The sequence below is a fragment of the Phyllostomus discolor genome, chromosome 3 (genome assembly GCF_004126475.2).
Source record: "Phyllostomus discolor isolate MPI-MPIP mPhyDis1 chromosome 3, mPhyDis1.pri.v3, whole genome shotgun sequence".
In the NCBI taxonomy this organism is placed as follows: Eukaryota; Metazoa; Chordata; class Mammalia; order Chiroptera; family Phyllostomidae; genus Phyllostomus; species Phyllostomus discolor.
The window spans coordinates 111,232,967-111,372,290 of record NC_040905.2 but is presented as its reverse complement, the minus strand read 5'-3'; the positions used below and the strand labels follow the sequence as shown (position 1 = coordinate 111,372,290).

Genomic DNA, 139,324 nt, shown 5'->3' with positions numbered 1-139,324 from the left:
CTTTCCCATTTCTGGAGGCCAGAGGTCTGAGCTCAAGGTGAGAACAGAGTTGGTTCCTTCTGGAAGGTCTGGGGGACAATCTATTCTATGTCTCTCCCTTGGCTTCTGGTAGCGGCTAGCAATCCTTGGCTTGGGGATACATTTGGCCTTTTCCCCAGCTAGGTATTTTTAGATGAGACAAGAGATTCATTTTTCATAATTTTATCTACCGGCTTAGGAAATACCGTTCTACGGGTTGTTCCTCCTTCTTCTCTCAGATTCCCAAAGACCAGCACATCCTTCGGTTCCTGCGGGCTCGTGACTTCCACCTAGACAAGGCCCGGGAGATGCTGTGCCAGTCCTTGAGCTGGCGAAAGCAGCACCAGGTGGACCTCCTCCTTCAGACCTGGCACCCCCCTGCCCTCCTGGAGGAGTTCTATGCGGGGGGCTGGCACTACCAGGACACAGGTGCGTTCCTTGACCTACACAATGGGTAGTGCACACTTTGCTCACTGCCTAATGCACTTTGAATCCCACTTTTCATCCTTCTTACTTTTTCTTTTGACTCTTCTGGACAGCTGGAGATGACAACCCAGCCATGAAAGTGGCTGAGCTGGGCTTCAGGCAAATGGTATCCTGGGGCTGCAATTGCAAATGGCCTCAAACTGGGTGGCTTAAAACAACAGAAGTTTATTCTCCCCCAGTCTGGAGGCCAGAAGTCTGAAATCATGGAGTTGGCAAGGCCGTGATCCCTCTGCAGGCACTAGGGGAGACTCCTTCCTCATTTCTTAGAGCTTTTCTGGTGGCCCCAGGTGTTCCTTGGCTTGACAGCATCACTCCGGTCTCTCGCTCTGTGTTTACATGGCCTTTCTCTTTGTGTGTCTCTCTGTGTCCTTCCTCTTCTGATAAAGACCCCCGGTCATTAGATATAGGGCCAGCACTGATCCAGTATGATTTCCTTTTGAGGTCCTTAACTAATTACATCTGCAAAGACCCTATTATCAAATAAAGCTACATTCTGAAGTTATGGGTAGACATGAATTTTGGGAGATATTATTCAACCCACTATAAATAAATATCTTTGATTTTTCTGTTACAATAAAGTTTATTATGAAAACAGGCTAGTGTGGGAACAAGGGGACAGACAAGTATACATAGGTTGGGTGGCTCAGGTGAAATAGTGTGGCTTCTTCACATTGGTGCCACCCACGCTTGCTGAGGGCAGGGTCCAAATCTTCCATGGTTACAGCATATCTGCAATCCTTGCTGGTTTGCCATCGAAGCCAGTGCCTATTATGATTTTCAATGTTCTGTATATAAAAATTCATATACAGTTGATCCTGGAACAATGCAGGGGTTAGAGATGCTGACCCCCCTGACACAGTTGAAAATCCAGATGTATTTTTAAACAGATTTTTATTTATTCATTTTTAGAGAGAGGGGAAGGGAGAAGAACATTGATGTGAGAGAGAAACATCAATTGGTTGCCTCTCATATGTGCCCCGACCAACCAGGGGCCAAACCTGCAACCCAGGCATGTGACCTGATTGACAACCCTTCACTTTGGCGGGTGACACCTAGCCAACTGACCACAATGGTCAGAGCTCCACATATAAGTTTTGACTTGCCCCAAACTAAACTACAGTCATCCTTTGGCATCCACAGGGGGTTGTTTCCAGGAACCCCTGAGAACACCAAAATCTGCAGATGCTCAAGTCCCTTGCACATAGTTGGCCCTCTACATGCATGGATTCCCAACAACGGACCGCTGATCTGCTGTTGGTGGGCTCCACAGATGTTAAATGGAGGGGTAATTTATATTGCTTGAAAAAATTCCACAGAAAAATGGACCTGCGCAGTTCAAACCCGCGTTGTTTAGTGGTCAACTGTGTGCTGATTAGAGCAAATGCTTGAGTCTCCTGAAGAACTGGCGGGGACACTTTCTTCTAACACACAGTCGATCCCCAGTATTCATGTGTTGCCTAGTTGTGAACTTGCCTACACACTAAAATGTATGTGTAGTCTCCAAATCAATACTCAGGAAGCTTTTGTGGTCAGTCATGGACATGTGCAGAGTGGCAAAAAATATCTGAGTTGCCCGACCTGCACTTCTCCAGCTCCAGATGTCTCATGGATGTCTTTCTGCCTTCCCGTTTCAGCTCCCATACTGTAAGCAAGTGTCCTTTTTGTGGTCCACTTAGTGCCACAGTTTTTGTGTTTTTGTGCTTTTGGTCGGTGATGTTGCTGTTTGCAGCGGCCCCGAACATAGTGCAGACGTGCTGTGTCATGTTTCTAAGAGCAAGAAGGCTGTGATGTGCCTTACAGAGAAAACGTCGTGGGTTAGATGCGATTCATTCAGACATGCTTGATAGTGCTGCTGGCCGTGAGTTTACTGTCACTGACTCTACAGCACGTACTGAAAAAGGTGTCCTTAAATAGAAACAGAAAACAAGGCTAGGTATTGATCAGGAGACAAAAACGTTATGACTAGAGGCTCGCAGGCCCTGACCCTGTGTTTTTCCTAGAAGCAGTGGTTCTGTGTTTGCTGTTCAGTGTTCAAGGCAACTTTGTAGAACAACTAACACGAATAACAAGAACTGACAGCATTAAGTGTATAATTCCTTATTTTTCCATTTTTGCTTTGGCTGACAGAAAGCTAATAGCCAGCTTTTATCTATTCTCTCCATGTTCCTTCATTACATAGCTCATATCCTTTTTTTAAAAAAAAGTTTTTAAACTAAACTTCTAATGTTAGAACAGTTTTGGGTTTTCAAAAGAGCTGAAAGGGCATGCAGAGAGTTCCTGCCTGCCCCCCACCCAGTTTCTGTTGCAGAGCAAACCCGAGTGCTTTAACTGTTGCACTGCCTCCTTCACCATAAGTGGTACCAGCACCCCTGGGGAACAGGCAGGGTGTTAGTAAGTAGTGGGTGGACTAGGCCTCGGGTGAGCTGCACCTGGCACCCTCATCTCTGAGGAGGGTAAGTGCTCATCATGACTTTGACCTGCTCTCTCACCTGCATTCCCTGAACAATGTCCCCTCTCTCTGCAAAGACGGCCGCCCGCTGTACATCCTGCGACTGGGACACATGGACACCAAAGGCTTGATGAAGGCTGTGGGGGAGGAGGCGCTGCTGCAGCACGTGAGTCGGGGTCCCCGCTTCCTGGAGCCCCAGGGGGCTGCCTGTAGTGGGGCAGCCACGTGAACGTTGGCCAGAACATTCTCTACCTTCCAGGTTCTTTCCGTCAACGAGGAAGGACAGAAGAGGTGTGAAGGGAACACCAAGCAGTTTGGCCGTCCCATCAGGCAAGAATCCCCCGAGAGACAAATTCCCCCGAGGAGTAAAAACAGCCAAGGCTCACAAAGCATGGCGCTCCACAGAAATATCCTCACTTACTTGTCACAATGACCCTGTGAGGCAGGGGCTGTATCGTCCCTGTTCTTTATGGAGGGGGAAACTGAAGCTCAGAGTAGTGATACTCGTCCAAGGTTGCTAAGCTGGTTAAGTGGCAGAGCTGGGATTTGAACCTGTTCCTGTCTGGCTCAGGCTCAAGGACTTTGTCTGCCATGCCATTCACCCCCTGGCCTTTGCTTTTTGGGACCCACCCCCACCCCCTCTGTGAAGTACCACCTTCACTCTGTCTCCCAGGCACGCAGGCTCAGGCTCACAGCTGTCCGGGCACGTCCAGGAACCCGCCATTCCCCTCTGCCTTCCCCAACTTCTATGCCTGAGCTCAGTTTCCCGCACCAGCACTCATGTGACATTGCCCCCAAAGGCTCCGAACCTTTCCCCTTCTGTGAAGTGGTAACAGTATCATTAGTTCTGGCACATCTTGATAGCTGATCAGAATCAGTGATGGTGAAGAGATGATGCAAGTGCGTATAGAACTTACTATGCAGCAGGCACTCTTCTGAGCCCCTTGATCCAGGCTGTCCTTGTCACCACCACCGGAAGGAGGAGAGGCAGGGCCTGCTACTGAAGCTTTCTCCAAAATTGCCCTGGTCTTTGTGCAAGTTACGTTCCTTTGCTCTTCTGCACTTTCCTAAGGGGACACACACTGAGGTGGGGGATGAATCAGTCAGGGTCCTGGCCAGAAGCAGAATTTACCCTAGACCGGCTCAGATGACAGGGTGTCACAAAGGGGCTCCTTCCAGTGGTTTGGCAGGGTGAAGGGAACAAACGTGGGATGGAGAGGCTCGCAGGGACTACTAGCACAGCAGTAAAATGGCCATTTTCCTGATGAATTCATACTAATGAACTGTAGGCACAGAGAAGTTAAGTAACTTGGTCAAGGCCACACAGCAGGTGGCAAAGCAGGGATTTGAACCTAGCTCTTAGCACTTATGCTCTGTTTCATCATCAGCATCTTTTCAACGATCAGTAGTAACAACTAGCTTTTATTGAGTGGATACCGTGTGCCTGTCCTTGCAGAGACCTTTACATCTACCACCTCATTTAATCCTAACAACAGTTGCTTGAGCTGGGGACTGTTACTGTCATTGCCACTGTCCTGATGAGCAGGAGGGTGCCCAGGGTGAAGGTGACACTTGAATTCGAGTGTTCAGCCTCAGAGTCCACGCTCCAAGCCTCTTTGTCACGTGGCCTCACCACAGCGTCAGGATCCAGGAGTGCCCTGTGGCCCCTGCCCCTTCTGCTCCCAGTCCTGCCTCACTGAGCCTCTGTGTCCATCCCTGTCTGTCAGCCCCTGGGTCCCTGCGGAGGGTGTTGGGTGCCCTGAGAGGGGGCCCAGCAAGGTGGAGTGAGAGGGCCCGTGTCTGCCGCAGCTCCTGGACCTGCCTGGTGGACCTGGAAGGGCTCAACATGCGGCACCTGTGGCGGCCAGGGGTGAAGGCCTTCCTGCGGATAATTGAGGTGGTGGAGGACAACTACCCAGAGACCCTGGGGCGGCTGCTCATTGTGCGCGCCCCCCGCGTCTTCCCTGTGCTCTGGACGCTGGTAAGAGCAGGAGCCCGAATGGGAGGGGGTCCCTCTGTGAGCTGCCTTGCCTGCTTGTCCTGTGTTGTTTCCTCTAGCTCATACGCCATAAAGCTCACCCCTTTACAGGACAGGATTCAGTGATTTTTAGTGTCCACTACCTAATTCTACAACATTTTCATCACCCCAAAAGGAAACCATTAGCAGTAACTCCCTTCCCTCCTCCCCCCAGCTCTTGGCAACCATGAACCTATTTTGTATCTCTATAGATTTCTGTATTCTAGATACTTCATATAAATGGACTCAAAAACGTTGACATTTTTGCATCTGATTTCTCTCACTTAGCATAATGACTTCCATATGGTAGCATATCTCAGCACTTCATTTTTTTGTCTGAATAGTATTCCACTGTATGAATAGAGCACATTTTATGTATCCTTTGTCCTGCTTCGTGAACACTAGAGTCACACTCAGAATTGTACAGGCTTCCGGGGATTCCTGTGAGCTGGCTCTGAGGAGTGCTGGGATGCTGTGCTATAGGGATATTAAAACATTTTGAGCCCCGGCTGCTGTGGCTCAGTGGATTGAGTACCAGCCTGCAAACCAAAAGGTCGCTGGTTTGATTCCTGGTCAGGGCACATGCCTGGGTTATGGGCCAGGTCCCCATTTGGGGGTGTGAGAAAGGCAACCTATCAATATATCTCTCGCACACCTATGTTTCTCTCCCTCTCTTTCTCACTCCCTTTCTCTAAAAATAAATAAATAAAAACCTTTAAAATCAATAAACATATCCTTGGGTGAGGATTAGAAAAATGTGTATATTAAAACATTTTGCTCACAACCCACAGTAAGAAATACACTTTATGTTGCAACGCTTCACATGTCTGTGTACACACACATGCACACAATTAGGTTAGTCACAATGTACCACGTTGAATTCACAACCACTGACAGGCTGTCTCTTGCAGTTGAGCACCACTGCCCTGAGGCCTTGCCATGGGTCCCAGGCAGTGCAGTGTCAGGCCCCTCCCACTCCTGCAGACTCAGAGTTAGCACCTTGCCCAGTGCCAGGATGTGGGTGTGTGTGCTCAGTGCCCACAAAAGCATAAGAAGTGCAGCTGTAAGTCTATCCTGTTTGACCAGGATAGAGATTCAAGGGCTGAAAGTTAAATGGACTCAATGTTTTACTAAGCACCTACTATGTGCCAGGCACATTTCCAGGCCCCGGGGATTCAGAGTGCACAACAGCCAGCTACTGTTTCCATGCTCCCCGCCGGCCCCCAGTCATGGGGTAGGGAGAGAGAAGCCAGACAACCTCACACTAGTAAATGCTTCACGGTTTCCTGTGACAAGGGCATGAGGGCATTCAGGGTTCTTGGAGAGACTAAACAAACCAGGTAGGGGTTGGTGCAGGGGGATAATTTAGATTGGGGAACAGAGGAAGGTCCCCCTGAGAAGTCAGCTCTGGCTGAGACCTGAGGAAGGAGCAGGAGTCACGCAGGGAAGGGCAGGGGGAAGGGTACAGCAGGCAACCTGCACAGCGTGGGCAAGGCCTGGAGGCAGGACTGGGCTTTAGAGGAACTGAAACACCAGTCCAAGGCGTGGAGAAAAAAGGAGCAAAAAGGCTGGCTGCCCCGGGGAGGCTGGGAAGGTAGATGCTCAGGAGCCAGCACCTGCCGAGTCCAGGCTGTGGTGGTGATGGGACCTTGTGCTGGGGCAGTAGGTTGCCCTCGAGGGTTGCCAGCAGGAGACTATGAACATATTTCTGGGGCAGAAAGTTATCTGGCTTCTCTGGGTAAGTCAGAGCTGAGCAGGGGAGCAGGAGCCTTGGGAGGGACAGGCAGGACCTGCTACTAAAGCTTTTCATCCTGATCTTTGTAAAAATTACTCCTTTTGCTTTTTGGAGATTTCCTAAGAAGATGTACATTGGGTGGGATGGAAGGCAGTCAGCTGAGGTCCTGGCTGGAAGGAGGATTTGTGGGATGCCGTGACAGAACTGCCAGCAGAGGTGTGAGCAGGATGGGGAGGCCTCTGGGGACTGGCCACTACCGTAATTCCTGACCACCCGGGGCTGGAGGGACTAGCATAGGGGATAGCCTCGTTGCCAGAGCCCAGGCGAGCTGGAGCAGGGGTGAGGGTGGGGCTGCCAGTGGGAGCTGTGGCTTCCAGGGACACTGAGGTGGGGAGGGGTGGGAGAAGTACGCACCTCCCATCTCCTGCTGCTGCCCCCCTCCCTGGCCATGTCAGGTGGAATAGGGGACTGTCTTCCAGAGAAGGGGCTGAAGGAGAGTGACCACGCGGGTGGGATCCCAACTCCCAGTCAGTCTTTTGCCTGTAACATTATGCCTTGCTGAACTGGCTTGTGTCCTGCCATGCCAAGCGCCTCAGTCCTTTCTTGTTTCCCTCCCTCCTTCCCTCCCTCCCTCCCCACCTGTTTATTGAATCAGACACCGCATCAGCATTGAAGATGTTGTGAAAAACCCGATTGACATGCAGCTTAGAGCCCGGTGTGGGAATTCTGCCTGGGGTACGCAGAGCATGGCTCTTCCGGCAGTAGAGTCGCATTCAGCTGTAAAAAGGAAGCGCTGATAACGCTACACATGATGCACCCTGCAAACATGCTAATAAAAGAAGCCAGACATAAAGGCCTCATGTCATATCCATTTACACGAAATGTCCAGAATAGGCAAGACCATAGAGGCAGAAAGCATATGGATGGTCTCCAGGGGCTGGTGGGGGAGGGGAGGAGTGAGTGCTAGTGGGTGTGGGGTTTCCTTCTGGGGGTGAAAATGTCTCAGAATTAGATAGAGGTGGCGGTCGCACAACATAGTGAATGCACTAAAATCCTCTGAATTGTTCCCTTTACTATGGTTAATACTACGGTATATGAGCTATACCTCAATAAAAAAGCACCTTTCCATCTTGCCTCATCTCCCTCATTTCAGATCAGCCCCTTCATCAACGAGAACACCAGGCAGAAGTTCCTCATCTACAGCGGCAGCAACTACCAGGGCCCTGGAGGCCTCGTCGACTACCTGGACAGAGAAGTGATCCCCGACTTCCTCGGGGGAGAGTGTGTGGTGAGGCTGCTGGAGCCCTGGCCTTGAGGAGGGGGGCCATCTGTGGCCTTGGAGGACCTGGGACTGCTGGGGCGGGGTCTGTTTTAGAAGCTGCCCAAAGAGAGGTGACTCTTCTCTGAAGGAGGGTGGTCTTGCCTTGGTTCTTTCAAACATAGCGAGCAAGAAGCAGTTTCCAAAAGTCCAGAGGCCGGGCCAGTCAAACCCTAACCCACCCAGTATTCCCCGTCCAAGTCCAGGTTGCTAGGATACAGTCAGAGTTTACCTTTCTACCCTCTGCTGTCAGGGAATGTGACTCAAGTGTCCCAGAGGCTTGGGCCCCAGAGCCAGTGTACCCAAAGGGACTTATCCCTAGCTCATAATCACAGGGTGTGGGACGATTGGGCAACTGCTCCCAGGGGAGGTAACCCTAGCTCCCTTTTATTGCCCCCCTTGGGGGGATGAGATGACAGGCAGGCGTGATCCTGGTCACAGCTGTCTTATCACATCTGACTGTGGGAAGGCAGGCCCTTCTCCCTTCTCTAATAGCAATTCCAAAAAGCATGCTTGTGTGATTTTGGGGTTAAAAAAGCCCCAGATTTCCTAGGAATTTTTGCCAACCTTGCTTGTTTTCTCTACTTGCCATGACATGTATGTGTGACAGACGTATTTGGTAGATGGGCCTGTGAGAGCAGCACAGTGGGCAGGAACATGCGCCTGGCAGCCTGATGACGTGGGTTTGCCCTGGCTCAGCCACTTCCTGCTGTGTCCTCTCTGCCCTACTTCTCTGAGCCTCTGTGTTCCTGCTCCTGAAATGGGAAGGGTAATAGTTCCCACTTCATTGCTGTGGTTCTGGGGTTAAATGGGGTCGAGGAATCCCAGTGCTGAGCTCACTGAGACCGCTGTTATAGGTGTGTTCAGGGGTCACAGAGTGCCCTTCTTTGGGTCAGCCATGCCTGGCTGGGCCCTGACCTGCCACCTTTGTCTTTGTCCCCCAGTGTAATGTCCCTGAAGGAGGGCTGGTCCCCAAGTCCCTCTATCTGACAGATGAGGAACAGGAGCACGCAGATCAGCTGCACCAGTGGAGAGAGACCTACCAGTCGGCCAGCGTGCTCCGCGGGGCCCCCCATGAGGTGCTGGGGCCCCAGCCTGGGAGGGCCCCCTGGGCTGGGGTGTCACTATAGGTCAGGGTCCCTGAGAGCAGAGCCTGAAATGAGGGTTCTCATGGGAGCGATTTGCTGAGGGCAAACTCTCAGGAGAAACCTGTGTGGAGGGGTGTGGGCGGGCAGGATGGGTGTGGGTAGGAGTCTAAGCCAAGAGGCTGTTTCAGCCACAGCCAAGCCCACCCTGACCCGTGGGGAGCACTGCCTGCACAGAGCCCGACAGAGTGGCTCTGCCAGCCTCCTGCACCCTCTTGTCTGTCAGTCAGTGTCTGTGGGTCAGCCCCAAGGAAGGGTGGGACCTCGTGGGCATTTCAAATAGAGGGGCCATCTATTCTCAGACCTCGCCTGTCTCCGTGCAGGTTGCTGTGGAGATTCTGGAGGGGGACTCAGTTATCACCTGGGATTTTGACATCCTACGGGGAGACGTGGTGTTCAGCCTGTACTACACCAAGCAGTCACCCAAGCTGGGCCCCTGGGAGCCTGCGGCCAGGGCCAGTGGGCAGCTGATGGACAAAGCCTGGACCCTGGGTGCAGATTACAGCCGTGTGGAGGCCCCCCTCATCTGCCGGGAAGGGGAGAGCATACAGGTTCAAATTCCTTGATTCTTTTATTTGCTCGTCATGCAGGACTGAGAGTTCACTGTGTTCCAGGGTTCTGGGGGCACAGCACCAGACAACCAGGACCTGGTCCTCTGCCTCAGAGACCCTGTGGGGTGGTGGGGGAGAAAGGCAGATCCTGGCAGTTCCAGGACCTGGAACTCAGGACTCCAGCCTCAGAATCCCCTGGGACCCAAGTTAGAGATGCAGGTTTCCAGCAGGGTGACTCAGAACCCTGGGGTGTGGGGCCTGGGGTCTGTAACTCTCACCCTCTCCTGGTGATCTCTGATGCACAGTCAAGTTCCAGGGCAAGAAACTGTAGGTCTGGGAACAGAATGCAGACATGGCACCAAACGTGAGTCGTCCCCACTGACCTCACATCTTCCATGAGGCCAGTGCTTGCAGGTCAAATATCACAGGCCCCCAAACACACACTGATACACACATACATATACACTCACACACACACATGCACACACACACACTCACACACATATATGCAAGCACTGGCAAGCACTGCAGATCTTACTGAAGGTTCCATGGGGAGTCTAGCACACCACCAGGCCCCTGAGATCCCCCTGAATATCCCAGCCCTTCTCTGAAGTTGCTCTTCTTATAACAGCTAACAGCCCCTTTTCTTGTTCTCTCTTGGTTCTCAAAAAACTAACCACCTGTGACCTCCTCCCTTGCCTGCCCCAAATCCCTCTCCAAAACTCCTCAGTGTGCAAGGCTCACTCAACAGAACAAAAACTCAACAAAATCCAGGCAGTTGAACAAACCATACCTCTGTTGTCCTGCAGCCATACCCCTCAGGCCTTGAACCCCTCCCCAAAATTCAAAGGGAGACTCTCAGCTGCTGGGGATATGGGGGTACCAGTGGAGGGGGAGCAGCAAGGATGGTTTCGGGAGGCTTAGAGGAAGGACTTGCTGGTGGGCTGGTTTAGAACAGGGCTCTGTCCCCAGGAGGACCAGAGCCTCAGGCATGGCTACTGTTTCAGGGCTCCCATGTGACCCGGTGGCCTGGCATCTACCTGCTCCAGTGGCAAATGCATACGCCCCCTGGCAATGTGGTGGAGGACGTCCTGACGGCCCTACACAGCCCTGGCACCAGGTGCAAACTCCTCTACTACTACGAGGTGCTGGCTTCTGAGGACTTCAGGTAGGAGGGCCTGGGAGAGGGGCCTGGGCAGAAAGGGCTCCCAAACTCCCCTCTAAGATGGGGGAGCATTGCATTCACTTTCCCTGCTTGCTTCTGAGCTTCTCCAGGGATGGGGCCCTGGAATTGCCAAAACTTTCCAGTGGTTCAGCACCTAAGCATGAGAAATCGCACACTGTGTCCAAACTCTGCTGCACCTGCAGAACCTTACCCTGAAATGAAACCATGGACAGAAACCTAACATACTAGATTGATTGTTGCAGGGAGCCTGAGGTCCTGCCATTTGGACCTCCCCTCACATCTAGAATTCCATAAAACAGCCTTTGGACTGTTCTAGAACAGTCTAGAATAGGGCTTCACAGACCATTCTTTCCAAGTAATGTTTTCAGAGAGACAGGGAAATATAATAGGTAAGACCTCCAGCACTTCCTGGTTGCTGTGTGACCTTAGGGGAGTCACTTTACCTCTGGGGAAGGAAACAGATATCTAGGTCCAGGAAGCACAGAGAATTCCAAGCAAGATGAACACAAGGAGGCCAATATCGAAGACATATTGTCATTAAAATGGCAAAAGGTAAAAATAAGAGACAGTCTTGAAGGCAGCGAGAGGTAAACAACTATTCATATACAAGGAAAACCCGTTAAGGCCATCAGCTGATTTCTAAGCAGAAACTTTACAGGCCAAAAGGAAGTGGCAGGATGTACTTAAAGTGCTGAAATAAAGAAAACTACCACCTAGAATACTCTACCTGGCAAGGTGATCATTTAGGATTAAAGAAGAGATAAAGAGATAAAAACTGAAGGAGTTTATCACCACTAAACTGGCTTTATAAGAAATGTTAAAGTATCTTCTTTAGCCAGAAAACAAAAGGCCATAACCAGAAATAAAAACATTTCATGAAAGAAAAAAATCTCACAGGTAATGGAAGATATATAATAAAGAAAGAAAATCAGTCACTTAAAAAGTTAGTATGAAGGTTAAAAGACAAAAGTACCAAAATTCATTATAACTACAATAGTTGAGAATACTCATCATATACAAAAACAAAAAGATCTCAAATATCACATCAAAAAGAAAGTGTGGAGTTGGGGAGTAAAAATGTAGTATTTTCAGAGTAATATAGATGGATACATATGAACCTCATGGTAACCACAAACCAAAAACCTATGAAAAATACACAAAAAATAAAGAGAAAGGAACCTAAACAAAACACTAAAAAAATTCAGCCAACCAAAAGGAAAGAGATCAAGAGAAGAAGGAAGGAACAAAGAGGAACTACAAAAACAACAACAACAAAAAAACACAATGAACAAAATGTCAATGAAAACACAACCATCAACAATTACTTTAAATGTAAATGGACTAAATGTTCTAGTCAAAAGGCACAGGGTGGCAGAATGGTTAAAAAACAAGACCCATCTGTATGCTGTTTACAAGAGACTCACTTCAGGTCAAAAGACATACATAGGCTGAAAGTGAAGGGATAGAAAAAGATATTCCTTGAAAATAGAAATTAAAAGAAAGCTTGGGTGGCAATACTGACATCAGACAAAACAGACTTAAAAACAAGGACTGAAAACAGACAAAGAAGGGTATTACATAATGACACAGGGGTCATCAAAGAAGAGACTGTAACAATTATAAATATTTACTCACCCAACACAGGTACATCTAAATATATGAGGCGAATATTAACAGACACAAAGGGAGAAATTGACAGTAAGAGTAGGGAACTTCAATATCCTTTTTACATCAATAGATCATTCAGACAGAAAATCAATAAGGAAACAATTGCCTTAAACATCACATTAGGCCAGATTGACTTAATCAATAATTATAGAATATTTCACCCAAACACTGCAGAATACACATGATTTTTGAGTGTAAATGGAACAGGTACCAAGACTGATCACATATTAGGCCACAAAATAAGTCTCAATAGATTCAAGAAGATGAAAATCATATCAAGCATCTTTTCTGACCACAGTGGTATGAAACTAGTAATTAACTACAAGAAGAAAACTGGAAAAACCACAAACATGTGGAGACTAAACAACATTTTACTAAACAACCAATGGATCAAAGAGGAAATCGAACAGGAGATAAAAAAAATATCTGGACACACATGAGAATGAAAGCTTATTATTTATTATTCAGGAAAGTTGTAGATACAAAATTAATGTACAAAAAATCTACTGTCTTTCTATACATGATAATGAATGATCAGAAGACGAAATTAAGAAAACAACTCCATTTACAATTGCATCAAAGAGCATAAAATACCTAGGACTAAATTTAACCAAGGAGGTGAAAGACCTGTGCTCTGAAAACTGTAAGACGCTGAAGAAAAAAAACTGAAGACACAAATAAATGAAAGGATATGTCATGCTCATGGATTGGGGATTAATATTGTTAAAATATCCACACTAACTAAAGCAATTTGCACATTTAAGGCAAACCCCCAATCAAAATACCAATGGCATTCTTCTCATAATTAGAACAAATAATCCTGAAATTTATATAGAGTCACAAAAACACCAAATAGCCAAAGCAGTCTGGAGAAAGAAGAACAAAGTTGGAGGTTGTCACGCTCCCTGATTTAAAACTATACTAAAGGCTGTAGTAATCAAAACAGTATGGTACTGGCCCAAAAGTAGACACACAGAACAATGGAACAGTATATAAAAACAAACTCTTGCTTATATGGGCAATTAATCTATGACAAAGGAGGTAAGAATATATAATGAAGGAATGACAGTCCCTTCAATAAGTGATACTGGGAAAACTGGACAGATACATGAAAAAAGTGAAACTGGACTGCTCTCTTACACTGTATATAAAAAAACCCCACTCAGAATGGATTAAAAAGTTAAATGCAAGATCTGAGATCATAAAACTAGAAGACAACATAGGTGGTAAACTCTGACATTGGTCTTAGCAATTTCTTTTTGGATATGTCACCTCCATAAAGAGAAACAGAAGGAAAAAGAAGCAAATGGGACTACATCAAACTAAAAACAATGCTTTAAATTCCTTACTGTGGAGTGGAACTGAGGCTCCAGGAGGGTATTACATCTGGAGCCACGTCCTGGGCATAGCTCCAGGGATCCTAGGGGCACGAGTGTCCCAGTGTGAGACATACTGGCTAGCATCTTTTCTCTAAATAGAGTCTCCATGCAGTGGCAGAGGGCTGGTGATTCCCTCTTTGGGAGGTTGCCTATTTCGGCTAAAGCAACTCTGACATGTAGACATAGGTATCTGGGGGCTGTAGCTGTGGGTGGAGGAGGGGGCTGGACACTGTTCACCAGCCTGTCTGGTCAGTGTGGAGGAACCTAGAGGCCCTGTCCCTCATCATCCTCCTGAGAGAACCAGTTCAAGGGCTGTTTTCCTGGGCACCCTCAGTGGACAGGTGCGGGGCTGGGCCCTGCAGGCTCAGGGACCAGACAGACAAGGTCCGCTGTCATGGAGCAGGAGACCACATAATCACACCCGTGTGTCATTATGAGGAGCGATGGCCACCATGAAGGTATTCCAGCTTGAGGTCCTTATCCGAGGTCCCACAGCCAAGAGGTGCTAGGGCTCCTAACACAGGGTGCTGTCATAGTACAGAGCCAGGGGCCTGGCATAGGGGGCCAGGGCTCGTGGGGTGTCTGGGAGGTGATGTTGGAGTTGAGATCTGGGGGTGTGCCCACAAATCATCTGTGGGACTTGTCAGAATATGGCCCCAGAGTGTGCACTCCAGCAGGCCCCAGAACACTGTGGTGCTGTGCTGTCCCTGGACCACACTGTCACCAGGCCCTAGAGCCGCACTGTCCAGCCCAATAACCACAGGTAGCACTTTCAACTTAGCTGTTAGAACTTCATAAAATTAAAAATTCCGTTCCTCAGTTTCAATAGCTACATTTGGAGTGTCCAGTAGCCCCATGTGGCCAATGGCTGCTGTGATGGACAGAACAGATATGTGTCCAACATCACAGAAAGTTCTGGATGGTTCTACTCTGAAGTTTGTGGTTGGAGTTAACTGGACAAAGTGGGCAGGAGAGAAAGGCTTCTCTGGCAGGAGGCACAGAGATGAAAATGCTCACGATGGGGGAGGTGTGTGTCGGAGGAGCTGGAAGGAGGCAGAGGGTGAGGCTGGAGTGGGGCTGGTGGCTCTCTAGGCTGCGGGACGCCCTCTGGGCCATGCCAGGTCCCCAGTGTAGGGGAGCTTCTGGGTGGTTTGAGGCAGGTTGGGCTCTGCTTGGGGACATGGGGTGGAGGGAAATGGGTGGAGCTTCATTTCTCATCTTGGCCTCACTTGCCTTCTCCTCTGCACTTGCCTTTTGTGCCTGGGGTGTTTACCAGCCTTGTGGAAAGAGCCCCGGGGCCTCATTTGCAGTATCACCAGCTTTTCCACCAATGCGTGCCAGCCCCAGGGCTGTGTCTCCACCAGAAGGTAATATTTATGCTATGCCTTTCCTCCCCAGGGGCTCCATGTCCAGCCTGGAATCCTGCACCAGCCATTTCTCCCAGCTCAGTGCTGCTACCTCCTCCTCTGGCCAGTCCCACAGCAGCTCCCTGGTCTCCAGATAGCCAGACTGAGCACTGCGGGGAAGCCCACTCACCTACCATGTCCTCAGGTGTCTACAACCAGAAGCCAGCCTGCTGCATGACCAGAGCCCATGGGGGCTGCTGCCCTGGTCTGGATGCTGCCAAAGCTGGGATGTCTGCTACCGACAGCAAAGATTCAGCTCGTGGCCTGTGCGTGGTGGGAGCCCCTAAGTCAGATCCATCTCCTTTGGACTTTGTGTAACAAAAAGCCAAGGAGTTGGTGGACCACCTTCAGATCTGCCTGGTCTGGGGGTTCAGGGATATCATGAGGCTCAGCCCCCTCCTTTACTTCTGCCTCTGCTTTCCCCAGGATGGCCTCCTTCTCAGGTGCCTTTCCCATTGCCATGAAGCTCCTTCCCTCTTTCCACCCAGCTCAGCTCCAGAAGACAACTTCCTTCTCCCAAAGTTCTTCCAAACTCCCAGAATTGAGTCTAATCAGCCTGCCTGGGTCCCATCCTGGTCCCGGAACCAATCACAGTTGCCCAGGAAATGGAGAACACTGATTGGCTAGCAGGGTCTTAAATCCAATCTGGATTAATTACTGTGTGGGAGGGGGGTGCAATGTTGTCCAGCATGGACCACATGCTTGTCCCTGGAGCCAACCACATGGCCTAAAAAGCACAAGGGGCCTCTAGGAATATTAGGGTCCCCCAGGGAGAAGGAGGAAAGAATACTGGGCAAGCAGAAGTGACAAATGTTCATCATAGCATCTGATTCCATGCTTTGCTTTATGTCCCAAGATGGGTACTGTGGGCAGTTATGTGAGTTACAGACTTTGCTTTTTGTGGGAAGCAGCCCGCCCTGGACTTGAAATCCATTTTCCTAGAGCTCAGCTGGAAAGGCCTAACCCTGACCATCCTTAACTTGAAGAGGTGGGAAGGCACCGGATTTCTGCCGAGTTTCAGGCAGTGATGAAGTGGCTCCAGCTGTTTTTACACTCCTCTGGGGCTCCCTTTCTGTCCTGGGTGCTCTTTAATTATGACTTTTTTAGTTGTAAGTTATAGAGATCCACATAAAAAGCGTCCAGGAGGGCTTGCTTCACATCTAGCTGGACCCAGGGTCTCAACCTGCCATCAGGACCCCCTGTGGGGTGGAGGCTACAACTTTGGTGAGTCTACCCTGGGTTTCCTGTGACCTCTGGAAGCAGCTCCAGTATTGACAACCTTTCCCTGATTTCCTGTGTGGGAGAGTCTTGTGTGTCCTTGGGGCCTGAAGACATTTCTCTTTTCCTTTCCTGGGCCTCCCCAAAAGACAGCAGGTCAGAGGTCACTAAGTGGCAGCCTGCTGCCTGATCTGGCCTGCCTTTAGTGTTTTTATTTTTTGCCTATAGAGCGATTTAAAAATTGGGGCATTTCATCCAGAAATCAAGATTGCTGGCTTCCCTTGGGCATTTGGGAGTGTTGGCAAAATAGGCCACTATCGTCACAGAAAGGCAACAAACATAGTTTTACCCTGGATGGGGCCATGCCAGGCCCCACCACTCTCTACAGACCCACCCCTAGCCCACACCACTCACTTGCCTTGTCTGCCTGGGACAGACCTCACTGAAATGGCTTAGCAGGCAGCCTGGGCTCCAGTCTGGGGCCTAGAGGACCAGCAATGCTTTTATCTTGTAACCTTGCTTACAGTTGGAGATGGTCTCTGGCCAACATCCAGAGTCACGGGACCTTGCCCAATAGGTGTATTTATAATCCTGGGGATCCTTGCTTCCCTGCAGGCTTGGCATGATGGGGCAGGAAGAGCAAGGTTACTTCCACACCAACCTCAACCCCAAACCTGGAGCTGAGAGGAAGGAGACATCCTTCTTCCTGCACAAGGGAGCCTTGTCCACCTCTGTAGTTTTCCACTTGCTTCTCAGGTATAGGAACAAAATCCAGAACTGCATTCTGCATCAAGGTGTGTGTGTGTGCACATGTGAGGGAGAGAGAGGGAGGGAGATTGGAGACGTTCTCAAAAGGAATTGCTCCCATGTGACCAGCCATTTATCACTGAGAGCAATTTGCAATACTGTCAACTACCTTTCTGTGAATTTCTAGCTTGCCTCTAAAAATTATGTGTTATCCTAGAAGCATTTTGGGGTAAGCTGCCCTAGCACTTCCTACACGCTTACTGTCTAAGACTAGTACCCAGTGAAGGAGGGAGAAGCCTTTCCTTGACTTGGGGTTAGAAGTGGCTTCTGACAACTGGAATCTGGGTCTGCCGATCCCAGAGACAAGGGCCTGCCATCAGCAGTCCGGCTTTTACAGGAGGAACAAGGGGCCTCGGGCCCAGTCAGACCTCCCCTTCAGAGCTCCCCTGCTCTCTCAGCTTCACCCAGGTCCCTTGGTTCCACATCTCTTTGGACACCAGCCTCATCCTCTCTTCTATCTGATGGGAAGGGCTACCAGCAACCCCTGGTCTACAACCACATGGCTTGCCATCACTAAAGATGAGAGAGGTGCTCTTTCCATTTCATATTCTATAGACAGCCTGGACTGGCCCTGCACGAGTTACATGCTCACCCCTGTGGATGTACTGGCTAAGGGGGTGTAGGCTCTGTGATTGACATTCCCTCCAGGCATGACAGTGGGGTGGGGGAGGACCAGTCACCAAGGACAAGGGGAGCTGGGCCAGAGAAGCAGCAGATGGCCATGGTGGTGTCTACCACGGTTCTCCTGAACTGCAGGTCTCTAGGGCTCATGCTGGAACGTATCAACCAATATGCCATCTTCTTACCTTTGAGAGGCTAGGAATTAAAAATCCAAGGAAGGGCTGCTAAGCTCTTGATATTTAAATTTCTCTGGACCCCAGGGCTGGAAGCTCGTTGGCTTGGCTTTTTTCTCTAGCTTGTTCATTAACGTGTTGTGACTAGAACAGAAACAACCCACTCTCAACAGGACCTGCCCAGGCCCTGGGTTTAGGAACCTGGGTCTTACAATGTAGACAGGGTGGGGTCCAAACTTAGCTGTGCGACCTCTTTGTGCCTCTGTTCCCTCATCTTTGAAATGGGGACCGCAGTGCCTACCTCGCTCATTGGGTCAGAGTGGGGTGAAGTGAGGAGTGGCTGTGCGCCCACAGCCCAGCACCCAGCTCCTAGAAGAGCCAGCAGTTATTCCGGTTATTTACTGCTTCTCATCCAAAGGCTGCAGACTCTTCCTGATGATGCCTGTCACTGTTTCTCATGGGACAGAAGGCTCCGTGCTGGGTGCATCCCAAGAAAAGTGGGTGTCAAGATATTATTCCCCTCTGACTTTCCCTTTCAGAAACTGCTTGTGTTTTCTGGCAAATCCACTCACCTGGAACAGCACGGTTTGGAGTGGTGTCCCTCTCATCCAGCTAGAATGTTCTCTCCACAGGCTGAAATAAGGGGAGTGTGAGACTTTTTTCCTACCCTGTGCTCCCTGGGATTTCTACCCTGTAACATGAATCGTTCAGTGAGAACAGTATAATTCTTTCCCACACTCAGTCTGTTTCAGCCAGTAAAACGTGGGGTTTCTTGCTGCCCTGATCATGTGCTCCCACCAGAAGCATTAAATGTTTTATAGTTGGATATACCTTTACTGCCTCCTTCCTAAAACCCTGTAAATTTCACTTGGCTTGTTCAAGAATTACAGAGCTGCTGTTTCTAAGACTCTAGAACCTTCTCAACAGGGGTTATATCACCCTCAGGGGTTGCAAATTGGTCCTTGGGGGAAGAGGGTAAACTTTTAATACATAAAGCACAGATGTATTAGTCCTAGGAATGCCATAACAAATTACCACAAACTAGGTGGCTTAAAAACAACAGAAATTGATTCTCTTCCCGCTCTAGATGCCAGAAGTCTGAAATCTAAGTGCCAGCGGGCTCTAGGAGAGGGCCCTGCCTGCCCCTTCCGGCTCCTGGTCACTCCTGTTGTTCCTCGGCTGGTGGGCACATCACTCCTATCTCCGCCTCTGTCTTCCCATGGCCCTCTCCCCTGTGTCTCCTCTTCCTGGTAGGACACCAGTCATTGAATGTAAGGCCCCCCTAACCCAGTATGATTTCATCTTGCGATCCCTAGCTAATTACATGCACAAAGATCCTATTTCCAAATAAGGCCACATTGGGAAGTTCTGGGTGGACGTGGGTTGGGGGCACACTGTCCAACCCACTGCATGTGCATGTAGCACGTGAGCAGATGGATGTGCAGTTTATTCATGGTGTCAAATGCAGATCCCTGGAGCCCACTCACCCACTGCTGCTGACTTGGAGTCTTGGGGTTAGGTTCCTGGATTCTACTTGCCAGGTGTCCAGGTGAAGGTGAGGGCCCTGCTGCCCCTCTTCCTGGGCCCCACTGCCCTGTCCCCTGGGGTTTTACCCAAGTCCCAGCATTGCATCTGAGAATGGCCACAGTCCTGATGTCAGGAGGGATTCCACTGTTTTGAAGCAGGAGGCCAAGAACTGTCACTGGGGAAGCAGAGAAGAGGGGGTTCCTTTGCACAACAGCATTAGGGCTACCTGTCTACACCAGCTTCTGTTACCCAGCCCTGCCCAACACCTCTGAGGGACAGGACGTGGCTCTTGCCTGCCCCAGTAGGCTGTTCACTCTTCACTGTGACCTTCCCAAGGATTTCTCTGGGACTGTGTGTGAGTGAGGACTCTCAAAGGAACAGCCAGCTGGCTCATGGTGTGCCAGGTGTTGAGAAAGAGAGCTCCCTGATGCAGGTGAGTTGGCATTGCTGACGTCTGTCTCCACAGAATCACTGCCCCAGAGCCTCTTGTGATTTGGGTCTGGAGAGGACAGAATATGCCAGGGCTCCCTGTGGCCCAGGGACTGCCTCTGGGACCAATTCTCCAAGGCGAGGGCTTTCGTCCAAGGCAGACCTCTGGGGCCTCTGTGGAGGGGGGTCTCGGGCACTGGTGTGGGAGTTTGGGCAGGGCCTGGAAGGAGCTGGAAAGAGCCAGAAGGAAAGGCACTGGGCAGCTCTCAGGGATGTCAAAGGCAACTGTGGCTTTCAAACCTCTCCCCAGCCCCCTCCCCCTCCCTTCCCTTCAGTGCATCCCCAACACAAAGCACTTCTGAGGAATGTGGGCCCTTAGAAAGCACAATTTGAAACCTCTGACTTAAGAGTTTTCTGGAGTCAAGATTTTTCTGAGAGACAGACCCCTTTGAGAACCTGTCGAAAGCTGTGGCATCATGCTTGAATTGTTTCCATTGCCCGCCCATTGGCTCCAGAATTGGAACTTTTTTCTGGTGTCTTCCCTGATGCTAATGTTTTGTAAAGAGAATGCCAACAGCTGAGATACATGCCACCATGGTAACTGCCCAGCACACTGCACTCTCAGGTTCCCAGTCACCCGTCAGGACTTGGGGTCTGCACTCCATCCTGGCTGTGAGGTGGGGAGGGTGTCCTAGCTTTGCCGTAATTAGCTCATGTTCCTCCCCAGCCTGCAGTCCTGAAGCTTCACGACTTTAGCCCTTGTAGGTTTGTGTCACATGTGCCCCCTATCACCAAAGGTAGGTATTGGAATCTTGGACACTTTTTTGCCTCCAGGTCCATGTCCCATCTCAGCCCTGCAAATGCCCAAGTCCAAAATGTGCCTCTTCTGGAATGGCACATTAGGAGTGTCAGACTCTTTGGGTTGCCAGAGACCCCAAAACCTCACACAATCTGCCTCAAGCAAACCTGGGCATTCACTGGTCCACATAATTGGAGGCTCAAGAACGACACTGGCTTCAGGAATAGCTGAATCTAGGGGCTCAAATGATGGCCCCTTTCTCTCTTGGTTCAATTCTCCATGTTGGCTTCACTTTCCTCCTCCATGGGCCCACACCCTGGAAGCTGAATAGCCCTGGTGGGCATTCTTTCCCCCGGTTCCAGAAGTTCCAGGGTGGGCTGTGGCTAGCCAACTTGGACATATGCCTATCTCCAAACCATTCGCTGATGCCACCTGGACTTGCGGGGAGGGCACGGTGCCAGCCAAACCACAAAGATGGAGAATGGGGCAGAGGTAGTGCCCAAAGCAACTCGATGGAGGCTTGTGGTTATGGCTCTTGATGTCCTGCCCACCTACCCTGGACAGTCTTATTACCACAAAGGGTATCTGGATGCAAAAAACTTCAATTTTTTTTGAGGTGATGGATATTATTTTTAATTTTTTTTTAACATTAAGAAACTTCAATTTTCTTTTCAATGGCTGCCTCGAGTATACTGGGCTCCTGTGTAGAGCAGGCTGAAGTGCCAGGGAGTTAACCTCCAGGAGCAGCCCTCTTCCTATGAGTGTTGGCGGATGAACATGCCAGCTTCCCCAGTCCCCCACCTGTGGGTGGTGCAGGTGTCCTCCACTCTCCCAGAGGCTCCAGTGGGGTGAGCCTGGCTGCCCACAGTGGGAAGCTGCTCACTCAAGTACCATGTACAGGCTGCCTTGCCTTCTCCCCTCACTTCCCTGTCTCCCATCCAGGGATTCTTGGGCTCACCTTGCAAATACATTACTTGCCCTCACATCCTTGTCTTAAGTTCTGCAGCTGGGAGGACCCGGCCTCAGATGGGGCAGATACTAAGAGAGGGACTGGATGGCAGCGAAGATAATAGATACCCCTACGACACAAGGGAGGTGAATGTGTCCCCTTTGCTGGACCAGGGACCCCTCCGGCACGCCACCAGCCCTCCTCAGGTGCTTCCCTGAAGCTGAAATCCAGCAAGCTCGCACAGAGCTGCAGAGCCGCAATTTTCCACCCAAACCAGCACAGCCAAGGATGGGTAGGGAGGCCCTCTGCAGAGGCTGAAGCTTTCAGGACAACTTTCCACAGCCTGTTGCCTCAGAGCCTCTGGGGCACTCCGTGTACATTCCTGGGCCCCTCTGACCCTGACACTGATTCAGTGGGTCTGGGATGGGGTCCAGAAGTCTGCAGTCCTAGAACATTCCTGGGGAATACATGCTGCCCTGCAGCCAGGCTCGGAAAGTGTGCCTTAGGAACATGCGGTGATCCTAAGGTGCCTGGGAACTTGCTTGAGCTCTTGCCACTACGTCCTACCCTTGAATATCAAATTGGACAGAGGCTGCTTGGTGCACTGAAAGAAAGCAAAATACAAAATGAACCTTCCAGGTGGAGCTGAAATGCAAGCTGCTAAGCAGTGTGATACTTATTCAGGGGGCGGCTGCCAGGCACCTCCCAAAGACCCTTCACAGCCCCAAGTTACAAACTCTGATACTCACGAGGCTGGGAAGTAACAGGTGAGGGGAGCTGGCTGCTGGGGCTGCAATGAGCTGGAGGGCCAGTCTGGGGGCTGTAGATTCTCGGCTCTGGCAAGCCGTTGCTTTGGGAGGGTACCAGCTGGGGTCACTAGCTTTCTCTCTCTTTAAAGAGAAACCAGAAACCTGGAGTTGTTCATCTCTTTTAAACACTGGTAACTAATTTCTTTTAAAATGCAGTGTGCACTAAATCTTTTCCATTCAAAGTGTGGTTGGGGCAGCCTTGGTACCACCTGGGAGCTTCTTAAACTCTCCGCCCCCGGCCAGAATCTGCATTTTAATAAGATCTTCAGATGACTCATGTACCCATTAAAGTAAGAAGCCCTGAGTTACACAGGATACATCAGGGAGCTGGAGGAGCTCTGGGCTGCCTGTCTGTGACTCCTGACTCAGGTAATGCAGCCTCACCTGTTATGACCCAGGAGTGACCTGAGGTCCAGAATTCAGCCACTGCCTAAGGGCTCCTTTAATTATATCAATTTATTCAAGTATAAAAACCTTCTCGGTGGTAGGATGACAAAATAAAAAGCCTGTAAACATGATTTCATCCCCCATCCCTTCTAAGGAGCTTCCTGTGATAGGAAATAGAATTCTCGTTGGCAAACATGGTGATGTGCCATAGTCCCTTTAGTCCACCCCAGTCCAGCGGGGCTGGCTGGAGCCTGCCACTTGGTCACGATGTGCTAAGTTCCATTCACTAGTGGCTCCTGCCCCAGGAGACTGGAGGCTCTTTGGCAGAAGCCCCTGGGGGGCCAGCCTCATAGCAGCAGACACAGGCAGGCAGGAAGGAGTCTCTCTCCAAGGAACATTGTATTGCTCAGGTTGCTTGTGCCATGGCAGACATCCGGGGGAGGGCCGAGGGCCAGGTAAGGGCTGAGGCACAGGTGCTGTCAGAAGCTTGGCTTGGCACTGGGGCTGAGATCACCCACAGTCAGTGGCCTTGGACTTTCCCCTGCAGAAGTCAGATTGCTTAAAACGAGCCTCCAAAACAGGCCAGGAGGGGCAGCTGGAGGTGTCAGTCCTTGAAAGAGGTGCAGGCGTCACCCTGCTGCTCCTTCTCGGCCGAGAGCTCCCCGTTCATTTCCTGCAGCGGGTGGTAGACATAGGACCCATCCAGGTGCCGGCTTCGCTCTGCTCTGGCGCTGAGGAGCAAGGACACGTTCACTACCATGCTGATCAGCAGAAGGAAAACCAGGACCAGAGTAAGGGCCAGCCAGGTGGTCCTGGGGGCAGGAAAGAAATCCCAGATTCAGGGCTATGCAGTGTTGGGGGGTCATTCCTCCCTCTCACTTTGCTCTTCTACCCAGAACAGGCAGACAGGGTTGGGGCCTCCAAAGACCCCACAGTGACTGTCAAGGAGCAAAATAAGCCTTTTTGTGGGGCTGAGGCACAACTACAGACATGTGTTTGGGGAGCAGTGGGAACAGCTGCTGTGTGGGATGCAGCCAGTGCTGCTGTATCCCCTGATATTTCAAGAGAAATCACTAAAATAAAAGGGTTTTATGTAAATATTACTGATTTTCAGATGTTGTTAATAAAGCTTTTAAAAATGTTAAATTGTGCCCTGGTTGGTGTGGCTCAGTGGATTGAGCACAAGCCTGTGAACCAAAGGGTCACTGATTCAAATCCCAGTTGGGGCATGTGCCTGGGTTGCAGGCCAGGTCCCAGTGGGAAGTGCACGAGAGGCAACCACACATTGATGTTTCTCTCCCTCTCTGTCTCTCTCCTTCCCCTCCTCTCTAAAAATAAATAAATAAATAATAAATAAATAAATAAATAAATAAATAAAATCTTTTTCAAAACAGATGTTAAATTGTGAAGACCAAGTCAAATGACCTAACCCAGCCCTGGGATTAGTCCTGTGCTCCACAGGACGCTGACCACAGACAGACTGGACTCTGCTCCAGGGCCCTCAGGGCAGACAGAGCAGGGAGAATCGACATCCCTTTCTCCACAGCAGGAAGTGGGAGGGCGCAGAGCAGTGTCTTTCAGTGACCCTTCCTCCTCCCTCTGAATGTTCGGCTGAAACCCTCAAAGCAGAAGAGAGCACTGGCAGATTGCCGGTGCGGGGCTTGCAGCCACACCTGCCAGCCCCCGTGGCTCCTTTCCCTCGCTGGTGGATTCTAGGTCGGGGGTGGGAGGTCCCCAAAGTCTGACTCCTGAGAAGCTTGAGCTTAAGGCCAGGGGCTGGGGCACCTACCCCTGCTCTGGTGCATTCTGAAAGCACATTTTCCTGTTTCCTCCAGGCCTCACCCTACCAGACTCACTGGGTCAGCCTCCCCAGGAGGGACCTGGCACCTGGTCCCAGGTGCTGCCTCTGGAATAATACTGGGGAACTCTTCATTCATACCCACACCTGGTTCCCACCTCCGAAGGGGACTGGGTGAAGCGGGTCAGGCCAGGCACCCAGGCCTGGGCTATGGGAGGTGAGAACCACAAGAAGCAAGGTCCTTAAAGCAGGTCCTGGAACCGTGAATGCCAGCATCACCTGGAGTGCAGGTGCCGGGCTGCTCCCCAGACCTCCTGAGGTGGAAACTCCAGGGATGGGGCCTAGCACTCTTTCAATACACCATCCTCCTCGAGGTCAGGTTTGAAAATAAAGCCTTGTTTGAAAACAAGGCCTGAGGGTACACAGGTGCCTGAAAAATGATGCTAGTTCCTTGAGGCTCAGTGCTTCTGTACTGGGAGCTGAGAACAAGCTGTGAGTGTCATGACCAAGGACAGTAAGCCCATGCCCAGCTCCCTCGACTCCCATGAGGCTGGTGACCAGGGTCCTTCTCGCCATATCCCACTGAGCATCAGCTGTGACTCTCCCTGTGCTCATGTTGGAGAAATGTCACCTAGATGCCCAGCTGCCACCTGTTAGTCTTGCCCAGTCCCTTGAAGGTAGAGGGAGGGGGTCTCCTGCCACCTCTGCCCCAGGTCCCACTAAAGCACCTACCCAGTGAGAAGGGAGAATTCTCTTGTCTGCAGGGGGACCTCGGATGGCTGGAGACACTGCTTCACTGTAAGACACCAGGGTGAGGCTGAGGGTCTGGGAGGGTCCTAGTCTGCCTTCTCCTGTCCCCAGGGGCCCTGGGAGGGGCCATACCTCGGGAGAGAATGCTGCTCAGGGTGGGTGTCTGGGTGAGGTTGCAGTTGCCAGTCTGGGGGTTGCAGGGACACTGGTGCTCACACTCACAAGGCTTCTGGCAGCCTGGCCCGTGCCAGCCAAGGGGACACTCTGCAGTGAGGAGACAGGGATGCAGAGGTGGAGGCACCCCTGGCAGAGCCTCTCTCTGCACTGACAGGGTAGGCCCAAGGTGTGTACAGACTGGGCTAAAAAAGAGGTGCACCCACCTACATACATCCTCCCGCAGGCCAGCCCCTGGAGGTGCCCTGGGTGGTGCTCCCTCCTGGCTGACTCAGTGAGCCAGGAAGGAGCACCGTCTACTTACCCTGTACACAGCTGTCACCAGTGAAGCCAGGGGGACAGGTGCAGGTCCCCAGAACTGGGTCACAGGTAGCTCCATTCTGGCACTGGCATTTCTTGGCACAGTCCTCCCCGAAGGAGCCATTGCTGCAAGCTGGGATGGGGGAAGGAAGGTCTTTGCAAAATCTGGCCCCGTCCCTCCCAGGCTGGGACTGACAGGGTTGCAAATGGACCTCAGTCACGCTGAGTGGCCTTTAGGCTCACATATTCTCCCAACAGTTACTGAAAATGTGCCAGGCCCTGAGACTGTGCACTCATGGAGCTTCCAGTCGAGGAGGGCAGGGGGCCAGCAAGTTAGAAAGCAAATATCAAAGTACAAACGAGGAGAAGTACTGCGGGGACGTGACCTCTTGGCAGCAGCAAACCACTGCCAAGGGGTGGGGTGGGGTGTGGGCGGCGGCCTCCAAGGACCGGACATCAGGCCGAGGCTTAGAGACAAGCAGCAGAGTTGGTACAGTGAGCAGGGAGGGGCCAGAGCACCCAGGGCCTGTCAGGTCACACTGAACAGCATGAGTTTCTCACCAGGTGTGAAAGAAAGCCACTGAAGGGTTTAAGCTGTGTATGGTTGTAGTGGGCTGAATTGTACCCTGCCCCCACAAAATATGTCCTAATTCCTAGAACCTGTAGATGGGAACTTATTTGGAAATAGGGTCTTTATAGATACACTTAAGTGAAAGATCTTGAGATGAGATTTTAGATTTAGAGTGAGCCATAATCCAGTGACCAGGGGTCCTTGGTAAGATAACGGAGGGAGAATGAACACATAGGAAGGCCGTGTGAAGACGGAGGCAGAGACTGGAGTGCTGTGGCCACAAGCCAAAGGAATGCTGGAAGCCGAGAGCTGGAAGAGATAGGAAGGGTCCTCCCCTAGACCTTTCAGGGAGAGCACGACTCTGACGACACCCTGAGTGTCAGAGGACACACCTCTTTTGTTTTAAGCTGCCTTATTTGTAGAATTTGTTGCAGCAGCCTCAGGACACCAATGCAGTGATTTACAAGTGAGGCGAGTGCAAGAGACACGAGGCAAGCAACGTGCAGACCAAGAGGCAAAGATGAAGGCAGCTGCCACAATTACCGTACCCTCTCCCCGTGTGCATGGGGGCTGGGGAGGGGCTGGCCTGGTGGCTTTTACCTTCACTGCAGTTGGACCCTGTCCATCCAGCTTCGCAGCGGCAGCCGGCTGCCAAGACAAGACCGAGAAGGTCAGGTGAGGGCCCAGGCAGAGATGGGCAGGAAGAGCTGGGAGCCCCGCTTACAGCTGCCTCCCCAGAGCCCCACTCACTCTCTGTGCACAGCCCGTGCTGGCTGCAGTTGGAGGGGCCACACTCCAGCTTGTCGCAGGCGGCGCCCGACCAGAAGTGCCCTGTGCACTGGCAGTGCCCTTCCACACAGGTCCCATGGCTGTTGCAGTCAGGTGGCTGGCAGCGGGGCTTGTGCACACACACCACAGTGGATACACTTCGAGGACAGCGCCACATGTTGTCCTGGCTGCAAGGGCACACAGTGTTTGAAGAAAGGCCGCAGTGCCGGCCATCCCTGGCCAGCTCCTCCAACCTCCTACTGCAGCCCACGAGAACTGCCTTTCCCCACTGCCCCATCTCCAAACTTTTGTAGGTTCTTCATAACCCCCATAGTCCCTCTCACCCCAGGGCCTTTGCATGTGCTGCTTTCTCTGCCCAGAAGGCTCTCCCACCCCATCTGCCTACCCACCCCCTCTTCCTTCAGATCTCAGCTTATGCGTCATTATCCTCAGAAAGTTTTTTCCTGACTAATCAATCCCCTTTCACCAGCTTAGGCAGTACTGGTACACTATGTATACTTCCTATAAGCAGTGAGAGGCAGGGATCCTGGCTCTTCCTGCTCACTGCTGAATCCCATGGCCTGGCACATAGCAGGTACTCAGTATTTGCTGAATGAGACAGTCCAGAACAGGCCTGGATCTCAAGAAGGAGACTCTGGTGTGTTTACCAGTGATCTGACGGGTAACTGGCCAAGGTCCCATTGAGCACGAAGGTAGCAGAGCCCCCTCCATCCAGGTTGATGGCATTGACCACGTCCTGTTTCAGCAGGAACTCTGCCATCTCCCACAGGTTGATGCTGCAGCACAAGAGCGGCACTGTTGACAGAGCCTACCACCACTTCTGGTGGAATTCTTCATACTTTCCATGGTAGATGGTATCGTGGTGGCAAGAAAATTTCTAAATGGCCTCCCAAAGATGCCCCACCTGAGTCCCCAGAAGCTGTGAATATGAGAGAGACCACGCCCATGGTGATGGTGTGCTACATGGCACAGCTGTCCACAAATGGGGACACTGTCCTGGGTTACCTGGGCAGGCCCGGTGGAATCACAAGAGCCCTTTCAGAGAACTTTCTCTGGCCAGTGGTGGAAGAGGGGGTGAGAGAGACTGGAAATCTGAGGGGATCAGAAGGATCTGACACATCTGCTGGCTTGGAGGTGGGGAGGGTCACACATGAGGAGGCATGTGGGTGGCTGCAGGAGCAGAGGCCCCGGCTGGCAGCCAACAAGGACACAAAGACCTCAGTCCTATAACTGCAAGGAACTGCATTCTGCCAACAACGTAAATGAGCTGAGAAGAGGGGTTTCCCCCGGCCCCCAAGAAGCTCCAGATAAGTGCCCTGCCTGGCCAATGGCTTGACTGTGTTGTGGAATGCCCTGAACAGAGCCCAGTGAGTCCTCTGCACTCCTGACCTACAGAACTATGATGTAACAAGTGGGTGCTCATTTGTTATACAGAAATAGCACAATACGCTCTTTACAGAGCAGGAAACTGGGGCTCAGAGGGGCTGAGTGACTTGTCTATGGCCACAGAGCTGGCAGATAGCCAAGCTGTGACTGGCATTGAGGTCTTCTCCCTGCTAACTCTGTGATCACTTCCTTCCACTCCAACTGAGGCTCAGGAGGGAGGATGCCTGAACTGGGGGGAATGAGAAGAAGGGTGAGGGGTATGATGAATTCTTGAAAGTGGTACAGACTATGGGAAGGCAGGGGACAGATGGGTATGAATACCCCCAGGGAACAACTGGAGGCCAGAGGCGAGCCATCGGTGGGTTCAAGTTCCTCAAAGCAGCACTCAGCCCAGACCCAGAGGCTCTGGTTCCTGGCACTCACCCCCGCTGTTCTGTTTGCCCATCTGCATGGAAGAGCACCAGCTGCCCCTTCCGGTCATGGCCCACAGCCGTCCTGGCTGATATCACATTCACAAATTTGCTGAAGGAACCTGGAAGAGAAGCAGCTGGGCTGATCACCGGCCCATGGGAGGCCCTCTGGCTCTCACTACTACCTCCCGCCAGTCCAATGTTACCTCCCAGTCCATGCCATCAGGCGTTTCACTGCTTCCCCACTGCCCCATCCCTGTCAGCCTCACAGAGGAGCCAGAGGGCTCTTCTTAAAGTGTAAATCAAGTGATGTCAGCCCCCAGGGGAAAGCACTCTTATGGCTTCCACTGTTCTTAGAGAAATATCCAAACACCTTTCCAAGGCCCAGCATGAGAATCCTGGTCTGCTCTTCTACCTCATCACCCTGCAGCCACTTTCTGTTCCTTCTGGCTGGACTGTATTTCTCCTCAGCTATTCTCAGGGCTCGCTCCTTCTGATCTAAGTCACCTCCTCCATGAAGACATCCCTGACTGCTCATTCTAAAATAGGCCAATTCTACATTAGGACCATGGTGTCCCTTCCCTGCCCCAGCATTCCACATTTCAGTGGTTTTCAAACTTGAGTGTCCACCAAAATCACCCAGGGGGGCTTGTTAAAACACAAAGGTGTGGGCCTCACCCTCAGGGATTCTGATCCTGTGGGTTTGAAGTAGGTCTGAAGCTCTGCATTTATAACAAGCTCCTGGGTAACACAGATATTGCTGGTCCACGAACCATTTTAGCAGCACTTCTCTATTCCCTTTGTCAGTAGCCCCTTTCCCGCAACGTCATTTTTTTTTCTTTCTTAGCATTTACCGCTTCTTTTTAGCAAATTATATTTTCTCTTGTATATTGAACAGGCACCTTATCTGTCTTAATCCCTGATCTCTAATACCTAGAATAGTACTTATTGAAAGGCTTCCTCCACAGCCCCACTGCTCCTTGCTCTCAGGAGTGCTGATGCCACCCCAACTCCACCTGTCTCCTGTGTCTCTTCGCACTCAGCCGCCTGGCTCTCATTGATGTAGATGCTTCCATTTCGAATCAGCCACACGACCCCACTGAGCAGTTGCACAAATGGATTCTCAGTGTTCAGCACCTCCTCTTCAGACAGATACCTGGACACAGGGAAGGTGTGAGGTTCAATTACTAGCAGGGGCAGCTGTGGGTGGTGGGGTTCCTTCTCCACCCCACCCTCAACAACTTGGCTGCCCCAGGAACCTGCCTGGTCCTGATCCCAAAAGTAGCCTTATAATCAGTCTACACAGTCTAGGCTACATATCATTCAATAGGAACCTTCAATTTCCCAGGCCGTCATCCTGGCCAAACTTCCACCTGGTGTCTGTACAGCTCTTAACTGGCTTCCTTGCTTCCACTATGGTCTTCCAGCCTAGTCTCCAGCCAGGGTAAGAGCAAGCTTTCAAATAACAAAAGTCAGTCCTATCATCCATCCTCTGATACTCAGCCCTTCCTTCAGTCCTTCATACACACCAAGCTTCTGTGCACCTCTGAGTTTTTGCATTTGCTGTTCCTTCTGACTGCGATGCTCTTCCTGCAGTTCTGACCCTGGCTGACTTGTGATTAATCTTCAGGCTTCTCAACTCAGAGGTCACCTTCTCAAACAAGCTTTTCCTGATCACCCTCCCTAAAATCAGCACTGTATTTACAATTGGTTCACCGTGTTCATTGCTTCACTGCACATATACAATCTGAATTCATCTACATTATCTCATTGGCTTTTGTTTATCTTTCCTAGCAATGGGAGAGGTCCGTGAAAGCAAAGGCTGTTTGTGCCTGCTCACTGCTATACATATCTTCAGTATACAGCACATTATGTGACACAAAGCAAGGGCTCAGGGGTGACAAATGAACCCTGCAAGTTGGTTATCACTACCCTCATTCTGCAGATGAGGAAACAGGCTCAGCTTGGCTAGGTGGGTTGAATATGGCAGTACTGATACAACCCAAATCTCAGGACATCTGTCCACAACAGTCGCGGGGCTCCCTGCTTCCTCACCCGGTGACCAGGGTCCCGTCGCGGCGAATCCCGAACTGCGCGTTCTGTAGCCCCCCGGCGCTGCTCACCCGCCGCCCGTCGCTCACCACGTTCCCCAGGCACTCTCCGGTGTCCATGCGGAAGAAGCCGCCGTTCTGGGCGACACTGCAGCCGGCCTCCCGCACAGTCTCTTCCACAGTGGCGCGGCGCCTCGACGCGCAGCCGCCCAGCCCACCGGGCTCCAGCACCGAGAAGGTGCGCAGGGGCTCCGCGGCCCGCGTCAAGTGGCCAGTCACGGCGCGGCCCGCGAAATGCGAAACGAAAGTGCGCACCGAAGGGCCGCGGGCGCCGGGGCTCGCCGGGGAAGGCTGCCAGCTCTCGTGCTCGCGGCTGCCGACAGGCACCCTGGCGCAGTCCCGGGCGGGGCGCGCGCGCAGAGCGGGGTAGGGCAGCAGCAGGTCGTCGTCCAGGGAGGCCCTGTGGGGTAGGGCGGCCGCGAACTTAAAGGGCTGCGGCTGGGCAGAGGATCCCCCGAACCTGGCTCTCCCCCGACCACCCTCGAGAGCTGTACTCACCCCCAGCTGAAGCCGTCAGACACCTTCCAGAGAAGCATAAGTAAGAGAAGCCGGCCACCCATGGAGGCCGCCATGTTGAATTCGGGCCTCTGGTCACGTGGGCTCGACCCACGTTACTCCGGACCTCTGGTGGAAGCTGACGGAATTGGTATCTTCCTTCCGATAAGGGTATCGTGGGATCTCGTCCTTTTTTGGGAGGGTGTGTGGCGCTGGGGTGGCGGCGGGAACTTTTAAAGTTGATGTAATTTCAACCCTACAGAAGTCGCAAGAGCAGTATAAAGAACTCCGGTATAGGGGTAAAATTGGGACAAGTGTAATAGAATAACAACTAAAAAAAAAAAAAAAAGAATTCCGGTATACCTTTTACTTATCTTTGTCAATTGTTAACTTTGCTCCATTTAATTCAGTATTTGTACTTTATTCATGTGCATTTTTTCTAAACCATTTGCAGCCAAACTGCAAACATCATGATCCTTCACCTCAATAATAAACTATGTGTCTTACACAAACACGGACATTTTCTTGCATAACCACAGGCCAGTTAAAAATCAGGACATTTCATATTGGTAGAGTTCTATTAACTATTCATAGTTCATATTAGAATTTTATCAATTGTCCCTATAATGTCCCATTAAAAAAGAAACAAAAGGCTCCAAGTGGAGTAAGTTGTGCTAAACCCGACATCACCAAACAGAGACTTGATACTTAACCTAATTGCAATTTCAGCCCCTCTCAGGAAGGTAATCTTAACCTGTCAGTCTGGATTTTCCTGGTTAGCACTACAGAGGTAAAATGTATAGACAAAAAAAGTGTCTCTGTGAAAAGTAGCCTCATAGGGTAACCTCACAAGTTCTTAACCTGGGCAGGCCATGCCCCCAGCCTGTAACTTCTGTAGTGAAAGGTTTGTCTTCGCTTCTAGCAAGCCAGGTCCATTGTTTCTGTGCATCTACGTTAACACAGCTTTTAAATCCTCCCCTTTTAGGTCCCTCCTTCTAAAGCAAGAGAGCTCAAATCTTAAACGTCTGTAACCCAATCCCTGCCTTGCTTTCTCCCACTTTCCTGTAATCTTCCTTACACCCCCTCCTTAATCTCAAATGCGTCAACTGTTACTCTCTGAAGGGTTTTTCTTAATCTGTTGAGATCTTGCTTCCAGGCATATCCTGTGTTTAGCTCAAATAAATTACTATAAAAATTCTCTACAGATTTGGATGTTCTTATACCAACATGTGCCTGATAGACCCCTTTTGTCTCTTGAAGGGAGTGATCTTGCCTGAAACAACCCACTCTTTTTCTCCCGTGTATAAAAGCCTTGCATTTTAAACATCTCTTTGGAACTCCTTTCTAATCGCTAGATCGGATGCTGCCTGGCTCGTGAATCATCTAACAAAGCCAATTAATTCCTCAAATTTATGAAGTTGAATTTTGTTTTTTAATAGTCATTTGTAGCTAATTTCCTCATGCGTCTTTGGTCTCCCTGAATCTGGAACAGTTCCTTAGTCTTTCTTTGTCTTTAATGATCCTGACGTTTTGGAAGAGGATAGACAGGTCAGTTAGACAATTTGCGGGGATCCTTGTTAAAATATTGAGAATTTCAGGATGTCGAGAGCAGAGTGTGAAAGCAAGCATGGGATCCCTGTGTGCCCAGGCAGGCCCTGATGCCTGCACAGGCCGGAAGCCCATGAAGCTGGCCTGTTATTTTGTAGCACGTACTTCAACACTCCTTTGAGAGGACACTTCTTTTCAGGCCTCTGTTCCAGGGCAGTGTCCAGGGTTAGGTGGCATCTAACCCTGCAACACATGGCCACCTAGGAGCCAGCGCAGGTCTGGCTGGCCTTTGGTGTCATCGGCACTCAGGGCCAGGCCATACCCTTACTGTCCACAGTCAGTATGATTAGCGCTTGAACTCAGACCCCTCTTTGAGCCAGTGCTCCCAAGGGCCTTTCAGGGTGAGTATATGGGGTTGGATTGTATCCCCCCAGAAACATGGAACATGACCTTCTTGGGAAGTAGGATCTTTGCAGGTGCGATTAGTTAAGATGAGCTGATACGGTAGTAGAGTGGGCCCTGAATGCTGACCGGCGTGCTTATAAGAAAAGAGACACATGTACAGACATTCAGAGGGAAGGTAGCCACGTGAAGACAGGCGGAGACTGGATCGAGGCAGCTATGAGAAAGAGTGCCGAGGACTGCTGGCCCCCACCAGGAACTGGGAGAGTGGGATGGAACAGATTTCTTTCTTCAAGGCTTCAGGGGCCTGCCGACACTTTGGTTTCTAAACTAACAGTCAGTGACCTCAAACAGGCCCCCAAGAGGTTTTCTGGGGCCTGTGGGTGAACCAAAGTTAGTTGACTTCAGGTAACCACACTCAAAATGACTGCTCCTGTCGGGGATGAAATGACCTGGTCTGATGCAGATACACTGATGTGGAAGGGGCAGTTCTTTCTCCTCCAGGCTGCCAGAACAACCAGCAAACCAGCAAAGGCCTGCCACCAACTTCCCTGCTTTTGGAGTCCTCCTTTCTCTGTATATCAACCAGGAGCTGGCAAGTGGTGGGCATTCTCTGGCCAGTTCTGACCTTTGGTCTTCTCCCTACTCTGATGTTCGTCACTCCTTTGCCAGGTTGTTCTAAGTACACAAGTGCCACAGAAATTCTCCATTTGAATTGAGCAGCCTGTCACATTAATTAAACAAGGAGGCCATTAGACTGATGTGGTTCCAATGCCATGGCTGCCTATACAGTAAGTAACCCAAAAGTTAAACCTGGAAATGTCTTGAGGTTATGATATCAAAATGCTAAGGACAGCCATAAACAGTTAACAAGGCTTTGAGCTCTAGCCCATCAGTTTCCTTCTGTTGCTTCCCCATTTTCTCCACAGGAGTCTTCCCCTGGCTCCTATGGCCCTGTGCTCCAAAGCACCTCCTATTTGGTGCTCCCTGATTTGAATTGATTTTTGCCCAGATAAACCCTTAAAATTTTAAATATGCCCCAGTTTATCTTTTAACAAGCTCAAAGCCACAATTCCAGCCAAATCAGCTAACTTCAGGGCCTTCTTCTTTGCTCACACCTGTTCTTCCTTTGGAATACCTTGGTCCCCTCGTAGCATCCTCATCTGGGCTCCACTGAGGCAGGACAGTGAGAAGCTAGGGAAATTTCTTGACAAGTGGAATAAGGGAAACTGAGACAAAATAATTAAACAAGGCCAAATGATTGAGCAACTTATGGTCAGCTAATGAATCACAAGGTTTTATCTTCCATAATCAGGGACACTTAGGAGCAAATGATTTATGTGTTCCAGACCATCCCAGGGCAGACTGACCTTGGTCCTGGTCCCTGGTTTCTTTTCAATAATGTGCTTTAAAAATAAAACTAACCAGAAAAATAACCTTGATCCCATGATACACACATTTTGATGAATCAACATCTTGAAGGAGACACCTGAATGCTAATGAATATTCTGTTAAGACCCTCCCTTGAGGCCTCCCCTAGGATTCTGGCCAACAGCCAAAGAGATATAAAAATCCTCAAGACAGAGAATCCAGGGGGCCTTCTCCCTTGCAGGAGCATGCCAGCCTCTTCCCTTTCCCCACTTCTCCCCCCATAGGCACTGGTCTCAGCTTTAACAGACACACTCAATTCACTGCACGCTTTCACTAGAGCACACCCACACCTTCTATTTCTGCTATTCCCCCCACCCCCAACTCTAAGGTACCCCCTGAACCTAACTCCAAGGCCCCCTGTTTCCTCTTTCTCTCTGCTATTGCTTCTTCTATCTTAAGCCCTTCCTTTGTTCCACTGTCCTTAGCTTTAATAAGCATACTCTCAAAATCACCTGGACTCATGTTGTGAAATTTTTTCTAACAAAATCAATACTCACAGACCACTGGCCGAAGGCAGACCTGCTCTGGGCCCAGACCCCATCTGGTAACACTGTAACATGGTACAGCCAGGGTGGGGGGCAAAATAGGGATTTGAAATAGGGTCAAGAACTCAAGGTGTCCATGAAATATTAGGATGTCCTCACCCTTTCCCCTTCAGGTGAGTTGGGGGAAGGGACAAATGGAGCAGGGCCTTTGAGAGCTGTTTTGTATAGCAGCAGCTTTGTGGCTAACCTCTGGTGTGGTCATTTAACATTTCTATAACCTTTGATTGGTTACATAGATATGTTAAATAGCTGTGGCCTTGCTCTGAGCCAGGGGAATGGAAGTAACTTCCCCACCAAGATGTAACTGGGAGGTAGGTCCCCTGCCTTACAGTGCCTGTGTGAGAGCTTGGAGAAGATTGGCTCCAGGACATGGGGCCATGCCTGCCCAGACCCAGGATGGCAGCCCAGTAAAGCTGGAAGGATATGAGAGGGCTAGCAAGTGTAGCCGATGGTGGGAGAAGGTGGATATGGGGCTGCAGAGGAAGATTGGCGCGGGGATTTAAACCCAGAGGTGGCAGCCATTGGAGGGGGAACCACACAGCCGTGGTAGCGCAGACAGAGAACTACAGCCATTTCAAGGGGGAGAACCACTCGGTCTTTAGCACAGTGGGGACTCCCCCAACCTTGTGAGAATCACCATGCGGCTTTAGGAGAGAACCGCCACTCGGCGACTGTCCCCCGCACCCCCCCCACCCCTGCAGCCATTGAGGGGGAGAACCCTGCAGTTTTGGCTGAGTGGAGACTCCCTCGGCCATTGTGCAGAGAGGACCATGGGGCTGAGGCAGTGGAGAGAGAACCTCGAGGCTTTGACAGAGTAGGGACTCCCGCAGCTTTAGAAGGGGGAACCATCACCTGGCTTTAGCAGAGATCCCGGTGACAGAGCTGATGGTGCTGGGAACTGAGGGAAGCCTACCAGCCAAGACGGATTACTGAGAAGAACCAGTAGCTCTGGTTCTAGCTCTGGTTCTAGCTCTGTGGCTCAGGGCTGCCTGAGCCACAGAGTTCAACAGAACTTTCCTGAGATACGGTACCACAGACTGAGATACGGTACCCCAGACTGGGCAAAGGGAGAAGGAAGGACTGTGTGTGCTTGTGGGTGCTTTAAGGGACTTTAGGAATTTGGTGAAGACATCGGGTCCCTACTTGAAGTTTGTATCGCATTAACTAAACGTTCCCTTTCCTTTTCACAAACCTCTGGCATTGAGAGACGTCTTTCCTCTGGCGGTGGACATAACAAACCTGGGGGCTTCTTCCAATAATAGTTTATCGTCCCAGGCCCCCTTGTCTGTTCTGTAACAGGATTTGGCCACCCAGATGGGACGGTAATTGTCCGTGGCAGACCGACCTTCTCAGGTGCGAGAGAGTGAGGCTTAATTTCTCCGCACTCCTCCTGAGGGCATCGGCCGCCTATCATGCCTGGAAAGGTGAAAAGGAGAAGAAACGCGGGGAGAGAGAGCAGAGACGTGGAAGTGTTTTGGTTGAAAAGCACTTGGTTTCTGAGTGCTTTTTTTTTTTTTGTCTCCGAATAATGGAGCGGGGATTTTGGATAATGAATCTGGAACTACCTGGTCTTTACGCCATCTGTAACGTTTGCTTGCTTTGTTTGAACTTTTGCTTGCTTTGTCGGAACTGTCAGAGTAGTTCTGAGCCAGTCCCTAAGTGGAGCCCACTGGGTAGAATCCTAAGGGATTGGGAGAACTACTGTGCTAAGTCGACATACAAGATTCCCTTGACTAAGCAGTTAATGGTTTATTATCGTAACACGGTGTGGCCCACTTATGCTTGGGGTGGTGAGCTGGGATGGCCACTGAATGGTTCTTTGAGTGACTGCATCATTGCTAGATTGAAACAGTATTGCTGGCGGTATGAACTATGGGAAGAATGACACTATCTTAATGCATTTATAATATTGCACAACAGCTTTGTGCCAGAGACAGGGGGGCGTGTGATGGTCCAGAAGAGAAAAGTGGTCTCAGAACCCCTCCCTGATAGTCGAACACAGGAAGAGAGAGAGAATGAGGAGATAAACCTCATTGATGCTCTGAACCCAGGGAATGGGAGCTCGCAGACAGGGGGAAGTCCAGTGGTGCTGCGACCTCCCAAGAGGTGGGGGCCACCAGACTCCCCAGCCCTTGCAGGTGGGAGAAGTGTCCACCACAGATACGCGAGTTGGCTCCTTTAGCTATCCTCAGCAGCATATGGGAGGGGACCCCTTGGCGCTCGAAACCAGAGCCAGCTGGCTGGCACCATGTTTACAGGTGGGCGCATCCTGCGTTCTGCCGCCACCTTCACAGGTGGGAGGGCCCTGCGCGCTGCCTGCCTGTGGGGCAGCCCAGCCCCAACGGGTGGGGTTCGGCTCGGGAGCACTGCCGCCACCTTCACAGGTGGGAGGGGCCTGTGCACCGCCTGCCTCTGGGGCACCCCAGGCCCAGTGGGTGGGGGGGTCGGCTCTATAGTCCGGGTGCCCCAGCAGGTAGGAGGTGCCTGTGCTTTGCCTCCGTCCAGCCCCCTTGTGGGTGGGGGGCTTCTCCGCGGGACACCGCCCTCTGCAGGTGGGAGGTGCCTGGCCCCCTGTGCAGGGCAGCTAGGCCCTGGGGCACCACCCTCTGCCGGTGGGAGGGGCCTGGCCCCCTCTGCAGGGCAGCTAGTACTGGGAATGAGCTCCTCCCAGCTAGTGGACATAGCCTTTAAAGTGTACAATGCCCAGGAAGCAGGGAAGGCAAAACGGGCCACGGTGTTTTTGGAGTTAGCCCAGGGAAACCAAAAGAAGTGGGGCCCTAGGGCAGAAAAGGGAAACTCGTTGGGTCAGAGGCAAAAGGGGCCCTACGGAGAAGAAAGGCGCACTAGGCCGTAATCAATGTGCCTATTGCAAGGAGGAGGGGCACTGGAGGAATGAGTGCCCCCATGGAAAAAGGGGAAAGGAACCAGGGTTAAAAGAGAATGATGGTTAAATCTGGATGCGAAAATGATGTGTAAAGGTTGTGACAGTTTTCAACCTGGAGTAGAGGAACCCTGAGCTGCTTGTTTTATGGTTTCATGGAAAAAGAGCAAATTTGTAGCTGAAGACCTAGGAAAGGTCTTCACGTGTAACCGGTTGGGGAGCATGCCTTTGCCACTCGGGACCCGGGAAGGGTCATTTGGGGCTGACGAGTGCTTCAGCCAGAGGCAAAAGGGGCATGTCTCCGCCAAGAGACCGGACCTGAGGGAGCATGTCTCTGCGAGGCACCAATGGACGCATTGGTGCAAGAGAATGCTTCTACCTGTGTATTATTCTGGGACTCTAGGTTTTGGATTTGGCTCTGTATCTGGTCTGAAAAGGAAATTGAGGATTCCAGGGAAGGTTGAAACTTCACCCTCTGTAGGAAAGTTTTGAGAAGCCTGGTGGATATCAGAAGGAAAAGGATTTTCCTTCACGCTTTGTATTTTTCTCCCTCCCTGATCCCTCCAGAATTTGGCATTCTGAAGGAGTGAGCGATAATATAAGGTTTCTTTGCATAAAAGCAATAAGAGCAGTCGTTCGTAGTGGTTTTGTTAACCAAGACTTTGACTGGAATGTCACGCCTGAAGGGGGCATGTATGGGTTCCGGTCGTCACCGGAAAGCCCTGAGGAACTGGGATTGACTTGTGAAGCGAGCGTATGCCCACGAGAAAAGCCTGGTACTTTGGTTGCTTGTGTGGTTCATGGCAGTCTTTCCAGGGAAGGAGCGAAGGCTGCTTTCCTGAAAGATGGCCAAAAGGAACCTGTAAGCACAACGGGAGCCTCAAGGATTTGAGTGAAACAACTGGTGCAGGCGAAGCCAGATGGCGGATGTGTGGCTCTGCTTCTGTGCCCCAAGGTGGGGGCGGACTGAGAAGTCGATCGAAAGGCTGCCGGTGTGAGTTCCAGCCAAGTAGACTCAAGGATCGTAAGGGATCCAGGCTGCTCTTGGTGTGTTTATGCAAACGAACAATCAAAATGAAAAGCGGGACTCAAAGTAGTCCCTTTAGTAACAGTGAGGGTGAGCTTAAGGAGAAAAATTACGGTTTGAGGAAAATACAACACTCAGTGTTAAACATCAGAAAGGGCGCAACTAACTGTCTTGAAAATTTGCTTTTCAATTTACAGGCACAGAGGATCTGCCAAATGGCCACTGTTAAATATCATTGCAGCAAGGGCCTTGTAACAAGATGTCGTCCCAAAGAAACAGTCTCACAGGCGCAGAGACTGGCTTGGGAATTTTTGTGTAAATGCACCTGTGTGTTCTTCTGTTTTTGTAGGGCATATGCCTAGAACCTCATTACCTGAGTGATTGACGGGAATACAGGCCTCACTTACGGAGCCCATTTTCATCGTGTCTGTCTGAGACTCAGCGGGTTGGGTGAACCTGAAGGGTTGGGTTGGTGAAGGGATCGGGCGGTCTGTGGGCTTCACTTTAGAACTGATTTCCCGTTTTCTGTCTGGATGGCTTGGACAGAAAGGGCTCAGAAATCTGAAAGGAGGGAAATCCTAACATATTCCCCTCGGCCCGAGTGAAGTATAGTGGGCCACAAGAGTTTCGGATAGGTGTAGCGTGCCTTGCACACCTTCCTCCTGATAAGCCATTCCTTACCTAAGCCCGTGCCTTTGTCACTTAGTGGTTATGATTTAATTGTGCCTTCCAACTTTTTCCAAAATCCGTCACCTCCAGAATATGAGCAGGACGCCAACGGTCCAGTAATGCTAGCCTTGGGACAGCGAGCCTGAGACTTCCTGGTGACAGCCAACTGACCAGGATTCTGTAAGGTCCTTCCCCTTACAGGAAGGACTCCCTCCCTGCTGCACCCCCCACCCCCTTTCAGGGCACCCCTGACCCATGGGTGGGTAGAACAACGTCCATTTCCAGCCGGAAGCAGTTACAAGAAGATGAGACCTTCGTCCATTGTCCTTTGTGAGATTATAAAGTGGGTGCAAATCTGAAAGGAGGGATGGTAACAGGGTGCAGCCAGGAGGGGAGCCTCAAATAGGGATCTGTAATAAGATCCAGAAGAGCCTGGAGGTAATTGGCTCCACACCACAGGGCCACACCTGCCCCGAATCTGGCAGCTGTAGCCAATTGTGAGAGGAGCCGGGAATGGGGCTTCAGTGGAAGATTGGCGCTGGGATTTAAACCGAGACGCGGCAGCCATTCGAGGGGGAGAACCATGCCCAGCCCTGCAGGAGAGAACCACACAGCTTTAGCCGAGTGGAGACTCTCGCGGCCCCGAGGGAGAGAACCACGCGGCCTTGACGCAGTGGAGACTCCCGCAGCCCTGAGAGGGAGAACCACGCGGCTCTGGCAGAGTGGGGACTCCCGTGGTCCGGGGAGAGGGGACCGCGTGCCTTTGCCAGAGCAGGGACCCCCGCAGCTTGAGGAGATACGGTACTCTGGACTGGGCAAAGGGGGAAGGAAGGAAGGACTGTGTCTGTCTGTGGGTGCTTTAAGGGACTTCAGGATTTTTGGTGAAGACATCGGGTCCCTACTTGAAGTTTGTATCGCATTAACTAAACGTTTCCTTTCCTTTTCACAAACCTCTGGCATTGAGAGACGTCTTTCCTCTGGCGGCGGACATAACAAACCTGGGGGCTTCTTCCAATAATAGTTTATCGTCCCAGGCCCCCCCTTGTCTGTTCTGTAACAGGTTTTGGCCACCCAGATGGGACGGTAATTGTCCGTGGCAGACCGACCTTCTCAGGTGCGAGAGAGTGAGGCTTAATTTCTCCGCACTCCTCCTGAGGGCATCGGCCGCCTATCATGCCTGGAAAGGTGAAAAGGAGAAGAAACGCGGGGAGAGAGAGCAGAGACGTGGAAGTGTTTTGGTTGAAAAGCACTTGGTTTCTGAGTGCTTTTTTCTTTTTGTCTCCGAATAATGGAGCGGGGATTTTGGATAATGAATCTGGAACTACCTGGTCTTTACGCCATCTGTAACGTTTGCTTGCTTTGTTTGAACTTTTGCTTGCTTTGTCGGAACTGTCAGAGTAGTTCTGAGCCAGTCCCTAAGTGGAGCCCACTGGGTAGAATCCTAAGGGATTGGGAGAACTACTGTGCTAAGTCGACATACAAGATTCCCTTGACTAAGCAGTTAATGGTTTATTATCGTAACACGGTGTGGCCCACTTATGCTTGGGGTGGTGAGCTGGGATGGCCACTGAATGGTTCTTTGAGTGACTGCATCATTGCTAGATTGAAACAGTATTGCTGGCGGTATGAACTATGGGAAGAATGACACTATCTTAATGCATTTATAATATTGCACAACAGCTTTGTGCCAGAGACAGGGGGGCGTGTGATGGTCCAGAAGAGAAAAGTGGTCTCAGAACCCCTCCCTGATAGTCGAACACAGGAAGAGAGAGAGAATGAGGAGATAAACCTCATTGATGCTCTGAACCCAGGGAATGGGAGCTCGCAGACAGGGGGAAGTCCAGTGGTGCTGCGACCTCCCAAGAGGTGGGGGCCACCAGACTCCCCAGCCCTTGCAGGTGGGAGAAGTGTCCACCACAGATACGCGAGTTGGCTCCTTTAGCTATCCTCAGCAGCATATGGGAGGGGACCCCTTGGCGCTCGAAACCAGAGCCAGCTGGCTGGCACCATGTTTACAGGTGGGCGCATCCTGCGTTCTGCCGCCACCTTCACAGGTGGGAGGGCCCTGCGCGCTGCCTGCCTGTGGGGCAGCCCAGCCCCAACGGGTGGGGTTCGGCTCGGGAGCACTGCCGCCACCTTCACAGGTGGGAGGGGCCTGTGCACCGCCTGCCTCTGGGGCACCCCAGGCCCAGTGGGTGGGGGGGTCGGCTCTATAGTCCGGGTGCCCCAGCAGGTAGGAGGTGCCTGTGCTTTGCCTCCGTCCAGCCCCCTTGTGGGTGGGGGGCTTCTCCGCGGGACACCGCCCTCTGCAGGTGGGAGGTGCCTGGCCCCCTGTGCAGGGCAGCTAGGCCCTGGGGCACCACCCTCTGCCGGTGGGAGGGGCCTGGCCCCCTCTGCAGGGCAGCTAGTACTGGGAATGAGCTCCTCCCAGCTAGTGGACATAGCCTTTAAAGTGTACAATGCCCAGGAAGCAGGGAAGGCAAAACGGGCCACGGTGTTTTTGGAGTTAGCCCAGGGAAACCAAAAGAAGTGGGGCCCTAGGGCAGAAAAGGGAAACTCGTTGGGTCAGAGGCAAAAGGGGCCCTACGGAGAAGAAAGGCGCACTAGGCCGTAATCAATGTGCCTATTGCAAGGAGGAGGGGCACTGGAGGAATGAGTGCCCCCATGGAAAAAGGGGAAAGGAACCAGGGTTAAAAGAGAATGATGGTTAAATCTGGATGCGAAAATGATGTGTAAAGGTTGTGACAGTTTTCAACCTGGAGTAGAGGAACCCTGAGCTGCTTGTTTTATGGTTTCATGGAAAAAGAGCAAATTTGTAGCTGAAGACCTAGGAAAGGTCTTCACGTGTAACCGGTTGGGGAGCATGCCTTTGCCACTCGGGACCCGGGAAGGGTCATTTGGGGCTGACGAGTGCTTCAGCCAGAGGCAAAAGGGGCATGTCTCCGCCAAGAGACCGGACCTGAGGGAGCATGTCTCTGCGAGGCACCAATGGACGCACTGGTGCAAGAGAATGCTTCTACCTGTGTATTATTCTGGGACTCTAGGTTTTGGATTTGGCTCTGTATCTGGTCTGAAAAGGAAATTGAGGATTCCAGGGAAGGTTGAAACTTCACCCTCTGTAGGAAAGTTTTGAGAAGCCTGGTGGATATCAGAAGGAAAAGGATTTTCCTTCACGCTTTGTATTTTTCTCCCTCCCTGATCCCTCCAGAATTTGGCATTCTGAAGGAGTGAGCGATAATATAAGGTTTCTTTGCATAAAAGCAATAAGAGCAGTCGTTCGTAGTGGTTTTGTTAACCAAGACTTTGACTGGAATGTCACGCCTGAAGGGGGCATGTATGGGTTCCGGTCGTCACCGGAAAGCCCTGAGGAACTGGGATTGACTTGTGAAGCGAGCGTATGCCCACGAGAAAAGCCTGGTACTTTGGTTGCTTGTGTGGTTCATGGCAGTCTTTCCAGGGAAGGAGCGAAGGCTGCTTTCCTGAAAGATGGCCAAAAGGAACCTGTAAGCACAACGGGAGCCTCAAGGATTTGAGTGAAACAACTGGTGCAGGCGAAGCCAGATGGCGGATGTGTGGCTCTGCTTCTGTGCCCCAAGGTGGGGGCGGACTGAGAAGTCGATCGAAAGGCTGCCGGTGTGAGTTCCAGCCAAGTAGACTCAAGGATCGTAAGTGGTCCAGGCTGCTCTTGGTGTGTTTATGCAAACGAACAATCAAAATGAAAAGCGGGACTCAAAGTAGTCCCTTTAGTAACAGTGAGGGTGAGCTTAAGGAGAAAAATTACGGTTTGAGGAAAATACAACACTCAGTGTTAAACATCAGAAAGGGCGCAACTAACTGTCTTGAAAATTTGCTTTTCAATTTACAGGCACAGAGGATCTGCCAAATGGCCACTGTTAAATATCATTGCAGCAAGGGCCTTGTAACAAGATGTCGTCCCAAAGAAACAGTCTCACAGGCGCAGAGACTGGCTTGGGAATTTTTGTGTAAATGCACCTGTGTGTTCTTCTGTTTTTGTAGGGCATATGCCTAGAACCTCATTACCTGAGTGATTGACGGGAATACAGGCCTCACTTACGGAGCCCATTTTCATCGTGTCTGTCTGAGACTCAGCGGGTTGGGTGAACCTGAAGGGTTGGGTTGGTGAAGGGATCGGGCGGTCTGTGGGCTTCACTTTAGAACTGATTTCCCGTTTTCTGTCTGGATGGCTTGGACAGAAAGGGCTCAGAAATCTGAAAGGAGGGAAATCCTAACATATTCCCCTCGGCCCGAGTGAAGTATAGTGGGCCACAAGAGTTTCGGATAGGTGTAGCGTGCCTTGCACACCTTCCTCCTGATAAGCCATTCCTTACCTAAGCCCGTGCCTTTGTCACTTAGTGGTTATGATTTAATTGTGCCTTCCAACTTTTTCCAAAATCCGTCACCTCCAGAATATGACCAGGACGCCAACGGTCCAGTAATGCTAGCCTTGGGACAGCGAGCCTGAGACTTCCTGGTGACAGCCAACTGACCAGGATTCTGTAAGGTCCTTCCCCTTACAGGAAGGACTCCCTCCCTGCTGCACCCCCCACCCCCTTTCAGGGCACCCCTGACCCATGGGTGGGTAGAACAACGTCCATTTCCAGCCGGAAGCAGTTACAAGAAGATGAGACCTTCGTCCATTGTCCTTTGTGAGATTATAAAGTGGGTGCAAATCTGAAAGGAGGGATGGTAACAGGGTGCAGCCAGGAGGGGAGCCTCAAATAGGGATCTGTAATAAGATCCAGAAGAGCCTGGAGGTAATTGGCTCCACACCACAGGGCCACACCTGCCCCGAATCTGGCAGCTGTAGCCAATTGTGAGAGGAGCCGGGAATGGGGCTTCAGTGGAAGATTGGCGCTGGGATTTAAACCGAGACGCGGCAGCCATTCGAGGGGGAGAACCATGCCCAGCCCTGCAGGAGAGAACCACACAGCTTTAGCCGAGTGGAGACTCTCGCGGCCCCGAGGGAGAGAACCACGCGGCCTTGACGCAGTGGAGACTCCCGCAGCCCTGAGAGGGAGAACCACGCGGCTCTGGCAGAGTGGGGACTCCCGTGGTCCGGGGAGAGGGGACCGCGTGCCTTTGCCAGAGCAGGGACCCCCGCAGCTTGAGGAGATACGGTACTCTGGACTGGGCAAAGGGGGAAGGAAGGAAGGACTGTGTCTGTTTGTGGGAGTTTTAAGGGACTTCAGGATTTTTTTGATGAAGACATTAGGTCTCTAGTTTAAGTTTGTATCACATTAACTAAATATTTCCTTTCCTTTTCATGAATCTCTGGCATTGAGAGATGTCTTTCCTCTGGCGGAAGATGTATCGGACTTGGGGACTTCTTACAGTAATAGTTTATCGTCCCAGGCCCCCCCTTGTTTGTTCTGTAACAGTCTCAGGTGTACTTCCCCAGCGCAGACCGTTCCAGTAGAATGAGTGGCCAGAGGGGAAACCAAGGCAGGGAGGAGGAGGGGTACTTGTCCCACCTACTGACTCAGCAGTCCTTGAAATTCTGTGTATCTTTTCCATTGTCTGGGAAAGATGGAAAGATAGCCTGTGAAGCTGTGCGTTTATCCCAAGGCCTGAAAGCCTGGAAAGGGCCTCTAGTGCCTAAAGGAAGAAGCACATTCTACCTTTGGGTCCCACTAATGCGTTTGGATTGCCCCCCCGCCCTTCTTGGAAAGTTAGCACCACCTTTATCTGTGAATCAATATGTAACTTCTTCACCCTCCTCCATCCTGCCAACTCTGTAAGTCCTCAAAATAAAGCATGTTTCTCTTGCTCTTGACCTCTAGCTCTGGCCACCCCTGTGCTTGCCACGCTGGCCTTCGGCTACCCTTACCCTGCTTTTCCCTGAACATAGGCATTTCATCCCCCCACATCCACCTTACGTAGGCCCGAGAATGGATCACTGGTAAACCCTGCTTGCATGCTAACAGAGTTGCTCATCTGTAATTCTTTTAGTGCCTTGGTGAGAAGATCAAGTTTCTCAGAGTTTCCTGTAACAAGACCACAGCGGGCACACAGCAGGTTCTCAGAATAAATATTTGTTCAATATTTATTGAACAAATGGATGGGGATGATGCCATCTGCTAGTAAATACTAGCTAACAAAAACCCTGGAGGTGATGTGGATGCTGGGTTTCATAAGAAAACTCACATTTTGCAGCCACTTGAGCTCATCTAAACCTCAGGCAGTGTGCAAGGGGCTTCTCCTGCACCACTTTATTGGATGCCCTTATGAATCCTAGAAGGTGGGTGTTACTAAGGTATCCTTCATACAGAAAAGGAAATGGAGGCATAGCAAGGGCTCTGGCCCTTGGTCACCCAGCCGTAAGATGAGGCAGCTGGTTTGGAAGCACTGCCACACGCTGGGGTCTGGGCCTGGAGTGGGGCTGCCTCATGCCCGCTGGTAACTTGTGGGTTCTTGACTTTGTTTAGGAAAGATTTCACAACACTGGTCTAGGTGATTTTGAGAGTACTGTGGAAGAAAGGGGGCCACATATTAACCTGAGAAGCTCAGGGGAGGCCTGCGAGGCAGCCTTACAAACTCAGGGACCTAAAGTAACCACAAAGGATGGTCTAAAATTAAAACTTATTAACTAAAAGCAGTTCATGGCAGGTAGTCAATCTTTACCTTAACTGAGCCTGTCTATTGTCTTTCTGCATCTATGATAACATACCTTTGGAATGTCAAGGTAACTTCCGTTTTTTCCAGTCCCCTCGGGCACCAGCTGAGACCACAAATCCTCTCTTGTATTGTTATCATGCTAATTGTTGACTGTTAACTACCCTGTACTCACCTGTATGGTATCCTGTATGTAAAAGAAGTATGTGTCGGTCGTTTTACCTTTCGTCCAATCCCAGAGGCTTCCCTGCTTTGCTTTTTCCTGCCTCCTCTATCACCAGTGCATTTCATGTAACCCCTTTATGGCTCCTCCTTTGATTCTAATGTATAAAATAAGGTAAATAAATAAAGATAAAATAAATGCCATTCTCCTGAGCATTTCTCAATCTGTTGAGATATTGCTTCCTGGCGATTGTCATTGGCTTGGGTCAAATAAACTCACCAAAAATTCTGTGCAGGTTTGATTGTTTCTTACTTTGACAGCACATGTATTAAAGCTAGGGGCAGTGAAACAGAGGAAGGACTTAGGGTAGAAAAAGCAACAGGAGAGAGTGTAGGTGGGGCTGCTTTGCCTCTTTAAGAAACAGAAGTCACAGTAAAACAAGTGAGCCCACTGGGAGGTCAGAGAAAAGGGGCTTGGAGACAGGTTCAGGGGTTAGCTAGGGATGAGAGGCCCCTGTGCACTGCCCCCCCCCCCCCGCTGGGCTGCACGTCTTGTGGGGTCCTTAGAGCTCAGGAGCTTCAGGCCCCTGGGGGAGAAAGAGGGAGAACGAAGAGGTGTGGAGTGTGCTCCTGGGAGGGAGAGCTCACCCTGGATTCTTTGTCTTGAGGCTTTTTATCTTTCTTTGGCCACTGGCTGGAATCCTAGGGGGAGGTCTCAGGGGAGGGTCCTAACAGAATGTTCATTAGCTTTTCAGGTGTCTCTTTCAATATGTTGATTCATCAAAATGTGTGCACAAAGGGTCAGGGTTATTTTTATGGCTAGTTTTATTTTTTATAAGATTTTATTTTTAGAGAGAGGAAGGGAGGGAGAAAGAGAAAAACATCAATCTTGAAGGAAACATCAGTCATCAGTTGCTTTTCGCACAACCGCAATCCCAGACCTGGCCTGCAACCCTGACAGGGAATCAAACCAGAGGTTTTCTGGTTGGCAGGATGACTCCCAACCCACTGAGCCACACCAGTCAGGGCCTGGTTCATTTTATTTTCAAAGAATGTTATTGAAGAGGGACTGGGACCAAGGCCGGTCTGAACTGGGATGGTCTGGAAAGTGGAAACTATTTGTTCCTAAGTGTCCTTGGTTATAGAGGATAAAACCTTGTGATTCATTAGCTGGCTGTAAATTGCTCAGGTTGTTTGCCCTTGTTTAATTATTTTGTCTGTTTCCCTTATTCCACTTGTCCAGGAATTCCCTAGCTTCTTACTATCCTACTTCAAAGTGAGTTCGTAGCCCTCTGCTCTTCTGCCTAGAAGCAAGTTCTTTCTCAGGTGGGGATGCATGTTTGTTTGGGAGTCTGGAAAACCAAAGCTGCTTTTTATTTTTTTAAAGATTTTATTTATTTACTTTTTAGAGTGAGGGGAAAGGGAAGGAGAAAGAGGGAGAGAAACATCAATGTGTGAGAGACACACTGATGAATCGCCTCTTGCAGGCCCCCAACTGGGGAATCCAGCCTACAACCCAGGCCTATGCCCTGACCAGGAATCGAACCAATGACCTGAGCCAGAGACCTTTGGTTCACAGGCAGGCACCCAATCCACTGAGCCACACTATAAAAGCAGCCAAAGCTACTTTTTATAAAGCCTTTTTTAAGTATTGTAAACTAAGATCATTTTCTTATGTTTGTGTTTTGTATCTACTATGCAAATGCTATGAGTGTGTTTACAATATCTTAGAAATAACTTTCAGGTTTTGAGAGGTGGATATTCTGTCATATGCTCTATGTCCTGTGTGGGCAGGTGGATGGCATTAGGGATCCCCTCACTCTGCACGGACTTGGAGGCTCCAGTTTCTCCTGCAGTCATTTCCCACCCTGGTTTGGTAACTTAAGCCTTCTAAAAACAATTGGTGTCAGGCTCCAGTGACTAATCCATCTGAACTCAGGGAGGATGGGGAGGTAAGGCCTAACTGTCCCTAGTCTGGTTATGCATCTGTCTTGGTAAACTTTTGTTTCTGAGGCAATGTGAAAGAAATCTTGATGCATACAGGATACCAAGTGGATATTAAATTCTGGCCCCTGAGTCCCCAAGAAAACTACAACTCAAAAGCAAGTCAAGTACTGGCTGGTGTAGCTCAGTGAATTGAGCGCAGACTGTGAATCAAAGGGTCATGGGTTTGATTCCTGGTCAGGGCACTTGCCTGGACCAGGTCCCCAGTGAGGGCCATGTGAGAGACAACCACATGTTGATGTTTTTCTCCCTCTGTCCCTCTCCCCCCAAAAAATAAAATAAAACAAAACACAAATCAAGCCCTGGCTAGTGTGGCTCAGTGGATTGAGCTCTGGCCTGCGGATTGAAAGGTTGCCGATTCAATTCCCAGTTAGGACACATGCCTGAATTCTGCAAGAAAGAACAGGTCAATGTATTTCTTGTGCATTGATGTTTCTATCCCTGTCTTAAAATAAATAAAAATTATTTTAAAAAATACAAAAAAAAAGTGCAAGTCAAACTCGTGGACAGGATCCAGGAAAGTTCCTGTGGTCCTGCCAACTTGAGAGCAGTTTCAGGAAAGCTTCCAGGGGTGGCAACAAAGAGTAGACAGAGGAGGCTAACTCCCAAAGGAAAGACCTCCCCCCACCCTGAGTGTTTTAATTTAGATTCTCAAATATGACTAAATTGTCACATAAGGATGATCAGCTGTGATTTCCCACTTTGAAACAAAGCAAGATGACGGGTTTGAAGAACTCTCTAGCCCAAGGACTGGGTTTTAGCTGTTTTTTCTACCCTGGAATCTAATTTTGGTGCCTGTCTGACGCTAGTCTGAAATCAGCACCACGGACAGGGGCTGGGTCCATAATGAAGTTAAAGGTCTTTGGCAAATACTCAATTATTGTCAGAACTTCAGCTGACATGTTTAGATATACTCACACTGGTGCAGAACACAAGGGAAGAAACACAAAATGTGATAAGAGACATGTTGACAGGTCAGCTTCCCCTTTCCACTGCATGGGAACAGCCCCCGCGTCACCTGACATCCCCGCTCTTATGGTAGCAGGTAATATTTACCGGGGACTTAGTATGTCACAAGTGCCATTATCAGTACTCTACAAATGTGAGCCACACAGCAGTGGAGCTAACACTGAAGTAGGTGCTCTGATTATCCAAATTGTACTGATGTGGAAAAAGAGTCACAGAGACACTAAATGATTTTGCCCAGGAACACTGAGCTAATTAGTGGGACAGCTGGGACTGGGACTCAGGCAGCCAAGGTGCAGGACACACAGTTCACCATTATGCTACACTGCCTTTTGTAAAATGACATGACTGTGATGTGAGGTCACTTCACGATACCACAGAGATTTTTGCATAGGATGTGAAGATTTTATGCGCTGCCTTTTGTGCTTCTATTTCTAGTTCTAGGTCAGAACTGAACTTAATTTTCAAGACCCTTATTCCTTCCATTGGGGAAGATGCAACAGTTGACAGCTGAACAAATGGTTAAGGCTCAAAGTTTACAGGTCTCTTTAGAGTCTGTGTTGAATGGGTTGAAGACTCAGAACAAAGCCCTAGAAGTTGTCCAAAAGGCTGAGAAACAAGACTCAACTCCCCGCTCAACTGCACTCTAAATTTATTCATTGCTTCTATGCCTGTATCCATCCCACCCCCCTCCCCTGGCCCTGCACCCTGAGGGGACAAAGCTGGCGTGCTTTGCTCTCAGCCTTCTCCTTCTCAGGGTGTGATCTAGGACTTCAGGAAGGAAGGATGAAAGGCATCGGTTTTATCTTCCTGGGGTGGCAGGAATGGAGCCATCCACGTGAGTGGCTGTTGGTGGTGGTGGTGTGGCTTGCTGTAGCTCTCTGTTTGCTGGTGGGTACTGTGCCAAAGCGTAGAGGAAGCCACCCAGGGCCGCCACGGCCATGGCTGTGTTGTGGGAGGAGCAGCCATCTGGGAGGGAGACAGAGTCCCCCCATGAGTGCTGGGTTGAGTGCTTTTCAGATATTCCCCCAACCAGCCTGGTGCCCACAGCTCCACTTTGGTTGGGCATCCATCTGCCAGCTGAGTGTGTTGGCTGCTAATGGCTCCCTTCTCCAGAGAAATTTCTTCAGCCATCCTCCTATGAAGGGAGGAGGTGTAACCTCCCACACCAACAGCCCTATGAAGGATGCACTATTTGGTCCTCATTTTACAGATGAGGAAACTGAGGCTCAGAGAAATTAAGTGATTCCAATAGTGAATAGGGGCAGAAGCAGATTTGAACCCAGACAGCCTGACTTCAAATCCTATGCTCTTAATCTCCATGAGTGTGTGCTATAAGTAGAAAAAGGAGCACATCACTCCCTCCTGGGCAGTTTTCTAGGCTGCTGGTCAATCTTCAGGGCCCCAGAAAGGGGCTCGGGCTTCAGAATTTCTCCAGCTCCCTCTCCAGCTCTCAGGGGTTAGGGAGCAGCCAGCTCCCAGAGTGTACTGCAGGCTCCCTACCACCTGCCACAGGTAGTCCCAGACCCCTCTGTGTCAGGCAGGCCTGGCCAGGGCAGGGGACCTCTAGGAGTCTCCTGAGAAAGTCTTTTCCTTGCCCTGCACAACCCCTGGGGGGAGCTGCAAAATGGACCCATTGGATTTTCGATTCCACTCCTCTCTCGTCTGTCTGCAGGTAGATGATGAGGTCGTGGTGGGGCTGATGGTGAGATGTTCAGTTACTGAAATCATCCCCCAACATACGCTGGACATCTACGATGAGCTGGCTTTCCTCTTCCCTTCCTGCTTTTGCCCAGCAGTGGTTTATTTTTGTTAATAAAAAGATTGACATCAAGTCCTCCCTTCCTTCTTTCTCCCTTCCTCCCTCTCTCCATCCCTTTATTCCATGTTACATCTTGCCTTTCTCCTTTCCAATACAGTTATATCCCATTCTCAGTCTCTCCGCATTGATGGGCTGACCAAATAACATAATTTCAACCAAGATGCTTTGGGGAGGAAAAGGAGCACTCCAGGACAACAGGCATAAGTTGGGGACACCAGGACATGTGGCCCCTGGGACTGTGCTAGTTACTTGCATGTTGGCTCTCAGATTCCTTCCCCGCTCTTCTTTGCTCTAAATCCCAGTGCACTGACCTCTTCCAACTACATTTCCCAGGCTGCCTTGCCCACCAACAGCAGGCACAGGTGGAGCTAAGGTAGAAGCTGAGGCATTTCTCTCCCTCTGTGGCTCCTCTAGTCCAGCCCCTGAATATTCAGCTAACAGCCCCCTCCCCACAGCTCTGTCTCCAGGGAGGGCAGTGGTATCCTGAAGTGGTTCATCTCAGGGTTTTCTCACTGTTACCATTTTCAGCTCCTGCCACACCTCTGAGGCATGTTCCCTGTATTCAGTTCCCTCTTGGGAAGTTTCTCAGGCAGATTGTTCTCCTGATTAGACTTCGATGGAGAGGTGCTCTCTCTGTGATTTTCAGTAATACACTGAAACTTCTCTTTTCACTGTTCCTTTCACTGAGACAACATCTCTGGACTCCCCACTTTGCAAAGGGAGGGTACCAGGGACTCCTATTCCTCTCCCCAAACACAAGGGCCCTTTGATGGGCCCCTTCAGTGATGCGGGGGCCCGTTTTCCATTGAGGGCCCCCATGTGTAGCCTTTCTGCGCAGTCTCTGTTTCGTGCCAAGAAGCTCCGTGGGTATTTTGTTACCTGCAAATTGTTTTTCTCGCCTCTTTACTCTTCTCAAGTAATGTTGTTGGTGTTGAATGACTTTAGATAATTCCTCATCTTCAGCATCTGGGAGAAGAGTGAAAGATGAACTTCTCAAGACGGATTTTTAAACATTACTTGCCAAACCTCCCCCTCACAACACCCCAAGTAACTCAGGTCCTCTCTTGGATCTGGAGGCTCTTCCAGAAGTTTCCTCAAGCACCTGTCTGCAGACCCTTCCACATGGCCTAAATTTGTCATCTACTGGTATTTCTCAAATTGAGGTCCCTCAACCACCACCTCAGCCAACATCAGAATGGCCAGAGGAGTGCATTAAAAATGCAGGCTCATGGCTCTGACTAGTGTGGCTCAGTTGGTTGGGTGTCGCCCAGCAAAACGAAAGGTTGCCGGTTCAATTCCTGGTTAGGGCACATGCCTGGGTTGCAGGTTCAGTCCCTGGTTTGAGATGAGTGTGATAAGCAACTGATCGATGTTTCTTTCATTCTGTTTCTCCTTCCCTTCCCCCTCTCTCTAACAAATAAAATAAAAATAAAAATGCAGGTTTATGAAACTAAACGATATTGTATATCAAGTGTAATTAAAAAATAAATTTAAAACATTTTAAAAAATGCAGGTTCTACAACTCCAACTCTACCCGCTGAATCTACAAGTCTGGGGCCTGAGAATCTTCACTTCATGAACTCCTCGGCTTCAAAACAGTCTCTCTTATTTCAAAAGCTTTGCCTCCTTGAGCACCACAAACTTTTCATTTAGGACGCCAGCATTTATTGGTAGCCTCCTCTGTACCCAAGAGGTTTCCCATGTATTATGTCTGCTCCTCACAATTTAGAAAGGAGACTATGATGCCCGTTTATTTACAGTAGGGGAAATTGAGGCTCAGAGAGGTAAAGCAACGTACTCCAATGAGGACCAGCTGTCCAGTGTCTCACAGCTGGACAGGGACTGCATCTTCCACCCTTTGCTTCCACGTCACCGACTCCCAGACATCTCCCCTGACCACTCTGCCTAAAGAACCTTCCCTGATGTTCTTTTCCTTCTCAGCGTGGGTCTCCTTCACAGCACTTTCAGAGCTCACAATTATTTCACTTACTGTTTTTTTTTAGGTGTGTTTGCCTCTTTTCCTCAGTGCCCTAGTTTATCTGGAGCCTAGAACAGTGCATGGCCACAGTAGGTGCTCAGGCAATACTTGGAGGAATGAATTTATTAATGCAGGTGCAAGGGGCCAACATCTTCCAACATGACTGCCTCCTCTCCTGCAAGGTTTTGGCTTCCAAAGTTTTCAGCCCATTTCCACCTGTGTGTGGTCTGTGTGTGTGCATGCACTTGGGTGCTGCAGATCTCTTTTTGTGTCCCTAACAGCATTGCATCCTTTCCTCACCTAGCCTAGGACATGCTGACCCCCACCACCTTCTGCTCCCAGCCAGGGCCAGAGGGTAGCTCACCAGGCATCCCAAAGCATCCTTCCTGCGGCTTCTGCCAGCTGAGAATGGCCTCCAGCCACCGAAGCTTGTAGAAGTCAGAGAAGCCACCAATTCCACAGAGCATGACTGGAAGTCAACACAGGGGACTCTGTGCAGCCCTGCTCCCACAGGTCCACCTCCTGCCACTCCCCAAGGCCACACTACAGTGCCATTTGCCTCTTCTGGGGCCAGGTAGTGCCAGGAGGAGGGTGCTCAATGCAGTGGCTGGAAGGAGGCAGCCCTGAGGTTGTGCGTTAGTGAGTGGCAGCTCCCATGCCTGGCTCTTGCCTCCCACTTAGGGCCCTGTTCGAAGTGACTCAGGAGTCAGGGACAGGAGAGGGATGTGGACACCGAAGCCAAGGAATGACCACCCGGGGACCCCCTCATCTCTAAGGCTTTGAGGGCCTGTTTGCCAGTCAGTCAGTCAGTCCATCTAGAACTTTGTCACTGGGTCAGCCTTTGGGGGCAGGAAACAGTCAGAACAGCAGCAGATAAAGTACAGGATGCCCAGTTAAATTGGAGCTTCCAATTAACAACAAATTAAAAATTTTAAATACAAGTATAACTTATGTAATATTTGAGATACATTTATACTAAAAAATATTCATTGTTTTTATGAAGTTCAAATTTACCTGGGCATTGTGTATTTTTATTTGCCAAATCTGGCAGCCTTACTCTGTGTGTGTGTGCCCATTATCAGGGACACCCTGTTACTTTGTCCCCAGACAGCAATGCTCACTGTTTTCCATGAAGATATCCCGGCTAGGGTAGGCATATCCGATGGCTTCAACCCTCTGGTTCAGGTCCATCATGTTGGCACAGAACAGGTTCATGTAGTGCGGGCTCTGGTGGAATAGCCCGTTCGTGCATCCCTTCTGCGGGGACAAAGGAAGTTGGTGGTACAGGTGACAGATGGGTGCTCTGTTACAGGAAAAGACTTGCATTTCTGAGATGGTCCTGCAAGAAGCTACCTTTGGGTCAGGTCTTTTCCGTTTCCCCAGAATTTCTTCCCCACCCATACTCCCCACCTGCTGGAAGCTCAATCACTGGGGCTCAGAGAGACTTGGGTTTGAGTCCTGGTCCTGCCACTTGGGAGCTGTGTCACCTTGGCCTGCTAAATCAATCTTTTGGAGTTTCAAGGGTCTCCCCTTGAACAGTGAAAGGGTAATGCTGCTGGGAGCTGCATGAGAAGGGTGCTCACGCAGGTGGGTGAGACTATCCTGGGAAGTGCACTACAGGATGCCCCACACTAGGAGGCACTCTTGCCACTTGCTGTTGTTAGGACATTCTGATTCTAGACTGACTGGTCCCACGGCCTCAGCGCTACTCAAAGGGTGGGCCATGACTGCTGGGAGAGGACGGGAGATGAGAATAGGTTTGGGAAACCTCTACAGCAATGTGTCAGGATAACTTTCTACCTGTTGTATCTAATAGTCAAAATAATTTCCCTCATAATTTGGTTTTTATTGTATTTACAAAAATACTGGTCCATGATGATTTGCAAATAAATAATAATAAAAGAACCTGTTAAAGAAAACCAGTAAGTCCTGTTTCAGATAAAATTTCTGGACATTTCATTCCATTTTTGAGTAGAGATAATGAGCCCTACCTTTCTATATAAACAAATATGGATGTTTGTAAATGATCATTTATCATCACTTAGCAAAGTCTGACATCTGGGGCTTGGAAGCGCGTTGGGCATCGGGCACTGGAGAGGTGGTGTGGGGCCGGTTTGGCCTTGATTTGGTCTCCTGGAAGCAGCTATCAACTTTATTCTAAGTCCTTTTCCATTGTTGGTTTTACTAAGTTCTTCCTGCTGCTTCTCTTTGACTCTCTTTTTGTTTTCTGATGCCCTGTGACCGTGTTCAGCATGCAAAGCTCTCTGTCCAACAGAATCTTGAATCCATACCCCCAACCAGCTTGGTTAGATTTTATAGCCATTGGGCAGCAGGCTACTACTCTCACTTCTCTGTCCTGATGTTCAAAGCACAGGTCCAAAAACCCGCTTATTTTCCCAGTGTGCAGTATAAAAAACCACACTGCCAAGAGCTCCTTTATCTCCCTTCACCTCCTCAGGGTGTGGCCGGGCCCACACCAGGCACTCACCATTCTGGCGGAGAGGAAGAAGAGCAGCTGGTGGGACAGGCTGTAGCCTGAGCAGCCAGGCTTGGTCATGAGGGTCCTGCAGAAGTCGGAGAGTCTGCAGGGCTGGCTGCCGTCGGTGCTGGGGGAGAGGTGGTCCAGGCTGTGAGGGGTGTCCCAAAGGAAGCCCGAAGGCCTGGAGCCTCCCTGGTCCTGATTCCCCCACTAGTGATTAGAACCCAGTGGGTTCCAGGCAGCTGGCTGGATGCAAGGGACTGCTAGGTAAAACACAGGTGTCTGTTCTGATCGGCTAGGTTGGCACCCCCGGCACAGGAAGGTGACTTGGAGCTATTTTGGGCTGGAGGAGCCATGGGGGCTGTAACTTCCCATTGCTCCACCAGAACTCTTGAGTCCAGACAGTTTGGGGTCTGGTCCCAGTGTGACCATTCCGCCTGTACCAGGCTCGCCCCATAAAAGGGAATGGGGCAACAGGGTGGGTCCCTTGCCAGATGAAGCTCTGGCCCTCTATGAGCCCAGCTGTGTCCTGACACAAACCCCTCTCTAAAGGAGGTTGAGAGAATGGGGGCTCGAGCACCTGCTGCCCCAGTGCCCATGGGTCCCTGCATCTAGGGCGCTCCTGGGGAATATGCTCTAAGGCAGGGGTGTCAAACTTATTTTCACCAGGGGCCACATCAGCTTTGCTGTTGCCTTCAAAGGGCCGAATGTAATTTCAACTCCTCAACAATTAAGGGGTAGTTGCATTTATACAGTCCTAAAATGATTTCGGCCCTTTGAAGGCAACTGCAAAGCTGATGTGGCCCCCTCTGAAAATGAGTCTGACACCCCTGCTCTAAGGCTGCAGCTCAGCAGGATAAAATGGGGAGCTCATCTAGGCTTGAGTACTGCTTTCCAGACCTACAGCTGGGTGTGGGAAACAGAACCATAAAACAAATGTGTATTGCACTTGTGGCTACCAGTGGGGTTAGGAGAGGCAGCCCATCATGGGAGGTCAACCTTATGCAGTGGGGTCAGGGAAGGTTCTGGAGGTATCTGGAGGTAAGTTGCAGGAGCTAGTCCTCAACTGTAAGCAGTTACTTAGGCACAGGGGTGGGGGGTTGGGGGGGGTGGGAGGAGGCCTCATAGAGCCATATTCTTGGCAAAGGGGTGGGCTTATGTGGGAGAGTACCACTCAGGGTTGGACCAGAGGGGCCTGGGGATCTGGAAGGGCAGCAGGACGCAGGGCTTTGTCCTGAGAACAATAGGAAGCTTCACACTGCAGTATTCAGGTGTGGTTTTTGACAGCATCCCTCTGGTGTGGGGAGACCAGTCAGGAGGTGAGGGCGGGAGTGCAGAGGTGGGGGTGGCTGGACTAGGCGGGCAGCCTTGGGTGGAGAGTGGGAGCCAACTCACATGCGACATGACTGGGAGAGGGTGGCGTCAGAGTGGCTCTGGGGAAGCTGCTCCTGACTTTGTATAAACCCTTGAGGGCTTGGAGAGTTACTTGGACAGGGAGACTGATGGAATGAAAGAACTTCCGGGTTTTGGGAAAGCGGGGCAGATACAGGGAACCCACCTAGTTCCCAGCAGCTGCACCAGGCACAAGTCACTTTGTTCCTCTGAGAAGGTCTCCTGGGGTTCAAGTGTGGGGTACACCATGGAGGCGTTGGTGTGTATCCAAACACGTGGGAGCTTCCAAAATCCGGGCTGGACAGTGGGCTGGAACTCTGGCAGAGAGGAGGGGGTGGGAAAGAGCCCCAGGAGCAGTGGGCCATGCTATGCTCACCACCCCCTGCCCCAGGCTCCTGCGGCTCAGAGCCAGGGAACTGGGTGAGCCTCCCTGGGCGTCCCTGACCACACACGGTGTCTGCACAGGGCTCTGAGCCTTGCTGCTGGCTGGGCATCGCGTTTGAAACACTCAAGAAGTTCTTTTTCTAAACAAAACAAAAACTATTAAAAAAATTACTAGAACAATGTTGTTGGGACTGGTTTTAGCTAAATCCACTGCATCTGTGGAAGCTGGAGATGGATAAAGAGGGTTAGCTGGTTCCTTCAGTTCAGTTAGAAAGTGAAGCTCTTACAACCGAGTTACCCAGTCAAGGGGCTCCTTTAGGATGACAAGAGCTGTGAGGGCCTTAGGGACCAGGCCTGGGAGAGGGTGGAGGACCTCCCCTGCTGAGAGCCAAGCCAGGGCTAGGGAGGGCTGGGCTGTGGTCATGAGCAGTGGGGCCTGACATAAGTCGGGAGCCTGGGAGACAGGGTCAGATGAGCAGGATGGACTGGTTTTATAGTCTCCACTCCCCACCCCTTGAACAATTCAGGCCAGGCTTATAGGATGGGGCCCTTATTGGGGTAGGCATCTTAAGGCTGACTAGGAGAACAAACTCCTAGCTTTATAAGGCACAAGAGGGACTCTAATATTTGCTGTGCAAAGGGCTGAATTACCATTTAGATTCCTGCCACCCACGCCCTCTGGTCTAGGATGAAGGCCTCCAAGCCAGGACACAAGTTGAACAAACGAGAGGTGACACGTTCCCACTTCCCACCCGCTCTGTGTGGGTGGGAGAGACCATCCCAGTCTGAGGTCAGGTGTGAACAGACGCTCCCCAGGGGCAGCCTGTGGTGCATTTGGCCCAACAGGACTCAGTTGGTTGTGGTTACAAGCTGTCCCGGACCCTCCCTTTGCATCAGAGTGGCCACACTAGGCTATTTCTGTGAATGTCCCCAGAGGCTGTGTTCCTGAAGAAACGAGATCCAGCCCATGCCATTACCTGTTAGGTACTGGGGATCACTCATCTTGAGGTAGAAAATGGATCTGTGGAGGAGAAGCACCAGCTTTTGCACCAGCGTCCCCACACGCGAGCTGGGCGGCTGCAGCTGGGGGTCCCGGGCCCACTCCTTCTGCACGCCGTCTAGCTGCACTGGGAGGGAGCAGAGTGCACTCATTCCACCATCAGACAAGCCATGTGGGTAGGAAAAAAGATCCTAAGATATTAACACCTACTGAGTCTCTCTGCCTCCTCCAGCTCCTGAGGGGAAAGAATTTGCTGAGCTTATTGGAAATTGGGCCCCTGTGGGGCTCGGCTGGGTGGTGGGGATAGGGCCAGAGTGAGAAGGATTTGGGTGGCTAAGATATATGGGGGTGGGTTGGGTTCAAGTTCTGACTGATGCTTTTTTGTCGGGTAACAAGAGAGTCACTTAATTTCCCTCCACTTCACTTTCTTCATCTGTAAGACAGGGATAATGATAGCCCTTCCTTCTCGGAGGAGGGGGTTATAAGGATTAATTGAGGTGTGCTCTGCCTCTTGGGAGCATGCCACACCTTTCTCTTCCTACTTTTCTTCCTCCCAGGTGCCTTACCTCTGCCTTCCTCCCTCTTGAGCTCCACGGGCCTTTCTTTTGCTTCTGTAACTTGTTTCCTGAGCCTACACACCACAGCTGGCTCACTTCTACTACCTCTGTAACTTTCTGAATAAACTCTCTACGTTGAAAGAATTACTTGAGCTGATGCATGAGAGGACTTAGCATTGTTCATAGTGCAAAGTGAGCACTTCATAAAGTGTAGCTATTGGTGTTAGTTTGGGAGTCTTAGGGTTGTTACACAGGAGAGAACAACGAGGAGGGGGAGTCAGAGTGTGGGGTGAAGAACCTTGTGCAGTTGGAGGAGCTGAGCAAGGACGACACATTCCTGTCCTGGGTTTGCACAAGGATGGAGACAATTTTCCAGCAGGTGGCAGTGAAGTGACTTGAGGAAAGGGGAGCCTTCCTCTAATTCTCACAAAGGCGCCCTATGGACGGACTAGCAGTGGCCCTGCTGTGGACGGAGAGAATGGCGGTGGCCAGAACGAAGGGAGCTGTCTTTGCCCCGGAGCCCCTCCTCCTGCAGGGACCTGGAGTTCTGGTGGGCTGAGAGCTACTCTGGCAACGCAGAGGGGGGCCGGCCAGAGTGCCAGGCTGATTGACACCCAGTTGGCTCTTTGTCCCTTAGGGTGGCCTGTGGGGAGGGACTTACTGCAGCTCGTAGGGCGTGTGTGGGCTGGCTCCCTGTTTGCCTTGGCCTGCCTCCAGTCCCCTCCTTGGGGATCTCACATTTCTCAAAGCTGGACAAACGCTTGGCTCTTTTCTCAGAGCCTCCAGGCGGCTTTGGCTAGAAGTGGGCGGGACTGGGGCTGGAACTGACCTTTGGGGTCCCTGGTGTTTTCCATGGCGGCCCTCCCACAAATACCCCTTCAAAGGGCACACACCCTCTGCCCACCTTGTTCGTGGCATGTCAGGAGGGAGGGACAGTCAAATGGATCACTTCCTCCTGGGAAAATAATAATTTCCTAACTTTTCCCATGTGGCCTTTGAATCCATCTGCTTCTAAAAACTGTGATAAGAGCAGGGCTCCCAGCCACCCAAAAGAAGCAAGTCACCCCCTACCCCTCTTTCCTTGCAGTAAAACCAGAAGGTGGCCAAGTCCCAGAGGTTCAGAGCAGGCAGGTGACAGACTGAGAACTGGTTTTCCAGATGGCCAGTCCTGGGGAAGGGGAGCACACCCACCTTCCAGCACCCGGAACCCCACCACGCCATCCAGGTTGATTTCGGGCAGCCTCTTCTTCAAGAAGGAGGTGGCTCTCTCCAGTGCTGAGAGGATGAGGTCAGCGATGGTAGCCTTGCCCTCTGGGGTGTCCAGCGGTGGCAATGAGGAGGACCACAGTGGCGGTGCCAGCAGCAAGAGCAGGAGCAGGAGCCCCAGGCTGGACATGGCTGGTTTCTGCTTGAGGCTGGTGGAGTGCTTCAGCCCAGGCCAACCCCCGTCCCACCTCTTCCTGCATCCTCCTCCCCTTCCCCCTGAAGAGCTGCAGAGGAGTGGCTGGGCAGGGCTGACCCAGCAGCTGGGTTGGCCTGGACAGAGGGCCCTGGGAAGCGCAGCTGCAGGGGGCTGATCGGAGTGGGGTGGGGGTGGGGGTGGGGGCTTTGGGGAGGGGCATCAGGCCAGGCCTGGCAGTGGAGCCAGCTGGCCAAGGGCTGGGGAGAGGGTCTCCCACCCTTTCCTTCTCACTGGATTTCCAGGCCCACAGGTTACATCTTTGATCTAGCAATTGCAATCACATGCAGAAATCCCAAAGCACTGACATGTGAAGTTGTTGTTGTTGTTTTAAATAAGTTTGGAATAAACTCATTTGAGGGCACACCTGCCCAAATGATGGAAGATTCCTTAGGGCAGCATCTGTCCAGTAAAAACAGAATATGAGCCACAAAATTAAGCCACATGGTCACTTACAAATTTTCTAGTAGCCACATTAAAAAAAAGCTAAGAAGCAGCCCTGGCTGGTGTGGCTCAATGGATTTAGCACTGGCAGGCAAACCAAAGGGTCACCAGTTTGATTCCCCATCAGTGCCTGAGTTGTGGGCTAGCTCCCCAGTGGGAGGCGTGTGAGAGGCAACTGATGGATGTATCTCTCACACATTGGTGTTTCTCTCCCTCTCTTCCTCCCTCCCTTCTTTTCTCTCTAAAAGTAAATAAATAAAATCTTTTTTAAAAAGGTGAGAAGCTGGAGAAATGAATTTTAATGACTTTTTTACATTCTTTTAAAAATATTATTTTTCTCATACGAAATCTTTGAAATCTGGGGGTGTTTGTACTCGGGTACAATCCAAGTCTGGCCGGCTGCATCTCAGAGCCCGCAGCTGCTGTATGTGCTCCTGTGCTGGGTGAGGATGTAGAGGCTGGAGGGAGCCACTTGCTCGGTGGGGAAGCGAGTTTGCTCCCTGTCGACATTTCAGTGGGTCACTGGGTGCCACCCCAAACCTGGCCCAGCTGTCACATGTACACATGCCACATTACCTTTCTAAAACCCCCAAAATTCTGAGTTCAGAAACATACCTGGCCCCAGGGCTGCAGTTAAGAGATTGCAGGTCTGTAAAAATAATAAAAATACCACTACGCAAATGTGCCTCTGATGCCCTGTGTGGGCAGGCTGTAGGTCAGGGGTTATCAACCTTTTTATTTCATCCTTGCCCTTCCCCACATCTCTGACTCTCAACCTTTTAAGTCATTTTTTTCCTGGATGTTTAAGAATAATAAATGTATTGGGATATAATCCACATACCATAAAATTCATCCTTTTAAAGTGTACAGGCAGTATCTCTGGAAGTATATTCACAAAGTTTTGCAGTCACCAACAGTGTCTTATTTTTGAATATTTTCATCCCTGTCAAAGGAAATGTCACACCATCAGCAGTCACTCGTCATTCCCCCGCCCCCCACCCTCGGCCCTCCAGCCCCAGGCAGACCACGAGTTGACTTCCCACTCCCATGGATTTGCCTGTTCTGGACATTTCAGGAAACGGACTCATACAATACCCAACCTTTTGTGTCTGACTTCCTTCACTTAGCACAACGTTTTCTCTCTTTCCTTCTGTGGCAGTTTCATACCTTTATTCGACAATCAGCGGTTGGTCCTCATCCACATGAACTCTTTGTAGATTTTTGAAAGTGGGGACAAGTATGTAGGTGACCCAAAGTATACAGTTTGGTGAATCTTCATCCTCATTATGTTTTCTGGACAACTGTACCCTGGTACGGTACGGGGCCTTTTTGATTCCTTTGGCCCAGATGGCTCTGTTGAACCTGATGCTAATGTGTGCATCTGGAGTTCCCATCTTCTCTGCGGCAAATTTCTGGATCTCTGAGTGCCTGAGTGGCATGTTTCTTGAAACCCGCTCCATGGGTGCTCCTGTGAGTGTCGATGGTGTGTTTTCTGGTCATTGTTTTGTTGATGCAGAAGGGCCCTTCCTTTCACACCACTCTCCTTTGCGGGAGCCATTATGCTGGGCTCCAGCTGGAGAGAAAGAGTGCAAGGTATTGCCAGCATGACATTTTTTAATCTGTCCACGCTGAAGCATGAATCAGCATTTCACTCCTTTTTGTGGCTGAATGTTATTCCATTGTGTGGATGAATCACATTTTATCCATTCATCGGCTGATGGACATTTGAGTTGTTTCCACCTTTCCGTCATTGTGAATAATGTTGGTATAAACATTCATTCATACGTTTTTGTTTGAATCCCTGCTTCAGTTCTCTTGGGTGTATACCTAGGAGCAATTGCTGGGTCATATGGTACGCTTTATGTTTAACTGTTGAGGCACTGCCAAGCTATTTGCCACAGTGGCTGCACCATTTTACATTCCCACCAGTGATGTATGAGGGCTCCTCATGCACAAGTTTTTGTGTGCAACTCCCATGAAATTTTAATTCTTGCAGATATACTGTATATTTGTTTATGTACTGTATGTATCTGGGTTTTACATAAAAGTGTAAGTTTTTCTTTGCTTCCCAAGTAACATTTTTTGCCTTCTTGAGTGTACCATTGAGAATGAATGTTCCAGGTGAAGCTTGTCATTATCATTATTTCTTTGGCTCTGAGGGGGGTAAGTGACTTATTTTTATTTTTTAAAGTTATTTGTTTTAAAAATATTTTTTATGTCTATTTTTAGAGAGAGGGGGAAGGAGGGAGAAAGAGAGGGAGAGAAACATCAATGTGGGAGGGAAACATCACTTGGTTGTCTCTTGCATGCCCCCAACTGGGGACCTGGCCCATGACCCAGGCATGTGCCTTCACTGGGAATTGAACCAGCAACTATTCAGTCCACAGGCCGGCATTCAGTCCACTGAGCCTCACCAGCCAGGATTATTTATTTATTTTTATAGAGAGGGGCAGGGATGGAGAAAGAGAGGGAGAGAAATATTGATGTGGGAGAGAAACACCAATAGGTTGCCTCTTGCACATCCCCAACAGGGCATCTGATGAAACCCAGGCATATGCCCTGTCCAGGAATGAAACCTGTGACCTTTTGGTCTGTGGGATGATGCCTAACTCACTGAGCCGCACCAGTCATGGTGGTAAGTGACATATTGTGACCCCCTATCTCAGAGCTAGTATCAAGTGGTACAGGGATACCAGTTCCTGAGTCAACATGTTCAGCATCAGGTAATCCTGCCAGGGTCCACCTCCCATATCTGGAAGGGGAAACAATAGCCTCCAACCTGTGGAAGGACTGAATTTCATGTGTGATGAATATCAACAGGCAAGCCGGGTAAGGAGAGCTGGCTGGCAGGCACCTTGCTCCTCTCCCTAGAGAAAACATTCCCAATTTTTTTTCCAATTCAGATTTCATCTTCCATAGGTAGGTGTCTACTCTCAGTTTGTCAAAACCATGATGCCTGGTTCTTATCCTCTTAGATTATCAGAACAAGAGGGTTCTCTGAGATATGAAGTTCCCGCCTTTAATTTATAGGTCAGGAAGGCCAATTGATTGAAAGTGGCTTGTTCAAGATCAAGGAGCCCATGAAGCGGAGGTCTCTAGATTCCAGCCCTGTCCTACAAAAGGCGGTGGACAGGGTGGCCGGGGCACACATATAAAGGCAGGAGCCTCGCTGGTAACTGAGGGAATAATGAGGTTGCCCATAGTGTCTGTCTGCCCATCCCTTCCATCTGTATATATTTACTCATCCTTCCTTCCCCTCTTCAGCTCAGGTTTCAAGTCCTGCCTCTTCTGTACACTTATTAATGGTGTGACCTTCAGTGTCCTTATCTGTAAAAAAGGGGAGTCATAGGGCTACTGTGAGAATCAAATGAGAAATGTGCCAAGGGCTGGGGTCAATGGGGAAACACACCAGCCCTGTCCAGTGGGCACTAATCTGTCCAGGATCTTGTTTCTCTGTGGCATGTGTAACCGGGTGAGGCAGGTCTGAAGGTGGCTGGTGGCTGTGCTGGGTGCTCTGCACATTCTGGGGCAGCTTCTAAGGTGGAGGCAGTGGGGGTGGCTTCACCAACATGCTCTCAATGTTTGTCAGCAAGTTGACCCCTTTTAAAGTCAAAAGGCTGTTGCATGGACACACGATAACTCTGTCGTGTGGCTATTTTTGGAGGTAAAATTGAAGGGTCCAGGGAAATTTTCCCTCAATACTATGAATACTTAAAATCATTATGGTTTTTTACTTTCTTCTTTCTCCTTTCCTCTTCCCTTTATTTTATATTTTAAATGTTCTATTCAGTACATCACACATCTTAAAAAATGGGTAAGTTTGCTGCTGGGTGAATTTTCCCAAATGGAACACGCTGTTAGGAACACCCAGACCAAGAAAGAGAACATGGCTGCCCCCACCCCAGCTCCCCATTGGCCCCCTCCCACTCACTTCCAGACTCTCCACTCAGGTCATTCCCCTGACTTCTAACAGCGAAGATGGTTTTATTTTTTAGAAATCTGAAATACAACTTTATTCTGATTCTAAACAAAAAGGAATGGGATTGACAGTAAACTATACAAGGTTTCATCACTGAATATTGTGATGTGGCTGAGCAGTTCTGTATTTGAAACTCAATAAAGAAACAACTGTATTCCAAAACAGCTACATATGCAGGTCCAAAAAAATGAAGGTTTTTTCTTTTACTACCACATTCACTCTGAAGCGCATTCATCTCCTTCAGAATCCCAAAAGTCAAGCACACTTCTGCTTAGCTTAATAAACTGGCAAATACGTGGCACCACTGACATCATCATGGGACAGGTGCCTATAAAACTAGACTTCTGATGATGCTGGCCCCTGTTCACCTTTCTCCCAGGGCGTCATCCTCGTCCAGGAAGTTGTGGTCTGGGCAGCCTCTAGAATCAAGACTGTGCTGCCACAGCTGGGTCCTTGACAACCTCTGGTGGTGCAAGAGCAGGCTAGTGACAAACTCTAAGCTAGGTCTTCAGTTAGTTTACTAGCAAGCCAGAGAAAGGCTTTTCAGAGTTGGAGTTGCTTTTGGCAGAAATATCATGATACTGAAGATTGTTCTGGTGGAAGAAGATTGATTTTGCCTTAACTATCCTTAATGTCCACTTTGCTGCCACACAACACGATGGGGATGTTTTCACTCACTTACACCAGGTCTCTATGTCAGTTAGGCACGTTCTTCCAAGTAACTCTCGAAGCTCCGTCAAACACTATAATGGAGCTCTGGGTTTGGATGTAATATCCATCTCTCCGTGGGCGGAACTTCTGGCCAGCTGTATCCCACGCATTGAACTTGATAGGCACTCTGTTTGGTGTGAAACGGGAAGGGATGGACTTCAACAACCAGGTGGCTACAAACTTCTCAAGTTCACCACATGATGTTTCACAAATATAGTTTTCCCAGTCTGATCAAGCTTGGGGCGCTCCCTGGGCAACTGTCACGATGTTAACTTCGTCTGTTAACTTCCAGAAGTACCTCAGGCGGGTCTGAGAGCTGGAAAGATCAAAGATTAGTTTTCATTTTACAGACATGGAACCAGCCAGCATTAATTTTTGGCGTCTGGCGTCTTTTCTCAAAATTATGATTATGAGATTCATCCTGTATATATCATTTAAAGATTTTATTTTATTTTCAGACATAAGGGAGAGGGAGACAAACATCCATGAGTGGTTGCTGCCTCACTATATTTTGGAGTTATCGTAAAACTTTGAAATAAAATGCTTCTAGATCCCCACGTGGTAAGAGCTTTACCTTGATACGACTAACTCTTGGACCTCAGGGTCCTCGTGGGTTCCACTGGCCGCCACTTAGGAAACCACGCCCTCGCCTGCCCTTTCTCCGCCCCCCTGGTGGGGGCAACCAGGAGCAGCTGCGCACACAGCCCGCACGCCCCCGCACGCCCGGGGAAACGCAGTCACGTGACTGAAGCCTGCCCGCCAAGATGGCTGCCTCTTATGTGGCAATGCTGGCGTTGTCCATATACTTTCCGCTGCTGCTGCTGATCGCTTGGAAGCGCTGGCGTCGGGGGCGTTCGCCCCGGCACGTAGTCGTCGTGGTGCTGGGCGATGTGGGCCGCAGCCCCCGAATGCAGTACCACTCACTGGCATTGGCTCGGCGTGGCTTCTCCGTGACCCTTCTTGGATTCTGCAGTGAGTGCCGGGCATCTGGGAAGATGGCAGCTCTCTCAGCTTCGATCACCCCAGAGGAGCCGGGGGTGGGGTGAGGACGCTCCTGTTCTCTCTTCTCTCTCGGGCAGTTCTTCCAGACTGGACAGCTGTTGCCAGGTTTTTGCCCGGTGTCTGGTGGCGGGTGTCTAGGAACAGCCTAACCGAGCGCCTGCCATATGCTAGGATAGTGCTGAGCTAAATGAACTCATTGCTTAGTTTCATTCCTCCTAGTAAGTGGAAGGAAGGACCGGAACCTACGTGCGTGTGGCTCCAGAGCGAGTACCGGTAACTGTATTCCTGAGGCTGCTCTTGTCAGGCTGTGTTTGAGGAGACAGGCAGCTTGTCTTCTTTGCATTACTCTTATGCAGAGCGCTGTGCAGGCAGGCAGATGTTTTTCATTTGCGTAGCATGTCCAGCTTTTTCACCCCGTGTGCAGGGTCAGGTGTGTATGTTCTTCCGTCTTCCTCCATGTTGACATCTTTAGATAAAGAGTAGCTCAATTTGCTATCAGGGAAAAGCAGTAATAACATTCTTTGCATTTGGTCCCTGTTTAGAGTCTGCTCTCCCAGGATGAGAGGGGTGGAGTGGGACTTAATAGGGCTCTCCCTGCGATGGGATAATTCCACCATCCAAGGAATCTAGATCAGTTTGACGGCCTACTGTGTACCAGGTATTGTGTTATGTAAAGGTGGTTACAATTCAGGCCCTTCCTCTGTGGACAGTCTAGTGGAATCCGGACAACAATTGGCCTCCTTCTCTGTCTTGGCTATTGAGGAACAGAGGGCTGTTTGGAAAAGTCCCATTTTTCAAAATACTCTCCACTATTTTACCTGAGCTGGTGGATCATCTGACTTGAAGTTAGATCGCCCTGTCTGGTTCATTAAAGAGGACATTCTTTTCAGACTCCAAACCCCACCATGAGTTCTTGCAGAATGACAGAATTCGGATTGTTCCTTTGACAGAACTTCAGAGATTTGCAGGTAGGACACAGCCAACTCCACCTGAATTGGGGTGTGAATGTGTTGGGGGGGCTGCAAATTGCCAAGAACTCCTTTGGTAGTGACAACTCTTTTCTGACTTGCAGTTGGGCCGAGCATTCTTCAGTATGGAATCAAAGTTGTGTTTCAGGCGGTGCACTTGCTGTGGAAGTTGATGTGCAGGGAGCCAGCAACCTACATCTTTCTCCAGGTGTCTGTCAGCCCTGCTTCTTTCTGTGAGAATCACTGTTAACAGTTTTCTTTATATTTCAGTCTTTAAAAATGTACAAATTGGTAAATAAATTGCATATATATGTGTGTGTATAAACTTTTAAGAACAGAGTAGGAGTCTATGGTGTGAATCCATTTTACTTATGGTGCCCATCTAGTGTATTTTTCTATGTCATTACAGATAAGTCTTACACTGTACTTATTACATCTAAGTGTTTTACATGTATTAACTCATTTAATCACAACAATCCTAAGAAGTAGGTTCTTATATTACTTACATTTTAGAAATTAGGTGACCTACACCCAGAGAAATTCAGTAAGTAGCTCATTGTTACACATCTAGGAAGGGCTGGAGGCAGGGTTTGAACTAGGTTGTCAGTCTGGTTTTGGAGTTAAGCTCTTAACCTCTTCCCTTCACTTTTTAACATATAGAAACATCTCCTTTTAATTGGCTGATGTGCCCTAATGTATTTATTTAGTCTCATCTTAATAGACACTCCGATTGTTAATTTTTTTTACTTTTACGAATAGTGTGGCAAAGAGCATCAGTGAACATGTGTTTTTTTGTGTGGGTCCAGTCTTTTTCTTGGGATAAATTCATAGGGCTCAAAACTCATGCACTTTATTTATTCATGTAAAATATTTTATTTATTTATTTTTAGAGAGACAAGAAGGAAAGGAGAGAGAGCAACATCAATGTGTGGTTGCTTCTTGGCACCTCCTGCTGGGGACCTTAGCCTGCAACCCAGGCATGTGCCCTGACTGGGAATTGAATCAGTGATGCCTTGGTTCATAGGCTGGTGCTCAATCCACTGAGCCACACCAGCCAGGGCAGAACTCGTGCACTTTAAAATGTGGTGTGCTACTGGATAGTCCTAGAGTAAGGTTGGGACAATTTATCTCCCACCCAAGGGGATGGGATGCCTCTTCCCACACATATGTACCATCACTAGCTGTTGTCATGTATTTTAATTTCCACCTAACTTAATGTTCCATTTTTTAAAAAAGATTTTTTTATTTATTTATTTTTTAGAGAGGGAAGGGAGGGAGAAAGAGAGAGAGAGAGAAACATCAATGTACGGTTGCTGGGGGTCATGGCCTGCAACCCATGCATGTACCCTGACTGGGAATTGAACCTGCGACACTTTGGTTCGCAGCCCACGCTCAATCCACTGAGCTATGCCAGCCAGGGCCCATTTTTTGTCTCCTTGATTATTGATGATCTTGGACTTTTCAAGTTGTTTCTTTCATGTCAATGATGGTCTGGTTTCCTCTTCCTCATTCAAGTCTCTCTTTTTCCCAGAACCCCCCGGGCCTGCCTGCTATTGCTGTCTGCTGGTTTGTGGGCTGCCTCTGTGGGAGCAAGCTTGTCATTGACTGGCACAACTATGGCTACTCCATTATGGGTCTGGTGCATGGCCCCAACCACTACATTGTTCTGCTGGCCAAGTGGTGAGGGTCTGGGAGAATGGTGCAGACACTTCCCCTAAATTGTGGTAGGAAGAAGGGCCTGTGCAGAGACTTGGTAAAGCTGGTTCCTTGTATAATCTGTGGGGTAAGGGCTGGGCTGGGGAACTGGGCTGATGCTGGTTAAAAGTGATGGAAACAGGCCCGAGCAAAGGAGGGTGTCTTTTTTTTTTTTTTTAAGATTTTATTAGTTTTTTAGGAAGAGAGGGAGAGAGAGAGGGAGAGAAGCATTGATTGGTTGCCTCCTGCACCCTAACTTGGAGGAGCAGGCCCACAACCCAGGCATGTGCCCTGACTGGGAATTGAATCGTTGACATTTCGGTCTGCAGGACGACGCCAAGCCCACTGAGCCACACCAGCCAGGTCCGGAGGCTGTCTGTTAGGCCAGGAGGCTGTCTGTTGGCTCAGGAGACAGAAGAGCCCAGAGAAATTGCTGACTTGGAGCTCAAAAAGGGTGTCATCAGGACCTCTGTCATCTCTCTTTCCACACTCCTTCTAGGAGTTATTTCTCAGGTTCTGGGAGTTTCCCTTGCTTGTAGCTTCACCCCATCAAGCTAAGTGGAGAGAGTGAGCCTCTGATTGGCACCTGCTGACCCACCATCCTATGACCTTCGCACTGACACTGGCAGCTGTAGTACCCCATTGTTTCAGGCTTCGGACAAGTGCTGCGCTGCAAGAGCTGGGGTCCAGGTGCACCCAGACCAGATCCCCAAGTAAAAACTGGGGCTGCTGCTGGAGGACAGGGACACAGGACTGCAGTGGATGAGACAGGGAGAGGGAAGAAGGGCCTGTGGTGGCAGGTTTGACCTGGAGCAGGAAGAGTTAGTCTGTTCTGAGCCCCACCCAGTGTATAACACCTGCCTGGGTGGGGACTCGTAGCCTTGAGCCCTCAGCTTCAGCCTGTCCCCTATCGGGCCTGTCCTCCATGGCGGTAACAGTGGTGGTGGCAGCAGCAATTACTGAGCACTTGCTGCTGTATCCCAGGCTCAGGCCAGGGCCTTTACCTCATTTAGTCTACATGCCTCCCTTTTACAAGCCAGGAAACCAAGGCTGTGAACCATTATGTCTCTTGCCCCACAGCTCATAAGTGTGACGACTGAAATTCAGTGCCAGGCCACCCAGTTCCCTGGAGCTTCCTTTGCATCCCGGGTTAGGAGCAAGCTGTGATACACCAATGGTTAATCTGGAGTCACTCCTTTCCCCTTTTCAGTTCTGCCCTGCTGTCAGGTCACAAGTCAGTTTGGAGCTAATCTGTTGTTAAAGCCTCACTAACATTTACTAAGCTCCCTTTGTAACACATTGGAAGCATCCTCAGCCTCAGTCTTTGCAGGGAACAGCACACAGTGTGGCTAAAATTTAATAATGGAGACTTCATTATGTATCTTCTTTCTGTGGCAAGAGAGATACTGGATTTTGCCTTCTGTAGTGATATATGGTTTCCTTTGAAAATATTTCTATTTAAGCTAAAAAGTGATACAATGTAAAGAAAGGTGTGAAAGAAATAATAGCACAGGTAGAACTCAGATAGTACAAACCCTGGTAAGTTGCCTTGCCAGTGCCCCGATTTGGGAGACCCCAGCTCTGTAGCTTCTGAATCTGAAGGGTTTGAGTCACGTGATGGTTATGGTCATGGGGCCTCGCCCAGGGCTCCAGGCTGACCAACGATATGTCTTTTCAGGTACGAGAAGCTTTGTGGACGCCTCTCCCACTTGAACCTGTGTGTGACCAATGAGATGCGGGAAGACCTGGCAGAGAATTGGGGCATCAAGTAGGGGCCTTGGGCGGGGGCGGGGGGGGGGTGGCGGGGATGAGGGGTCATAGCACGGGTGGTGCCTACTGCAGTGCTTGCTGTGCCAGGTTGGCGAGGCATCTGGAAATACCCAGGGGCCTGGGAGGTGGGAAGCTGAGGGAGGAGGAGGCTGGAGTTTCTTTCCCGGCCAGCCAGAGGGCCCAGGCAGTTTTGATGTTAGACCTCTCTGTGCTTCCCTAAGTCATTCACAGCTTCTTATTCTCATTGTCTAAAACATGAATCCCCCAAGCCCCTTCTTTTTCTGGATTCTCCTGGGTCTTCTATTCCTCAGGCCATTTCCCACCCCTCCTAGAGCCCTCCAATGATCTCGTTGCAGAGCTGTGACTGTCTACGACAAGCCAGCGTCTTTCTTTAAAGAGACACCTTTGGACCTGCAGCACTGGCTCTTTATGAAGTTGGGCCACACCTACTCTGCATTTAGGGCCAGGTTGGTCTCCTGTCTTCCATCTTCTCTTGTGTTCGCTGCTGTCCTGGCTTCTCCCCTATCTCTTCGCTGCAGACCTGGGAATCCAATAATCCACAGTTTGGCTGGCTAACTGTGGTTGCAGGCCCACTGCCTGTTCATAAATAAAGTTTTATTGGAATGCAGCACATTCATTTATACATTGTCCATGGCTACTTCACACTACAGCAGCAGAGCTGAGTTTTGCAAGAGATTGGCCCCCAAAGCCTGAAGTATTAATTCTCTGGCTATTTAAGGACACGTTTGTCCTGTGCAAGGCTGTGGTCATCTTCACCCTCCTCCCTGCGAGTTCCTGACCCAGTGGTGGGGTCTGTGGACCTGCGTGTGCTGTGGGATGCCTCACAGGTCTAAGGCCCTTGGAGTAGCTCTTCACACACCAGTTGTTTGCTCCTTTCAGTAACCTGGCAGCCAGTTGGGAAGTCACAGCTCCCTCATCCTTAATTGAGGGAATGATAAGAGCAGTAAGCTGGTGAAGGCAGGGGCTGAGTTGGTCTTGTCTGCTGTTGTGACCTCAGCATCTAGCAACAAGTGGATGCTGATAAAGAAAGCAAGGCTCCTGTGTACCCAGGCCTAGGGTAGTAGGGTCAGCTTGGTGTTTCTGACAAGGCCATACCCTGACCTTGGGGAACCTCTGGGCCTCACTCTGGTGGGAGACAGCCATCCTGGGGCCTGTGGGCCTGTGCTGTGGCATCTCACAGGCTCTGTCTGTGCTTCTTCAGCTCAGAACCCTTGGACCCAGCCACTGAGAGGTCAGCCTTCACGGAGCAGGATGCTGGAAGCGGGATGGTGACACGTCTTCACGGGCGGCCAGCTCTGTTGGTCAGCAGCACTAGCTGGACAGGTCTCAGGACCCTTCTGGGCACGTGGGACTTGTACAAGCACCAGTCTGAGCCTGCATTCTCGTCCCTGCTAGGCCTGTGCCCCGCATGTATTTGGGGTGCCCTAAGGTTCTGATCAGAAAGGGGAGGGCATTGAGCTGGGCAGGGAGGCATCCAGAAACCAGCCATGACACATAGCTCTCTTTTCTTGCAGAGGATGAGGATTTCTCCATCTTGCTGGCAGCATTAGAAAGTAGGTGTTGCGGCTGTGATCAGGAGCTGGGCTTGTCAGGGGCTGTTGAGCTGTGAGGTGCTCACTGAGCCTTGCATGGTGTTCTCTGCAGGGTGTTCCTGCCCGTAGGGCTGGAGGGTGGGCCGGCCTGAGCACTCGGGTGGTGCAGGGGTGGCTGTGAGTTCCCATTTGGGTCACTGAGTGACCAGGCCTTAGATCTATCTGAAGTGCCAGCTCTGGGAGAGTGATCTGTGTCTGGAAGGTGTCCCTCCCTTCACCCCTCTCTCATTCCTTCCCTCACCTGACTAGATGATCCTGCTTATCATGTATTTATTTTTTTAAACAGAGTTTGAACAGCTAATCCTGAATGGAGAAAGTTTTCCTTCTCTGGTCTGTGTGATAACAGGTACCTTTTGGGACCCTCCATGTTTTTCTGTTTAGGTGGGGGGCAGTGGGGAAGGGGGAAGGCAGCTGCTTTGGGTGTCTTTTCTATGTCAGCCACGTAAAGCCCCTTCTCTCCTTAATCCTCATGGCAGCTCTTGGACATAAGATTTTCTATGCCCATTTGACAACGGGTGAAACTGAGGCCCAGAGGGACCTCATGGCAGGGTGTGGAGTCTAGATTTGAATGTCAGATAGTACATTCAGAGATACTGAGCTTTTCACTTCTGCAGTGGTTGCAGGTTTATTTTTATTTTTTTTAAATAAAGAGGCCACTCTCTGACATAAAATTGCTTCCAGAGTTGCCTACTGGGGAGAGAAGCAGGGAGTTGTCAGAGGAGGAGGGTCCCGGGCCAGCTGTCCCACCTCGCACACTGCCCTCCTCCTGGCCCCTGGGCTCCCAGGGTGGCAGGCGCCCACTGCCTATGCTGTGCCACCTGGGGTGCCTGGCCGGGCACAGGAGCAGCCTGTGAGGAGCTGTGTCTGGTTGGCCCTCTGGTGCCTAGTCAGAGTTTATGCTGGCCACATCCACAGCCTGTTGGGTACAGATTGCTATGGTTGCTGCGGTCAGGGGGCACACCCCTGGGGGGTGGGGCAGGTATTTCTGGAAGGGGCTGGATGGGGGCTTGATTGGAGCTGTGGGGTGTGGGCCTCCTGCTCACACCTTTGAGGGGCTTCTTAGGGGTGGGGCCTTGGATGGAGTCAGAGGTGGGCCCAGTGCAGTGACTCCTGATTTTCTCCACAAGGCAAAGGGCCTCTGAAGGAGCACTATAGCCGCCTCATTGACCAGAAGCATTTCCAGCACATCCAGGTCTGTACCCCATGGCTGGAGGCTGAGGATTATCCGCTGCTTCTAGGTAAGAACACCTGGCAGGAGGCCTCAGAGGGCTGAGGTTTCAAAGGGAATACTTTAGGGCTAGGGGACTGACTTTTTACAAAAATGGTCAGATTGTAAATATTATACTGGCCTCAGTTGCATATTCTTTGTTTTTACAACCCTTTAAAAATTAAAAGCCATTCTCCGCTCAAGGGGCACACACAACAAAGGTTTCAAGTGGGTTGGGCCCTGCCACTGGCCCTGCTCCAGAAGCCACCTGGGACGGGTAGATGCCACCTGCCAGGAAACTGTCGGAAATTTTGGCCCGACTCCAGGAAAAGAGGCTGTTTCCTGGTGTGCCAGCTCCCCCTCGCCTGGTGAGCTCGGGAGCTGCTGGCCAAGGGCTGCTAAGAGGGTTTTGTCCTCTCGGCCTCCACGCCCTCCATTCAGTCCTGCTCTTCCGTTCAGATGGAAGGGCTCAGCTGGGCTTGGGTTGGGGCCCACTCTTCTCCAGATGGGGGGGGCAGTGCAGAGGTGACACGTGGAACTGCGCTGACTCTCCCAGTGAGGACGCCCTCCCCTCCTCCTCTTCCCGTCGTCACTGCCCTGGGGAGGGGGGCGTTGGCCTGGGACTGACACGTCCCTAAGGCCTCATCTTCCGGTGGCCAGGAAGCAGTCCTGGGTAGAGAGCCTTCGGTAGGCAGGCCTTTCCAGCTAGTGTTTAGTGATGTGAGGTTGTTTATTTGGCTTTATTTTCAGAGTGACAGCTGGTTTTCTGTTGAGTCTGCGGGTTCTTTTTCTAATTATTGTGATAGCAAAGTTTGTCCTTTTAACTGTTTTTCCATTTTGTAGTGTAGATACAACTCAGTGGCATGAATTACATTCACAAGTGTTCTACAGTCACCACCACTGTGTTTCCAAAACAGTCTCATCACCCCAAGCAGAAACTCTGGCCCCAGTAAGCATAATTGCGGTGGAGTCTTTTAAAATAAGTTGTGGTTAAGTAGAAAAAGGGAGTCAGTTTAAATAAAAATGGTAGTAATAGGCAGGTAGTTTTCAGATAGGGCTGAGTGGCCAGGGGTGGACACTGTGACCCCCTGCCCTGCCCCAGGCTGCTTGGCCAACTCCAGCCAGTTGTGTGTGGGGGTGGGGAGTGTTTTCCACTTTCAGTTCCCCGCCGTAGGTGCCGATCCACAGTCCTTGCAGCATGTGAGGTCAAAGGGAGCCGGCCAGTGCTCTGATGACCCCCACTCCCTGCAGGGTCAGCAGACCTGGGCGTCTGCCTGCACAAGTCCTCCAGTGGCCTGGACCTGCCCATGAAGGTGGTGGACATGTTTGGATGCTGCCTGCCCGTGTGCGCTGTGAACTTCCGGTGGTAGGAGTGGAAACAAATCTTACTAGAATTAGGAGTTAGGTTCTCAAACCAGCAGCTGGGGGGAACCAGTGTGGTTAGAGCTGCCCCTTAGAAAGGTGCCATCCCCTGATCTGTGCCGCTCAGCCAGGTGGGGAGTAGGAGTCCTCTCAGATGGGCCAAGTCCTGCTGTTGGAGTTGGCTCCCACTGAGCTCATGTTGAACAAAAACTACGTGTCCTAAATAATCAATCTGGGGCTTGTGCTCAAAGGATAAAGTAGGGGCTGGAATTGCCCACACAATTTACATGTTTCTATTTCTCTGTCTCTTTTGTCTGAGCTTTTACTTGGATTCAAATCAGTTAAATGAGTATAATTCTCTGTCTCCACTCTTCCTGGAGAAGATGAGCTTTTGGAGGGCAATGTTAGAAGAGGCTCTAGAAACTGCCCTTCCATGGACTGAGGGGACAGCCTCTAAATAGGCAGTCAGGATGTTAGACCCTTGCATGAGCCGAGCTCTGCACGCTGTGCTACCCAGAAAAGTCACCCTTAATGTGCTGAGCCTACCTCCAGTTGCCGTTTACCTTGTTTCTCTGCTGTGCGATTAAGAGAAAAAACGCAGAACCCACTGAGCACATTCTCACTGGAAAGAGCATAGAGCAGAAGAGGTCCAGATCCCCATTCACTGCCCCTGTCCCCACATTGGTTTGGGGTTTTGATGTGTATCCTCCCAGGACTGTTTTCTACTCCGACGTCAAATCTAAGAACAGATTCATTGGAAACAGACCGACTGTTCCTAACCCCTAGCTTAGCCTGTCGGTGGGGAGTGGTGGTGTGGGGGTCCGGGTGGGCATCATGGGGTTCTGGTTTCTTCTCCAGGCAGCTCTTAGGCCTCCCTCAATTGTCTCTGCAGCTTACATGAGCTTGTGAAACATGAGGAAAATGGCCTGGTCTTCAAGGACTCAGAGGAACTGGCAGCTCAGCTGCAGGTAGCTACCTCTGCCCCCATGCCTGGGCTCACAGGGTTTGGAGGCTGGCAGAGCCGTGCTCCTGGATTCCTTGGTCCTGCAGCCCAGTGGGCCAGTGCTGGGTCCGGGTGAAAAGCAATAGGAGGGAGCAGTGGTTTCTGAGGCTCGGCCCCAGTGGGCTCAGGGGAATCAAGGTCTACCCACCTGCTGCTTGGTTTGTGGAGCTTCTACCACACAGGTGTTGGTGCACAGGTGGACTGTGTGTGTCACTTAGGGAGCGACGGTGTATCAGGAGGGAGAGTGAGGAGTGAAGGGAGCTTCCTAAACCAGCCTTGCAAGATGGGTGGGAGTCTTCAAAGGATACTTGTTTCTTATTGCACGTAGTAATATATCAATATTTTTGACAGCTGAGACCCTGGGTGGCAAACGTTCTGCAAAGGCCTAGCTAGAAAAACCTGTGGTGCAACTGTGTTTCAATAAAACTTTATTTACAAAGACAGGTGGAAGGCTGAATTTGGCCCACAGGCTGTAGTTCTGGATACCTGACTTAGTTTAGCAAAACTGGAAAGAATGCAGACATTGCATGGTTCTCAGCCTGTGGGCTGGATGGTGCTGGGCAGAGGCTGAGGGGTGGATGCTCTTGGTGGCAGGAACAGCACTGGCAGGCAGGGGGCTACTGCAGGTTGCTGTGTGGATGAGTTCCACTGCAGTGTAGCTGGGCTGTCAAGTAGGACAGAGGAGGAGATGGAGTGTGGCTGGGGTGTGAGGGCTCTAGAATGCTTGGTGCGGGAGGGGGCTTGCTAGGTCGATGATGGCCGGGTGGGAGAGGTCTGAGACCAGTTCAACAGGCTGAGGGTGGAAGCTTGGCTGGCGGCACCTGGAGGCCCCGAGACCACTGTTGGCGGTAGTGTGGCCAGAGGGAGGGTTTCAGAATCACTGGCCTGGCAGCTGGTGTTTGGGGTGTGGCAGAGGCCCACGCTGCTGGGAAGGAGGGGCGGGGGAAGCAGTGATGAGGGAAGTTTTGTCTTTTTTTCCTCTAGATGCTTTTCTCAAAGTTTCCTGATCCTTCTGGCAAACTGAACCAGTTCCGGAAGAACCTCCAGGAGTCTGAGCAGCTTTGTTGGGATGAGAACTGGAAACAGACAGTTCTCCCTTTGCTTGTGGACACATGACTCCTTGGCCCAAAGACTGAACGCCCCTGAGCACGTCCTGGTGCTGAATGTCGTGAAAAGGGGAGATCCTGATGCTGATGCCAACCCCTCTCTGCTCTCCTGTGCTTCTTGCCAGAAACCTGACTCACTTCCCTCCTCCAGACTCTCAGCTGCTGCCCAGTCCCTGGGCAGACTATTTGGAGCAGCGCCTCCCAGTGGACAATAGTTGAAAGGACAGCACATGATGCCCACGGAATGAAGTTATTTATTTCTCCACTTTCCTTTAAACTTCATGTAAGAGGCCTGTAATGTAAGTTTACTTACTTCATGAAGGAATCCTGTAAGTTTCACATTTTTTGGTCAGTAAAATATCCTATGGTCATTTCTAAGTTGCCAAACACAGTCTCAATTCAGGACAGATTGGTGAAGGCAGTGCATTTAATTGGTGCTGGTGTAGATGGCTTCCCACCTTGGGAATATTTAGTCGCACACCTGTGGGAGATGTGCTTTTCTTGGGCTGGCAGCTCTCTCTGAGCCTCCAGTTCTGGGAGGTTCACTCCACACCGAGCCTGTTGCAAGTCCCAGCACTTGCTTCAGTCAGTTTTCTCCTTTGAGAATGACTTAAACACCTCCGGCCAGCCAGTCTGTGGGCCTGTGCACGTAGCAGGTCAGAGATGGGGAAATCTTAAACCAAAGGGCCAGAAATGGAGTTTTTAATAAGATGGAGACGGCTGTCTACCAAGTGAGGTGCTTGTTCCCAGTGTAAATTGTCAAGGGAAATGTATGAAAAACCATTTCCCCGCTCCCCAGGCATGATCCAAGGTAAGCGTTCGGGTGATTGGGAGGGTGAAGGGGAGAGGGTTTGTTGAGGATTCTTCCCAGGGCACTGCAAGATGAGTGACACACACCTTTCTTTCATGTCTTTCATGTCGGGAGAGGAGGTGTCCGCCTCACACCTCAGACCCCGTGAAGGGTGCCCACAGGGCTGCACATGAAGCTAACTCGTCCTCCATGTACAGGGGACATGGCAGGACAGGGCTACCAGACAAGCAGAGGAAAGTGTCAGTGTTGGGGCCCGAGGGAGGCTATTTTAATGACCAGGACTTTGCGGCCCCAGAAACTGGTTCAGCCTGGTTTCTTCTTTCGTGGCCCCAAGTCACTCTCCTTCTCTTTGAGTCTTTTCCTTCCCCCAGTTTATTACTTTTCTGTTACTTGCCTGTGGCCTGTCCAGCATCACTTTGTCCGTTTTTGTTTTCTGGGGGTGCCTTTCTCAGCATCTGCTCTGTTGTGTCCTGAATATTGTCCAGGATGGAGGAAATATACTTGATAGATGTGTTTTCCCCACACAAATGGAATGCTTACCTCCGAGCCAAAACTTTCATTTCTGGTTTATGGTGGTTTGCTTATGAGCCAGAACTGCTGACAGAAAGGGGCAGCCACATGCCTGAACGGTTCATGTTTTATTAGGACACAGTTTGTGGTTCCTGGTTCAGAATTAACATTCTTCAAACATTTAAGTCCAATGAAAGTTCTATCAGCTTTTCCCAGATAAAAACTTTTCCCCAGGAGATTTAATTTTCACGGTTATTTTCAGAAACGTTTGTTGTAAACCTACAACATTAGTTTCAGAATTGCCATCTCCGAGTGCTCTTCATAGGGAAATAGTTTTTGGCTGTGATGAGGCACCGCTTCCCATGAGATCCCAGCCTGGCCTGGAAACAGAGCATGTGTGTCTCAGGATGGCGGGGTTTGGGGACAGGCACCACCCTAGGAGTGAGGGGCTGCAAGACAGGCCTGGGGGTGGGCTTACAAACCAGATTGTCCAGCCCCATCCAGACACCTAGAAGCCGCCTCCAGAAGCAGGACCAGGAATCCTGTTTTTAAAGAGCTCATGACAGCCAGGTTTGCTGCCTCTGCCCATTGGGCCATACCTGTCTGTGGAAGGTCATCGCCTGTCTGGGTTCCCTGTAGTGCTCTGCACCTGTCCTCCACCCTGTCACCAGGTGCAGCTCAAGTGGAGCCAAGATTTGAACCTGCTCGGCCTGACTGCTCAGCCTGGTGCCTCCTCACAAAACCTGGACGTGCACCTGGAGGGGCTCCCATCCTCTTTGTAAGCACAGGTGTCTGAAGAGCCGCTGGCAAGGTTCATTTTATCATCAGTTTTTTATGAATGAAAAATTAGTATTTAAAAGGAAATGTGAGACATGAAAGTGCAGAAGCATCTATAATCCTGCCATCCAAGTATAACAACTGTTAACTATTGTATATTCTTAGAGATTCCCCCATATGAATTTTAGAATAAAGGTGATTATTTTTTAAAATAAGAATTGGCTTATACTATATTATCTTTTGGCACTTAGTTTTCTTCACTTAAAATATGTTGTAGATTTTGACGTTTGCCAGATGGGAGGGGGGCTGAGGGATATGCGTGAGACTAAGAGACTGAGGAGTAGTGTGGTGGTTACAGAGTGCTGTGCAGCCTGGGGCCGTCGAGCACAGCACAGGGAATGCAGTTGGTAATACTGTGATAACTTACGGTGTCAGATGAGTACTAGATTTATTGGGGTGATCAGTGTTGTAAGTTATATAAACGTTTAACCCTGGGGTTGTATACCTGAAACTAATGTGACGCTGTATGTCAACTGTAATTTAGAAATAAAAAACGTTTAAAAAATAAAATACAGATATTTTTACCCATAAATATCTGAAGGACTCCATTCTTTTTCAAGGCTGCACAGCACTCTGCCAGTGGGACTTTTAGCACATGTGGGCAGGCATTTGGGTGGTCTTTGTTAGCAGAGGCTGCTGCAGGTGGGGCTTTGCTTGCGAGGCGGGGGCAGGTGTTGGGCCAAACGGGTCCTCCACTGCTGCCAGGTTTTGAGGTGGAAGGCCGGGGTGGGCCTGGCATGTGGTTGGGTCGTGGGGTGGGGGAGTTAGGGATCGAGAGCAGGAATTGACTGCCCAGCTGTAGTCCTTGGAGCTAGGGTGGTTACTTAGCCTCCCTACACCTCGGTGTTTCCATGGGTGACGTGGAAGATGACAGCACACCCCTTCCAGCTGCTGGAGGGGCTGGCACACGTCAGGTCTGAGGAGATAGTGCCTGACCCACAGTAATGCCAATCAGGGCCGTAAATGGCAGGCCCTGCCCTCCTCTCTAAAGTTACCCCTTGTTCTTCTGTTTACTGGGTGCCAAACCCAGTAATAGCAGTGACCGTTTTCCTGAATGTTCCCCATGAGCCGGGTTCTGCTCCACCTCTCTGGTGGATGCTGCTGCTGTACAGGTGGCCCGGAGGCAGTGACAGCCCAGCCCCACCAGGGCGGGTGGTGGGGCCCTCCTCCAGAGCCTGTGCCTGACTGCCGTGTGGCCTGAACCTCGTCTACCCTGACACTTACGGGTATCTGCCATCCTTTCCACTTTACAGACAATCAAACAGGCCAGAAGGCTCTGGAAACCTGCTCCAAACACAGTAGGGCTGCTGGTCTCAGCCCTCCAGGTCCACAGCGTGAGTTGCCTCCATTCCCCCAGAGCCCATCCTCCAGCCCTGCCTGCCCTGCTGACCTTCGGGGCAGGGGTCGTCAGGGCTTCCTAGGTTGTTCTCAGGGCCCATTCTTTCACTGCCCTGATTTCTGCCTCACTGGAGGCTGGCCTGGATGGCCTCTCCAAGACAGCAGCCTGTCCTGGGGCCCCGGGGCTCACCTAGTTCGGTGGTGAAGAGCTGGCATGTCTCTGGGTTGCGGATGGTGAAGGCAATGTAGGCGTCAAGAGTTAGCTTGTCCTTCCGGCAAGCAGACAGGCTCTGCAGGACCCTGACCAGGGACAGGATAATTTCTGGGCAATACAGCACATCTGCAATGAAAACCACAGATTACTGATGGGCACTCCCTCTAGGACTCCGGACCCCAGAACCGAGGACGCTAGGTCGTGCCAGCCTTGGCAGCGGGGCAAGGGCCAGGAAAGCAGCAGTTCTATTGGATGGAAAGAAAATTATTTGGTAGAAGAAAGAAGATCCTTAGGAGAGAACAAAAGCTGCTGAAAAGCAATACAACAACGGAAAAATATCCAAGACTCATTGTGTTCCTTTAAAACAAATCAATTGTTTGCCCACGGCCTATACAGAAGATGCTTAATAAAGCAAACCCTGAGTCCACTTCAGACTTCTAGGTTCCAGTGGCCTACCGCTTTGGTCTCTGCGGGGCAGGGGGACAATCTTGTTCCTGCCTGACAGCCAGGCTTGCAGGGATGGGCACTGCCTTGGGGTGTGCTGCACAGGCTCTGCATGCTGGCCACTGTGTCTCCGTGGGTCTCAGGGATGTGGCCCAGGACCAGAGGCACAGTGTTGTCAGCCTGACAGGGGATGGGTCAGGTTGGCAGAGGATGAGGGGCTTCTTAGTTTTCAAGCCAAATGCCCCTTCTCTCGAGGACCCTGTCCTTGCACTGGAAGTGGGTAATCCTCTGTGGTATGCACCTGGGACAGAAACACACAGGAACTCTTCTTGGGGACATGCAAACATGTGGGGATGATGCAGAGCAGGGGGAAGCCAGTGCTACCGGCAGTGGGAACACTCAGAGCTCCTTCCCTGACTCAGACACCACCACAGCTGGTCCCTCCACCTGTGGGTGGGTGCCCATGACACACAGCGAATCAGACCCGGTCCTGGGAGGAGGACCGTGATCTTTGTGGACCTGAAAGGACAAGGCTGCCACGGCGGGACAGAAAAGCCTGTCTACTTGGCTGTGGTCTGGCTAATAGGTCAGACTGGCGTGGCAGCCTGGGGCCTTTTCTGTTCATCCCAGGCCTTGCTGGGGAGAGCCAGGTTCATTTATCTGATGGAGCCACTTACAACAGGAGTGCATATAGCCATTTCCTTAAACAGGAGGACTGTGGCTTTAGGGCACCCACAAGGCACACCCTATGTTTTGATGTCACCCTGGAGGTTCACAGAGACCCTTCCAGAAGTCTCATCATTACCCCCTCTGACTCTGCAGAGTCCAAGGTCCCCTTCCCTGCACTGAGCTGGGTGCAGCCATAGGGAAGCTTCAGTACCTGCTGCGAGGACGATGTCCGGCTGGAGGGCAGTGAGCTGAAGGGCTGTCACAACGTCCCAGTCCAGCTGTTCCACTGCCACCACGGGGCTCTCTGAGTTGTGGGTGTGGTGTCCGGGGTGCTGTGCTGGGGCGGTGGCATCTGGCTCCAACGAGAAGCCATTGAGAAGGATGTTCCCTCGGAGCTGCTCGAGGACATGGCTGTGACAGTCGCTGAAGATGTATGCTCTAGGACGGCACATTTTGCAGATGACCAGGCCGGTGAGGCCGGCTCCACTGCCGAGCTCTAAGACAGTCCTGAGTGGGAGAAGGGGACATGTGTCTGCAATTGTGTCGGGGCAAACCAGCCCCAGGGCCCTGCCCTGCACCCCGAGGTCACCTGTGATTGAAAGCCGATGGGTTCTCTAGGGCCCATTCGGCAAGGTAGAGCGCAGCACTCCACGTGACCAGGCCGGTGGTGCCATGGGAAACGATGGCTGTGCTCTCAGCGAGTGTGACCGAGTCCCCGGAAGGCTGGATGGAGATAGGGAGAGAGAGTCACCCGGCTTCCAGAAGACAAGGAGTTGGTGTTAAAGAGACAAAGGATCACAACAGGTGGGGGGGAACCAAGTCAAAATAAGGTCATTGGGGTGGGCCCTAATCCACTGCCACCGAGTCCTCATAAAAAGAGGAAACTAGAACAGTGACGCACGACAGAGGGACAGCGATGTGGAGACGGGAGACGGCCGAGCCGAGGACAAGGTCGGGAACACAGCCTTCCCTGGGAACCCTGTCAGCATCTTGATTTTGGAGTTGTAGCTTCCAGAACTATAAGATGATGAATTTCTTTTGTTTAAGCTACCCATTTTTAGGTACTAAAACTAAACAGATGCTAAAAATTATAATTCAAGAAAGCATTCCCGAACAAAACAAAAAGATCTGAAGTAACACTGAAGGAGTGCACACACTGCACCGGAGACCACTGGCCCAGAACAACCGACCTCGGGACACATTCTAGCAAAACCCCTGAATTTACAGAGAAAATCCTCGGAGCATCTAAGAGAAAAGGGCACATAGCATACACAAATGGGAGAGAAAATTAGATTATCATTAGGCTTTTCTACAGCAATGCTTTATGCCAAAGAAAATGGACAAACGTATTTAAGAGACTCAAGAGAGAAAATGTGAGTCAGGACTCAAGTGTAAATGGCTCAGACTGTTATCAACATGTAAGAACTCCACCAAAGTCAATCCCAGAAGCTCTTCTTAAGGAATCTACTAGAGAACAAACTTCAGAAAGCCAAAATGGCTAGAGAGATGTCAACATGTGGACTGAGGGGGAGCTCTAAAGATATATAGATTGGAAAGAGATTATGGAATGTGTGCTAGGTCAACAATATCTAAGCCCTAAACCCTGACCCTGTGACTGTGTCATGTTACATGGCAAAGGCACTGGGAAGATGTGCTTAAGGTTACACAACTTGAGATGGAGAAATTATCCTGGATTATCTGGGTGGGATCAATTTTATCACCTGAGCCCTTAAAAGCAGAGCATTTTTTCCTGGCTGAAGATGGAGAGATGCGGAGGAAAAAGAGGCAGGAGAGATTTGAACTGCAAGAGACACTCGACCCACTGTTGCTGGCTTTGGCAATGAAGGGGCCATGAGCCAGGGAACAAGGGGTGGCCTCTGGAAGCTGAGAGCAACCCTGGCCAAGAGCCAGCAAGGAAATGGAACTTGAGTCCTGCAGCCACAGGGAACAAAACTGTGACAATGACCTGCATGCACCTGGAAGCAGGCTCTGCTCAAGGGCCCAGCCCTGCTGACACCTTGGTTTTAGTCCTGTGAGACTCAAAGAAGAGAAACCAGCAGAACCCACCAGACTTGTGACCTACAGAATTATAAGACAATACAATTTATGTTGCCTTACACTGCTAAATTTGTGATAATACTATGTAATGCCTTTATGACAATGTACTTATGGCATGGCAACAAACAAAATGAGGGAGAATGGGGATAGTACATATAAGAGTTTTACAGTTTTCAGTAACCATAATTGGTGCATAGGATTAGCACTGTTGTTCTGAGACACTGCACAAGTATTATGGGATAAAGCAAATAGGGAATATCTTAACATTATCCCCTGTGTTCTTCAGAACCAGAATTCCAGTGTAGGAGAAAGGAGACACAGATGCACTGTGAAAGGGTTGAGTGCAACCCTGCAGTTCTGGTTTTGAACCAGAAACATCAATATGGACTTATGATGAATTCTATTATAAAAATCAGGGCTATATATAGCACCGCTCATATCCCAGTCTGTCCACTGGAAAGACCTACACTGTAGCAGTGAGCACCCTAATGCCCAGACTGTGGTCTCTAAATATCATTTCTCACTAAAAGAAACTAGGGCTTGTTGAAGACATGGCTGATTCCAGGTCTGGGTAAGAAATATATAAGGTGAATCTGGAAAGCTTGATAAAAAAATAAAGAAAACTATTAGCGCAATGTCAAAAGGGCTCAGAAACCTACTTGAAGTGGCTCAAAATAGGACATTTGGAGCTTTAATAGGGACATAATTTGCATGGACTGAACCCCTTCTGGGGAGGACAGGCAACAAATTCACTGTCTTGAGAAGGAAAGATCAAGATTGGATCCTGCCTCTTCTCTATGAGTTGTACCCATGGGTAAATAAATAATGGATGGAGAGAGGCACCTCCTTGTAAAATTTCTCTGGCTAATGAATGAAAACAAAATGATAAAATCAGGAAATTACCCTTTTGTATGCTCTGGTAAAAAAATGAGTCTAACTTTTGGGCATCCATAACCACTATCATTAAAAGAATGAAAAACAGATATGATGTGCCTCCTAGAACTCCATATTGTGCTCTTGGCAAAGCAATCAGGCATGAATCTGTGTGCGCCTATGAGTCCAGACACCAGTTTTTGGGAAACTGAGGATGGAGGAACAAGTTGAATAGCACCACGTGTGAGCAACCCAAAGCCAGCCTGCGAAAAGCTGTTTCCGCAAAACCGCTGGGGCTGTGCAAAGGAGGCACTGCCAGGAAAGAAACAGCTGGGATGCAGGCAGGGTGCCTGCGGATGAAGGGAGACTTCAGGCCACACCTAGTTAACAGCTAAGACAAATGCTAGTGTCCAGAGGTGGACAGGGCAGTGATAAAACCTCAGGGTGATTAGTCTGAAAGGAAGATGGTGGTTACTTTCGCAGGGATGGGGGTAGGTCAGATGGGGGCCTTGTGGGGTGGCTGCCAAAGTTCTGTCCCTTGTCTGGAGTGGCGGTTACCATGGTGGCTGCCTTGCAATGACACAGTAAGCTGTATACTTCTTTTGTGTGGTTTTCTGCATCTATGCTGTATTTTAGAGTAAAAGGTTAAAACAGACAAACAAAACATCCAAGATCCCTCTGGCTGTCATTTGCAGAAAGAACTTTTGTGGGGCAAGAAGCTGGAAGACCAGTCAGAAGGCCATGGCACTAGCTTAGGCTGGTGAGGCTGGTGGCAGGGAGAGTGGGAAGTGGCTGCTGCCCTGTGACATCCAGCCATCAAGTATTTATTGGACACTGAGCACCAGGTCCCCGCTGTGCAAATACTGTGCATTAGCTAATTTAACTCCCATAAAATAGGTACTATTATTTGTCAAAGTGCTTGATTTACAGATGAAGAAACTAAGGCTCAGGGAGGTAAACTTGACTCCACCTAAGACCACAGAGCTGATGAGTCAGGATATGAACCCACGGAGGCTGACTGGAGCCTGCATTTTAGCTCTGTGTGCAAAGGTGAGCGTCTGGCCTGCGTGGAGAGAAAGCGCGCGGCTCCTACCAGCAGGTAGGTCCGGTGGCACGGAGTGGGCTCCTCGGCTGTCAGGACCTCCGCCAATGCCTCGTACAGCTCGTCCAAAGGCTCCTCGTGGACAGCTTCGTGCTGGGCGTGGGGGGAACAAGAGCTTCAGCAAGAGCATTAACATGACCCTCATGAATCAAAGGCCCTATTTGCTTCAACTCTGACTTCTAAAATGGCTGGAGGATTTTCACCAAATTTGAAGGGGCAGTTTGGGATGGATTAACATAACACGGGCCACCTGACAGATAAAAAATTCACTTGGTGGGGGAACCTGGGGTATCTCAAAGAGGTGCAGAGAAGGTGAAGGTGAGAGTAAGCTGTAGTCTAGGGCGGCAGAAATGGAATTGCACAAGAGCTGCTGTGTGACAGGGACAGAGAGCTCTGCCCTGGATCATGATGTCCTGGATGGAAAGAACAAATGGTGCTTTTAAGTGGGCCCAGGCAAAGGCCACAGGATAGGCACTCCACGTTTCAGGGTGTGGCTTTGTTGGTGGGCAACCCCCTGCCCTGTGCCCCATGGGGGTGGGACGGGGCAGCATCAGGTGGCCACGCTTCTCCTGGTGGAATGGGGGAGACCTGCCAGTGACTCTAGCTGCATCATGCTGGTGAGAAATGGAGATGGTGGTAAAGGAAAAACCTGGATAATTCCATGTACTAAGCCTGGGCGAGGCACAGCCCTTCTATTCAGAGGCTGGACACATTGGGTCTGCTACTGACCACTGAAGGACTAACTGCCTTTCTGAAGTCCAGTCTAAAATGAAACTCAGTGAATTTGGGCTCACCCTTAAAATCCATCCAGTATCAGTCAGGAAAAGAGCCATTCCAGGTAGATTCATTGGAGAGAAGGAAGTAATAAGGGAGGTTAGTTATAAAGGCATTGCAAGACCTAAAACCTCCAGTGGGGACAAGACAGCAATATAGAGACTGGCAGCAGCAGGAAACTGCCAACACCTCTCAGGTGGCAGAGCAGAGGGAGAAAGTGGGGATTCCAGTGCTCAGGGCTGCCTGACAGGAATGAGAACTTGCACAGGACCACAGAGGAGACGCAGCTGCTGCCAGAGACGCCTTGAGGCAGAGAGGGAGAAATACCCTGGCTTCTCCTTTCCTCCACCTTCCATGGCTTTTTGTTGGTGGAACCCAGCTGGCAGACTGGGGCCCAGGGAGCACCTGCCAAAAGGGGGTTTGCAGAACAGGCAAAGGGCATAGGATGGATCTGAGCTGCAACAGGCAGAGGGGCAGAGGGCCCACTTCTGGAGAGCCAGCCACGTCCCAGACGCTGTGTGGACACCTGATAGACAGTGCCCACTGCTCACCTTTCTGATGAGCTCCGAGAGAAAGCACCGGGCATACCTCACCGACGGTGGATGCTTCATGCACAGAGGATGTTTCACAGTCTGTGACAAAGGACACATGTGAGTTGCCGGAGAGACCTGGCCTTAAGTCTCCCATGAGCTTTAACTGAACACAGGACAAACCCCAGTCACCCGATCCCTCTGCAAGGATATACACAGACACAGGGGTTCTGGCTCCAGGTGATCTGCATCTGAAACAGTCTCAAGAATAAGTCCTTTCCTAAAAAAATTCTCTACTACAGCAGCACAGGCTGTGGCAGTGTTTCTCATGCCCATTTGGGGCAGGACCAAGGGGCATATGGAACCAAGCTAATACCCTGCTATCGACTGGATGTCTATGTCTCCCCAAATTCCTATGCTAAATCTAACGCCCAATGCAATGGTATTATGAGGTGGGGCCTTTAGGAGGTGATTAGGTCACGGAGGTGGAGCCCCCCTGAACGTGTTTAGTGCTTCTATAAGACAGACCACATAGAGGTCCTTCGTGCCTTCTACCATATGAGGACACAATGAAAAGATGGCCTTCTATGAACCAGGTAGCAGGCTCTCACTAGACACTGAATCTGCTGGCACCTTGATCTTGGACTTCCCAGTCTCCCAAACGGTCAGAAATAAATTCCTGTTGTTTATAAGTTGCCTAGGCTATGGCATTCTGTTATAGCAGCTGGAATGGACTAAGACACAACCCTCCCAGGGCAGCAAGCATGAATTAGAGTTTGCAGAAAGGACAAGTGTGGGATTGTCTGGCTCTGTGGAAGAGGCAAAAGCCCAAATGGTGGGAACAAGGCAGATTTGGCACCCGTCCTCCTGGAGCTCAAGTCCTGGGCGAAGGAGGTGAGCAGGAGCCAGACTGTGATGAATGCTACGATGGCCAAAGCAGAGGAAGATGGGGCTGTTGCCTGGGATGTGGAGGAGGGGGAAGTGGCTCTCAGGGGCCATAATCAGCAGGAACCTAGAGAATCAAAGAGCGGGGAGTGAGATCCAGGCAGAGGGAACAGTTTATGCAGGCTCCAAGGCGGTGCAGCCTGGCATTTTGGGAAGGAGGGCAGGGTGACAGGAGCAATGAGAGCAGGGGCTAGGTTACGAGGTGCCTCTTGGCTAGAGAGACATGATTTTACCCAAGGGCAATACAGTACGCCCACACTGCTCAAGGGGCTTTCTACTTGGCTGGTGTCAGATAGGGTGAGAATCAAGAGTAGGCTACAAGATAATGAACAATGAACTTAGACATCCCTGAGCTCAGAGTACTGAATACTAGATTTCCCTGGAAGTCCTCCCTAGCTACAGCTCTATCTTCTCCACCCAGTGGTCAGATGGATACTCCTGGCTCACCCTCCACACAGGAACTCTTAATCTGGGATCCTTGGATGGGTTTAGTGGTAGGGGGAGAATCTGTGACTTCCCTGAATTTATGTGCAAAATGTATTTTCATGCATTTTTTTTCTAGGGGGAGAGTCCAAAACTGTGGGTTTGAGAAGGGCCCATGACCCTTCAAAGGATAGAGAGCCAGGTGCAGTATGATCTGCACTTGATCCACATGGCCTGTGCCCGGCAGAGTGGTGGTTCCATATGTACCCTGACCCACATGCTCCTGAGAACCCCAAACTCACCTCCAAAAAGCGAGGGCCCATCTATAACTAGGAAGGAGACACAAGTGGGCAAGACTCACATCCTTAGTTTTTCCTTAAATATAAAAAAGTCTCTAAACAGTTAGCAAATGCTAGATGTTCCCACAGCTATCATCTGTTTGCTCTACAGACAAACAGATGATTTCAAAAATCATCCCCCAGACTCCCTCCTCTCAAGTGGATTTTTGTATATTCCCTATCTTCATCCAAGAAAACAAAAGAGCCAGAGCTCTCTGAGGTGCTATTACCCAGATGCAGTGTTTCTTTTTAAAGGATACAAGCACACCCACTTCACTCCTGTCATGGGCAAGTGAGGAGGCTGGCGACATGTCCCTTGATTCTGTGATTCTTACCTTCCGCAAAATATCCAGCAGCAGCTCCGAACCCGAGTGCCTTAATTTCTCTTCTAGACTCTATTTGGAGAAAGAGGGGAAGAGAGCGAAATCTCAAGGGCATTTTCACAGGAACATTAAACATGTAGCAGGACATGCCGGCAAAGTGCTAAGTGATCTCTCCCCAGGGACCTGGGGCCAATCAGAAGTGGAAGCCACAGGTGCTGAAAGCCTGCCCTTGACAAGTCCCATGTTATACCTGGATGAGCTGCAGAAAGAATGTCAGGAGACAGATTCTTGGTTTGCATTAGCTCTGGCTGCTAAGCCTTGCATGGGTCACAGACAAGCTCCATGGCTGAACTGATCAGCCAGGAATTATAGTTAAGACATCAGCACCTGATGGGCTTGTGTTGGACTTGACCCCCAGTTAATGTAGACATATAGAATGTGCAGCTGCCAGGGCCAGCTATATATGCTGTCCTTTCCTACAGGGGACTCCAGCCCTGTAGTGAGCTCAGGCTCCAGAACAGGCTGACTGCCTGGCTGGTGTGTGATACTGGGCAAATCACTTCATTTCTCCAGAGCAACTTATCACACCCTAAAAGACCGACAAGACCTGAACCTGGCCCTTCTCTCTCACCTAATCTGCCACCACTGGCACCCCATCCCTGCTCAAGCCACTAGAGCCACACTGGGCCTTCTTGTAGCAGCTTGCTTTCACTGGCAGAGAACCTCTGCACTCACTGCTCCCCAAGACTTCCCACAGCCCGCTGCTTCACTGTTCAGGTTCTGGCTCTAATGTCCACTCTGGGAGGCCTTCCCTGATTCCCCTACTTTGATGATACATTTCCTTGTTTTATTGACTTTGTAGCCACTGCCATCCCCTGGTGTTTTCTTGCTTATTCATTTACATATTTTTTTTTCTCTGGCTCTGCCATCTGAGTAGGCCCGCATCACTATGCTGCTGATCCTGGTGCCTGGCTCATGGAAGGCATTTAGTAAACACTCGGTGATGGAATAAAAATACTAGCTAACACTCACATCCACTTACCATGAACCAGGAGGCACTGCCTCTGGTACTTCATTCTCATGTGCTCCTGACAACAACCCTATGGATTAAGCATTATGATATCTCCTGTTTTATTAATTAAAAAAAACCCAAAACAACAAAAAATGAAGGCCCAGAGGTATGCAGTCACTTGCCCATGGTCACACAGATTGTTTGGGACTGGGCCAGGATTCCAAGCAGGCAGGCTGTCTCCCAGGTCTGAGCTCTCCATGGCTGCACTCTGCTTCTTTTCCAGTCAGTCTGTGTGGTCAAACACACTGACAGTAACAGTGCTCACCACTTGGATGCTGTGGGCCAGCTTAAATATGCATTTAATATGGTCCTGGTATAGATAGAGTACGCTCTCATCTCATGTGAACTATTCTAGTTGATACTGACTTGGGTTCCACACATGCTGCTATAAAAGTTTAAATTTTGGGCTAAAAAAATGTACATACTCCTGTCTGATCAGAAATGAGCTCTCAGAATGCTAAACGGTTTATAATCAATAAAATACAAATGGCAAAGCACCACTCCTTAAGATGCGCAAGACGGGAGTCACCCCTGTGAGCTCGGCGCACAGGATATGTAAAGGAGGCAGGGTCACTAGCAGTTCCCTCTCGGCGAAAGAAGCTGCTGCCTGGACACTGGCCTGTGCAGCAATGGCAGGTCCTCAGGGCCGGGATGGGAGGGTGGTGAGACCTCTTTAGTATATTTTCTGGCTAGCTTTGTAGCTCCCTGTCTCTTCCATCAGAGGCTTAAGCGCTTCAAGCAGCCTCTGAAATGATTTTGTCTAATGCTGATGATACAGATGCGAACACCTAAGTGTGTGTGTGTGTGTGGGGAGGGGGGCGGTTTGTCTGTGACCTGATCACTGCACTTAACCGGAGGTCCGATCTCAACACCCAAGGAAGCTGAGGACGTCACGTGGCGGGAAGGGAGAAGGTGGGAGCCCAAAGCGTCTCCCTCACCAGACCTTCACCACCCACCGATCGCCCTCAGCACGCCCAGCCGCCCACCTGCCAGGGGAACGAGCGCAGCGCGCGCGCCGCCAGGAAGCGGCGTTCGAAACTCTGCAGCAGGCGAGAGGCGTCCACGCTTTCCTCCGGCGCCATGGCGGGGCGGAGCCGCGGTGTTGCTCGGGAGACTGGGGGGAAGCGGGGCGGCTCCTAAACGAGGCGAGCGGAGAAAAACCCGGGGCAGGGCTTGGGGCGGGACCAGGCGCTGCTCGGCCCGCCCCTGGAGGGCTTGGGTTATCAAGGCGCGGCCCGCGGAGCTCTGATCCCAGGGTGTGGTGTAGGGAAGGCTGTCTGGGCGTCGCGGAATTGTGGGAGGTGGGATTTGGGGAAGGTTCGAGGCGGGTCTTGGAGGAGGGCTCTGAGCGAGGTTTGAGGTCTGGAGGTGGTGCTAGGGTTGGAGGGGGCGGTGCCAAACTATCGTCGGGGCGGAGTCAGAGTGTGGCGCCGGATTATAGCTTTTCAGAGAAGCAAGCACTTCCTTAGTAGCGTCTGACGAGGCTGAGATTCTGGTAATCAGTCTCGCTGTTCCTGCATCTTTATTAAGGGTCTTTCTGGCAAGGGCTGCCCCTGCGACTTTATCCTAGCCTTGTGCCCTTCAGCGCCACCCTCTGTGTGAATGGGCAGAAGGGACTCTGACAGCCCTCCTGCCCCTCGAGGGTGTGGGAGTGCCTGCCTACCAGGCTCAGCTCGTGGGCTAAGGCCATGGTCACCCTGTCTCTCCTTGGAAAAGGGCATTTAGTTCAAGGTGTTTGTTTCCAAACTGGCTGGTGCACGGAGTGCAAAGAGAAACGAAAGCGAGGCAGGCCATTCCAGATGGGTAGGTGGCCGGTTTAATAAGGGAGCTTACTTAAGAGTCTTGTCTTCGGTGCCTTCAACAGGAGCAAGTCTCCGCACTACCCGCCAGAATTTTAAAATGTCTGTAGAGGCCTTCAGTCACGTAACCGATCAAGGTGGTCTCAACACCACAGTTCTCTCAAGACGGTGTCCTAGAATCAGCTCCCACTTTGGGAATGGTGGGCAGCGCAGGGAGAGGGTGAGGAGCCCACAACTGCCTGGAGCCGCCCGCTGGTCAATCTGTGGTCATATCCTCTGAATGACAATGTAGCAGGAGATAGCATAGGAAGAATTCTGAGACTTCGCTACTGTTGCTGGCCAGTGGCTAGTGTCCTGATTGCCAGGCAACACCTTTTAACACTTAGGTAGCTGCTAGGAATGGGTGGCCAGAAGGGAAATAAAGGCAGGGTTTTCACCATTGCAATCTAACAAAGAACTTAATATAGAACTTAATATTTTCTTTTGCTAAAAGCAAAGAAAAGCATGCCTCACCCGTGATTTAGTAATCCTGAGCCTGGTCCGATAAGGCTGCCCGGCTTCCCAAACAACATAAATTATGATAGTGCAGTAGGGGGAGGCCTTGAAAGTCTGTGTGTAACATCTCCACTGGCTGGGAAAAGGAAAAGCTTGAGACTGTGTATTTGTCCCAAGGCCTGGAGCGGGGAAGGGGTCTAAAGAAAGGACCATAAACAACTTTGGTTAACTGCCTGCCTCCTGATACCTACGAAATGAACGAATAGAGTCTAGATCAAGATCAGGATTCCGGCTAACAGATCCCCACATATACCTATGTTTAGGTAGTCATGTCTTCATGGAAGGCTGGCACCACCTTTAACCACCAATCAAAATGCAACTTCTTCACCCCCACCCCACCAATTATAGAAGTCCTCAGAACAAAGGACTCTCTTAGCCTCTCCTCAGGGCTCTCAGCTCCCACACAGGGGTGGGGTTGGGGGTGAGGTTGGGGGTGGGGTTGGGGGTGGGAGGGCCCTGGCCTCTTGGCCTCTGGCAGGGGGGCCTCTGGCCACCAGGTCCCTGGCCACCCCCTTTTGGCCACCCAGCCTCTTACTACCTGGGTGCTGGCCACCCAGGCCTTTAACCACCCTTGCTTTTGCCCTCCCATTCACTAATAAACTTTGCTTACATGGTAATAGACTCACTGACTTGTAATTCTTCATTGTGTCGGCAAGAAGAATCAAGGTTTCTCCAGTAACAACACAAGGCAGGAGTTCTCACTCCCCCAGCTTTTGGGTCTATCCCTAACTCATGGGGACTTTTGTTCATCAAATACTTATGGAGCACTTATTATATGCTTGGCACTGCCAGGCACTGGGGATGCAACAGTGAGAAAAACCAGGAGTGGTCCCTGCTGTCCAGGAGCTCAGGGTCTCTTGAACTAATTATCACACAGATAAATGCAGAAGCATGATGAGCACATGGAGCTGAGTGGGAGTTCTCACTCTGGAGGAAAAAGGAATCTGAAAAAAGAGTAAGAGGGCTCTTGGGTGTTGTGGGGTGGTACAGAGGTAGGGTTGGGGAGGAAAAGAATTATTTCTGTTCGATATTGTTATGTCTTGAGTGAAAGTCAGGGCAGACAGTTCACAAGTCACCAGTGCTGCCTCTGGGCTTTGAACTCTGTTCAGAGTTTACACAGTTACCTTCCCAAATCTCTCATAAAACTCCACTTAGAGGCATCTTGAGAGCTAATTTGTTAAATATACTTGCAGAAGGTAAATGAAAGGACAGATTAAATCTCATTACCCCTTTTGGATGAGAATACCAGAGCCCTGCTCAGCTGTGAGAACAAGAGAGGAGAATTAATTCTAATGGAATGTATTTATTCTCTCATATCTGTTGTGCTTCTTCCACAACCAAGTGAACACAGGATCTGACACAAAAATTGTTCCTCGTTTATTCCTGTAACACTGTTGACTTAAATAAAGAAGAAGCTGTGCTGTGGTTATTGCTGTGTTTTTACATGAAATTGATAGTTTCTCGTTCTGAGATGTCGCATGAACCCTCTTCAGTCACAGTGTCCTGAGAAAGAGTCACCTGTGATACAACTATGAGTCTTGACTTTGAGCCTTGTTCCTAAAAGGATGTCTTGGGGAGCTGGGCCAGGTGTGTTGGTTCATTTTTGTTGTTTTGATCAGCTCTCTGCCTGTAGGAGAAAACCAATGGGAATGGGTCGGTTAAACTCATAAATATAGGGTTTATTCTATGAACACACATAATAGCTATTAATTACCTTTCCTCTGTGGAGCCAAAGGACATGTATAGTCAATGCCATAGTAATACTGTATGATGTTATACTACGATATTAATAAACCTAGGCTGGCCCAACTTGTCCTAATGCCACAGCTGGGAGGCAGATTGGGGAAGGACCCTGAGTGGGCAACAGCATTGATCTGCACCCAGAAGAAAACTATCTTTGCGTGTGAGCTCTCAGGAGGACAAAGGTGATACATTCCAGGTCTGAATCTGGAAGGATCAAGGCACTGAAGGGGTGTCTAATGTTCTATGAACCTCAAAGGTGTGGTACATTCAGGCATAAGTGACAATTAGGACTGCTCTTTAACACAGGTAAAAATTCTAGGTTGTGTTAATATGGAGAGAAGCATTAGGGCACATCCCAGTGGTCCTTCCAGTGGCAAGAGGGAAGATGTGTTAAAGATTCAGCTTCTGGATGTGAGGATTTCAATAATAAAAATGTCTTTATGGAATGGCTGCCTTTTATAAGTTATGCTGTGGGCATGGCAATTTAATCAGTACCTTGCAGTTTTTCCTGTATCTCTCCTATGGCTAATGGTTTCAGTAAAAAAAGACCAATTGATTTCTTTCTAAAATGTTGCTTCAGGGTGTAGAGACCTTTATAGGTCATGTTTCAACTTACAGGATAATTTTATAGTTTAAATATAAATTACGTTATACGTGGGCTTTGAAATGGAGTTAAGGACAAAGTTCCAACTTTCCTTAGTTTATAGTGTTCTCATGCTATGTTAAAGTAGAAGAATGGTCAGGGTGGGGTATAATAACACAGGAGGCTCAGTCTATTGATAAATTATTGAGATGCAGAAAACAGTGCACTGGGATCATATAATGCTTTGATTGGTGGCAGGACCAACATTATGGGTTGAATTATGTCCCCCCAAAAGATACCTAGGAATGTGACCTTATTTGGAAATAGGGTCTTTGCAGATATAATTAAGATGAGATCATATTGGATTACAGGGAGCCCTAAATCCTATCACTGGTGCCCTTAGGAGACAGAGACACAGGGAGGAGGCGGCTGTGTGAGGCTGGAGGCAGAGATTGGAGAAAGAACATCGAGGATTGCTGGCAACCACCAGAGGCTAGAAGAGGCAAGCAAGGACCCTTCCCTACAGGTTTCAGAGGGACCATGGCCCTGCCAACACCTTGATTTTGGACTTTTAGCCTCCAGATCTGTGTGAAACAATACATTTCTGAGCTTTAAGCCACCCAGTTTGTGGTGCTTTGTTATGGAAACCCTAGAATACTACAAACAGTGCATAATTTGGGGTGGGGGGGGAGGGGAAGGCAGTGCAAAATGAAAATGCAGGGTCCTTGTTGAAAATTAAGAATTTTGAGACTGTGACAGTAGATTATTAAACCAAGCTGCTGTCTCTCCTGAGCCCTGGGCCCAAGCTTGCTCTGGTTGCTGGGCTCTCAAAGTGCTGGACACCCCGTGGCAGGAAATGGTTGAAATGGATTATTACTCTGTGTACCAACCACAGGAACCCCAAAGGCCACTCACTTCTTTTTCCGACGAACCGCTGTGTATATCACGCTCGTGACAAACAGAACTGCAAGAACTCCTGTGACAACCCCAAGACCTATTGCTGTGTTTCGGAGAGCAGAGGTCTTCTGCATCTCTCCTCCTGTTAAAAAAAAAGTCAGATGGTTTTTAATTGTCCAATTATTAAGATGCTATTTCAGCTGCTCCTGGGTCCCTGGGAAGTTTCCCATCCAGGCAGTAGTGGATATTAATTATGGAAATGAAATGTACATTTAACCCAAGAAAGTGCTCACTGTAGAGAAATCTCACAGGGCAAGTTGTTGAAATCTGATTTACTAAACGGCCTATTTGCCAAATGACCCATTTGCCTAATGACTGCTTTGCCAAATGACCAATTTGCTAAAAGCCAACTCACGGAGAATCAGTTGTGGAATGTCCTGCTAGCGGTGGTAACTGATGGTCAGACACACCTTACGCTGGCGGCCAATGTACTATGGGACAGAAGGAGGGCCCAAATAGTTGAGCAAAACCCTAAAGTTAAAAAAAATCCTCAGTAATTTTGTGAAGCGGTCATTTATTTAATTAGTTTTCTGCAAAATGGCCTGCTTTCTGTAAGTTCACAAGAAGATTGTGGGCAGTGGCTTGGAAGAAGGGAAAAGGGTGCAGGAAGCTATTCTTTTTTTTTTTTAAAGATTTTATTTATTTATTTTTAGAGAGGGAAGGGAAGGAGAAAGAGAGAGAGAGAGAAACATCAATGTGCAGTTGCTGGGGGCCATGGCCTGCAACCCAGGCATGTGCCCTGACTGGGAATTGAACCTGCGATACTTTTGTTCGCAGTCTGTGCTCAATCCACTGAGCTATGCCAGCCAGGCCTAGGAAGCTATTCTTGATACTCTGCTCTGCTTGAGGGTGGTTGCTCTGAGCACTTGATAAATCATCGGGCAGTATCTAAGTCTCTCCCGGCAGAAGGAAAGCTGGCCATTGTTTGCAAACAACTGAATTCCAGAGATGATTCCTTTATTCCTTTATGTCACCCAGATTTGGAATTTTGAAGTCTTAAGAATTAGCAACCTCATTTACAGGGGCCCCTGCCCCTTTCTTTCAGCAATGAGTGGAATGGGCAAGCAGCATTTTTCCAGGCAGTAGCATGCATGGAGTTGTAGAAGGAAGGCTAATTTTTGGTATTTATAAGGGACATCTGGGGGCAGACTGAACACAGTTTCTGGGGATCAGGATTATCCTCTAACTTCCTCTATGGAGAGCCTTCCCTTTGCCCCAGAGGCACTATGTAAAATGTCACCAGCCTGTCCTCTGCTATCTTTTTAGAACTGCTGATATCTTGAGCTGGGGGTGTGGAAGCTGCTGGGAAACAGGATTATTCTGCTTGATTTTGCCCCCTCTCCAGGAGACTCCATTATGAATCTATTGCTTCTCAGGACAAAACAAACTACACTGCCAGTTTTCTTGTGGTTGCATTTGTATCTCACCTGGCTGCTGGTCATGAGAAGCCACAAGCATTTCCTGGGTGACTGCCAGAGAGCCGTTGTGGGGTTCAGGGGTAACCCCCAGGAGCTTACACATGAGTGGGTAGATATGTATGCTGTCAAAAGGCTCAGCCAGGTGATTCTTCTTGAAATCTGGCCCGAAAGCTCTGAATATGGTCTTCATGTCCATGTGGACATTATCAAAACCATGATCTCCTTTGTTGAAATATATTATAAGTCGCTGAAAAATAACAACAAAAAGCCATTTTAGATCCCAATTCACTGAAAGAAAACTGCTCCTTAGTTAATATCATGCTTGTCAGATCCATGAAATCTTTGAAAATTTAAATGACAAGGCAGGACACTGCTTTTAGCAGTGGCAGACAGAAGAGCAAGGAGTGAAAGATCTCCAAGAAAGAATAAAGAAAGCATGCCCATTAGAAACAGCAAGAAGATAACACGGTAACAATACTGACGATAACAATAAGCTCAAGCATAGAGTTCTTACCATATACGATGAATGGTTCTGAAATACACACACACACACACACACACACACACACACTCTTTTTACCCTCACAGTGGCCCAGCAAGGGCACTATTATCATCATCCCTATTTTGAAGATAATGAAAACTGAGGAACGTGCTTGGAGTCATGTAGTAGCAAGATTTGGAGCGGATCTCTGAACCCAGCCTGCCTGGTTCTAGAGCCAAGTACCTGAATTTTGTCACATATAATGCACACTTGTTTTGCCCAAAAGTTTTAGGGAAAAATGAGAATGCACATTATACGTGGGTGCAATGACTACATACCATGGGCCTAGTAATCACATATATAATACACACCAAAACATGGATGCGCATTACACATGGCAAAATAGGATATTTTTTTTATGGCACAGAAGTGGGTATATATATTTTTCAGGGTGGGGGAAAGTTCAGAAAGGAGGGAATAAAGACTGCAGGTAATTGTTTAATGAATGACAGATAGGTTTTTGGCTGTGCCCCTTTTCAAATGACTAAGTAACATCAGTCACAACACTGTTTATATTTTGTTATGACCAACAGATATTCTAGCATGTAAGAAATGTGATGCTCTGAGCTCTGGAAAGTTGGTCTCATATTTGGCCTGGTGAACGGAGAAAGCTCCTGTCACTCAGCTCAGGCTCCCTCGCCCTTGCTGAAGAAACCAGTCCAATGACCTTTGAGGCCACGAGGCAGCCCATAAAGAGCAAGTGCCTGAGCGATGGCCTCATATAGTTTGTAGGCTCCTTAGCACCTGCAGAAAGAAGACAGCATCCACTCCATACTTCAAGGCAGGCAGGTAGATGGCAATCGGAGAAAGTATACTTAGTGGGATGTACTGAGACCAACAAACATTCTTTCTAATGGTCAGTTTGCCAGAAGATTAGACTGATCACAGCATCCTATTCCCTCAAACTATCTGATTGTTCATGCTGGGAATGTGACGTCCCTCTGAACAACTGTATATATTACTTGCAACCTATTACATCATGAACCAGGTTTACAAAGAGGCCACTGACTCTGGAATCTCTCCTGGAGAGGCCTTAGCTTCAGGTGTACATCCTCAGGGTTTTAGGCTACTTGAGGGATTACAAAATACCAATAAATTGTTGCATTTTATTGTGAATACTTCTACCACCATTAGACAATAACCTAATGAGTTTTCCAATACCTGTTATACTCGGGACTTGTAGTAAGCTGAGAGTATACAGATTACAAACATAATTATAATGTTTGGCTCCTGTCCACAGCCTTAGACAGGAATTCTTCAAGCTGTACCTGAGACGGTCTTTTGTTGTGGATATTTGAACATCTCCTCAGCTTTGTTCTGCCATGAATTATTGGTTGGTAGGTAACAGGAACTGCACCATTTCACTTACGTCTCACAATTAGCATTGATTTTGGTATTTTCTTCTTTAGACTTGCTTATTTTTCTCATGACAGCTTTGTTGAGATATAACTCATATACCATACAATTTACTCATGTAAAATGTACAACTGGATGATTTTTAGTGCATTTACAGAGCTGTCCAACTATTACCACAATCAAGTTTAGAAGATTTCTGTCACCCCCCAAAAGAAACCCTGTGGCTTCCTTAGTCATTCCCCACTTGTCCCCCCAAGTCCTCCCTACTCCTGACTCTAGACAACCACCAATTTTTGTTCTGTCTCTATAGATTTGCCTGTTCTGGATGTTTTATTTAAATGGAATCATACAATATGTGGTACTGTGTATTTAACTTCTTTCACTGGGCATAATTTTCTCAAGGTTTATTTGAGTCGTAGCATGTATCAGGACTTCGTTCCTATTAATGGCCATATAATGTTCCACTGTATGGATGTACCATATTTGTTCATCCTTTCATCAGTTGGTAGGCATTTGGGTTGTTTTCACTGTTTGGTTATTGTGAGTGATGCTGCTGTGAGCATTTGTCTATAAATTTTTGTGTGAACAAGATTGCTTTATAAAAAATTATTTATTTATGGAGAGGGGAAGGAAGGGAGGAGAGGAAGAGAAACATCAATGTGTGGTTGCCTCTGGCATGCACCCCACCCAGCCAACAACACAGGCATGTGCCCTGACTGGGAATTGAACCAGCCACCCTTTGGTTCACAGGCCAGCACTCAATCCACTGAGCCACACCAGCCAGGGCTGCTTTTTTTTTTTTTTTTTTTTTTTTTTAATTAAACAGAAAACAGGTGCAAAGGGAAACCAGAAGATTTTTTTTTGTATGTATGTGACTCTCCTGGTGATCTGTGCATGATAATCAGGCATTCATGCTTGGGTTTAGACTTCAGCCTTACACGTCTAATCCCAAATCACTTCAATCTAGCTCTGGTTTCTTCCTCATTAAACTGAGGGAGATAAGAGCATCTGTCTTTAGGGTTGTTGGAAAGAGAAGATTGAAATAACTCATTAAGTTTTTGGCACAGTGCTGGACACTTAGCAGTGGCTAAGTTTGTCATTATCATTGCATAATGCTAACATGGGTTGTGGGGTGGGGTGGTGGGGAACACATAGAAAACAGTGGGTTACCGCTCATTGCACATGCACTTATGTTTTGATGTTTTCCAGAGCCATCACTCCCTAGTGGTTGTCTCCCAGATCCAAGATTACTTAATTCATTTTAGAATCAACTCACCCCATTAATGTTATAACCAGAGTCGGCAAACATTACAATTGGCAGGACCCGCTCGTGCTTAGCAAAATGGAAGCGTTCTGGAAATTCCTCCTTCTTATAGACATTGAGATGAGGGTGTGCATTCTTCAGTGCTTGGTAAAGGGCTTCCTCTTTCCCTGGTATGGGCAGGATCATCCCAAAGCCTCCATAGTCCACAATATCAAACTTAACCAAGTCCTTGTACCTGATGTAGTTGGTCAAGAGGATCTCAGTGACATTGGGCTTCTTTTTCACTGTGGTCATGCCGTGGTCTGATGTGATGATGACATTGAGGTGCTCAGTCAAGCTGTGCCTCTCAATGGCTTCCAGTAGGTACCCAATGGTTCTGTCGATTTGCTGAATAATTACCCTTCGGTTTTCCGTCTCAGGCCCATACCGGTGCCCCACATTATCTGGCTCTCCGTAGTACAGAGTCACAAAGTCAAAGTCTTCCTTAGTGAACCAGTTCATTACAATATCAATGTTCTCCCTCCACTCTGTCTCATTGCTGTTCGGGTGAGAGTAAGACTCCACCAGGGACCTCTGGATGGCTTCTCCTTTGTATTTAGCACCTCCCCCGGGATAGTGGAATGATGCCGTCTTCCTCCCCTGCAAGCACAAGAAGAAAATCTCATCAAAGCCATTTCTCATATCTTTCTCATAATAAGCAAAGCCCAACTTGTTGACATCCCTGCCCTCATCCAGAGATTTCGAAAACACATGAGCTTTGGAGCCATGGGGTTTAGACATGGGGTGAAGCCAAGGATTTAATTCTTGGCTTCACCAGGATTTCACTGAATCTAAACCCCTGTTAGTTGAAAGACATGCCACTATTTTAGACACTAACAGGAAGAACAATGCTGCCAATGAAATCACGACACTCCAGTGATTGGAAGATGTATTCTAACTTCAGAGATGGCAGAATGAAAAAAAAGTTCCTTAGAATGGAGGAAAATGGCCTTCTAAGCTGGTGATAGTGAGTTCTTTAATCTATTATGATTCACTGTTTCTACATGTAAAAATGCCAAAAAGTTGATGGAGTTTTTGTGAGGTTTGAGCTAGATAATTTGAAGATGAAGTGTTGGGCATTGTGTTTTGGCACATAGTAGGCACTCTTTGCCTCCAGATATAACAAGCCACCACAGGCCTGACCCAGTGTGTGTAGTGGACAGTTAACATGTTTGCCTGCCCAGCATCCACTCCCTTGTCTGCTGGTTAGAGCCCCCTGACTTTCCCTGGAGACACTTCTCCCTGTCCTTGCTCCGTGCCAGGCTCAGGATGTATTGGTTCCACATCTGGCTCCTGATGTGGGATGAGGCTCTAGCTTGGCTACAGAGGACACTGCATCATCTGGTCACTGTAGTTAGTTCAGCCTTGGGCCCATGTCACAGTAAAGGTAATAAAATATGATCTTGGTACTTCCTCTGGAGCTGTTGGAGAGGGGAGAGCTGCCCTACTGGTTCCCATATCTAATTCTTTTAAAATTTGTAGCAGTTTGTAAGAAGGGGGAGATTGCTATCTTGTTCCCTGTTCAGATGTTTGCTCAACCACTGGGCCTGATGATCTGCCTAGAGGCAGAACAGTATGGTAGTTAAAAGCATGCTCTGATGCTGGATTGCCCAGTTATATCCTTTTCCACCACTTGGATGCATGTTACACTCTCCACCTCAGTTTCCACATCTGTAAAATTGGGATGATTATGCCACTTCATGGGCTGGCCGTGAGAACTAAATGCATGTAGAGCACATTAGTAACTATTTAATGAGTTTAGCTGTGCCTGGAGGCAAAGAGCATTGGGCGAGGAGGCATGGTCAGGTGAAGAGGGGGCCAACGATTGTTTCCTTTAGTTTCTGTCACCTGTGGGGCACTGAAGGTGAATCTGGAATATACCTATATACCCCAGGGCTGGGGATTGCAGGGAGGGAAGATGAGGTTGAGGCCTTTAGTAATGGCAGAAATGACTGCAGAATGGGACATCGGGCTCTTCACATAGGAGGAATGGCGTGGGCTGGCCATGAAATGTGACTGAGTTTTGCAAGGCCCCAGAGAGGCCTGGGATTGCTGCTTGACACTGAGACTCTTGTCAGTGGGGCCTGGTGACCTTTACCCCTCTGTCAGGCCATGGTCATCTAGGCAGGGCAGCAAATTATAGCCAACAGGAAAAGACTCCCTACAATCTGTCACAGACTCCCTATAATCTGTCACAGGAGTTGCTAATATCTCTTTCTTCTCCTTGTCTCCAGAGAGTAAACCAGGGAAGGGTGTGTGAGTATCTGAAGGAGTAGAGAGCATAGGCCATGCTCCTTCTACCCCAGGCTGCTGGGGCCACCAGGGGATCTGTAGAGAGGATAGGAGACCCGTGGGGAGGGAAGCTATGATTGAGTTTTGAGATGAAGTTTCCACCATGAGCAGAACTGGGTCTTCAGCAATGAGGCTGCTTTAACAACACAAGTGACTGCAAAGTCATGAGATATTCTTAAGTGATCTACTCGCCAGCAGGAAGGTGACTTTTGAATAAAGTGTGGTAAAACAGTTTGGAAAAGAAAATACTTTTCGGTATGCTCACCAATGTGTTAACAATGAGATGGATACATTACTAAGTAGGTTCTGTTTTTACAAAGCAGCTCCTTAACCAGGAATGGGCGCATAGCAGGTACTCAGTAGATTTTTGGTTTTAGTGAATGAATGGCCTGCTTATTTGGGGAGCATATACTTTCCTTCATCTCAGCTAAGCTATTACCTTGAGGGTTTTTGTGACACACCCTGTATCATCCAAGATTTGGATATTCTGAAAGAACACTCTGAAGTTATTGGTTTTAGAATAACCAAGGGATGGTGTTAGTGTGACTATGGTATGTTGATCTGGTATGGAGATAAATGATTAGGAAGAATAATGGCTCCTGGGTTATGGCTATTTTGTCAATAAGTGAACAGAAAAGTATAATCAAGAGTAATACCAAAATGTCCCATGTATGTTTGGGAAGTAAGAAAGCAATTTGGAAATTGTAGGGGATGCTAAGGGTGTCCCACACAGATCCCCTTACTGGGCCAATACACTCACACTCATTTCTGTGAGTGTGGCTGCTAATGACTCTCCGCTACCTCATTATCTGGAAAATTACCCTCACTCAAGTAGCCAAGTCCTGTCTCACCTGGGAAGGTGTCCCATTGTGCTCCTCCAGCAGCAGGGGCCTGTGGCCAGTGATTGACTGAAGGGAGGACATAAGATCAGCTCTCTGGCCCCAGGGAGAGATAACTTTGTGGTTCAATTTATGCTCCAGAGCTCCCCGTGAGGTCAGGCTGAAGCTGGTCTCCAGCTGGGACCATGTCCCACTTAGTCCTTTCCCTTGCCCTGTCAGTTTTCCTTATTCCTGCCTCCTGAGACCTCTCTCCCAATGCATTACATGAACTGAATCCCTTCCTCAGGATCTGCTTTCAGGAAGCTTGACCTAAGACACAGTCTTAATACTAAATACTTTGCAAGGCTCTAGGAGTCGTGCTATCCTTAGCTATAGGTGAAATATTATCCCCTCCACCCTCCAGCATTCATTTTCTATTATCCCATTTTCCCTAAAGTGCCTTCTCCAATATGAAATCATCTTGATTTGTTTACTTATTTACGGTCTATTTCTCTCTTCTAGTGACATCAGGGGATATGTCTATCTTGTTGACCGCACTTTTCCTGGGAATTAGAACAGGCTTGGCTCAGAGTAAGTGCTATTGATTAAATGCATGCTGAGTGAGTGAATGAATCATATCTTCTTTTGTAGGCATAAAACCCATCCTGTTCTCACTCCTGATTAACTTATACAAATAGTTACAGAAACTCTCTTTTGGGTTCTACCATCTTATTTGTAACCTCCACAGGTAACACATTTCCTTTCTGATAATAGAATTTCTATGGTTGGTTTAACTTGCAAATCCTCTAATATTTATTTATTGCATTTTTGATTGGCAATCAACATAATTCTCAGTTTTTAGTGATAGTGCTTTGTTTAACTTACATATAAATTGACTTTGCTCTGAAGTATGGAATCACTGGAAGGATGACACTTCTAACATTTTGTAGAATGTAGTTTGGCTATTTTATTATTTAGAATAGCTGACATGGATATCCTGAAGGACTTATGTGGCCCTGCCTATCCAGTAGAGTTCCTGATGTTTGCATGTTAAGTCTCAGATGTTCCTAACTTGGAACTGAATTGTTTTCTTGTGCCATATTCACAACACACACCTTTAAAGATATTCTGAGCTGTAGTCTTAGGAAACTATGATTTTTCTCACTTGGTCCCATAGGAATTTTAGGAGCTGTGCTGCTCTGTGAGATGAGCTCCAGAGAGAAATGTGTGTGAGTGCACACACACACACACACACACGACTCTGTTTATTTGGGACTCAAGATAATCAAAAGTGCTATTTTCAACAAATACTTCCGAGAAATAATCTGAGCCCTTAATTGGATGCAAAAGAGTTGGTATTTACTATTCTACCCTTTAATTAGCATAATCAGTGTTTCCAGTAGCAATAGCAATTGGAAAATCGCTAATTTTATTAGGTTCATTATTCTCCCTTAGCGTAATGTCGCATCAATGTGGCTATTACTTTTAAGTTGCTTTTTAAAAACAAGAGCTGGTACTTCCTACCAGGAAATCCTGACTGTTGGGTTTTAAACAGACTCACCAAACTCTTCAGAACGAATAATTAGAGGAAAAGTTTCCATTTGGTTTTGCATTTTATCTTGTCTCTTCCTTTAGGTGAAAGAATTAATGTCACAAGGCACACGTTTTATGAATGTGCTTTGGTGGGGAGTATGTGTGGCTGAGGAGAAGGAGTTTGTTACTCATTCCAGGGAATGATTGAGTGGATAGAGATGGGCTCCATGTGTTTGAAATTAAAAAGCCAAAATTGGTTCTGGGTGTTTTTATTGCTTTTCTGTGCTAATAAGGAGTCACTGAACAGAAGGCAGTTAGACATTCAAGATTCTGTTTTCTTCCCCTCCTACCCTTTTTGGAGGAGAGGTTGTTATTCTCAGAACCTTTATGATGCACAATAAAGACAGGGTTTAGGTCAGTATTTGGATGCATTATTTTGTTATTCTAGGCACATCTTGCTCACAGCTCTTCCAACTTTGGAAACTATTGTCTAGGAGACCTGGCTTACAATGAGAACCGAGAACTGTAGCTGCCCTCCCACCCTCTCCTCAAGTCCCCTCCTGGTAGTCACCTACTGTAGTCCTGTTACAGACTCTTGGCACCAATGAAGATCTCACTCAGATCATCCTCTGCCATGTCGCTGCTTAATACACTCTGTAGCTTCTCCACAGAGAGGCAAAGCATGCCCCTAGGTTTTTATGGTTTTCCTAGGTTTTATAGTCATGGCTGCCTGCCTTTCTCTGAGAATTAGAATTTGTGAATGTGGTGACATACCTTGGCCATTGATCATATTCAGTTTTGGGGGGTGCTCATTGCAAATCTGCACAATAGAGCCTCTGTTTACACCCTGACCATTCGTGAAGTGCTGCTGGAATGCGAGTATACTTGTGGGCTGTGAATAATGGACTCAAAGGTGGTCAGGGATCCTATCTTTTATGCATCATCCACCAAGGCTTCTCATGTATCTTGATGGACTCCAGCAGCATTAGTGTCACCGATGGAAAACATTTTAGTCACATTAAAGGTTCATGTATCAATCTCCACAAAGCTCACTGGGAAGGGACTTTGGAGAAGGATGGGTTTTCCTAATGATGGATATGGGGCAGGCCCCCTTCCTCCAGCCCTGCCTGGCAATACAAATGTGCCACTGAATGGCATTTAGGGCCAGCAGTCCAGCTGTTCCTGGGGCACTGGCCTGGGGCTGCTGGTTTAATCTGATTGAAGCAACTTTTCTGCCAGCCCCTCAGGGAGCTTGCTGATGGCCCTGGCCAGTGGCAGGAGCTGCCAGTGGCAGAATGAGATATACCAACTTGACATTCACATGCCAAATGAGTGGTGTGCTGTCAATTGCCTGGCCCTGCACCAGATCCTCTTTCTGCACAATGACTTATGAATTAAACAAAAAGGAAAACAACTCTGATTATGAATTGGGCAGAAGGAAACAAACTCCTGCAAATAAATGGCAATGAGACAAGAACCATGAGTAAAAAAATAGGAAAGGAGAATGCTACCAGAGGCCTCATGCCAGCGAACAAATACTATGGCAAGAGACTAAAGAGGTCTTCGGTTTAGAATAGTGAATTAAAGAAGATGGTCCAGACCTCTCTAGCAGCTAGGCATGTAGCAGATTTACTATGAAGTTCATGGCTAAGTTGTTCATGGCCACAGAAGTAATATTATGTCATGATTAAGTATTAACAGTGGCTGAGCCCAGGGTGGCTTTATGTATGTATGTATGTATGTATTTATTAAATATTTTCTTTTAAATGATATTTTATTATTTAAATTATTACAGTTGTCCTGATTTCCCCCTTAGCCCCCCTCTACTCAGCACCCCCCACTCCCTCAGGCATTCCCCCCACCATTGTTCATATCCATGAGTCATGAGTATAAGTCCTTTGGCTACTCCATTTCCTATACTGTACTTTACATCCCCATGGCTATTCTGTGACTACCTATTTGCACATCTTAACCCCCTCACCTCTTCACCCATTCTCCCACACCCCTCCCATTTGGCAACCATCAAAACACTCTCCATATCTATGATTCTGTCTCTGTTCTTGTTTGCTTAGTTTGTTTTTCAGATTCAATTGTTGATAGATATGTATTTTTTTTGCCATTTTATTGTTCATAGTTTTGATCTTTTTTTTCCTTAAATTAGTCCCTTTAATATTTCATATAATAATGGTTTGGTGATGATGAACTCTTTGAGTTTTTTCTTGTCTGGGAAGCTCTTTATCTGCTCTTCAATTCTAAATGATAGTCTTGCTGGGGAGAGCAATCTTGGCTATAGGTCCCTGTTTTTCATGACTTGGAATATTTCTTGCCAATCCCTTCTAGCTGCTTTCTTTTGAGAAATCAGCTGACAGTTTAACGGGATCTCCCTTGTAGGTAAATCTCTGCTTTTCTCTTGCTGCTTTTAAGATTCTCTCTTTATCTTTAGTCTTTGACATTTTAATTATGACATGTCTTGGAGTGGGCCTCTTTGCAACCACCTTGTTTGGGACTCTTTGTGCTTCCTGGACTTGCACATCTATTTCCTTTACCAAGTTAGGGAATTTTTCTTTTATTATTTTTTCAAGTAGATTTCCAATTTCTTGCTCTTTCTCTTTTCCCTCTGGAACCCCTATGATGCAACAGTTGATATGCTTGAAGTTGTCTCAGAGGCTGCTTATACTGTCCTCATTCTTTGTATTCTTTTGTTCTTTTATTGTTCTGATTGGTTGTTTTTTTGCTTCCTTATGTTTCAAATCATTGATTTGATTTTTGGCTTCATCCACTCTACTGTTAGTTCCCTGTAAATTGTTCTTTATTTCAATTAGTATACCCTTCATTTCTGACTGAATCTCTCTTTTATGCTCTTGAGGTCCTCACCAAGTTCCTTGAACATCCTTAGAAATAGTGTTTTGAACTGTGTGACTGATAAATTGCTGATCTACTTTTTGTTTAGCTCTTTTTCTGGAGTTTTGATCTGTTCTTTCATTTGGGTCATGTTTCTTTGTCCCCTCATTTTGGCAGCAACCCTGTGTTTGTTTCTATGTATTAGGTAGAGCTGCTTTGACTCCATGTCTTGGTAGTATGGCCTAATGTAGTAGGTGTCCTGTAAGGTCCAGTGGCACAGCCTCCCCAATCACTCAAGGTGGGTACTTGAGGTACACCCTTTGCATGGGCTGAGCACACCCTCCTCTTGTAGTTGAGCTTTTGTTGCTGTTGGCAGATCAGTGGGAGGGATTTACCCAGACCAGTCAGCTGCAAGGATTGGCTGTGACCACTGACCACACACCTCTACCCTCTGTGGAGGATCAGCTGTGCAGGGGCAGGGTGGTGGTGCTCCAGTGTGGTCTGTAGTTGTCCACTGGGTGTGCTAGCCCTGGGGTTTCCTGGGTGGTGTAAACCAAGATGCCCCCACCTCTGTTTTTCCCAGGGCCACCCTGCCTGAGCTATAAAGCAATCTGAGATGGCTGTTACTTATTCTGGGCTTGGAGACTCCCAGGCAAACCCAGGCTGGCTATGCTAGTGCTGGGCCTGGGGCTCACTGAGGCCTGCTGCTGCTTTTTTGATAGTATTTAGGAAGTTGTGAACTTGAGCCAAAATCAGCCATTCATGTGGGAAAACAACTTGGGTGAGCCTGTAAGTTGGGTGGGATAAATCTCTGGGGATCTCCCAGGGGGATCAAACAGTGTTAGCCTTATTGATGGAGTCTCAGCTGTGGCACAGCTTGCTGATTCTGTCTGGGGAGGGTTTAGAAAAGGGAAAATGGCCTCTGCTCTCCTTGATGCCAGACACTTCAGTTCCTCCCTGTATGCCACTGGTTCCTTCAAGCTGCTAACCTGGTGCCAGAACTCAGAGGGAGTGAGTCTGAGTAGGTGAGTCTGTGTGTGGGTCCTTTAAGAGCAACTGCTTAAGGCTCTGGAAGTTTCTTCCACTGACTTAATCCCCGCTGGTTTTTGCAGCCAGAAGTTGTGGGGACTTATCTTCCTGGCCTTGGAACCCTGGGCTGGGTGGCCTGGTGTGGGGCTGAGACTTCTCACTCCTGAGATATCCCTTCTGAACTTTTATCCACATTGTGGGCAAGGGACCAGCCTGTACTGCATCTGCACCTCTCCTACCAGTCTGGGTGGATGTGGTTTCTTTAATTCTGTAGTTATCAGACTTCCGTTCAAGTTTGTATCTGACAGTTCTAAGTGATTCTTGTTCTATATTTTAGTTGTAATTTTGATGTGGTTGTGCAAAGAGATGAGCCATGTCTGCCTATGCTGCCATGTTGACTGGAAGTCTCTGATTCTGGAAGCCAGCTAGGCAGTTGTGGAATCCGTTGGGAAGGCTGCCAGGCATAGCATTCTGGAAACCTCTAGAATGGACTGAAACTGCTGTTCCACAAGCAGAATTTCTTCTTCCGGGAAGGCTTAGCTGCCCAGGGTGAGTTTAAATTTCAGCTCTGCTTCTCACTAGCTTTGCGTCTTTGAGAAGTTATGGCACTGCTCTGTGCTTCAATTCACTCATCTGTTAAATGGGTGTAAATCATACCTGCCTCAGAGTTGTTACACATTAATATATGTAAAGTACTTAAATCAGTCCTGGCTCATAGTGTTATGAGCATAATTTTCTTGGAAAGACAGAATTTATTTGTGTAGTCTATGCCTCAAAGTTTAAAAAAAAATTACAGAAGAGTTATAGAACAAAATGAACATGAGGTAGGATAGGCTCACTGACCACCCACTGTGATTCTTCTAGAGCTGCGTTGTCCAATAGAGTAGCCCCTAGCTACAATGGTATTTAGATTTAAATCGAAATTAATTAAACTTAAATACAATTAAAATTAAGTTCCTCAGCCTCAGTAGCCATATTTCAAGGGCTCAATACTACATGTGGCTAGTGACTTTCATATTGGATATGCACAAATAGAACATGCCCATCGGCATGGAATGTTTCATGGGATAGTTCTGGCCTAGGGCTGACCAGCTGAAGAAGTACTGAAATGATTCAGCCTCCATTCAAAGGCATGACTGATAGTTTTTGAGCATTTAAATCTAAGTACTTACAGGCATTATTTCAGTTAATCCTTCCAAAGACTATGAAGCAAGGACTCTGACAATCCTTATTTTACAGATAGGGCAACTCAAGCACAAAGAGGAGGTCATTGCCTAAGGTTGCATTATACCACCTTGCAATGTGACATGCTTAGTGTGGTCTTGGAGCACAGATATAGAACCCCGGATAGTTTTGGAGCAAAGGTTGATGTCTTGCAGAAGAAGAAAGAGGACCTATTCTGAAGTGACAACTGGAAGCTCATTGAGAAAATGCAAAGCTGTCAATGGGTTTTGGGCTGGGAGTTGAACACAGCTCTGATTTCTGCCTTTTCAAAGCAATAATGAATGGCTACTGGAATCCTTTCAAGTGAATGTTCTCATTAGGGCTTTACATGGCCTGAAGATGAATTAAATGGTCAACTTCATTCTTAATGGCTTTTATGCCTAAGTCAGAGGAAGTGTATAAACAGATATTTATTAAAGAGCTGCTGGGTCCAGACTATATGGTGAGCCCTGGAGATACAATCATACTTAAGCCAGTCTCTGCCCTCACTTGTCCATCCATTACAGCTAACACTTACTGAGCATTTCCTCTGTACCTACTGCTTTTTGTGCATATCTCACTTAATCCTTACATCAAATCTATTAAATGAGCACATCATCATGATTCCTATTACACATTTAGAGGAAAAAAACTTAGAGAGGTGAAGTCACTTGCCCAAGGTCACACATCTTCTAATCTCCATCCCACATGCTGTAGAATGAGAGGCAAAATCCCTGGAAGCCAGCCTAGGGTTTCCGACTACCTGTCTCTGGGCTGTGATCCAGAGGGGGAGAACGCCATTGTCCCACCACTCAGTCTTGTTCTGTGTGGTCTTGAAGGAGTACTTCCAGCCTGTCTCAGTGTTGAACATCATGTTGTGAATGACTCCGTGATCTTCAATCCAGCGACCTTGGGGATAAAAGAGGGAAGGTGTAAGTTTTATGAACAGGTTGCTAGAAGTATTAATGTGGTTGTAAGACCACCCCCCACCCCCAGCCCCTGCACAACCAACATCCTTTTGGTTGGTCTATGTCTTCTGGTGGAGTATGACTCCAGATGGCCACCCTCGGATTTCAGATTTGTTTTTCTGGTGGTGCAAATATTGGTAGCCACAAAGGAAGTGTAATCACATCTCACATATGTCAGATTGGATCTGCTCCTGGAATAGACTTCACCACCCAGGGGGAAGCTGATGTTGGCTGTGGAAATTGATTAGGGAGGGAGGAAGGCAGGGCATAGGGAGGCTAGGTTTCTTGGGTTATTCTGCATCCAGAAGCTGAGAGCCTGGGATTTGGGTACTTCCTGTGAGATTATTTTTCTTATCTTCTGTGTGTGATAATTTGATTCAATATTTAACATCCAGTCGGCCTGTCTCTCAGCTAACCTCCCAGGGTTTCTCCTAGGGCTCCCATGGGCTGTGCTGTTTGAGGGTACCAATGGAATCAAGAAGGATTTCTAGACATAGATGAGTGTAGACTTATTTCTATCTACTTGAGGGAGGAAGATAGATGTTGGGGAATTCAAGTAAGCTAGATTGTTCTGAAAGACACAAAAATTGAACAAAGTATGAAAAATCCCTGTGGTCTTACACTGAGCCAGGGAAAGGGGGAGTGCATATGGGGGGCAGTCTAAGGGGAGAACTGGGATCCTCCTCCCCCCACCTCCTGGAAAAGAGACTCTGGATGACCCTACTGACTGTAATAAGATAGTGATGATTTCTCTCATGTCCAAGGTAAACTGAGGCAGAGCATTCATGATCATGCGACAGGGAAGGGAAAAACTCTCTGCTGGATCAGAGTCACCACCAGGCTGCTGGTGGGTAAAGTCCCCCAAGGGTGACCAAGGCTTTCAACTGGGATGGTGCAAAAAGAGTTGTTGCTGTAAAGCTTCAAACACTTGTTTTGCCTTGTAGGTAGGCCGGATAGCCAAGCACATGTGGCATTACTGGAAAGAACTTGTGTTGCTGCCAGGGTTTGGGACCTTTCAGTGTCAAGATTCTTGGTGAAGGATCAAATCAGATTGTCAGCAGAGGAAGGCCAGTGACCTAGAGTCCACGAGAGCTCAGTGCCAACCCTGACATGATGTCTGAACTTGCTGTGTGAACTTGAGCAAGCACCTAACCTTCCTGGCTTCCTGGCTTCCTGGCCACCCAGGAACAGGGGTAGGTTTATGTAATGGAATCATGGCACACATTTACCAGGCCATGCTCCCACACCTCTCCCAAGTCTCCTTAAGGGACATTAATTCATGTAATTCTACCAGTAGCCCTGCAAGTAGGTATTGCTATAGTTCCCTTTAGAGATTTCTCCCTTTATAGGAAATTGAGGCATAAAGTTTGCTTAAGGTCATGCAGCAGAGCTGGGTTTTGAACCTGGGAGGTTTTGTTATAACCCATGCTTTTTTTGTTATTTTATTCAGGTAAAATTCCCATAACTTAAAATCAAGCATTAACATTTAAAGTGTGTAATTTAGTGATATTTTGTGCACTCACAGCACTATGAAATAATTACCTTTCCAGTTCCAAGATATTTTCTTTTTCTTTTTTTTTTAAGATTTTATTTATTTACTTCCAGACAGAGGAGAAGGGAAGGAGAAAGAAGAAAGAGAGGGAGAGAAACATCAGTGTGTGGTTGCCTCTCATACCACCCCCCTACTGGGGACCTGGCCCTCAACCCAGGCACATGCCCTGACTGGGAACCAAACTGGTGACCATTTGGTTTGCAGGCCTGAGCTCAATCCACTGAGCCACACCTGCCAGGGCCCAAGATATTTTCATCACCCTCAATGGAGACCCTGTATCCATTAGCAGTCACCACCCCCCGCCCCCCGCCGCCATTCCACTATTTCCTTTCCCTGTTGGCCACTAATCTGCTTTCTATCTCTATGGATTTGTCTATTCTGTACATTTCATAGAAATTAAATCATACAATATTGACTTTTTGTGCCTGGTTTCTTTTACTGAACACAATGTTTTCCAGGTTCATCCATTCTGTAGAATGTATCTGTACTTCATTCCTTTTCTGGCTGAGTAATATCCATGTGTGGATAGGGCAGAATTTGTTTACTCATTCATAAGTTGATGGACATTTGTGTTATTTACATTTTTTTTGTCTATTGTGAATACTGCTGTTAGGAACATTCATGTACAGGTATCTGTTTGAGTTTCTGTTTTTCTTTTGGGAGCAGGCTTGCTGGTTTACATGGTAACTCTGTTTAAGTTTTTAAGGAACTGCCAAACTATTTTCCACAGTGGCTGCACTATTTTACATTCTCACTAGCAATGTGCAAGGGTTCCAATTTCTCCACATCCTCAACATTTGTTATTTTTATTTAAAAATACTTTATTGATTATGCTATTATAATACTTCCACTTTTCTCTCTTTGTGCCCCTCTGCTCAGTAACCCCATTCCCTCCAGCAATCTCACCCTTTAGTTCATGTCCATAGGCCGTGCATATAAATTCTTTGGCTTCTCCATTTCCTATACCATTCTTAACATCTTCCTGTCTACTTTGTACCTACTAATTATGTTTCTTAATCCCTGCATGGTTTCCCCCACTCCCTCCCTTCCCCTATCCAGCTGATAACCCTCCAAATGATCTCTGTATCTATGATTCTGTTTCTGTTCTGGTTGTTTGCTTGGTTTGTTTTTTTTAGATTCAGTTGTGGATAGTTGTTAAATTTTGCCATTTTAATGTTCATAGTTTTGATCTTCTTCTTTTTCTTAAATAAGTCCCTTTAACATTTCATGTAATAATGGCTTTGTGACGATGAACTCCTTTAGCTTTACCTTATCTGGGAAGCACTTTTTCTGTCCTTCCATTCTAAATGATAGCATTGCTGGATAGAGTACTCTAGGTTGTAAGTCCTTGCTTTTCATGACTTTGAATACTTCTTGTCAGTCCCTTTTTGTCTGCAAAGTTTTTCTTGAGAAATCAGCTGACAGCCTTATGGAAACTCCTTTGTAGGTAACTCTGCTTTTCTCTTGCTGCTTTTAAGATTCTCTCTTTATCTTTAACCTTTGGCATTTTAATCATGGTGTGTCTTGGTGTGGTCCTCTTTGGGTCCAACTTGTTTGGGACTCTCTGTGCTTCCTGGACTTGCATATCTACTTCCTTCACCAAGTTAGGGAAGTTTTCTTTCATTATTTTTTCAAAAAAGTTTTCAATTTCTTGATCTTTCTCTTCTCCTCCTGGCATCCATATAATTTGGATGTTGGTAAGGAGATGTCCCAGAGGCTCCTTATACCATCCTCATTTTTTAAAAATTATTTTTCCTTCTTGTTGTTCTGGTTGAATGCTTATTTCTTCCTTATATTCCAAATCATTGATTTGAATTCCAAACTCATCTCCTTCACTGTTGGTCCCCTGTAGATTTTTCTTTATTTTTTTTAGTGTAACCTTCATTTCTTTCTGGGTCTTTTTTTATGTTGTTGCTGTACTCAGGGAGTTCTTTGAGCACCCTGGCCATCAGTGTTTTGAACGCTGCATCTGGTAGGTTGGTTATCTCTGTTTCATTTAGTTCTTTTTCTGGGGTTTTGTTCTATTCTTTCATTTGGGCCCCATTTCTTTGTCTCATCAATTTTGCAGCCTCCCTCTGTTTGTTTCTGTGTGTTAGGTAGAGCTGCTTTGACTCCCTGTCTTAGTAGCATGGCCTATTGTAGAAAAGTCACCTATAAATTGTGTGGGGCAGAGCCTTAGATAATTGCCAGGGTGGGGTAACCTGCTTCACTGCTTTGTGGCTTTTTTAAGGGGGAGGGCTTGGAGAAGTGACAATGTCACTGCCTGGCTTCTGGAGTTTTGTCCCGCAATCACCCTGTGTGACTTGTGCCCTTCCAGCTGTTGCCCTGGGGCTGAATCCTAGAGGGGGTGAGTCTGCGTATGTTTTAAGTCTATGAGGGCCCTTTAAGTGGAGTCTCCTGAAAATACAGCAGTTTCTTCCACTGGTCCAACTCCCACTGGTTTTTACAGCCAGAAGTTATGGGGATTTAGTTTTGTGGTGTGGGAAACCTGGGCTCTGTGGTCTGGCCTGGGGCTGGGATCACTTGCTCCCAAGGTATCCCTCCCAGTTTTTATCTACCACATGTGAACGTGGTTCTGCCTGTTCTGCAGCTGCTGCCTCACCATGCCACACTTTGCCTCCGCTCCTCTCCACCCATCTCCACCCCTTCTACCCTTCTGGATGAATGTGGCTTCTTCAAATCCTTGGTTGTTGGGTTTCCATACAGCTTGAATTTCTGACTGTTCAGGGTGTTATTTGTTTTGAGGTCTAGTTGTAATTCTTTCTGTGTTTGCATGAGGAGGCGAAGTTTGTTTACCTATGCCTCCATCTTGACTGGAAGTCCCCCTTTTTTTTTAAGGTTATGACCAAACTAGTGGATGTGAAGTGCTATCTCATTGTGATTTTGTCTTGCATTTCTCAATGCCAGATGATGTTGAACATCTATCTACAACTGGTGCTTTTAATCTCTCTGCTATTCTGTCTCTCAGGAGTGGGGGTTGAATACCTTGAGTGGGATACTTTGTTACTGGTAGGCAGAGGCCATAATGGGCAAGAACTTTTCAAGCCTTGCAAATGGATCATGGAAGCCTTCTGAAATCTACAGTGAGCCCTCTTCCTGTTACCATGCCTGAGTTTTCTCATGGCCAAGCCATGCCACATTCCAGCAGATGAAATGGAAGCACAGAGATAATTCACACAGGGAACAGCTCTATTTTGCCTCTTATTTTTTTAAAACCCGTGACATCTGAGATTCTGTTCTATATTCCTGCCCAACAAAAAGCAAATCACCCTGGGATTACAAACACCTGCCATTTCACCTATTGTAGCATTTCTCCATTGTATTTTCTACTACCAGTATTAGACTCAATTGAGGTGCTTGTTAAAACACAGATTCCCTGGTCCCCCATTCTAGCCCGTGTTGAATCCTCACCTCTGGCGTGGCCTCTGGAGCCTGTGTTCTAACAAGTCAGTGGTTTTAGTGCCTACCAACTTGTCAGAACAACTGGCTCAGGGCCTTTAGTCATTTATGCATGCATGTTAGTCATTCACATACATGCATTAATTCTAGCAGATTGCTCATTACAGAGGAACCAGAGGTAGGGCAGGCAGCCACCAAAACTTGGCTTACTCCAGTGTCTGGGAAAGCTTGAGACCCAGATTCACTGGGAGGGCTTGGAAGAAGGGATGGGAAAAAACAAAGGAGGCCATGGCCAGAGGAATTTCCCCCTCCTGTACCTTAAGGATGCTGCTTGGATGCCCTGGGACCTAGAGGTCAATTATAATTTCAGTTAAGTAGACTAGTCTGCGATCCAATCATAGAATCCATTTTGCCTTCAATGTGATGTTACCCAAGTTTCAAATGACTAAGCTAAAATGAGCTCAAAAAGCATGACCCTTCCATTCTGCAGCATGGCTAGTCTCAGTAATTGCACAAAGGGAACCATCTCTGTGGTGTTTGGGTTATTTCCACCCTGACACTTAAAGGCATGTTCTAAATCCATCCAGCAACTGGGCACCACTAATGACCCAGTAGAAGTTTCCACTGCCCCTTTGATTTCTCCTTCCTGCTGCTCAGACCTCTTTATCTTGGTCAAGGGCCAGTTCTGGTATGTGGACGAAACATGACAGAAGAGAATAAAAGCAGAGAAAGGAACAGCAGTAGGGAACAGCGTTCACATTTTACTTAAATTGCATTTTCTACTCTGGAGACAACCAAGAAACTGGCTAGAAAAACTACATGAAAGGTATGCTGTTGGTTGTGCCTGGAGTTCCAGAAGCTGCGAAGAAGCGGGTTTCACTGGAGTCAGAAGATGCTGCCCTCACTGTAATACAATCCTGTGCAAGGAGAGCTGGCCTGGAGGGGAGGGTTGGTCTTGGCTCTTGCATACGCTTGCTCTTTCTTTCTGGGCCTCAGTTTCCCTCTTTGTAAAACAAGCAAGGTTAATGATTTCCAAGGGCCTTTCTGGCTCTCTTATTGAGAGTCTGTCATCTATGTCCCTTCAATGTCTGGTGATATGGGTAATTATGCAAGTTAAACAGGAAGTAGGATGAGCTCTCCTCCTGAATAAGATTCCTGCTGCTTGCTAATTATGCTTTAATCAGGGTACATTGCAGACTCCCACACCATATCAGTTCTGGCAAGGTGCAGATAAATTCACCCAGCCGAACATTTCAGGTCTGGGAACAAACCCAGATAGATGCAACTCCTTTTCTTGGTTTTCAGGGACCAACATTTATTTCTCATGCTTACAGGGTGAATTTAGGAAACCATGAAGTCCAGAGTTTGACCCAACTTTTCCTTTCTCCTCTCTTTCTGAAATATTTTGAACCAAGTGCATCCTAGATTGTCTCATGATATTTACAACTAAGGGGCAAAAGGGAGAGTTAAAAGTATCTTCTGGACTACCTGCAGTGCTCACAGATACCTTCTCTTAGAGTCTCCCTGTTCATAGTCCTGCCTAAAGGTGGGTCTAGGCACCATATTTGTACCATGTGACATCTCCTCCCTATATTCAATTGGTTGGCATGAAACCCAATTCTCTCTCTCTCTCAAGACATGAACCAAGAGACACAGTAGCTAATCAGCCAGTGGTGGGCTCTGCTGTCTACCATGGTTGACCATGAACAAAAAGAGAAAGAGAGTTGTGAGTGAGAAAAGCAGAGATAAGAAAGTCCATGGGGCTGATGAGAAAGACCACTGGGCTTCTGAGAACCAGAAAGGGGACGTTGCCATTCTCTAATTTACCTCTAACTTGGTTCTCATATCCATGAGCTTGCTCATTAGAGCCTTGCAATGTGGTCCTTTTGAGTTAGCATGAATGGATTTCTGTTTTATAACCATTTTTCTCTGATATCACAAAGAGTAGGGCAGTGCCTCATTTATTTTGGTATCTGCCTGGCACAAAGCATAGGGCTTTACTCTTAGTAGGTGTTCAACAAATGTTTGTTGAATTTAATTGAATAAACACCCTCCCACCTTCTGCCCCATTTGTAGATGGCCAGGTGAGATCTGAACAAATGGAAAGCAGAACTTGATTTAGTCCAAAGTCATTTTGGGAAAAAAATACTTCAGTGGAATTAAAATAAACGATGATATAATTTAATAACTCAATAAGAGCACCCCCCCCAACATTTCCTCAGCTTCTACCTACTAATTTTCAGGTGGAACAGTATATATTTTTACAAATAGTCCATTAGGGCATTGACATACTTTCATGCATTCACTTACTTAACAGTAACTTCAGGACCTACTATGTTTGATTTACTAATTCCTTTGACCCAATCTACCATGTGAGCTATAAATGTATCTTTATTTGCCTTTTAATTTGTGAGGTCCAGTGCTTCATTAAGTGCATATTCCCAAAACCAAAGAAGAAAATTTTATTAACCACCTTGTATAAAATCAGTGAGGAAGAACAGCTGCCAAATCCAGTCGACCAATCACCTTAAATCAACCCAGTGCTCCAGTCTTGAGCAAACAAGCTCATCCAGAACCACCATCGAGACACCGATGCAAAAACAGTCCCACTGGGGCTCAAAACCACATTCACCCCAAGCCTACAACCCTGAGTGCCACCTATTGATAACATAACGAAGGTATTGAAATGAGAACAGGTGCCCCAGTGCACCAATAGAAATTTAATACCTTATCAACTTCCACTATAGAAATGAGGCTGGACTCCAACACTAGCACCAGATGATGGCAGCTTTTTTCTGGATGGAGAAAATAAAACCCTAGAGCATCCATTTTACTAATTTGGTCTTGCTCATGAGTAAATGCAAATGAAAAATGCTGATGCTGCTTCTTTTTGACATTGCTTTTTAATTATGGCCATCAATAGATAATTTTATCCTTGAACAAAACTTGAGAATGGCCCTAAGGCAGAGGCACAGTTTCTCAGGAACTAGGTAAGCAGAGAACGGGCTTTCTTACCCCTACCTCTCCCTCTAATCTACAGTCAGAACAGAAAATGCTATCTCTTCAAGGAGCTGGAAGCAGATGAGCTGTCCTTGAGTTTTGTCTGGGAACCCTACTGACACACAGTTCTACTTTTGGCCTGACTTACTGGCCACTGTCAAAGAGACAGGATCTGTCCTTGCTTCTGCCATTTTTTCTCACTTTACTTTTCCCTGTTTACCACTGTAGTGGGCTGAATGAATGGTACTCCCTTTCCCTTCAAAGATATGACCATCTTCTTATCCCCAGAACCTGTGGATGTTACCTTACTTGGGAGCAGGGTCTTTGCAGAAGTAATTAAATTGTGGATCTTGAGATGAGGCGATGAGGGCTCTAAACCCAAAGACAGCTTTCTTTATAAGAAGCAGAAGAGGAGAGGACACAGACAAGAGGAGGCAATGTGACTAGGGAGGTAGAAACTGGAGTGATGCTGCGACAAGCCAAGGAATGCTGGCAGCCACCAGGAGAGGCAAGGAATGATTCTCTTCCAGAAACTCTGGAGGGAGCACACCCCTGCTGAAGCCTCGGTTTTGTGTTTCTGGCCTCTAGACATTTTGTTCCTTTAGGCCACCAATTTACGGTATTTTGTTACAGTAGCCTCAGGAAAGTAATATGCTTGTGCTCTCAGTCTCAAGTGGTTCCTGCTTCTCTCACTCAAGATTTGGAGTTGAGAGCAGTCATGATTTTTTGCTTGGTTGTTGTGGTGTTTTGGGCTGAACCTTCCTCTTGTGTGATCCATGGACCCTTAGTGTCAGCATCACCTGGGAGCTTGTTAGACTGTGGACTCTCAGACCCCAGTTCACACCCACTGAGCTAGAATCTGCATTTTAACCAGATTCCCAGGTGGTTCGTATACATGTAATTTGAGTAGCATTAGTAGGAGAGACTCTGAGGTGGCAATTAGATCTTTTCTCCACTTGCAGGAATTCTAGTTTCTTCAAGTTAAGTCTGTTAAATACAGCATGGAGGTTATATAAAAACCACATCAACCCAAACTCTTAGATTAGAAATACATGCTGATGTATTATGGATGCAATAACATGATGCCTGACATTTGCTTTAAAAGATTCCAGAAAGAAAGGAGGAAGGAAGGAATTATGAAAAGGGCATTGGGTGGGGATGATGGAACTAGGTTTTTAAAATGTGGAGAAATTCTTGCATCTTGGTGCTGGGTACACGGCAGTTTATTCTTCAATTTTCTCTGCTTTTTTTTTCCTGCAGAAATTTCCATAATGAAAAGTTAGGAAATACTCTGGTTTCTCAGCCTTGTTTTATTTTCCATTTTTTTACTATTTGTTTTTTTTCTCCCTTTGTGGAAATGAAGAGACATTTTTTTGTCTGTGGTTTCTTTGCCCTGTTTGCCTGTGTTTTGGGCTTTGTTGACTTCCAGGACTTTTTGAGTGGGAAGCTATTGCTGAGGAAGTAGGATGGGAACGGATTAAGGTTTACAGTATCTTCTGATTAGGTTCCCAACAACATCTGCTGGGCTTGTATTGTTACTGGCAGCAGGAATTTGATTTTCTGTCTCTTTCCCTTACCTCTTGAAGACTTCTTTTTCCCACTGGCTAGATTGTCATATATGTGATCTTTGGCTGTCTGATTTACATGTGATTTGCATATTACATATTTATTCCAGGGGTTCTCAACTAGGTGATGATTTGGACCCTGAGAACCATTTTGTCAATGTCTGGAGCCAATTTTGGTTGTTATAACTGGGGGGAGGGATACTGCTGATATCTACTAGATAGAGGCCAGGCTTGCTGCTAAATATTCTGCGTTGCACAGGACAGCACCCCCCAGGACTCCGCCCTGTCAAAGAATGATCTGGTCCGAAATATCAATATCACTGAAGTTGAGAAACTCTGATTTACTGCCAATGATCATCCAAGTACATTTGACTACACTTCCTTTGCTCCTGTCTCATGTAGAAAGAGAGGTAGACTCATGATTGATTACATATATGAGAAATTTTTACCTCTTATAGTTTGATTTTGGGATGGAATGTGAGTGATCATTTGTGCAAGTTGTGCCCCGCACACCTCCAGGGGGCACCACCCACATATTATTTATGAAAATTCAGCACCCCAGAATTGTGCTGTACACAATCTATATGACTATAAGTGGTTGCTCTGGTTTTGGGGTTGTCTGGGGGTAGGGAGTTCTGGAACTGAGAGAGACAACTTCTGGTCAGTGGGGGTCTTGAGGCTATCATCAAATGTCCTTTCAAGACAGGAAAAATGTCAAACAGAGAGGGCCTCATTTTTATTATTCCTGACCATTGTCTAGTTACAAAGCATCTCCTTTATACCCTAGGGCCATATCCATTTGACTAGATCTAAAATTGTCAAATTATAATATCATGGCTTATGCTTATGATAGATTTTGTCTGAAACATAGCTGTGATAACTTCTTAATTTCAGTCAGTTCCTTGGGGGAGAAAATATATTTACACTGCTGTCATAAGACTTCCTATCCACCCACCACTTGTTTGGCAAGATTTCCTTAGTTTCAACAGTGTAACTTACTGTTACTGGTCCTCAATCACTTTGCAATAAAAACTGAGATTGCAGAAATGTTCATTGTCATTACTAGTGATGGAGCAGTAAGTACAGGCTTCTCAAGAGAGAGATAGAATTGGGTGATTTCAACTAGCACCATGAGCTGCTTAACCCTCAGAGACTGGCTTTTCATTTCGGTGAGATCTTAGGGGGTCTCAGAGTTCAGGCAGACAGGGGGGCAGTGATGGAAGATGTCTGTTTGCATGTGTGATCACCAAATCCATGCCTTGTGGGCAGCCCCACAGATAGAGTTTTGATTTCTTTGGGACTGAGTACTGGGTCGCCAGACTGAAAACCCCTTTTCTTGCACCGTCAGGCCCAGGCTGGTGTAGTGGACTTCTGTCATTTCTGCCAGTCCTTCTTCACTTGCTCCTCCCTCTGATAGTAATCCCTGATTTTCTACTGGGGACTCACCAGCCTACAGTTGACAGTCCATATGCTTTTAGTGGGGCTTGCCTCCCCCTACCCTGACCTGGGGGTGGGCATGAGGTCCCAACTTGGGTGTTCAGCATCATTTCACCCCTGTAGCCACAGCCCTTGGTTATGAGAAGCTGATTGGCCAATGAGGGTCATCTTGGAGATTTTGTGGTCACTCTTAGGGAAAAAAGAGTGGCAGAAGGAGAGGGAAAGGGAGAGAAAGAGAGAGATATATCATTTTGATGACATAATTTGAGGATCTTGATATAGCCATACCTGAAGTTATCAGTGAATTATGTGTTGTATGACTGTTATGAGTTGAATTGTATTCCTTGAAGAAGATATGTTGAGGCCCTAAACCCCAGGACCTCAGAATGTGACCTTATGTGGAAATAGGCCATTGCAGAGATGATGTCATACTGGAGTAGGACGGGCCCCTAATCCAAATGACTGGCGTCCTTATGAGAAGATGGCCATGCAAAGACAGAGACACAGGGAGAACTCCATGGATGGGATGGAGGACTGTAGTGATGCACGCAAGCCAAGAAACACCAGAGATTGCCTGTGAGCCACAGGAAGCTAAGAAGAGACAAAGAAGGGTTCCCTACAGGTTTCATAGGGAGCATGGCTCTAATGAAACTGATTTCAGATTTTTGTCCTCCAGAATGGCTAGACAACAAATTTCTATTGTTTGAAGCCACCTAGTTAGTGGCATTTTGTTATGCAAGCCTTAGGAAATATACAAAAGTAGTTTCAGATGAATAATCCTCTTTATCTGCTTCCTCCTTTGCCCTTCTTCTTCTCCTTGTTTCTTAACTTTTCTTTAAAATTATCATTACCATCATCGTCAACATCCTTCTCCTCATCATTTTGTCCTAAGCAGCAGAAAGGGCCTAGTACTAATGTGGCGACACACTGTGATGTGGGGTGTCCAGCCTCTTTGGTTACTCATTGCCCTTCTTGCATTAGCCCCTGGGGCTCAGAGGTTAGACAATAATTCTGGGGGCTTTCTGGAGCTCCGCTCTGGGGCACCATCCCATTTACTGTTGCCTTTAAACAAAGGCTAATGCTCACCTCCTGGTTACCTATTTGAGGTAGGCAGAATTCAAAGATAGCCCTCAAGATTCCTGCACCCCCCCATATACAGGCCTTATTTAATTCTCTCCCCTTGCAAATGGGCATTACCTATGGCTTGCTTCTAACCAGTTGTACATGGAAAAATTGAAGGAATTTTGCAGATGTAACTGAGGCTGCTAATTAGTTCACTTTGAGTTACTCAAAAGGGAAATTATCCAGCATGGGTCTGACCTAATCTGATGAGCTCCTAAAAGGGGGTCTAGAGGAGAGAGAGACTCTCTCCTTCTGGTTTTAAGGAAGCAAGCTGCCTTCCTTGAGTTCTTAGTTGCAAGGAAATGACTTCTTCCAAAGGCCAGGTGACTTGGGGGAAGACTCCAGCCCCACCAACACCTTGATTGCAGCCCTGTGAGACCCTGCGCAGAGGACCAAACTCAGCCATGCTCAGACTCCTGATGTATGGAAACTGAGACATAATAAATGGGTATTGTTCTAAGCTGCTAAGTTCATGGTCATTTGTTACACAGCCATAGAAAATGAATACATCTTTCAGGTACTGTGGTCAAGCCCACTTCGTGAATGCATGGCATGGAGGTGGGGAAATGGAGCCAGGTGGAAGGAAGAAAACTATATTGGAGGAAGTTATGGCCCATCCAATGAGTGAAGGGAGAAACTCGATGAATACGCAGGCCTGTCCAGTGCCCAGCCTTGGGGAGCTGGAGGGAGAATGTTACCCCACAGCCAGGTCTTGCTGCACTTGGAAGCCATGATCCTAGACAGAGATCCCTTCCCCCTCTTGTAGGTGGTGCTGAGAGGCAAACACTTGGCAGAAAAACACATACTCTTTGTGAGGATGAAAAGATTTTCTTGAATGGAGAGATGATAAAGTGGGATATTTTGAATTAATAGCTAGTTTAAAAACTTCTCTGTCCTTTAGACGTTCCTTAATTCAAACAGCCAGGACTTCTGTCCTCCATGCCTCAAGGAAAGGATGCCATGGGAGGAAATGTAGAAAGCAGAGACTCCTCTGGCTTTGGAGTTTCACAAGCTTGATTCCTTATGAGAGCCATAGGGGAGTTGGGGTGCAGAGAAAGGCTTGGAGGACACAGGTGAGTAAGAACAAATCTCCCCTGTCTGATGCCCTGAGCTATCAGAGAAAGGAAGCAGAGGTAGAAGGATCCCCAGGTAGGTGGCTCTTGGTCTTTCTCTGTGGTGGAACTACAGAGAAACAGAAACAAGCCCCAGAAAAGTCTGTGGGATCTGGGAGCACATGGGATATGAGCTTGTGTTGTGGGACAAGCCCTGGAAAGATGACAAGATGCTGGAGACATTTAAATGTCTATTTGCCATTGTTCCCACTGCCTAGCCCAGTGGACATGCTCCAACAATAATCGTCCAATGAAAGAATGCACATAGCAAGAGCGCTGTAAAAATACTCACCAGGAAGACGTTCTTCACCAGCAGCAGGGAAAGCTGATAAGGGTCATGAGATTCTGACTCCCGTGAAGGCTGAGATATCTGCACACCTGGCAGCCCCAAAGCACAAGGAGGTCCTGCTGCCCAGATGAAGACCCTGGTAGCCCAGAATTCTGACGTGGGCAGCCAAGTCAGCTATGCTTTAGGAGTGGTTGTTCCTGGGGCTGTACCTGGGGCATGGCCTCTCCAGCCTTGCTCTCTGCCTGGGACCACCTGGTCCTTGTTCTTTGGACTCTGTCTAGGACACCCAGAGGGGTGACCCTGTGGCTTCTCAGACCTGAGCCCTTGTTGGAGCTGTGCCATTCTACTTTGCAGCTGGGATGTGAAGCAGTGCAGCAGCTCCCCATCATCACCTCTCTCCTGTGTTAAATTGCCCAGAGGTGTTATTAAGAACACCAGTGAATTAGCTGTTGGGCCAGAGAGACTCTTTTATCATAATTTGTGTCAGGCTGACCCCCTGGAATCTGATGAGGTCTTTGGGTGCTGGCAGCACCAATTTTTAACCATTATTTTTTTCTATTACAGATGATTCTTTTCCACATTGGAGTCAGACAGAGGTCGGCTTGAGCCTAGCTCATGAAGATTAATATCAGTGGTTTTGCTGGGTCCAGGGTTGCCTTTCTTTCATTAATGCAACATATTCAGCATATATTCTCATTGCCTGGAAGCTTGAGGATGGGCAATATTCAAAGGGGTTTGGAATGATTGCTTAATTAAACCAAAGATAACAGAGGGCTGTAGTCATGCTGGAGGGCAGGGATGGAAAACCCACTGTCTGAACTGTTCAAGGCTCAGTTTGAATACTGCTCCCATCCCAGGGAAGATTGGTAGATTCTGTGAGCCTCAGATATTCCACCTGTAAAGTAGGTAACTGTCCTGACTCCATATCACTGTTATGAAAATTGAAGGACATGATATTTTTGATACCTGCTGGGCATTTTTGTAAGCCAAGTACTGGGCTCAGTCACTCAGCAGTGGTTTTTCAGCTGGGGACACTGGACAACGTATGGAGACATTTTTGGTTGTCACAGTGGGAAGAGGGAGTGCTTCTGGCATTTCGTGGGTGGAGACTGCTTAACATCCCATAGTGCACAGGACAGCCCCACCACAGGGAATGATCTGGTCCCAAATGTCCACGGAGAAACCTGTTTTAAAGTTCACAAGGAGTGAATCCTGTTCAATAAATGGAAGGTCTGGTTACGAATAAGGAAAACACAGGAACGTGCTTTCTTTACAATGGGTGGATGTAGAAGATTATTTTCAGTTATAACACTTTGTTTTTTCTAGTCAGTATGTTCACATGGTCCAAGATCTGAAAGGTACACAGGGCATACATACAGTGTAAATTCTTCCTACTACTCGGCCCCTTCCCTGGAGGAACCAGTGGAAATTGTTACCAATTTCTTGTTGATTCATCCAGAGGTCCTCTATGCATCTAGAAGTAATTGTATGTGCATATATCCACATATACATTACATGCACATATATATGCATACTCCACACATTCTCTGCATCTTGCTTTTGTTACTCAATCCATCTTGGAGGTAGCTTCTTATTGGGCACCAAGACCTTCCTCATTTTTTTCTTTTTCTTTTTTTAAAGATTTTATTTATTTATTTTTAGAGAGGGAAGGGAGGGAGAGAGAGAGAGAGAGAGAGAGAGAGAAACATCAACGTGCGGTTGCTGGGGGTTATGGCCTGCAACCCAGGCATGTACCCTGGCTGGGAATTGAACCTGCGACACTTTGGTTCACAGCCCGCGCTCAATCAACTGAGCTACGCCAGCCAGGGTCATTTTTTTCTTTTAATGGTGACACAGTATGCCATACTGTGGATATATTTTATTTAGACACTTCCCTCTGGATGGATATTTTCTTTTTCGGTCACAAGCACTAATGCAATGAATAACTGTGTAGGTACATGGTTTCCCAATGTATAGCTATATATATCTGTAGGATAAAGTCCTACAAGTGCTATTGCCAAATAAGAAAGTTCCTGCATGTGTGATTGTGTTGGAAGTTGCCAAATTACCCTCCACTGGAGCTGTTCTGTTTGTAGTCCCCACTGGCAGCAAATGTAGTAGAGAAGTTGAGGAGATTTTGTAATTTTTAAAATTTGCTCTCACTGTTTATATCTTCTCATCAAAACACTTCTGGGAATAAATAAGTAGTGGATGAGCCTTATACTGTTTTGTGCCCATCATATTCTCAGTGTCTAGGGGCCCAGCATCTGCTGACAGGAGTTCTTTTAAGCATTATGAAGTTAAAGTCGACGGGAAGTGGCATTTGCTTTCTCCAGAAAAGGGCTATTTAGTTCCTGCTTCCTGGTGCTAATAGTTCCCAAATGACTAGCTTCTCAAGGAGTTTACATGTAGGAAAATCTCTCTCAGCAAATCTCCCTCTGAGTGTCTGTTCAGCTTTATTTTTAAAGTTTCTGATTTGAGGGCCCCTTTGAGAGTCTGAGGAAGCAATAAAACCCTCTCCCCGGAAAATGGCACCAGCAGTTTGCACGTCCTTCAGGGAGTGGCTCTCAGGATAGGAGAGAGGCTCATGCTGCCAGGCACCCCTCCCTGCCCCTTCCCCCCGAGAGAGGTCTGCAGATTCCTAGTTCAGAACTGGGCAGAACCAGTTCTGTATGGCCAGGGCACCCTGGTTCCAGGCCTGGCTCCTCCCTTCCACACTGCCTGGCCAGGTGACTGGGCAGGCACTTCCTCAGCTTTAGTTTTCTCATCTGTGGAATGGGGACAACACTGCTTTGCAGTAGTGTATTAGAGACAATGAAGGCAAAGAACCTAGCACAGTACTCGACATCAAGCCCATGTCTGAGAAATGGAGCTATTGTTATTCTTATTACAGTGGAGTGCTTTGTGATGGGGATTCTGGAACAACCATGTTCCTTCTTGTCACAGAGACCTCACACATGCTGTTCCCTCTGCCTAGAACACTTTTCTTTCCTCTTGTCACTCGAGGTCTCTTTCTCTTGCAGCTCAACTGTTCCATCTCAGAGACCCCTTTCCTACCTCTCCAATTTCAGATCACCTTACTCTGGCCATCTTCTTCTGGAGAAACTCTCCTTTTCCTTCTTGGTGCCTCTCCAATTTGTACTGAGATCCATTAGTCTGTATGCTTGCCTGATATGTGTCTGCCCCAGTGGACTACATGCTCTAGGTGAGCTGGGAGGACTTGAATAGGCAAGGGTCCTGTGGCAGGTGGGACTGAGTGGAGGCACAGGTAGGAGGATTTTGTGAGATGGAGGGAAGCACTCGAGGGGAAGAGAGATGAGAAAGGCCAGGAGAGACCAGGGGTCAGGATGTGGGGACCTTCTGGGCCACAGGAAGGCAAAATTTGCATTCTCTTCTAGAGGGTTAATCTGCCAGTATTAAGCAGGGTAGTTGCTTGATCTAATTGAGTTCTTTAAATTGTAAGGTTTGATTATTATTATTTTGTATTCTCACTTGAGAACATGCTCATTAATTTTAGAGAGGGAGAGGGGGAGAGAGAGAGAGAGAGAGAGAGAGAGGGAGAGAGAGAGAGAGAGGGAGAAATATTGATGTGAGAGAGAAACACCAATCAGCCACCTTCTGCTTGTGCCCTGACTGGGACTGAACCCACAGGTATGTGCTCTTACCAAGAATCAAATCTTTCATTTTATGGGATGATACTCCAACCAACAGAACCACATTGGCCAGGACAAGTTTTTATTATTTTTATAAAATTCTTTTAATAATTTACTTTAAAGAAAAATCATCAGCCACTGTGTGAAAGGCAGGGTGAGGGTGAGTGTGGGCCTGGGGAGCAAGGAGATCCCTTAGGGGACTGCAATCCTAGTCCTGATCTGTCTGTAGGTCAGGGCTCCATAGCCCATGGGTTTCTAGAAACTGCCCTGAGATCCCAGGGTATTCTAAGTGAGCGCTTCTTCCAGGGAGTGCCCCAAGTTACACGAGCTGCCTTGGTCTCTCTGGAGCTGAGCCAGAATGGGCTCTCCCTCAGGGAATGACAGATGCCAGGGACTTCCACCAGCATTAGTGGACTGACTGCAGGCAGAACTTACCTGAGATTGTGGTGAAGTGGGACGGGGAGGTCATTGTCACGAAGGGTGGGGTGAGGTACTTGGCTTTCACGCCCTCCCGGGCCAGGCGGTCCATGTTGGGGGTGTCCACATCCTGGTCGTAGTCCCAGCGGAAGCCATCAAACGAGATCAGAAGCAATTTGTTGAAGCTCTTCTTCCCAGGAATGGGGTGGCTGCTGGCCAAACCCAGTAGAATGGACAGCAACAGCCCAGGGACCCTGAACCCCATCGTGCTGTGAGAGCCTCACGCGCGCACATTGCAGAGTTCATGGGCCGGCTCCTATTTTCTCCCTTTTTTATCTGTGGTTGAACAAAGTTCAGATTGATAATTCTGCCCCAGCTCTGCTGAGTGTCAAAACACCCAGACTGTAACAGGGTGGTACATTTTCTATGATGAGAACGTTCTGGAAATAGTGGTGATGTTTGCACAATCTTGTGGATGTACTTAGTGCTACCAAATTTTATATGTTAAAATGGTAATAATGGTAAATTTTATGTTACATGTACTTTTACCCTGATGAGAAAAGTCAAATCGTGTGAAATATTTTGGACTCATATTAATTCCACTGCTGTAAAGATTTGGGGAACAAATTAGATCGGTGCTTTCGTTTGCTCAGTGCATCCTGTTTTATAGGGAGAACAAATGACTGGTTATTATGATTATGAAAACAGCATGGATTAAGTACCCATAAGGGCTGGGAACTGTATATACATGATCTATTCTATTTAATTATTATTTTTTAAATCTCAGGAAGCTGCACTGGCTGGTGTGGCTCAGTGGATTGAGCACTGGCCTGGGAACCAAAGGGCTACTTGTTCGATTCCCAGTCAGGGCTCATGCCTGGGTTTGTGGTTGCTAGAGAGGCAACCACACATTGATGTTTATCTCTTTTTCTCCTTCCCTTCCCCTCTGTATTTTTCAAAAGATATATTTTATTGATTATGCTATTACAATTGTCCCATTTCCCCCCTTCACTCCCCTCCACCCTGTACACCCTCTCCCATCCACATCCCCCATTTAGTTCATGTCCATGTGTCATACCTATAAGTTCTTTGGTTTCTACATTTCCCATACTATTCTTACCCTCCCTCTGTCTATTTCCTACCCACCATCTATGCTACTTATTCTCTGTACCTTTTACCCTCTCTCCTCCTCCCACTCCCCTGTTGCTAACGCTCCATGGGATCTCCATTTCTGTGGTTCTGTTCCTGTTCTAGTTGTTTGCTTAGTTTCTTTTGGTTTATGTGTGGTTGTTAATAATTGTGAGTTTGCTGTCGTTATACTATACATGTTTTCTATCTTCTTTTTCCTAGATAAGTCCCTTTAACATTTCATATAATAAAGGCTTGGTGATGATGAACTCCTTTAACTTGGCCTTATCTGAGAAGCACTTTATCTGCCCTTCCATTCTAAATGAGAGCTTTGCTGGATAGAGCAATCTGGGATGTAGGTCCTTGTCTTTCATGACTTGGAATATTTCTTTCCAGCCCCTTCTTGCCTTGAGGGCCTCTTTGTAGAAATCAGCTGACAGTCTTATGGGAACTCCTTTGTAGGTAACTATCTCCTTATCTCTTGCTGCTTCTAGGATTCTCTCCTTCATTTTTATTTTGGCTAATGTAATTATGATGTGCCTTGGTGTGTTCCTCCTTGGGTCCAACTTCTTTGGGACTCTGAGCTTCCCAGATTTCCTGGAAGTCTATTTCCTTTGCCAGATTGGGGAAGTTCTCCTTTAGTATTTGTTCAAATATGTGCTCAATCTGTTGCTTTTCCTCTTCCTCTTCTGGTACCCCTATAATTCAGATGTTGGAACATTTCAAGATGTCCTGGAGGTTCCTAAGCCTCTCCTCATTTTTTAAAATTCTTGTTTCTTCATTCTTTTCTGTTTGATTGCTTTTTTCTTCCTTCTGGTCCACTCCATTGATTTGAGTCCCAGTTTCCTTCCCATCACTATAGGTTCCCTATACATTTTCCTTTATTTCACTTACTGTAGCCTTCATTTTTTCATCTAATTTGCACCCAAAATCAATCAGTTCAGTGAGCATCCTGATCACCAGTGCTTTGTACTGTGCATCTGATAGGTTAGCTATCTCTTCATTGCTTAGTTGTAATTTTTCTGGAGCTTTGATCTGTTCTTTCATTTGGGCCATTTTTTTTTGTCTTTTTGTACCTGTTACATAGTGAGGGGTGGAGCCTTAGGTGTTCACCAGGGCAGGGCAACCCAGTCACCGGGTTGTGATGTTGTATGTGGGTCAGGGGCCCAACAGGGAACAATGGCACTTGCTTTGCCCTCTGGTGAATTTCAGTACCTTCCGCCGCTTCCCCTGAGCAAACTGGGCCCTCCTGGTGCAGATTCCTGTGTGGGTGGGTTTGTGTACATTCTAGGACCCTGTGGATTTCTCCAACGAACTCTCCTGTGAGGCTAGGAGTCTCTCCTGGCACCTCAAACTGCACAGGTGTTTTCAATTGGTGTTTTGAGGCTTTATTTCCTCATGCTGGGACCCTGGGTGGTGTGGTCTGTCTCATTCCCCAGTTTTGCCTGGTGTATCTGCGTGTGAATGTGGGACCACCTGGTCCCGCAAGCCACCTTGCGCACCTAGCCCCTCCACAATCCGCTGCCTCGCTATGTCCACCTGCTGCCTCCTTGAGCACCTGGGGTCCGCCAGCCACTACTTTTTTTTTTTTTTTGTCACAATCACTGTCCTCCTAGCTGCCCAACTCTGCCCTTCCTACTGGTCTGGATGAATGTGTCTACTTTAACTCCTTGGTTGTCAGACTTCCATACAGTCCAATTTTATGTGAGTACTGGTTGTTATTTTGTCTCTAAATTGTTGTTGTCCTTATTTGGGTTGTGCAAGGAAGCACAGTATGTCTACCTACTCCTCCATCTTGTCCAGAATTCTCCCTGCTCTGTCTACAAAAAAAAAAAAAAAGGTGAAATTCATCATGAATTTGCCTGGGTTATTTAAAAAAAATCTTTGGAAGCTTATTAGTTGAAAATTTCCCATAAGAATTCTAAAAAAAATATTGTGGTCAAATACACATAAGATAAAATTTACCATTTTAAGTACTTGCAAGTAATATTTGCAAATTCAGTGATATTTAGTATATTCCCAATTTGTACAACCATTACCACTATCTAGTTCCAGAATATTCTCATCATCCCAAAAGGAAACCCTGTACCCATTAGCAGTCATTCCTCATTCCTCTCTCCTCTGGCCTCCAGCAACCACTAATCTGCTTTCTATCTGTTCAGATTTACCTTTTCTGGACACTGCATATAAGTGGAATTATACAATATGTGGTCTTTTGTGTCTGACTTCTTTCAATGAGCATAATGTTTCAAGGCTCATCCACATTGTAGCATGAATCAGTGCTTTATTCCTTTTCATGGCTGAATAATATCCCATTGTATGGATATTTTTACATTTTATATATCTATTCACCAGCTAATGGACATTTGGGTTGTTTCTACCTTTGGCTATTGTGAATAGTGCTGCTATGAATATTTGTGTACAGGCTTTGGTTTGAATAATCCCTGTTTTCCACTTAATTTTTACAATGTGTGAGGTAGTTTTTACTTTGTAGCTGAATAAGTAGCTCATAGAGGCTCTAAGAGACCAATCCAGGTTCACACAACCCAAGTGAGGTCAGGACTATAGTTTTAATACTTGGCTAAATATTTTCTGGGCACAGGAGTATTAAATTCCCCACAGGAATAAGCTGCTTTGAACACACGTGTCTTTCCATATATTCCACATTTATTGTGCAGGAGACAGAAGTACAAATATGGAGGTTGTCTGTGTGTGGCTCAGAGTCCCGGAAACAAGGGTTATGTGCAGTGGAAAGGTCCTGCTGGTGGTGCATGTGGGAAGTGATGTGGGAGCAGGTCCTAACCCCGAGAAGCTGGGCAGGGGCAGGCTTCCTGGAGGAGGTGGTGCTAGACTTGAGTTTTGTAGGCATGGATGAGTTAGCCTCTTGGACACACCTTCCCTCAGTCACTCATTCAGATACGACAACAGCCACCTAACAGATCCCTGCCACTGGCCTTTTCCTGTGGGTGTATGGATGACACTTACCTTTGCACTTTTAGAAAGTTCTGTGAATTTTATAAAGATGTCACCAATGGGTTTTCTCATGGCAGCTCTGCCTGGATTTTCAGTTTAAGTTTGTGTCTTGACATGGTGGGCTGAAGTATGAATGTCAGATTCAGATGAGATGACCCATTTCCCTCTTGCAAAATTGCCTGAGAATTCTGTTCCAGGCATTTGCTTAGGTCAAATCTTTGGGGTGAGGAGGTAGTGTGTCAGGGGAGCTCCATTCTGTATTTGTATAACTTGGCTTGTTAGCACTGTGTTTTGCTGTATGAGGGATTTTCACAGAATTTTGTGACAAGTATGCAGCATTGTGATTGAGAGTGTTTTGAAGCTTGCCAGGCCTGGGTTTACATCTCGGCTCTGCCACTTACTGTCTATGACACTCTGGGGCGAGTCTCACAACCTCTCTATGCCTCTGTTTTTTCTGTGTAAGAAGGAATGATGATGTATTTCCCAAGATTGCGAGGCTCTGATAAGATAATACATGTCAGCAAGAATGCTTACTGCTCATGCGATGTCCATGTGCTCCCCGTCATTTCCCAGACTCCTTGTAATTGATGGCCAGTATGCTGTGAGTAGAAGCCACATACATCACTTCCAGCCCAGAGCTTTCAAAGGCTAGTGCATAACCATCCTGCTTTCTCACCCCACCCTCAGTAACTGTGAAGACTTGTGTTGAGATGGAGAATTTCCGTCACCCTAGGTCTCTGAGTGACCATATGGAGCATAGTCCCTGAGTGACCATATGGAGCATAGTCCCCCTAACCTATGGGGGACTTGGAATGTGAAATCAGCCTCTGTTGCCAAAGCCACTAATATTTTGGTGTTCATTTGCTACTGTGATATAACCTAGTCTATCTTGGCTAATGCAGCATGTTAAGCATGGTCCCTAGTTATAGTAAATGCCCAACAGATGTTAGTTACTTTTAGCATAATAATAAATTGTTACTGATAGTTTCATTTTTCTGATCTGATGAGGCCATTTATCGACAAACTCCACTTGGCAGTTTTTCCAGCATGCAGGAAGGACAGACAATTAAGGGCCAATAAATAAGAACCATTAGCCATAGTTTGTGTCCCTGGATGTCCCTGGTGACAATGAATGATGTATGCTACTCTGGTTCAGCCAGGCCCAGAGGAGAGTTGACCAGGGTTGGGACTGTCAAAGGCTAAGCATTCTTTGGTCTGGAGAGAACCTTGAGCTCTTGTTGTATAGATTCCACAAGGGAATATGAATAGTTGTACTAAGTGGTTTTGCTCTTTGGGAATTGTATACTAATCAGTTAGGCCCTTTTAGGGACAATACACACACATCTCTATATTCTGGCAATGCAGAAAAAATAGCTAGCAGTCATGCAATAGTCTTCCAAGTCCACTGAAACTTCCCTAAAGTGCAATGTTTGGTGTAATCAGCAGACCTTAATGGAGGTGGGTGACTAGAGAGAATTCTCATCATAATCACCATGATGCTTATGGTCACAGCATTGTGGTGTGCCTGTTTTTCTTTGGTGAGTTCTGGTTTGGAAGGCATGAATCTATTGTTCTTAAAAAATATGTTATTGATGTTAAAGAGAGAGGGAGACAGAAGGAGAGAAACATTGATTGGCTGCCTCCCATTCATGCCCCAGCTGGGGATTGAACCTGTAACCTAGGTATGTGCCCTGATGGGGAATCAAACTGCTAACCTTTTGGTGTACAGGATGATGCTCCAACCAACTGAGGCACACTGGCCAGGGCATAAATCTGTTATTTGTTTATCAAATATGTATTGAGCACTTTGGATAGCTCAGAGGATAAAATAAGGAGGAGAGTAAATCTTGTCCTGCCACTATGTTTTCAAGCTGTCCTAGCACTCAGCTATGGAACATGCAGGCTTGAGAGTCCCCCAGTTCCAAAAGCATCTCTCAATAGTGCCATCCTGAACTAGACTATTCCTTGCAAGTCCAGTAGAGCCATCTCTGACTCTTAACCTTCTTTTGCATAACTGATATATCTATCATTCATGGAGAATTATGAAATTCATGATTGATCAAAGAATACCATTATATTTTGTTAATAAAGCTACATGTTTATGACATAGTTACTTGTATGGGGGTGGGGAAAGTCCACAAACATTTTAGGGATCATCCCAGATGAAGGTAATAGAACTCTTGGTAGCATCTTACTAGTGTGGGTAAGAAAAGGGATCATGCTCTAGTCGGGCTTTCCTCTGAAGCAGACCCTGAAACAAGCACGGGAGTGCAAGTGGTTTATTTGGGAGATGATCCCAGGGAGGACAATACTGAAGTGGGGAAGTGGTTGAAGGAAGGGCAGGAGGCCAATACAAGGTGCTTTGGTCTTGTGTGCATACAACTAGAATGATGAATATCAACAAGCTATGGGCAGGACATCTGAAGTCACTCTGCAGACAGGAAGGGATGCAGCTGAGCTCCAGGGGCCAGGGACTTACACACCACCAGATCTCTCTCCATCTCTGTACTGTCCCCCCACTTTTTTTTTATATTAGCTTTTCTCTCACTCAGGGCTGGTTTTTTCCCATATGTTGAGAAATGTGGTCATAAAAGCTCCTGTTTTCTTACTCCATAGTTCTTGTCATCACAGAGAAAGATTGTATTTTTTCCAGTTCCAGTTAGGACAAAAGTCCAAGGGAAGAGTTCTGATTGGCCTGTTTTGTGTCTGATGCCCATTTCTGGACCAATCAATTATGATGGGGGGCAGTACAGAGATGGAGAAAGATCTGGTGGTGTGTAAGTCCCATGTGGGAACATGGTGGCCACATGACTGGAGTAAGAAGAGGTACAAGTCTCAACAGAGAGGAGAAAGGGTAGGCTGAAAAAAATAATAGATGTCTGTGATGAAAGAATTAGGAGATGCATCCTGTTAAACCTGTTAATTGGAGCTTAAGATTTTTTTGAATATAAAGTTTCATTATGGTTCTTGTAGCATGATTTAGCAGAAAGGAGAAAACTATTATGAGCCAAACATGTCCTATGTACAAGCTGTTTCTATGGATTCAGATACTTATTGATAGATCCAAAGATCAACTATAATGCTTTGCAAGAGATAAACTCTGATAGGGTCTGCTTATGATGAGGCTGAAGTTATGCAAGAAGAGAATTGGCATGTAGGACAATCTAATTTCTTTCTTCTATTGAGTAGTGTCAGGTTTATGTTCTGGCTGGAAATGGATGGACCTTGAGGGAGGATTGCATATACCTATGTGTGTGTCTGCGAGGTAGTTTCTAAAATGAGTGAAATATCCCATAAATGCTCTTTGCAATGTGATTGTGGATCATTTTATTGAGAGGTGAAGTTTATTTTTCTTCCCTAATCTGGGTTGGCCTATGTCTTTCTTTAACCAATGGGTGCTTCCAAAGTGATGGTGTCTTACTTTTGGTCCTAGGCCTTGAAAGCCCTTGTAGCTTCCCTTATTTTTGCTCTCTTAGAAGCCAACACCAAGTAATCCCTTGTTGTTCTGCTCAAGAGGCTGTGGGGACACGGGCACCTGGGAGTACAAGAGACCACGTAGAAGAAAACCAGGTTCCCCAGCCAATAGCCAGAACCATGTGCCAGTCATATGCATAAAGCATCATTGACTTTTCCAGCCCAGCTGTGCCTCCAGCTGCTACAAGTGTGCCCAGGTGAGACCAGCAGAGGAAATGCCCAACTAGCTCACAGAATCATGAGAAATAATAAATTGTTGTGGCTTAAATCTACTAAGGTTTGGGAACAATAGAAATAGCCTGAGAGGGTGTGAGCATGTGGGGTGCATATATCCCATCTGCTGAAGATCCACGAGTTTCTATAATCCATCCCAGAGTTCACATGTTCCCACTGTCCTTATTGTTATAAAGATCAATGAAAAAATGTTTAAAGGCTTAATTTCTTAGAGCAGCTTTAGGTTCATAGCAAAGACCAAGAAGAAGGTAGAGATTTCCCATATATAGCCAACCTCTGCACATATGTAGCCTCCTCCCATCACCAACATCTCTCAACAAATTGCATATTTGTTACAATTGATGAACCTACAATAAGATTTTATAGTCACTCAAAGTCCATAGTTTATAAACAGTTCACTTTTGGTGTTGTACCAAAAATTTGGACAACTTGTGTGAAACTTTCACAGATTTGGACCATCTCAGAGAAATCTCAAAGTTCAGAGATTATTTTTCCTTCTGGCATGTTCCACATGTGATTAAGCCTTAGGAATTTCTGAGAAGGGTCTGAAATGAAAGAAAAATGTAAAGAATGTATTCTTATGGCTTCATGTCAACAGGGTTCATGTTGAGTGTTCAACTGAGTAATAGTGTTAAGTTAGATTAAGTAATGCTGTTAAGCCAGATCATGTTTTTAAAGACTCAAATGGCCTCAGGGTTGACCGGATGGGAATGGCTTTCCAACATCTATACCTAGAAGGGTTAGTTCAGCTGGAAGTGACCCAGATCTCTTTGGGCTAATCTGCTATTTCATTAAGACAAATACCACCACATCATATCCTCTCCTATAAATCTCCACTTATACAACCTCAGAAGCATCGATAAAATATTTAGTAAAATAATTTTACTGAAGATTTCAGGAGAATGTAGAAGAGACTATGTTGCATACCGCATGCAAAATCTCCATCTTTTGTAATTTCTTTTTTTAAAAATATATTTTATTGATGATGCTATTATAGTTGTCCCATTTTCCCCCCTTCACTCCCCTCCACCCTGTACACCCTCTCCCACCAATATCCCCCCTTTAGTCATGTCCATGTGTCATACTTATAAGTTCTTTAGCTTCTACATTTCCCGTACTATTCTTACTCTCCCCCTATCTATTTTTAACCTACATTCTATGCTACTTATTCTCTGTACCTTTTCCCCCTCTCTCCTCCTCCCACTCCCCTGTTGCTAACCCTCCATGGGACCTCCATTTCTGTGGTTCTGTTTCTGTTCTAGTTGTTTGCTTAGTTTCTTTTGGTTTTGCTTTAGGTGTGGTTGTTAATAATTGTGAGTTTGCTGTCGTTATACTATACATGTTTCTTCTTTATCTTCTTTTCTTAGATAAGTCCCTTTAACATTTCATAAAATAAGGGCTTGTTGATGATGAACTCCTTTAACTTGGCCTTATCTGAGAAGCACTTTATCTGCCCTTCCATTCTAAATGAGAGCTTTGCTGGATAGAGCAATCTGGGATGTAGGTCCTTGTCTTTCATGACTTGGAATATTTCTTTCCAGCCCCTTCTTTCCTATAAGGTCTCTTTTGAGAAATCAGCTGACAGTCTGATGCCAACTCCTTTGTAGGTTACTGTCCCCTTATCACTTTCTGCTTCTAGGATTCTCTCCTTCATTTTTACCTTAGCTAATGTAATGATGATGTGCCTTGGTGTGTTTCTTCTTGGGTCC

General features: G+C 48.1%; 6 protein-coding genes and 1 pseudogene across 13 annotated transcripts in view; 2 read left to right on the top strand and 5 right to left on the bottom strand.

The window, feature by feature from the left end:
• Nucleotides 1–18,296, top strand: part of SEC14L5 (SEC14 like lipid binding 5) — a 45,527-nt gene extending 27,231 nt beyond the window's left edge. For 2 of the 3 annotated variants that reach the window (XM_028515174.2, XM_028515185.2), the window contains exons 8-16: nucleotides 258–447; nucleotides 3,031–3,119; nucleotides 3,213–3,283; nucleotides 4,763–4,934; nucleotides 7,859–7,993; nucleotides 8,968–9,102; nucleotides 9,492–9,719; nucleotides 10,727–10,887; nucleotides 15,351–18,296. In XM_028515174.2, coding sequence (XP_028370975.1) covers nucleotides 258–447; nucleotides 3,031–3,119; nucleotides 3,213–3,283; nucleotides 4,763–4,934; nucleotides 7,859–7,993; nucleotides 8,968–9,102; nucleotides 9,492–9,719; nucleotides 10,727–10,887; nucleotides 15,351–15,456 — 1,287 coding nt within the window. In that variant the 3' untranslated portion in view covers nucleotides 15,457–18,296. The remainder of the gene's footprint in view (nucleotides 1–257; nucleotides 448–3,030; nucleotides 3,120–3,212; nucleotides 3,284–4,762; nucleotides 4,935–7,858; nucleotides 7,994–8,967; nucleotides 9,103–9,491; nucleotides 9,720–10,726; nucleotides 10,888–15,350) is intronic. The other variant, XM_036020957.1, reaches the window with a different exon arrangement.
• A 4,812-nt stretch (nucleotides 18,297–23,108) lies between these two features.
• On the bottom strand, nucleotides 23,109–32,022 carry NAGPA (N-acetylglucosamine-1-phosphodiester alpha-N-acetylglucosaminidase). 2 transcript variants are annotated; one of them, XM_028519949.2, is made up of 11 exons: nucleotides 31,865–32,022; nucleotides 31,311–31,766; nucleotides 30,272–30,411; nucleotides 29,269–29,377; nucleotides 28,107–28,235; nucleotides 27,421–27,626; nucleotides 27,271–27,318; nucleotides 26,104–26,232; nucleotides 25,758–25,889; nucleotides 25,608–25,671; nucleotides 23,109–23,889 (listed from the first exon to the last, which is right to left on the bottom strand). In XM_028519949.2, the coding sequence occupies exons 1-11, from the start codon at nucleotides 31,936–31,938 to the stop codon at nucleotides 23,682–23,684; spliced, it is 1,695 nt and encodes a 564-aa protein (XP_028375750.1). In that variant the 5' UTR covers nucleotides 31,939–32,022; the 3' UTR covers nucleotides 23,109–23,681. The 2 variants fall into 2 exon arrangements, with proteins under 2 accessions (XP_028375750.1, XP_035876849.1); XM_036020956.1 differs by lacking the exon at nucleotides 27,271–27,318.
• An 18,642-nt stretch (nucleotides 32,023–50,664) lies between these two features.
• C3H16orf89 (chromosome 3 C16orf89 homolog) lies at nucleotides 50,665–61,231 on the bottom strand. Of its 2 annotated transcripts, XM_028522718.2 has the most exons (8): nucleotides 60,933–61,227; nucleotides 59,162–59,311; nucleotides 57,967–58,117; nucleotides 56,418–56,535; nucleotides 55,051–55,186; nucleotides 54,294–54,398; nucleotides 52,831–52,917; nucleotides 50,665–51,098 (listed from the first exon to the last, which is right to left on the bottom strand). In XM_028522718.2, the coding sequence occupies exons 1-8, from the start codon at nucleotides 61,135–61,137 to the stop codon at nucleotides 50,932–50,934; spliced, it is 1,119 nt and encodes a 372-aa protein (XP_028378519.1). In that variant the 5' UTR covers nucleotides 61,138–61,227; the 3' UTR covers nucleotides 50,665–50,931. The 2 variants fall into 2 exon arrangements, with proteins under 2 accessions (XP_028378519.1, XP_035876848.1); XM_036020955.1 differs by lacking the exon at nucleotides 54,294–54,398 and having other exon boundaries at nucleotides 60,933–61,231.
• A 1,548-nt stretch (nucleotides 61,232–62,779) lies between these two features.
• LOC118499333 lies at nucleotides 62,780–63,202 on the bottom strand (annotated as a pseudogene).
• Nucleotides 63,203–67,023: 3,821 nt separating this feature from the next.
• Nucleotides 67,024–78,352, top strand: ALG1 (ALG1 chitobiosyldiphosphodolichol beta-mannosyltransferase). Its single transcript, XM_028519520.2, has 13 exons — nucleotides 67,024–67,306; nucleotides 68,227–68,304; nucleotides 68,409–68,512; nucleotides 69,836–69,984; nucleotides 71,678–71,767; nucleotides 72,126–72,236; nucleotides 72,992–73,113; nucleotides 73,305–73,343; nucleotides 73,669–73,728; nucleotides 74,510–74,620; nucleotides 75,841–75,955; nucleotides 76,844–76,919; nucleotides 77,939–78,352. Exons 1-13 carry the CDS (start codon nucleotides 67,099–67,101, stop codon nucleotides 78,068–78,070), a joined length of 1,395 nt encoding a protein of 464 aa, XP_028375321.1. The 5' UTR covers nucleotides 67,024–67,098; the 3' UTR covers nucleotides 78,071–78,352.
• Nucleotides 78,353–79,236: 884 nt separating this feature from the next.
• On the bottom strand, nucleotides 79,237–92,464 carry EEF2KMT (eukaryotic elongation factor 2 lysine methyltransferase). 4 transcript variants are annotated; one of them, XM_028519533.2, is made up of 8 exons: nucleotides 92,308–92,456; nucleotides 90,262–90,321; nucleotides 88,242–88,322; nucleotides 86,908–87,009; nucleotides 83,473–83,606; nucleotides 83,095–83,390; nucleotides 81,747–81,896; nucleotides 79,237–79,761 (listed from the first exon to the last, which is right to left on the bottom strand). In XM_028519533.2, the coding sequence occupies exons 1-8, from the start codon at nucleotides 92,401–92,403 to the stop codon at nucleotides 79,661–79,663; spliced, it is 1,020 nt and encodes a 339-aa protein (XP_028375334.1). In that variant the 5' UTR covers nucleotides 92,404–92,456; the 3' UTR covers nucleotides 79,237–79,660. The 4 variants fall into 4 exon arrangements, with proteins under 4 accessions (XP_028375334.1, XP_028375343.1, XP_035876846.1 ...); XM_036020953.1 differs by having other exon boundaries at nucleotides 79,271–80,950; nucleotides 92,308–92,464; XM_036020954.1 differs by lacking the exon at nucleotides 79,237–79,761 and adding an exon at nucleotides 80,957–81,322 and having other exon boundaries at nucleotides 92,308–92,462.
• Nucleotides 92,465–95,151: 2,687 nt separating this feature from the next.
• On the bottom strand, nucleotides 95,152–130,141 carry LOC114502677 (ectonucleotide pyrophosphatase/phosphodiesterase family member 7-like). Its single transcript, XM_036020951.1, has 6 exons — nucleotides 129,825–130,141; nucleotides 112,056–112,201; nucleotides 101,550–102,176; nucleotides 98,386–98,623; nucleotides 96,917–97,040; nucleotides 95,152–95,302 (listed from the first exon to the last, which is right to left on the bottom strand). The coding sequence occupies exons 1-6, from the start codon at nucleotides 130,069–130,071 to the stop codon at nucleotides 95,233–95,235; spliced, it is 1,452 nt and encodes a 483-aa protein (XP_035876844.1). The 5' UTR covers nucleotides 130,072–130,141; the 3' UTR covers nucleotides 95,152–95,232.
• Between the last annotated feature and the right edge of the window lie 9,183 nt (nucleotides 130,142–139,324).

Excerpts from the sequence above, each read along its gene's own strand:
- EEF2KMT (XM_036020953.1), bottom strand. The coding sequence starts at position 92,403 with ATGGCGCCGGAGGAAAGCGTGGACGCCTCTCGCCTGCTGCAGAGTTTC. Across the intron at positions 87,010-88,241 it reads TCTCGGAGCTCATCAGAAAG|CACGAAGCTGTCCACGAGGA; the intron begins GTGAGCAGTGGG and ends CCCCACGCCCAG. Across the intron at positions 81,897-83,094 it reads GGACATCGTCCTCGCAGCAG|ATGTGCTGTATTGCCCAGAA; the intron begins GTACTGAAGCTT and ends TTTTCATTGCAG.
- ALG1 (XM_028519520.2), top strand. The coding sequence starts at position 67,099 with ATGGCTGCCTCTTATGTGGCAATGCTGGCGTTGTCCATATACTTTCCG. Across the intron at positions 67,307-68,226 it reads GACCCTTCTTGGATTCTGCA|ACTCCAAACCCCACCATGAG; the intron begins GTGAGTGCCGGG and ends CATTCTTTTCAG. Across the intron at positions 73,729-74,509 it reads TCTGGTCTGTGTGATAACAG|GCAAAGGGCCTCTGAAGGAG; the intron begins GTACCTTTTGGG and ends TTTCTCCACAAG.
- LOC114502677 (XM_036020951.1), bottom strand. The coding sequence starts at position 130,071 with ATGGGGTTCAGGGTCCCTGGGCTGTTGCTGTCCATTCTACTGGGTTTG. Across the intron at positions 112,202-129,824 it reads CCACTTCACCACAATCTCAG|GTCGCTGGATTGAAGATCAC; the intron begins GTAAGTTCTGCC and ends TTTATCCCCAAG. Across the intron at positions 97,041-98,385 it reads TTCTCATGACCAGCAGCCAG|GAGGAGAGATGCAGAAGACC; the intron begins GTGAGATACAAA and ends TTTTTTTAACAG.
- NAGPA (XM_028519949.2), bottom strand. The coding sequence starts at position 31,938 with ATGGCGGCCTCCATGGGTGGCCGGCTTCTCTTACTTATGCTTCTCTGG. Across the intron at positions 27,627-28,106 it reads AGTTACCCGTCAGATCACTG|CCAGGACAACATGTGGCGCT; the intron begins GTAAACACACCA and ends GTGCCCTTGCAG. Across the intron at positions 26,233-27,270 it reads AGGGTCCAACTGCAGTGAAG|CTTGCAGCAATGGCTCCTTC; the intron begins GTAAAAGCCACC and ends CCCCCATCCCAG.
- C3H16orf89 (XM_028522718.2), bottom strand. The coding sequence starts at position 61,137 with ATGTCCAGCCTGGGGCTCCTGCTCCTGCTCTTGCTGCTGGCACCGCCA. Across the intron at positions 52,918-54,293 it reads AGGATGCTTTGGGATGCCTG|ATGCTGAAGATGAGGAATTA; the intron begins GTGAGCTACCCT and ends CTCTTCTCCCAG. Across the intron at positions 51,099-52,830 it reads GCGAGAAAAACAATTTGCAG|ATGGCTGCTCCTCCCACAAC; the intron begins GTAACAAAATAC and ends TCTCCCTCCCAG.